This window comes from Varroa destructor, unplaced genomic scaffold (genome assembly GCF_002443255.2).
Source record: "Varroa destructor unplaced genomic scaffold, Vdes_3.0 BEIS01000003.1, whole genome shotgun sequence".
Classification (NCBI taxonomy): Eukaryota; Metazoa; Arthropoda; class Arachnida; order Mesostigmata; family Varroidae; genus Varroa; species Varroa destructor.
In genome coordinates, this window is record NW_019211456.1 from 26,291 (window position 1) to 150,009 (window position 123,719).

At 38.7% G+C, this 123,719-nt stretch overlaps 1 protein-coding gene and 2 long non-coding RNA genes across 35 annotated transcripts; 2 read left to right on the plus strand and 1 right to left on the minus strand.

Annotated features, from left to right (window-relative positions):
- Nucleotides 1-33,663: 33,663 nt before the first annotated feature.
- LOC111246826 (G protein-coupled receptor dmsr-1-like) lies at nt 33,664-111,043 on the minus strand. 31 transcript variants are annotated; one of them, XM_086982931.1, is made up of 9 exons: nt 110,820-111,043; nt 109,983-110,421; nt 103,873-105,445; nt 100,295-101,554; nt 98,783-98,942; nt 90,357-90,509; nt 49,914-50,625; nt 43,006-43,228; nt 33,664-42,588 (listed from the first exon to the last, which is right to left on the minus strand). In XM_086982931.1, the coding sequence occupies exons 7-9, from the start codon at nt 49,960-49,962 to the stop codon at nt 41,514-41,516; spliced, it is 1,347 nt and encodes a 448-aa protein (XP_086839057.1). In that variant the 5' UTR covers nt 49,963-50,625; nt 90,357-90,509; nt 98,783-98,942; nt 100,295-101,554; nt 103,873-105,445; nt 109,983-110,421; nt 110,820-111,043; the 3' UTR covers nt 33,664-41,513. The 31 variants fall into 31 exon arrangements, with proteins under 31 accessions (XP_086839057.1, XP_086839049.1, XP_086839043.1 ...); XM_086982923.1 differs by having other exon boundaries at nt 109,983-110,462; XM_086982917.1 differs by having other exon boundaries at nt 103,873-104,372; nt 109,983-110,041; nt 110,222-111,043.
- LOC147756349 (uncharacterized) lies at nt 40,956-47,918 on the plus strand. 3 transcript variants are annotated; one of them, XR_015323272.1, is made up of 5 exons: nt 41,051-41,185; nt 41,446-42,677; nt 43,111-43,284; nt 45,991-46,372; nt 46,604-47,918. It is a non-coding gene; the product is annotated as an uncharacterized LOC147756349 (long non-coding RNA). The 3 variants fall into 3 exon arrangements; XR_015323271.1 differs by having other exon boundaries at nt 40,956-41,074; nt 45,991-47,918; XR_015323269.1 differs by having other exon boundaries at nt 43,111-43,267; nt 45,991-47,918.
- Nucleotides 49,380-50,741, plus strand: LOC147756350 (uncharacterized). The gene is made up of 3 exons (XR_015323273.1): nt 49,380-49,515; nt 49,906-50,056; nt 50,507-50,741. It is a non-coding gene; the product is annotated as an uncharacterized LOC147756350 (long non-coding RNA).
- Nucleotides 111,044-123,719: the final 12,676 nt, after the last annotated feature.

A 123,719-nucleotide genomic window follows, 5' to 3' on the forward strand; every position in this document is an offset into this window, starting at 1 on the left:
AATTTGGGCCTGTGATAGCTTTACCCATTCGTTAATAGTAAAAGGGATATCCAGGTTGTATCATACTTATGAAGAAAACACTTTTACACCGACTTTCACACAGTATAACCAAAGCTCTCCCACGCACCTTTCTTCCGGAAAACAGAGAAGAAGGAAGAGACCTTGAGATGACCGTTTAAGATTGCTTTACTGAATAGAAAAACATATTTTTTTTCTGGTAATAGGTCATTATGTTATGTACAGCACGTTACTGTTCGCGACTTACTTTTGTGCTTTCATCAACTAGTGTATGCCGTTACACCAAAAAAAGGGCGAAGTTTATCTCAAAAAAGTTTGACAATTACGTTTTAAGCTTTCGATCTGTCTCGAAGGTAAGGCTATGAAGGTGATTGCCCAATAAACAGAAAAGGTGAAAATTCGTAAGGTTCGTAAAATAGGGAGGTGCCACAAAAGCCCTCATTTGAAGGTCAGAAGGGCATCTTTGTGTGTCCTTGCGATGTTATAGAGCAGGATAGCCTGACTTCATTTGACGGGGGTTTTCTCCTGAATGTCTTAACTACCAGGATGCAGCTGAGCTGAATAAATATGCCGATTAACTCTCGGGTTCGAAGTGAGCAATTCCCAGAGAGTTAAGCATTTTCAATCTAACGAAACTCAAAGCGTAACCTTTTTTTGGGTAAAGATCTATTTGAATCTTGAGCCTTAGCTTTTCATTTGGAACTATCCATTTCTGCAATTCCCGTTGATGCGCAGGTGCCATCTCTTATAGTCGGCGACAATTTTGGGCAAAAATTGATTATTGAGGCCGCGTGACACTCGATACCACGCGAGATGTCGAGATGCAGCGTCAATCCGTGCTTCCTTGTCGGACTCGAAGGGTTTATAAGGTATCCAAGCTTCAAACTTTTGTGCAAACCCAAGGGACTAGAAATATTTAACGACGATTTTGTGACTGCAGCCCACCTTCTCGTCTCGGTTTCAAGTTGTGTGTTGGTTGTCTTCTTCTAATAGTATCTTCAAATAGTCGTCATCAAGATTAAATGGCCGGCCAGGGCCGGCAAGAATTCTCTGGATTCCTTGATACCATTTTCACACTTTATAAAACACTTCTTGAGCAGTTCGTTTAGCGATAATGTCATTACATCGGCCAATATCCCGGGCTGTTCCGGCAGTGTCTTGACTTTAGCTGTTTATTTGAGTTAACTTCCGTAGCCATTGTAGAACGGTTGCAGAATGTTTTTGCGGTTGATTTCATCTCACACGTAAAACCCAATGTGTGCATCGCTCCATTTGAGAAAAATCGCAGAACGTTCAACATAGACATCGTGAATCTTACGAGAATGCTCAAGACTGGTCTGACTGTGATGGAATTTCACCTGTGTGCAACAGAAGCTGTGCCTCTTTTGTAAAAAGAAACGCGGATAAGAAGCGATCATCCCGTAACTTACTCATTTTTGAACAAACAGTTATATATTTATGTATAAAGGCATAGGCAATAATAAAATACATAACCCATAGTTATACAGCTGTGCTTCTTCTTGGCGCCGCAATTACGTATTATATAATAAAACTATTAATAGGGTTGTGTTATTGATACGAGAAGAGAAATCGTCGGCGATCGAATTTTGGGTAGGATACCAGTACAGTGTTCTAGATCTTCTTGCTGAATAAATGTCAATTTTTCTTAATTTGAGACTCTTTCTAGCGACATTTTTAGGAGGGCAATGAGAAAACCTTTAAGTCGCATATTCCTTATGCATGATTCGTGTTCTTTTATTGAAATGTCACGTTGTTTTGTTAGGTAATCAGTATGAAGAGCTGAAATGAGATGAAAATTTTTTCTTAAAAAAATCGATATTGGGCTTTCAATGGCTAACCCTTGACAAACCAAGAAGTCAGAAATATCGGGCCGAATAAATAGAGAAGTTAAAAAGAGAGAAAAAAAAACAGGTATTGTTTCCCTTTTTATCGGGTCCCTTTCACCAGTTTGATGTTCTATTAAGCCAAGGCCATTTAATATTTTACAGGTCCTATCAGGCAGTAGCTTCTTGACCTCTCTTTCGTCAGAGATGTCCATTCGACGATATCTGAGGATGAGAATCTGCCAACGTTGAAAATAATGTATCGGGCATCGGCTTTACCGAACGTTTTTTTAATATGAGTTTTATCGACGCAGTAGAGCGTTACATGCTATTTTCCGTTACCAGTATATCTAGTAGTTTCTTATGAACAGATGTTCAAACAGGCATAGATTTGAATGTGAATATCCAAATGATCGCGGATGGGCGTAACGGCAAGCCATATAAATGAAAATGCTATTTCTGAATGAGGCTAAAAGTTTAAACTGGAAAAGATAATTATACACTAAAACAGTAGATATTCAAAATAGAAGGTTAACTTCCGTTATGCATGTATTTTCTATGTATAGTGAAGCCAATGATTCCCATATTTAAAAGCTACGCTGATTGTAGGCTCGGCGAAAAGGATCTAAGCGGGCTCTCCAAATTGGCTGCCATAAAGTGCCGCAGGTGATTTTAATGATGCCAGCAAACAGAAATCGAGACAATATATTTGCGACTTTTGGCCAAGTGTGGAGCGAAATGCATGACTGTGTTGGAGCTAGTCTACAACATAAGATATGGGAGATAGTTTATTGCACTAAAGTATAAATCAAACGTCATCGCAGTCGAGTTCACTTTAAGAAAATTGGCAAAGAAAACATTTCCTTGTAGCGTAAATGACAAAAACATTTTAATCCACAACAAACATGTTATACAAGAAAGGATGGTACTCAAATTATCATACATATCAATGCATTTCTCGAGAACAGTAAGAAAGTATGCCTTTTAAAGCTATATTCTAAAAATGCCTTTTTTTTTGTGAAAACATACGAGCGTGATTTGGCGTGATGCTTAACGACGATGTTTTTAATTTTTAGAGAACAAGAAGTTGCTTTAGACACAAAGATTCAACAAGGAGACGTAGTATGAGACTGCCACCCTATGCAGCTTGGTAAAGCGTCAGGCATGTAATTATGATGCTCACCTAGAATTTGGTGACTTTTTCCAATTATTTTGAATTCTCGAGTTCAGTTCGCTGTGTAATTACATTTTCTCAGCGTAAATATGAGACACTGATAATATGGTCAAAGCTGATTCCTATAGGCTATTATGGTATCCCCGTTGAGGTTTCAGTCATCGCTAAAAAAAACAGGTTTCTTTGCATTTACCTTACGCCTGCACAAATCAATAAGTTTTTTTTACACGAATGTAGGAACTTTTTTAGACGAACAACAGTATGTTGGTCGTTACCGATCACTGTTCTTAATATACATCGCTTGAAGATTTTCGACTTTCGAAAAACTTGCAGTTAAACTCACTGAAATATGATGTTGATGATACTTACAAGGTTTGTGTATAAATACTGCTACAGCAGATTGTTTATTCGCTTCCAGAAACATGTCTATTCTAATTTATTAAAGATTGCCACTCATTGGGTTTTTGAAATGGCTGTCTTCTCAAAAATAAGCCAAATTTTCTTTACACAAGGTAATACCCTTTCGGCAGCAGTACGCCACTAGACATTGTTGCCAGTGGGGCATATACCAGTATTGAATATATTACGGCTTTGAAGTGCGACCACATTTGTCATGGTCAAACGTAACTGCGTGATAAGTTTTATAGTTTGAAAAACACTAAGCTTTAGGTTGAGATTATGTTCAAAATTCTATTGTAGCCGCCATTAATGAAAGTGAAATAATATTTTCCATTGGTGCATAGGATTCGCTACACCTTTCAATGCGGTGAGCGGTAAAATTTAGAACAAAAATTAGCGTCAGGCATCAATATAAGATGATGCGTCGATGGTTTCAGCTGATTGCATACACATGTAACCGTCAATTGTCAATTGTCAACCGTCAACCGTCAAAAATTAGCAATATAAATCCAAACTAATCTTGCTCTACGTGTATAAACCTATCCTAAAAGTTTCAAATTTAAGGTCCGGAACTACCGTTAGGCATTACATTAAACGAATATTAAGATAGTCCACGGCGGCTGTTAATTAGCTAGCAAATTTTTATTGTGTCAAGCTTTATGACTCCGACCAGTTATTCTATCGGAAGGTTTGGTCTGGAGCTTCTGATCCCTTAGTTAGCACCATTCTACAGTAGGTACCCCAATGTAAATACACAACATATAATGGCAGAGTTAGAAGGGCGCAAGACCGGACAGGATGTAGAACAAGCGTCTGAAAAACGCTGCTGTTTCGTGTGCTTGCTGGAATAAAGGTTCTCTGGTTAATGGAAGTTATTGAGCAAGACCTAGCCATGCGCTTAAACAACTTCCTTCAGAGGTCTTTTATGCGCTTAAACAACTTCCTTCAGAGGTCTTTTGTGCGCTTGTGAGCATGCTTGTCTTAGGCCACAAACAACGCCAGTCCTAAGGGCATAAAGGTTTCGTGATGCAAGAGTATCTGTACATTGAGCTTTTGTGCATTTCTTGTTAGTTCTTATTCTGACCTACGGTGTTTTAAAACATACAGCCCATATGGAACGCTTATGATCCTGCTAGTCCCTGCCGTACATTTATTTAGACATAGCCCTTTTGGCCTGGACGTGAGTCGAAAGCCTGCTTGTTTTAAGCTGCGGCCTAACGCACTGCTAATCGTATAGTATTAACTTCCGTTCAAGTTGGCAAGTTTGCTAATCTCTTTAGAAGTTCTCTTATGAAAATATAATCAGGTTACTGTTAGTAACTTATTGCGGAACTTTAGGCATAAATATAAATATTTAAAATTTGCTGCTAATTCCAAGCACAGGTACAGGGGAAACACAAAAAAGTTATGCAACCTTTTGCTATAACCCGATTTTTTAATTCCCAGAAATAACAATTACGTCAGAACGACAAAGATTTGAAATAGTTCTCATCGCCGGATACTTAAATATACAACTAGATCAGAACCATGACAAATATATGGTTAGTCGCAGGCATTCCCTAGTCCTTGTTGGGCCAATTCCACGACTACTATAGGTCAAAAAAGAACGTACACTTGTACTTAAAGGACTTGGACGTATACATGAATGGAGCCACTTTGAGACTTTAGAAAAAAAATTGGATGCAATTATCCGGCACGCACCAAAATCCACAGCAAGGAGCATCATCCTGGATCTTAAGAGATGGATTGAAAGAACCCGACGATGACATAACTTACTTTCACACGCAGTTGCTTGCAGGATACGGGCATTTTTAGAACTGCCCACAACGCATTGCGCAAGTTTTCTTGATTTTCTGTGTCTCGTGCTCAAGAAGCGAGTAAGATGGTATCCTACACACGATAGTCCAGTGCGTTACGCTTGACCGGATTTGCCAAGTTTGACAAACAGTATTACTTAAAGGGCTAGCGAGATATTTAAAGAAGGAGAATAAAAAGAATGAAAGGAATTGCACACTTCCTATTCACATTTAGAGCGTATTAGAGGAACGGAAACAGACCAGCAAAGAATTCCTAACGGCAAAAAAAGAATTAAGGTGAATGTGGCAGTATCGGTAGAAGTGAGGATTGCTTAGTAAGAGTTACTACCCGCCTGCTGATTCTAGCTAGCCTTCAACTGCTGGTTTTGTTCTAAATTTAATGTATACGTTACATTCTGGAGTAATAGATTTTATCGCACCACGAGCATAGATAACTATATATTTTTAGGCCATTTACCATAGGCAGTTCATCCAGAATAATAACATGTAGTCATTAAACCAGAAGGCTGACCAAATTATCTGAGAGAGATATTATGAGAGCAGGATTAGATCTTTCTTCGCTAAACTGAGCTGATTTTTGCAGACTAGTTTTAAACTGTATAATCATTTTTCACCTATAAATTGGATTTGAGCTCTATAGGCCCTGGCAGAAGCTAACGACGAGTGATAGTACATGAGCAAGTTTTTTTCCGAATCTGCACAACACGGCACTGTCGTGGCGCGACGAAATACTGCGGTCCAACACTAGCGGGACGTTGTACCGACTTCCGTCAGACATACTTAAATGGCTCGGAATTTCAATCTACATCTTTTCTTTAAAAGGTTTTAGGCAGTCTCTCGGAAGTTCTCAACCGCCAAATATGTAGCTAACAGTTAGATTTTGCTCGATACACAAAGCAAGATCAAAGCTAGTTCCTATCAACTAGAGGCCAATATCATTATTTTCTGTAACGTACAAACTGCTAAAAAGCATGGTCTATTCCAGCATTCACGAAGACACTAACGACCAAGGGTTCACATCTGATGCGCAGTTTACCCACACGCCGTGACGCAGTATCGATCTGCAGCTACTGAAAGCCCAACTTAAGTGGGTAAAGTTCATCGACACAAAGGTTTCGACTTGATCTACTTTGACCTTAGATCAGCGTTCGACCGAAACGCGCATTCTAAGCTATCATCTTCTCACTTCAGTGCCGGTGACTGACTGAGGACATGGATCAGAAATTTTTGGACGATCGCACATTTCCGCTTAGATTATACGACAAATACTCAGAAGCCTTATACGCACCAACAGAGAATTTTTAGAATTTTCACTCAAGGTGTGTACATAAATTCAATCATGTGAACTTGTGAATTAACATGCATTTATAAACTACGTCTGTTTAAAAAAAACTCTGTAAATGCTGTACGAAAGCACGATGACACTTTACCGCTGTAAGATATCTTGTTTAAGACGTTACATAGACTACATTTAAAACCATAGGCCTAAAATATACCGTTTTACTTTCTGGGCTAGAAAACCCCAGCCATGAACATACAACTGGTGGACTTTACCACGATATAGAGGTTTTCATTATAGTCGCTTTAGAATATATAGAACATGTAACAACTATAGTACTTTATGCAACACACTACACTAATTAAATAAAAAAAGTTTTTATACTATGCTATTTAAAATTTATGTTGAGCTGATTATGACATATGCAGCATTTGTACGATGAGGATACTAAGAGGCTTGACTGAAGCTGGCAGTGCATATGTAAAATGTGCTGCCTTTTTACGTCATGTAAGAAAGAGTTAAAAATTCCATTATTTTTTATTATTATCGAAGTTATCAGGAACGATGTGTACATCGCCTATTCTTACATAAAATCCTGCGAGATAATACAATAAAGGTATGTAAACGTAGTACGATCTGCTGTATCGTCAAATAATACGTAAAAACAGCACGCTTGTTTTATGGATATATACGCCATTGTAACAAACCTTTGAGTAAAATGTGCCATTACTGTGAAAAAGGTGTTTGGGGAAGCATCTCAGATTTTTAGATGATTAAATTTAGAAGCAAGCCGAGCTATTCATTCGAAAGCATTGTTAGCAACATATGTCCACTGTATGTCGGCAACCAACAAGCGTAAAAATCTATCTCACAAGTAGTTTCATCTCTATTCAATCTTCGGTCATCAGGAGGATATCGAGCTCATCATCTTTCTTAAAAGCTAAATCTGCGTCAACAGCTGCGGTTAAACAGCTAAGATGAAAATGTTTTTTTATATGAACGTTTGTTTTTTTAAAAATAAAAGATTTTTAAAAAATGGTGAGATATTTTTAACGTTTTAATAAATTTTTTACAAAGATAAGAATTTAAACTAGGATTAGGCACCCTATTGTAATACAAATTTGAAAGTAGAGTCAAATTGTAGCATTTTATATCCTATTAGACGGAGTTGAAAAATAAAGAATAAAACGCCGATATCTTACTTAAATTGGAAATCAATTTATATATCGTTATTAATATTTTATTTATTTATAAAATATTTTCTTTATTAAAAAAGTATGTTAAATCAAGATGTAGCCATAATATATAATGCAGACCAGAATTAATTAATAGTGTGTTTCTTGGTGCCATGAGAACCTCACCCTCTAAATTTTAGAGCCCGTATGCTTATGTTTTCATTTGGAACTTACTCTAATATTACTTCAAACTGAAGCTACCAGAGACCGTCGGTGTGTGTGTTAATTTCATTAGTCGCGTCCCAATCGATCGTTGGATTCTCTCGCTTACCAGCCCTGTTACTTCTTCGCGGGATATTATCCCTACTCCTTGAACGCAACAGACTATATAATAGCACGTCTTACATTCTCGCCCTATCTGTTTATCAGGTTCTACACCTTCAAGCCTTGTTAGCCCATTTGCATCTGCCATTGTTCTACTGTTTAGCCGATTAGTTGTTCCGTCCTTCCCCGCCTGGATGCTTCCTTATCAACTAGTACATCTCTGACCACTTGTTAAGCTCGCTGCCATTGTTTAGCCGTCTGATGTACCGGACAAAGCCGCTAACGCTGGCATTTAGCGCTTAGGTAAGCTTCCGTTCAGCGGTTGCGCCCCTTCCTAGTCCGACAAAGGGCAATTTACCTAAGTATACTTAGCAACATCTTCGGCTCCGCTGGTACTATGTACACATAAAGGTAAAAGTGTCTTACGTATCTTGTGTAAGTAATTGTAGCAGTTTCCATGTTCTGTCCAGAGTTGCGTCATGTAGTATGATGGTTATTCTTCGGGCCTGTCAATTCATTACGCGATGGCATTTGGAATGTCCCAGATCGAGGCTCGTTATTATTAAGATTTTATTCATTCGAACGCGTAAACCTAAATATGGATATTAAAAATAACTGGCAGTGACGGTAAAGCCCATAATAAAAAGTAAGGACAAGAAAAAAGTGAAAAAAATTAAATAAGATGGCGGTAAACCAGTATAACAGCGAAAACAAATCTGTGTACGGTTGTGACATATCGAACACTGTCGTTCTAGACACGAGCTCTAGCAAGGTCTAGCGATGAAACAGAAGTATCTCTCGTAACTCGCGACTAGATAAAGAATTATACCATTTTATTTGCGAGCATATAAGAAAAACTCATTTTTTAATTACGCGCAACTTAAGGTTAGAGGGTGCTTACATGAGCAATACAGAATTAATAAAAAAAAAGCAGCCAACTTAGCAGGCACGTTTAAACTAGCTCTAAGAACTCTTTGCAGTAGAGATGATTAATCTGGTCAAATCGTCCCATATTGAAAACATGGAACACTACTTAATCAGTACTTGTCGTTTTGCGTGGTACTTACTAAGGAATTTTTTGGTCGGTATCGGATCTGAAAGATGGAATGAGTGAAATATGTGTCAAGAAGTACTGAGTTTACTTTATACTAGACCAAAATCTAAGAAGTACTCAACAGAACTGCGCATCCTACCTAATGCTAAGATAAGAAAACACATACTCCTAGTATTTCAATCGCTTATGCAGGTATTTTCATCCAAACGCTCATTCACTAGCAAAACGGCAGCTACAAATTACCTACATTTTCTATAACAAAGAAAGAAAGGATTCCCATATATTTATATTATTGAAGTACAATATGAAGGACAATATTACAGATGTTGAATAGTTTAGAAGCAACGCTTACTCGACCTAAAAAAGAAGCCAACGAAGCACAGGAGTTGTAAAGTAAAAGATACTTTGAAGTCGAACCAACTAAAAAGTTCAAAGATACGGCTGTAGCAAATATGACTTCTATAAAGTTCGACAACAAAAGCGCATTTTTCGCTAGGTTCAATCTCAAATGGCAAAAGGAGAACCAATTAGATATATTTTAAGAATGCTAAGTATAATCACATTGTATAATATACTGTTGATGGATTATCTTGACATGTACGAAACCTTAAAAAAACATCACAACCAAATACGGCTCCTGGAGCCAAATATTGGAAAATACACAAAGGAGATCCTTATTCTCAAAAACCATAGAAAGTACAGTCTGTTTAATTTGAGCTGTGTTACAAGCGCAGAGGCTTTTCCTCTGTAACTCGCTCATTTTACCAGATATACTAATTTTGAATAATATTACTGTCCCCGACTTCACTAATTTCGAATGAGAAAACTCAGTTCGAAAGGCAGCCTTAGTACCTTGTTTTTTTGGGTGTCAGAACGCAAATAGACAGCCATCAATCCGCATTTTCGTTCAGTATCATACATTAATGGATCATCCACAAATGTCTATCTCATGCTATCTTACCTACTACTATGTCGCTACTACTGTCGAGGCTTAACGGAAAAGTTCGAAACGAGTCTTACGAATGCCTCATTCTTTACGAAAACCTTTAGGCATTTCCTGATCATCAAGACTCGGTAACGATGAAACTGAATTAAGTCGTGATAGTATATTGAGTTCTGTTCTTGTCAATTATTACAGATCGTATCGATGCGGCTCTTAACTCACAACGGTCATGTTCCCTGCCGGATTCTTCTGTTAGCTTGTTGTAACACATGACCTGATCCTAGCTTGACAATATAGGGGTGTTTACGGTCATCCGACTTCACTCGAAGATGCCAAAAACGGCATAGGGTCCACTGAACTTAAGAGGGCACAGATTTATATAAAATGCATGCTTAAAAGAAGACTAACGTGATGTAAGGACCGAATATATTACTCAGATTACGGAGATACTCAGCCACAAACCTTATTAAGAACACTAAGCATGGCTTGTTATGGCTGCCAACGACTCGCAGAAAGCTTGTTGGCTGTTTTGTAGCAAAATACTGAAGTTTTTAGTATCTCGGGAAATAATGGTCCGGTGAAGTAACCGGAAACGGAATAGGATAAGGTGAACCCTAAGTTTCTTCTTTCAAGGTGGTACCTGGATTAACGGCCTGTGTTTGATAGCTTGTGTGGTGCTTAATATTGTTGATAGCTCTCTCAATCCGGATTGTTTGCTAGCGTCGTACCAACGGGCACCATGTTAAAATGCAACACCTACTATAACAGCTTAGTTAATGTGAGATTTGACAAGAGTTAATTGAATCTTGACTTTTTTTTATGTCGCTATTGGTTAAAACTTTCGTCGCTCTCCTGAATGTCAAAGCATTGTCTGAAAAAAAATAGTATTATGAAATCTTCAGAGGGTTAATAAAAACTCGTAAGCGACTAAACGAGGTTTAATGGATCTCTCGTGTGGCCACCTAGACGAAGATAGTGCGCGCCATTTCCAGCTAATATGCTTCCCATGGCATTTTTGCGAATTCATTAAACATCCATATCAACGAGAAGCGATACATCACTAATGAAAGCTTTTGAAACGAAGTACCTACGCAAGTTTTTTTTAGTTTAGACGATTATATACTATGATGCAAGATTTTGTCTAAAGAGATATATGGTTTTAGAGCTGCGGAAATTGTTTTCAAAATCGGTTGTTTTTCTCTTATCTAAATAGGCACTCAATGATTATGCGCAACTGCCTAATATGACTGTTACAATAACCAATTTATTATATTAAACGTAGTAAACTAAGCGTGTCTTTGGACAAAAGAATGGTTAAGCTATGAGAACGTGCTTATTAAAGCATGTTTGGTAAAAGGACTAGCTCAGATTATTATGGTTTGTTTAACTGCTCGAGCAAAGAGTATTCCGCAAACGTTATGCGACAAAAGTTGTCTTAACTGACAAAAAACTTAACTGACAGGCTAACTAATGTAGAAGTGTTAAGCACTTACTAGTAGCTTACAGCAATTCCGTCCGCTATCAGTCAACAGAGTCTTATCCGATTTCACCTAGATAAATGTCAAAAAGGCAGCTTCATTGCATTTATGACTTTACCTCAGCGTTGCGCATTTATACCATCTATCTTCATACAGTTCTGCAAAATACGCTATCTGCGTAATTTTTATTCCAGTGAAAACAAAAATGGTTTTTCCTTACAAAATTTTAAAGGGTTGAATTATTGGGTTACTTCCTCAAAGCACGCGCCATTAATGAACTTCAAGCTGATATCAAGTTGTCGATAGATTCGAGGGCTTGTGAGACATAAAAAGTTGAAGATACATTTTTTCACCCAGTACAGATGTTTCTAGTAGGAAAATAGAAGCGATCTCGCTACAACGCCCTGCTTGGCTTGTACTCTACAATTTACTCAACACGCACACAGCTTCAACAAAATAGACCTTATAGTAAATGGCTCAAATATGAACAAGGAACGTAAGTCTACTTAAAATATCGTACTGTTTTAATTCAACAAAAGTGGGCATATCCATCAGACGCAAGCAATTCTTCATCATAGACAAGGAATTACGAGAGAACATCGACATGTACACGAAAAATTTTTCTCAGTAACCCTACACCTGTAACCAGGCAATTAAATTCGCAGAAGAATGGGTCAGGAAAACGGAAAAAAAAAATAAGAACACCCAAAAAGTGAAAGTGGTATAACAGTTGTGGGATGACAACGATGTTATCTGATGGAGCTGCCAGCCGATATTATAACTAGATATGACGTTATCGTTAAATTATATTCAATGTAAATATATATATATATAATAACAAAACTCACGGTATTGAATAAGCCCATTCAGGTGTGTTAAGTGAATTCTACAGAGTCAGATCACATGGAAAACCGCAAAAAAAAATTTAAAAGCTCTTGCAATATGTGCAATTACCAGCAGCTGAAAGGTTCCTTTCATTCAAACCTTCAGCTGGACACAGCGGCTCCCTGCACCTGGTATTGTTGTACTGTGTTTTTGATATTTTTTGAGACTAGAAGCATTTTAGAAATGTACGATGTTTACGATTTATTTTGAGCTACAAAAGCTATTTTTTTAATGTCGTTGTGATCTTTTGTTCTAAAATGTATCGATTTGGCCCCGCGAGGCGCTTAATACATCTCCGTATAGTATCATGAGCATGGCTAACTAACTTGCCTGCAACCCTAAAAGATTACCTCATAAGGGTACAGCGCTTGCTGATTGGATAAACCGACTCCCGAGATTCATGACGTTGGCATCAACAAATGAGTCCTTCAGTTGGCAATGTGATCCGCAAACTGTGCACTAAGCTAATAGCAAAGCAGCATGGTTGGTTTATGGAATTTCTCAGCGAACCCTGTGGACATCTTTTCGGACAGCTGGAAAAGCTCACCCATACCAGTCATTGAAATTACTGATGATTTATCTCCGATCTACACCCAGCTGTCAGGTTATAAAGGAGAACGTTTGCGCAACGACACTACCGAATCCTCGATTAACCCGTAACTGACCAAAAACGAGACGGTATATTTCGGCATTGACAATGTTTGACTGAATGCCAGGATGAGCCCGGTGTTGTGCCCTTGCCAGTGTCCACAACTTCAGTATCCAAACTTGACAAGCAAAAATCTGTAGATTAGATGCATTCGGGTGACAAGAAGACAACGGAATTTTGAACGTCAGGGAACTGTATCATTCAGTTTTATAAATGAACCCACTAAGTTTTGGTCTTATGCACGTGGTCGTTGGGGTCTTGAAGCATAAGATAGTACTAGTCTACGTCAAAAACATGAGCTATTAATTTGATTTCGACATCCAGGTGCTTCTTAAAGCTTTTTCGTCTTTGTCTTTATGAACAATTTCTTTACCCTGGGCTATTTCCTTTGTTCGAAATTACTGAGGGAAATAAAAAGGCTATGATAGCAACGTCTGCCATAAGGAATCCTCTGTCAGCCTTTACCGTTCTCCGGCTGTCCAATCCCAAATCAGCTCTAGTAGGTGTATACGACATAGGTAAACAAAGCCGACATTTTTTTGCAAATTTGGAGCAGCTAAGTAGCCTTATATCGCTGCTTATCTAAAACGTATTTTCTGATTCTACCGCAAGGCACGAAATAGATTAACTTACTTTCCCATTGGGACGTTTCTGGTAATCGAGGATTTAGAACGGCCGTGTCGATTTGCCGCCAACTGCTACCTTCAACGAGCACCCTAACTACTCGGGAAAGTAAATTCATGGAAGTTGGCTTAAGGTTCTACGAGTCTGGAGCCGTTATAAATAACGTATGGAGATTGCAAAACCACTCAAATTGCTCTGTTATAATTAGGTGTACGATGCACGGCTACCAATATAACCTATGCCACTTCAAATTTTTTTATGAATCGAATAAATTGTGTATATCAGAATGGGGAACAGTGTGATGAATACTACGATTTACTGTGTCCTCATGTAATCTCGCTAGGAAATTTGGCATCTTAACTACCTCAAAATACTGGTTATTTTAAGTATTTCTAGAATTGTTCGAAATATGCTTATTGAACATTTTTGTATAATTTTTGTAACTCAATGAAGGACAATATATCCTACTGAAGTCAAAACTGACAAAAGATCGTGCCCTATGCCGCTTCCAGCAGGATTTAGAGATGGCGATATAGCAGTTGAAAAACTCCCGAACTACCTGTATAAACAACACTTCAGGGTCGTAACCTGTAGCATTGCAAAAAACATCTGAGGCATAAGGCAAATCAATGTCCGAGGATGATCTGTTGGGACCTGATTTTATAGATCTACGACTTCGAGGACTTTGACGGAGCACTGCTTTGTAAAGGTAGGAATCGGTATTATGAACTCTTTAAAGCGCCCTGGCAGTAAAACATTCCAGTCTTGATAATAGCTGATTAATTGTACCTGTTTCATGCGAATCAAATCGGGTGGTCAAAGCGGCGTCAGTTGCCGTGGTGCAAGTGCTACAAATTTCGCAATGCTTTTTCAAAAGTACCTCAAACGGAGCCACATCGGGTATATCAGGACGGCTGTTTAACACCCGCGATGCAGGCTTGGTCCAGCGCAAAGCCCATGCTGTACCAAATAAGCTGGGCTTCTCGACAGCTGAGGATTTTTTGGCTCAGGTAGCGTCCTAAATGAATACGTCTACTAGCAGGAGCCTGGAAAATATGCTGCTTGAGTTGCTTTTTGCCTACCAGGCCGTACTGCTTGCAGAAAAATGCAAGGACAACAGAAGGTGGGACGTCGCTCAACTACGTCAGGCTGCGCACCAATAATTTTGGAATAAGCAGCGTCAGCCAAATCAGTCTGCCCCACGGGAGCTTGACAACAACTTGAGGGTGCGGGTAGAGGCCGAATTATTGATGCTAGGGCTGTCAAAAGAGTTGCAGTCACGCTATTATCAGCCTTTTTTTTGCCGTATATTGAGTGGCCTGATATGGCTATCAGACTGTCACGCGCTAAATCAGACAGATGATCGTGAAAGCGCAATTTGTGATATTCACAACCCTTTTTATAATAAAAAAATTATATTTTAATCTATTTTCAACAAACGAAAAATTCGACTTCGCTGTTCGTAGAGTTTACTGTATTTAACTGAGCGTCATCTTTTTTTTTTCGAGCATTTTCAGACATAACTATCATGTCAGAGCCGGAATCTTGTTTTAGCCAAATTTCGATAACAGTGAACATTGAATGTAATATGCACTGTTCTCGAAATTCACGCAAACTTAGGTTCTATTGGTGAAATATCGGTGTATTCGAGCTTCCCGAATCAGAATGTATTGTCTAACTATATATATATATATATATAGATCAGATATATATATTTATATATATATATATATCTGATCGTGAATTCTTACCATATCCTCTACCGAATCGATACTGGGAAACTATAGATCGGTTAGTTCTTTGCAAAAGGCTAGGGTGTTTGTAGATCTTCTTTACAGCCATATTTTCTACAAAATGTATATCAGTAGGTTTTATATGAACATTTTATATTCCAATGAAATGAACCACACGCCTTGGAAGAGTTTCTGGCTTTAATAAGCTTCTTTGAAAATTTTGAAAACGAAGCCAAGGTAGGGAGTAGATGGTGTTTTGTATTTATGACTTTTTTGTGAAATCGTGCCTTTCAAATGAACGAATTGCTTGACTTGTTCAAACGAAACCTCTGGCCTGCTCATTAGTAATTTTGCTTATTTCCCCAATTTGTCGAAGGTGTACTCGACAAACACCGTATTAAAATCATTATCACAAGTAGTCTTAAAGAAGACATACTGCCTTATGGTTTTATTAAATTAACGAGAAATGGCGTCCAAAGAAGTCCGTTAGATGTTGACAGTTCCACTGAGCCTGAGTTACTTTCAATTTAATACATGAGGACCATATGGATCGAAACTAACCTGGTCTAATTTTTGAGTAATTGCGGTTATATTCGTAAAATCTAGAATCGATTGTATTAAAAATGAAACTGAAGGACTGAGTATGAATATTGGTTCCAATCTAACATTCGCCTCAAGTGGTTGCCTATGGTAATGTTCCGCAAAATTTAGTTGGCTGTAGATGAAATATGGTTAGATTTTCCGGCAGTTAAATAAACAAAGTCAAGTTACTGCGAGCTGAATGATGCAATGGTTACGGATCGCCTATAACCTTCCAACCTAAAATTGAAAATATTTTTCCTTGAAAACTAGTGAATCGTGCCTCGCAATCATGGAATAAGCGCCACAAATCGTCGTTCTTTAAGAGATTTGAAATGAGAAAGAATCACTATACTAAAAAAAGATTTAAAGTTTTTACGTTAAAGGGTACATCAAGCTGAATACTAACGGCGCAAAAGAATCATTTAAGGAAAGCAGTTTGCCAACGAAGTTAGGAAAGAAGCTTTTGAGGCGCTCACAGGAATCCCGTCGTGAGCCTGGTAGTCCAGTCAGATACTGTCCAGTGAGAACATAAAGAGAATAAAAGCAAACAAGTAAACGACAGCAAGCATAACCAATCAAGATGAGCTTGATCTCACGCTTATCACGAACAGCTCTAAAGCCAGTAAGCTCTAAATAGCATTTCGATGAAGCGGGTTCTCAACCAGATGTGTGTGTCAAATGCCTTAAGTGATATAGGAGCAGTGATTAATAGGGAAAAGTAAATTAATTACACAAATGAGAAAACCATCGTATATCAGAGCAATATTAATAATCATAATAGTATGCCATCATAACAAAACTGTAAATAGTACTGCTGTAAATAAGGATAGTAGAGAGTAACTTAAATTTACAATAGACAAAGTAGACACTGTAAGAAACGCGTAGTAGTTAAGTTTAAAAATTGTGCCGATATGTTGTCTCTTCTTTTACGACTTTTAATAACAAATTATCATCGCACAAAACTACTGGAACTATACGTAAGAGCATTATACAAACGATTCGTAATAGTCGTATTTATTAGTTAATTGCTCTACTGCTCGATAGCCCACAATGTATTTACTCGCTATCGTTCAGATAGGCGGTGAAATTCAAAATAATAAACAATCTTTTGTGAGAAACCGATACATGCTATCTATTTAGTGCCTTTGTATGACAGTTTTCAGGTTGTATGAGCTCGGATCGTACGACTGTTCACCTTTATCATGCCTTCGTATTAGATTTGACATGCTATTTGTGTTGATCTAAAATAAAGCTTTCCAAGTCACAGTACCAATCAGATATAGCATTAAACCTTTCTGGTTAAGTCCTTCTAAACCACGTTTCAACATAGTTATACAGAATATCGCTTACCCAGCAAAGCACGACTGAATGTTCTGTCCAAACAGCGGATGCGGTTGCAAAACGCAACCATTGTTAAAATCATTTTTACATTGCCGAGTGCGTTGCAAATCGTGTACGTGCAATAAGTGCGTGATGAATTAAAACTTGGCAGCAAGCACTGAATATCGAGATTTAGCTTATTTCCAGTTACGGCCCGATAAATAGGAAACCGAGCTCGTTGCACCCTACGATACTACAAAACGTAGAGAATGTGTGACGCGTATTTTCGGGCAACGGCAGCCATAACAGCTCCGTTGCTGACGGTCGCGCGGGCAGAATCATCCAGAAAACGCAGCAGCAGCCATCCACCGCTCCGATGCCCGTGCTAAGTTTTCTGCTAACACTTGACGCGACGTTTAATGGTGATGCTACGCGATACGGAGTTTGAAGCTTAGAGACCTACGTTTAAATTTGTTTTACCATGACTTACCTACTTGAAACGGTAGCGCATGCTCTCAAAGATCATGCGAATACCAACAGTGCATTCTGCCATTGACGTTGAGGTCTGTTGCAATAAGTGAACCAGCCACGGTCGTCATTGCTCTGTACGCGTGATTTAGGCGTTGAACCTTCTGAGTAAAACTTCACCTACAAACCTATATCGTTGTGAACCCGCGGCGGTATCGTCATCGAATTTGAAGAAAATTGAATTCTATAATACCTTTATTTACCCAAAGGAGGCGTGTGATACATGAGACAAGCGTTATACAGCATATATTATATGCACTCATTGAAAACAAACACGTGTGCGTCACGTTCAAAGCGCACTCACATTTTCTACGTGTAGTCAATTTTTGCAATTTCATTTTTCGCTATGGCTTGGGCAATGTATTATTTTACTAAGAAGGCTATTAGTTATGAGTCTAAAGTAATGATCTGTAAAGTTCGCTTTGTACAACTGAAAGCGGACTCTAACGGTGGTATAGGAGGCGAATCAGTCTAATGGTGTATCGACAAACTTGTCCAAAATAATGGTTTCGAAAAACATGTGTTTCATAAGGTGCGGTTTCCGCACTGCGGAACAGTCTGTGTTTAAATAAAACAATAATTTTATTTATTTATTTATTTTTTTGTACATATTTTGTATTATGTTTTCTTTCGCCAGGCACTTCATATATGTAAAATACTAAAATATAATTAAAATACAATAAAACAAAGAGAGCTATAATTGTATTGTTCTTCTCTGCGTTGCGTTATTCAAGAGATGCGCTTTTGGGCCTGAATACGAATAGTGCTGCTTACAGGGGTCTCCGCAGCGGACACAGGTGTTTGGCACACTTCATTAACACGCACAACGTCGTAGGAGCCCTGCATTGCGCTCATTTCCCTCTCTGTTCCGTTCATTGTGTGCCAGTAGCAAAAATTCCGAATCGACTTAGGCTATTCGTTCCTACAGTCGTCGAATAGATTCCAGATAGGCGGGCGTTTTTGGTCGGCCAAACTGGCACTGGAGATCCTCAATAAGTGGCGGCCTAGCGAATCCCGGAGAAGGATAAATTTAGACCTGAATAGAAAGAAATGCTTTACATAATCCAGAAGCAATCGAAAAGAATCAGAGAATGCAGTTTGGTCCTAGTGGTCCCAGTTTTCCGAATTCTTTGGAATAGCTCTAATTTTAATTAAATTTTGCAGCATTTAAAGGGAAACACATCTTACAAAATAGGTTGATAAATCTATTACGAATCCGAGAGAAGGTGCGTGAAAAAAATCTAGTTCCTCAGGTCCGTGCTTCTAACACATGACACGCCTCCAGAATCAAGGTGAATCGTTGCAAAAGGTGACTGAGCAATGATTGATGATTTTTAAAAGAACAATGGGATTTCGATTTACTGATGTTATTGTATGAAACTAAAATGGCTTGGTAGATATCACCTCGGAGATATGCGCTTATGTGAAAAACACCGCATTGATTGCTTTGTTTGATCTTCAATAAGTTGATTTAAAATAACCAGTAGCAATAAATTTAATAACAATAATGAACTTTAATTCACCACAATTGCACGCATTATATTTGAGCTAAAATCCAAACGCTATTTTGAATTTCGCTCAACTTAATTTAAAATACGGACTTTTATTTAATAATTTCTAACGGTAACTTAGTAAACGATAAGCTGCACCGTTTATTATAATGTATATTTAAGAGAGAAAAGAAAAAAATATTTCCTAAGATATCTGGTATTTTCGAAACAGTTGGTCTACTGAATAATCCACAGAATCAATTTAAACTGCAAGTAATTAAGTAGGAAGTAGCTGATTCACTACATTTTAATAATGCTGTACGTGCCTATTTGGATAGCAGATTTGGAAATATAGGGGCCTGTTGCTTAACAATTGCAATAGTGCGACCTAATAACGTTGTTCTTTTGTGAAGTCCAATCGAAGATTAACATCTCAGCCATTTTACGAAGGTAAACATCTTAACTCGAGTTTATCATCTTCGACTGATATCATGGTGGAAAAGTTTTATTCCTCCATGTATATACAGAGGAACTAAACTCTTCAGAAGAACACGTTATTTGTTTCATTGTATTTTCCATAACAATCACATACTTATATCGCATTGATAGCAATCACTTTTTAAATATCATACACTCAGTCGGTGCCAGTACTAAGCACACTCTTTAAATTTCATACATACAGTTAACGCCATCATTAAATATTTGTACTAAACATGCTACACTCGATCTAGTTCCATATTAGTTACGTACATACAATGTATGCATCGCTCAACATTGGTTCCCTCAAAGTTCAAACCTATATTGGCCAATCAAATGCTGCACATTTTAGACTACAGGTACGCTATTTGGGCATGATAATAGTTGTTTTATGTCCTAGAAGTTTACAGCTCATTTATGTGCAAAAATCCATATCTACCGCAGATGTGTTCCATGGGACTTAACTAACGTATGTCAAATAGTACTCTCAGTGCACTGCTTTGCACGGCTTGAGTTCTTCAATAGGTTAAACGGGGCTCTGCAGAAATACGATTGTAGATATTAAAGACCATTATCAATTATGCGCATAACTACAGAATATTACGGACGTCCCTTTTTCAAAAGGGGTTTTTCCTAACAGTGGTGCTTGGACGCGATAAACCTTTTGTCAGGATACGATAATCGACAATTGTGGTAAAAATATGCAGTATTTCTTACTTACATGCACACGGGGTTGCTTTAGGGATATTATTCCATAACTACAAGGCTATGAATATACGTACTGAATGCGTACTTCTATAGACGCTTTATTGTCATTGAGCTGGCCTGTGGCTGCATTCGTTCTTGCCTGTTCCGCATTTACGAAAAGGTTGCGGGGAGCTTGTTGGTAGCAGATGTTTGTTGTTTTCGTCCAATTAGCTCAATCAGGATGGTAAGGAGTTATATCTGCTGGTTACTCCTTAATTAGTCTGCACAAAGGGTGCTTTTCTTGTTGGCAGACGTAAGCCTACAAATGCGGCAATTTATTAGAGAAGTATTCTTATAAGGTTGAAAAAGGGACTGTGGTCGGGCCAGAATCTGGAGACCTTATGAGGTGAGTTGAATACACCTAAATATACAGACGTATATATATCATTCATAAGCAGTATTAACAATTTATTTATTTCCTATCATTGCGTTTGGGTCATACTGATAAAACCTGCACATTGCAGAATGTAGTATCTTAATGAGTGTTTGTCATTGAAATATTCTTAGCTAGATTTTTCCTATGATATACAACAATAGTTACTGCAATTACATGAGTGGTAAAAAGAACCGAATGAAAATCTAATGTAATTCTGGTGGTTAATTTTTACATATGCTAACTTATCTACTTGCAAATTGAAGTCGTTTGCAGAGGAGAAATTAAATAAAATGTTTAACCACCGAAACACAATTTCCGGGCGTTGCATTAGACCGATCCATTAGATTGGTCAAAGAGTTAGGCAGGAGGGGCATATATATATATATCGATAAAATTGGCGTAGTATCAAATTTTCACATCACCTGCTGGTTTATGATGTTCCTGCAGTCCTCGTGCCAGATCCTGTAACCTCTAAGCCATATCTGTATATCGCAAATGATAGTCGTGGTAGTTTTCAGAAATATTTTTTTTACGTCTTCCAATTATACTAATAACTTTGATTGGCATTTCTATAGTAAGCAAACTAAAGATGACTTCGTCATTTAAATTGCTCTTAATGTATGTAAATGTACTTCTAGTGGAGCAGTAGAGCAATCTAATACGTAAATATAGTAAGGATGTCAGAAGCGTCAAAGCAGGAATAAACACAGATTCTCGAATCCAGAGCTTGGTTTAATGATGTCCTTCGACGATATGTAACTTGTCCTCGCCATTTTCACCGCCATAATTGCCTTAGGAATATAACTCCTTCTGAGCTCATCATTCAAAACAGAAATGGCTGTCTCAACCAACCAATTGGTCACCATATGTAACCGCAAATAACTTAGCTGGATGTCGAAAGCGATTAAGCCTGTAATAGAATGAGTGTTAGATTTCTATGCGATCAGAATATATGTCAAAGCATATCGAAATAACTAGATTGGACAAGGGATACAAGCTCTAGAGTAAAGTCACTGGGCGTCATGTAATCAAATCGCCTTTTGTAGATTTCAAGGCAGGAATGAATATTCAGTCATTCATTAAGTATTAGCCACTGCCTTTGGTAACCGAGGTCGTGACAAGGCAGCTACTGCTTGGGTTTATTCTATTTTTGGTCTACAACAGATGTATACCGACCGATGTAGAAGGCTAGACAAACCATTTTAGCTTGAATTCGCTCGCACAAGAACTCACGGCAGAAGATCAATATCAATTGAAGGAAAACATCTTTGTGTTCTTAAAGATTGTTTCTAGGCTTTTTACAAGATTGTGTGAAAGCGGCCTTAGAAGCCAAATAAATAAAAGCCAATAGAAATAAGCGTTCTTGCAAAGAAGGTGAAGTTTTGAGGGAATTAACTTTTAATAAGAGAAATGCAGTAGTTGTATTATTTTGATCTCGTATAATTGTATGACAAGTTTCCAACGAATTGAAAGAAAATGGCGACGCTGCGATTTTGCCTCTTTAGATGACAAAAGAAAATGTTGTGGTTTGACTAATGCATTTCGAAAGATCAACGATCTAATTTCTTCGAACTGAATATTTAGCCATTCTGCTATCTCTCTTAGAGGCAATCGGCGATACCCTCGTACCATTTCTTTTACGGTTTGGACAAACCCATTGCGTTTTATTCTAAAAAACTTTAGATGTCAAATTGTAGAGCTGTGGTAGTCGATGGGGGGCGTAAATGCAAATGTTTCGTTTTCATAGAAACCGGTTTACATTTATCACATATAACCAAGTACCAACGTCTGGGTCTGCGCTGGATAAAAGCATCCTGGCGAAGATCTACGAAGCGCGCTTCAACGGCAAGTGGTATTCGGGCATACTTGGAAATCCTAAAAAAACTTAGAGAACTTACGTAACAACAAAGACTACACTTACAGTTGCAACATTATGGGGTAAAAGCGAATGAGCTACTTTAAAACGATTTATATACAAGAGTAGTTCACAGTTCCTTATCATTGAGGGATTTTCCACCGTATTCTTTCGTTTCGTCGAACATAGCGTACATTTAAGTAAACGATCTCAATTACAATCAGATTTGCGTAGATAAAAACACACAGTTAATTTCACTTTTTAGTGAAGAACGTTTGAGTTTTCAAAAGAATCACATATGGTACACTTCAAAACCCATTTTGTCGCACTAAGAAAAAAAATATTGATTACCGCAATGGCGGGCTAAACAGAGCGTTGGACTCACAGCCATGATGCCCCGGGGTTCGTTATTCAAATGAAAAGCAGTAATTTATTCAATATATTTGATCTCTTAGTGTGACCTCATAGTGCAATTACGTACGTCCAGCTTATACGCATCTCCCATTCATAATACACTGTTTGATACACACAGTTTTGCACATGATCTTACAGGGAAGATCGAGAGAATTCAAACCGATAGAACGGGACGCTCGCTTAATGTCACCATCTCAAAAGGATATCAGCCGCCCTGGAAAAGTAATTTCAAGCAAATTGGTTGTCTCCTCAGCCGTAAAACAAGTTTCCCCCTCCTGTTGGAGCCTAAATATAATTTGCATCCAATGGCCGAAATTCGGCTCACAAAAGGGTTTACAATCTCATAGTAGAGCTCGTCAATATTGCCGTTTCATTGCCAGGTTTGAAGAAGAAGGCTCAACAACGCCGCTGTTCCATAGATCCTACCGAATAGTGACTCTTTGTGAGTAAGGTCATTTTCCGATAGGCATCTTTGGGCTTTGTAACCCCCATATGCGATAATTTTGCTTATCACATAGCTGACAATGAGCTATCAGTTGTAAAAAAGGTATTGACCTTTCTATATGTCTCAAGATCCCAGTGACCATACAACGTCTAGAACTGGCACATAACTAAGTCAGATTGACTACATAGAGTAGACAGAAACTTCATGGAGGGCAAAATACTGTCAGTCTTAAAAAACTATGGAGGTAATTGCTGTCAGAAGGAAGGCATATAATAATGCAAGTATTGTTCATAATATAATTTTTACGTAAGACAATTTTTTGTTGACATTATTCGAAAAAGATCACCTACCTAGTTATGTAATAGAATATCCAGATTAACTCACGTATGATAGCCTTGTCATACGTAAGATGTTCACTATTTGTATGATGCTGCGAGCCAGTTGATTCATAAGCTGCTAGGTCACTTAATACTTATAGAGCATAATTTTTATAAACGTAAAACTTACATAGATGTGGCGTTTAATGCAAATCTATATAATAATATATTGTATATGTAAATATGCACGTACATATTATGTGCTTGTCCTGGTTGGCGTACAATACGTATCCTAATGATTGATGTCATACTTAATTAGTGAATATCAGCCTATTTCATAAAAAAAGTCACGTAATTTTATATTCAACATTAACGCTATATTAAACGTTGCCGCCTGCAGGAGCCGCCTGTAAATGATCGTCAAAGGTAGGAGTGTGAAACAGGTTTTTCGTAAGAATTCGGTGAACTCGGCTTTGCATGTTTATAGTGCTGTGTCGGCTGATTTTGTAATTACAAGGTCGACAAACGTGGTAACAAAAAAAGGTCTCAAAATGCGGTAAATTATTTTCTATATTCCAAACTACTTAACCAAAAGAAGAAAAGTCATCGAGCGGATTTTGGCTTGTTCCGCAGGTAGGCCAAAAATCGCAATTACGTATCGATCGCTACTAGCCTATGCTTTAATATTTTATTTGGTCTATTCGAGTACAGTTATTTCCAACAGTTCTACTATTATTTCTACTGATACCTTTTAAAGCGAGTAAAGTAATCCTTTTTTTGTTAGCACATCAGTGCTAAATCAATAATCACAGTCGATGCAAGTGTAGGTGATTTGGCGTTGGTATCTCGAGGCCAAATACTGACAATTTCGCCAGTCACTAGATTATTTAAAATACGCACAACGTGGATGTATTTATACTGACCTTTGAAACATACGTCATGTCAAATTATACGTGAACTATAACAAGCATTCAAAGGTAGCAAGAAGAATTTAAGGATTCAGATCAGCTGAATATTCCATCTTGAAAATGAATTAATATATTACCGGTAACGAAAGTGGCGAAAATCTCTACAGGCCATTACAGGATATTGTAATATACACAACAAGAGACTTAATAGAATAATAAGAGCAAATATTTATTGAAGCCAAGATTTGGTTAACAAGGTATGCATTTTTCGAAGTAAGCTATCAAATTATTTATAATATAGAATATATCTTAAGAGTTGACTAATGCGGCTAATGGTTGCCACTAGGCTATTCAACTACATTACTGTCTGTGAAAAAGCAAGCACAGTTTTGTCGCACTTACGCATTTGTTTGTTCGCCCAGCTCTTGCGTGAGTTCTAAATAAGTAGGGTCAGTCTGCCCTGATAGCTAGCACCAGAGTTATTTTTGAATTTATTGATAAAACTACGACCTTAAAACACACTAACCATCGTAGTTTCTCTAGAACGGGATAGGTTACAGGGAACACAGCTTTACAAACTTTTTTTTTTATTTTTGATTATATTTGAATTAGAAATAAAGCAAACTGTGAGCATTATTACATGATGATTAACGTGAACAGATTTCTTGTATCAAATCAGACTTTAAATCGTTAGGAACAAACATTTTTGCTCTGTTGAAACATACGACATAGCGGTGTCTTATCTTATAAAAAAAAATAGCGTTTTACTGCGCTTTTAACAAAAAATCGATGTATATATTCGCCATCATTCTCTAGAGCTTTCGCACATCGGGTAACCGATTAATCATTTTTGTTTTGCCACAAATCTTCAGCTCTGGTGTTGAAACACAAGTTCGTCGAACTGGTTGATCGTCCATTTTTTGCCAACGTTATACCTAGGCAAGGGGAGAAATTAAAGTTCAGCATCACATAGTTCCAAGCCAAAGAGAATCTGCCACGCCTAACAAATCTCAGTGGTGAAATTTTACCATTTAGATTTTTTGTATTTTGACTTCAAGTCCAAGTTCATCTGTGTTTCTCACAAGAGTCGCTAATGTTTGGTAAAGATGATTCTGGCTCGTAGTAAATATGGGATTGTTAGCATACAGAAAACAATTTACCAACGGATGTTGCTTCTTAATTTCGCTAAAGTATTAGCAGGGATTTTTTCGGAAATTTTCATCACCTCGCGCCTCGATTTAGAAATTCATGTGCATTCTTCGTTCCCCCTGTGATCAGGACCGCATAGTGGCAAATGACATTATTGAGGAACAAGCAAATCAAGGAAATGCGAAATTTTCGGTTTGCATTTTCCCCGCTCTCTGTGTCACAGCGCTCGGTCGTCGAGAGTGGACGGTACAGCTATGAAAGTGAGACGGTAGAAAAGATTGTCTAAAACATCGCTAAGGGGATAAAGCCTTTTTTACGCGTGCGAATCGTGACTTATGGCAGGAATTAAAAGATGTTTACCCAAAAGCTATCGCTGATTATAACATGAGGGGACTTGAACAGCCAAGCCAACCAGCTGAATCAGACTCTCAGTCAATTAGATTCTGAACGTTGTAGCAGCTGGGTCAGACTCACATAGACGAGTTACTTCCGGATCAAATCGCTTTAAAATAACCGCCGTTAGGAAGAGGATGTGCAGCGGCTAATGGGTTTCACTTTCCATTCAATGGTTGCAAATTCAAGGATTCTGGAGGTATTAACAGTTGGAGAGCTGGTCTTATTATTATTATTAATATTATCAAGCGGCATTATGCATACCCGCAACTGCTCTCTAGAACGCTCACGAAGTTTATGACTAGGCTAGCAACTGTGTTGCCCCTCTCCTTGAAAGCCCTAGAAAGTACATACACCCTTGTGGTAACGATGACTTGCGCAGCTATCCTTTTAATTTATCGCACTTCCATTATCTGCACTACCTGAAGAAAACGCACCAGACAACTCTAATCGAAGGATCTCTTTCGATCAATCCTACAATCATAAGATAGCTGACCTTATGCCATGCCTAGTAAAGAATAACGGATTTACCTTGCATGCCCAGCGACTAACTTCCATAGCAACCTATATTCGGCGGCCGATTTTACCTCAACGCATCGGTGGAAAACTCGTTAGTGAACTGTCTTTTTTTTCTTCCTTTGTTTCTCCTCTGGTCATTGCCGGCAAGGTAAACGCCTGTTTTGATTAGCGGAACTCCAACTGTACCACGTCCTTTCTGGACATGCTCGCTGACTTCCGTTTCTCGGTAGTCGGTCTCACCTCGAGACCTGCTTTCTTAGGACATGCAGGAAATTTGACGATCGCTATATTTGCGACAAAGGCAACCAGGGACAGCGTAAAGTTTTAGGGCGAAAATCATTCTTCATCAAAGGACCCTTCATCAGCAAGCACCCCCTGCTGACACGCCAATGCCAATAGGTCTCACTGTTCGAGTACGCAGCCTGCGCGGACTGTAAAACGCCAAGTTTCGTCACGACATCTAGAGGTAGACATGCTCGTGGAATATATTAACAATGTTCTCCCTTATTTTGACTTAGTAAATATCAAAACTTATGCACAGCATCTGGTTGAAGTATACCAGCCTATAGTAAAACCTTTTCGTCCCTTCCAAAAGCACAGGCCGTGGTCTAACTATTTGCAGCCTAATACGGAAGGTTCGGATGGCTCTCAGGCTTATGGCCGAGATACAGCCCTTAGCCTCCGTTTTTAAGACGGTATGAGCATCTCAAATACATATGATGATATTATTTGATAAGTGTTTACATACAGGTCCACACTATTTTATTAGTTGATTCCTAAAAGAAAGGGCGACCCCACCGCGCCATATACAGTGGGTCGCCGTATATGACCGACAATAGCGAAAACAAATGTTTCTTGTGAACAGCTCTTCGGTCTTCTGATTAAGACATTGAACAACTACTTAAAAAGTGCACACGCAACCCCAACAAAGCAGCATGAATTCGGGAAAGAACCTTTTACAAAAACGGTATGCAGGATGATGGCCGACATCAGTAGAGCATTTCTCACGCCGCACAATCCGGTATACGCGACGTTCATCGACTTTAAAGCAATCTTAGACTCGGCGCCCAGATACAAAGTTGTGTTCATGTTGTAAGGTGGGTGTCCCTATGAGTGTGCTCATTCTTTTCGCTGCAATCCTACAGGAGAACAGAGTAACGATCGACGAAAAAGTGGCCGAACAGTCATCCGCCATGCAGATAACCGGCTTGGCTCAGGGAGACAACTTGGGTACACTTTTATTTTCCATCTGGCTGAGGAGGCTCCCTGATTAAATAAGAGGTCCGAAGGGATCAGTCGGAGTCATCTCCTATACAGATGACTTAATGATATACGGCGTTGAACAAGTTTCAGGTGTGGCAAGTTGAAGCCCGGCTCCACGCAGAGGTGCCAGACTTGGAGCTGACCATAAAGCTGATGAAAACGAAGGCGATGAATATTACAAAAGAAGCAGGCCAGCGACCACTGATACTCTGTATCTCGCCAGGCGGCCTCCTACCTACGCAAACAGATTTCCGTACCTCGAATTGCCCTAATCCAAGAAAGGCATAAGCTTCACCGCGCGCATCATCGAAAAGCGCAGAAAGGCAGCGTTCGCCGCATAGGCGATCAAATCACTTTATCTTTTGCCCCTCACAACCGCTCTCAAGTTGTTCGATCTCAAAGTATGAAATATGCGCAATCGAGAAAAGTTTTACGGTTACTTCGAACAGTTAAACTGAATCAAAGCCTCCTTCCTCAAAAGAGCATTACTATCAGATATTGTACCCCGAAATTGTCTAGGCAATTGGCCACTGCTGTCCGAAGACCTATGTCATAGCTTTGGGCTGTCAGTATCTTAAACCTTTTAGAAAAAGCTTAGTAAGCGTGAGCAAAAACTGGTGGAAATTGATGGGATTACTTTGCTTTGGGTGCAATGAGGAAATAACGAGTTCAAAAAAATAAACCGGCTAAGCACTCATGTCGTTACTCACTTTGCCATGCATAGATTACACCATAGACTCTGCAGAAAACTAGGTTTCTACGGGCCCGAAGACACAGGTAGGTGTTCTAGGTGCAAGGAAAATTGAGATAAGTATTATGCCGCTTGACGCCCCCTGATAACACATCTGGCAAATCCTCCAAAGTAGTTAGATAAACTCAAAACCTATATAACGTAAACCGTTTTGAAGTGATTCTATATATCATTTCTGATATTGGAGTTTTATGTTGTTGACCTATATTTATGAAGTTTTTGGTTACTACCAGCAAAGGTGGATGAATAAATCAAATTTTAATGGGAATCACGAATGCAAATACTCAAAAGACTGCCGTGTTCAAAAGTTCCAGCGAAGGATTCTGAGAGCCACAGTACAGGCCAATACATAACAATACACAAGGACGTGGCTGTACCTGAGCCCTTTCTATGTTTTATATTTGTATGTATAGGTTTAATCAATCTAAATGAAAATAAATGTATTAATTAATTAATACCATCGGAAACTGGAAAAAAGACAGAAACAGCTAGAAGACACAGAGAAATCTTGAAAGTGGCAACTAATGGTATTTCAAAGAATTGGCGGCTTTAGTTGAACTTTCTAAGAGAATATCCCACTGCAGCTTTAGCTGCACTCCTATGAGAGTATATGAGTCGAACTCACTATCTTCGTCAGTAGGAAACTTTGCTGGTAGAAAGGCCTGCGGCAGAAATATGGACTAAGAGATGTCCAAGCAAGTCCGTTGGCATCCAAGCATCGTTTACAACTGTGCAGCGTAGACAAGAAACCTCTGGGTCGATCAACGCCATCCAAAAGTATATATCCAATATTCTCTTGTTTCAACGAGGCTGCTAAAGAAGAAATTATATGTGAGTATTCCTCCATAAAGGCCTTAGGTCCACACCAAAAAAATCACGTTCTTTGAAACTAAGGGCCAAGAAATTTAATCCGTGTTGTTTGCTGTTCAAATGACTCACGAGTAGCAGCCGGTCGACTTCGATCTTTCTCTGACAAGAAAAATATTATAATCTATGCAAAAACCAACTGCAGAAACTGTCCGTCCTTTGCTCACAATCCACAAGATAAGCTTTTTACTCAATTTAATTAATTTTCCAGCTAACGTTTATGTTCTCAATGTGGTGTCCACGGAAGGAGACGCCATGCTACCGTACTTTTTCCAGAAGGGTAAACACATCATTGAAACTTTTTATCTGTACGTTTTACAAGTTGTTGTATGTCTTCCAGTGTAATCATGCATCCGTACTGGCTGTTTTTAAGTATATTCTGGGACGAATTCATATACCTACTGTACAGTATAAATTGGAAGCATTTGAAAAACATTCTGTACAACGTATTTAAGCAAAAGTCTCGCAAGTCTCTACATGACAATGTCGTCTCGACCACGTGTAGCACCAAGGAAACAATTGCAAAGAAAACATTTAAACAGAGCCTGTGAGTGGGTTAGTCCCTACATCGAAGCTGTAATCGAGATAAACGGAAATTACGTAGAATAAAAATGACTATCGAGAATGATTATTTTAGCATATGCAAACTATGTCATTGAAGCATTTATGTACGATTTTAGAAATGGTTCAAAAGAAATAATTCAAAATGGTAATTTAGTATCTTTTTTTTTCGAAGGTAGCAAATTCGAAAATTCAATGGAACGCATTCCTTCCAAGAACGAAAATGCCATATTAGAACGAATTTTCGCCATACTTTACTTCCATCCAAGACTGTTTTGACGGATAGCTCGTCTCAGCTAAAAACGGATAATAAATGTTAAAAATTATGTTTCTTCTCTGCCGAACACACCCGTCTTTAAGACCACACCTAAACTAAAATCTTCTCTCCCAAACAAAAATGGAGATCAAAAACAGTTTTCCGAGGCCACACGACGTTTGACCGCTAACAAACGGAAAATTGATTAAAAAACCGCCATCTCTGTTCGACAACTAATGCATAGAGATGGCTCACCGAAGAATTTGTTTGATCAAGTTCCTAAACACTCCTTGGGCTTTTATCTTATTGCATAAAGCGTTGTTAGAGAATTAGCATAACACAGCCTCGACCCAAGAGAAACATTATATATATTAAGATCATGGCTTAATAAGCGTTTGATTTCCGAGTCTGTGCTATAAGCATCGAATTTATGCATAAGCAAACAAATGAATATTTGTTTGGATTTTCCTTAGTAGGAACGCTCTAGCTGGTTTCGAAACCGTATATTTACAATAAGGTTAGGGCTCTCCATGATCGTTGAGTTCGTTCGAATGTAAGCTGTCATCCAATGTTGTATCCGAAAACAGAAGCAAAACTAAAACGTGAATGTTAAATATATATTTTCCATTTCTTGAAAGGAATAAAATTGGTGCGGGCTGTGGATAAAGTATACCGTATTTATCCGCCAGTTTAAAAAGTGGCTCACTTATTATTAGGGAAAGGGTTTTGAAGTTACAGGGTTGACGATTAGCTAAATAATCTAGCTCTAATAAAAACGCACGCAAACTTGCAGCATAAGTTACGAAAAAAAAAAATAGAACTGCCAATAAACTTACTCCAGTTTTTCAGATCCATCTCTGCTCTGAGGACGAAGTAAACTTCCGGATGCTTGGTGCCTCACGAGCCCACATGGTAGGATAAGATGGGCTTGAAGCGGCAAGTAGCAATGTTAATATCCCTATTTACATTCAACCATGACCTAAGATGCGAGATAGATACTTGAAAAAAAAATAGCCAAACAGATGGGCGTAGGTAGAGCTCTCCAAGTAACTGTTTCGTATTGGCTTTTACTCTTCGGAAAATTTTATAAAAGGTACGCTCGGAATAGCGTGATCGAAGCTTTCTTGTTTCGACTCCTATCGATTTTCAAGCACTATCGCACAATGCTCTTTGCTACTAACAGAGCTGTGATGGGGTTGAGATTCTGTTTATTGGCTACCTTTTTCGCGTTCACAATTTACGTAATTGCCACTTTTTTGATAATGTCGTGTAAGTGATGTATTAAACACTTTACTCGATGCTCTTCAGCTACACTTAATGCTAAGCTGAATATGCTGTCTCTTCTAAATAACAAGTTCTCTACGAAGGGCTATATTTTTATATTACACTATTAATCATCGGTATCGTTAACCGACTTCTCTGCATGTCCCTTTAAGGTCGGTGCCAAGATGGGGTTAATTACCCAGCACCCCTAGTCCGAAAGGACGTCACAAAGCGTCGTAGCTAGATTCGGTTAGTTCGACCAGTTGAAGGACATTGAAGTTGTCATCAGTGACTAAAAAAGAAGCAAAATGAGGAGAGATCAGTTTTAGCCCGCTGACGAGTTCCTGCACCAGTACTTATGTTGATTCCCATTCGGCCGGACAAACATACCCTTTCGATCAAAAACGATTGAGTCATTTGTTTCAGATAGATATTTAATCGTCGCTATTCAAGTTGTTCTCTTTGAAGCAATTCTCGCCGAATGCTTACGCACTTATGCCACCATTCTTGCCAGTTATAAAAAACTATCCAGATTCGCTCACCGGGATAGCCTTCATCTTGGACAACGATTTTTCTTTTATTGCCAAAAACCTTCTTCTTTGGACTTTTTTGAATTTTGGGAAGGGGAAACCAGACCTAGGTCTGGTGAATACTGCGACTGAGTTTTTCTACAAAATGTACTCTAAGAGTAAGGAAGTGTGGGCCGCTGCTATATTATGATGAAGGATGAACCACCCGTCGTGCCGTAGTTCGAGTCTTCTGCATCGGACAGACTTGCGCAACCTTCTTGACTGTACTCCTTAAACATAGGTGCAGTCATGCAATAGCCTCAGTACAGGCGAGCTGACGATGAGTGACTCCTTACTAGACGACTACGTAAATTTTAAGCGAAATAATAAGCTCGCATTTTTTCCCTAATATGGAAAAAGATAGTCTTCCCTTTCGTCTAGGGGAGCTACTTTAGCAATGGAAAAGATACATTCGATATCGTATTTAGACATAGATTTAACAATAGATGAGATAGCTTAGCAGTTCTCATACGTTTATTTGTCCACTCGGTTCTTCGAACATGTCAGGGCATATGCTGTGTGATGAGTATAACAACAAGCGTTGGTACTAGGATTACCTGCTGTTGAGCACAGCTCTGTAATATAGATCCAGTATCCAATAATTAGTAGAACATGTCAGTTTGTTGTTAGTTAAATTAATTACGCTCTTTTTGGTGACTAAGTTAGAAAAATGAAAAAGCTCCAGCAGGAATCTTACAAGAACTATTAGTTGTCGATTGATAGATTTTAGCACGCTTTCAGTACTATGAAATATACGGTGAATCTGAAAAATCAAACGGCATGTGTTCTGTCGAAATCGTCATCTACTATGCATATACTAACCTTCAGTTTTCAGACCCTTTCACAGGTTTTGTAACTAATTAAGGTTTAAGTAGGTAAGTAAGTTAGAGTAGATTTAAGTAATTGGTTAAACAAGTTCTTTAGCGTAAGAGATGCTTTTATTGGTGTAATAGACGACAGGATATCGTGGTCAGTGCAATTCGAGCTGTCCAATTAAACCATATATTATCTTTTCTTATGTAACCATAAATAACCATACTACGAACGTTGAAAGCTCTCAGTGCTTTTTAACATGTATAAACTCTAAACACTTGCAATCCTAGCACTAAACGGGATCCAAGGTACACTAAAACGCAAAAATCCGTAAGAATCCTAGAAGTATAAAGAGCATTTTGCAAACCAACATAGTCATTAAAATAAAAAAAAAAACAATGACACAGGCTAAATAGTGGCGCACAACATTTATTATTATTATTATTGATAATTTAATTTAACATCAAATACGTCCAAAACATGATTAATAGTCGCCTGTGTTTTCGACTCAGTCTTTAACGTTTTCTGCCATTGGAACAAAGCAACGATCTATATTTATGTATAGCCATATCAAGAAAAGACACTACCAACCATTTGTTTATTGTGCCCTTAAAATACCTGCCAGTAACAGTCGCTTTACATTCGAAACAACGGCTGCTGTGAGGTTCCGATAACGATCTCTGTGGCCACAAAAAATGTTTCAATAACCTAAATTCACGTTATATCCTGCTTGCAATGCATCCACTACTTATGTTGAATTGAGCTATGCTCATCTGCTTCAGCAGTCCTTTTGAATAGATACCACTAATTTACGTTACGATAAATTAAACGGATCGATTTAATATTAGTGTGCACTGAGCCTGAGCTGACCTACAATTACGTCAGTCCAATTCGACTAAAATTATTGTAGTAGACAGATAAAGCGAATTGTTCTTTCTTTAAAATCGTTGCTGGGATTATCATTGTTAATATTCGAATAGCAATAAGGCTGAAGAACTATGTGTCTGAGGTTCATGTAATCATCTCCATATCCATGTTCGAAACACACTAGGCTTTATTACCGCGTTTATTATGCTGACGAACACATACATTCAAGTTTATAGGCAAGAAAGATAAATAATCACTTGTTTATTTATCTTCCTCGCCTTATTGTGTTACGTTTTTTTCTCCATGAAATCTTCAAGAACAGAATTAATATACGGCTGACGGTTTTCGTTTTTCGTGCCACAGTCTGCAGAGCGCAAAGCACCTGTTATCCTAAAATTTTGATCGCCTTTTGGCAATGTTTTCTTTCTTCGGTTTTATAGAGTAAATACAATATTTTATAGTTCGAGTTTATGGGGCTACCGTTTAGTCATGCTAGCAATTGTTTACGTATACTGTCTTGCTGCAGCACGCTACTAGCTGTTCATCTTGGAAATATAGTATGCGTTGAACGACTATGCTCTCCGCCCTTTACTTCTAATCACTCAGAAACTTAATGTAGAGTAAATATCACCGTTTCAACAAGTATCGTAGAAGTATGTCTTTTTAAAAACCCATATGTGCTTCTCTCAGTTTTATCCTCTGTTAGCCCTTTATTCTTACACAAAATTACTGCAGCCTCGCTAGTGTGTCGTATTCATACTATTTACATACATGCTACTAGACCTTTAAAGAAAATGTTTAGTGCTAGTTATGTTCAATTGGCTGTTGTTATCTCGGGATCTTATCCAAGCTAGCTAGGTAGTTGCACACATCTCTATATGCTCATATCGAGTGTGTTAAATCAGCGCTGGTAAATCTATAGCTTTGCTTGTTCATTATTCGTTACTTCGCCGTGATCTTTCCTTTTCTACCTTCTCTAGTTGTTGCAACAGGAATAAATAGCTTTTTCGTATCACTGAACTGCATTTCTCTTCCTATCCGTAATAAAAGTGTCAACGCAAACGTATGTTCTCCTTTGAGGCGTGTTATTATTCAAGTGTAGATGAGTACCACTGAGTGATGCCGAGCACGTAAGACACCAACGCTTAAATTTAATAGTTTAGAAAATATTAATTCTATATTGTAACCCCAGCACTTCGCAATATGTTTATTAAAACTAAAAATCCATCATTTATTGTCGTTCGGTCTTTTAACACATTCTGATCGTATATAATAACATGGCAGCACTTTCACTCTTATACATTTGGAATTATTTATAGACGCACTGTGCTTTACTTCTGTAATATGGATGGCATTATGTTCGGCGTGTGCTTAAGCATTATCGTTACCATGCGTTTTTTGTGTTATGACAGGACTAAATGCCCTCTATAATTCATGTCAATATACTCCCACTGTTGGCTATCTTTCTTAGCCGTTTTTGTGACAAATAGCTATCGATGATGCGTACTTAGTCATGTGACAATATATAAATCAATATGGGGTGCATGAAACAAATCCAGGTAAAATTTGTGTCATTTATTTATAGGCCTTGGATGGATAACATTTCTTACATACGCCGTCACAGATCTGTCATGGAGGTGTTATCCAATGTAAAGCAATTCGTGTCGGCTACGGCTTCTATTCATGGTCTAAATCACTAGCCCGTGCCAAAGCATTCCTCTCTGTATTACTGAGTAGCAACATGGTCGACGTAATCATGCAAAGATTAGTTAAACTAGGTTAGACGCGTTCACTTGCTCGACCAACCAGCCCTGCATTAAATTGCTCCTATAAGCAGTTGCGCCATTTTACTGAAAGACGTATGGCCCACCATTCGATATAGTTAGTAGCCACCCATGACTTGACCAGAGTCTTTATAACATTCAAATAAACTTATTTAATAACGAATACGCCCTTCGGAGACAAGTAAGAAGCCTCTTTCAGTAGATACAACATTTAAAATGCGCACATTGATCGGAAGTGTGACCTACAGTAGTGACATGATTGCATCGACAAATTACATACTTGTGGCCAAAAAACTCAAGCGCGGCTTGTTGCTTCGTATCTCAGGGAACTTAGGAATAAGTGGCACCGATCGCGTCTTCTACCTAACTTGAATGGAATGAGATTTATAACCAAGTCTTCACTGTTTTCATTGTCACTTCCCATTTAACTGCCAAGGCGCCTATATATATCACTGGAATCGCTAAAAATGCACTTTTATATCCTTTCAATTCACAATGGACCTCAAGTTGTGGTCTTCTAGTCCTGATATATAGGATTTTGCATCTGTACTTTCAGTACTGGTGCACTAAGTTGCAATCAAGTAACTTGCCAATTTAAGGAAATAAAAGAAAGTTTATGACCCTGGTGTTGCGTCGTCAACCATAGTGAATTTGGGATTTTCTTCTAAAAGAACTGGCTTCGTTGGAAAAACAAGACTGACGGGTATCTCCATACAGCTAATGAAAAATTATTCAATTAAAGCTCTCCCAATTTATTTCAAACACCCACATATATGTGTATATATATATATATATATATATATATATATATATATATATATTATGTATATAAAGTTGATGATTACGATTTTTACCAATTCGGCCAGCCGTCTTCTAGTGTTATCTCTTTTAACAAATATAGCTACATCAGTTTTACCTATAAACATGTTGATGTTAACGTCAACAGTAATTTCACATCTTACTATCGCTCTACTTGGATTACCCGAACTTAGGAAAGTGGTGTTTTTAAGATCTAATTCATATATGTACATACTAAAGAACGTCTGCAGAATATTGGGAATATTTAGGTCACGTATGTTTAAAGGTATACACGTACATACTTCTATGTAGTCAGATAGACCATTAATGACGTATGCTTATTATTTACTCATTACTGCACTATGCTTGACGGTATCGATCACGGATATTCTTTTAGAGTTTTGTTATCGTCAAATAATTAATCCAACACAAAACTTGGCAAAACATTTGTCCCCTGTTTCTCTATTTCTCTCCTTGCCGCGAGTTCATGCACAATAATGACTAGTACTGTTGGGGTGTTTGTATTGTCGCAACATTATCCTAAGAGTGAGCAATCACTTGTGTGCTTCGTTCTTATAATATAGTTATGATGAAACTTCGTAATAGTAATACACACATCCAGGCGCACACGCACCACATAGATAGTATAAAAAGATATTAATTGGATGAACTTATGCACAGAATAGTTCCAGCTCAAACAGTCTGCAGCTATAGAAATCGGCAAAGAAACAGTGGCTATCAAGTTAATATATTTATCTTTGTTTGCTGACAACTTAGAATTTAAAAAATCTAAAAATAAGACGAAAATTCGATTGAAATTAAAACCTTCACCTGTCAACGGCTCAGTACCCAGTTATGACATGATAGCTAGCCCGCAGTGTTACAGCCGATTATATTCTAGTAAAAGAGAAACTTTCTTGCACGAAGCTTTCCTTAATACACAATTAAAAATAAGGTGGACAGGGCCGCAATTTCAATTTTATGGGTAGATAGTGGGAGGATATTCGGGCCGATTATACGTGGCTGTATTGTAAGCTAATATTAAGAGCGCAAAAACCAGATGAAATGGCTGATTTTTGCTAGGGATCGAAGCCGGAGCCTTTTTATTGTCCGCGTCGCCATTGGATACTGTACAATAAACATAATGTGAGAACAGATGTAATGATATATATGAGCATACGTTGACATAGCTCAGTAGACCCGTTTGATTTCAAAGCTGCCTACTTCTTTTGCATTGCTTGGCTTCAACACACTTTATAGAATACAATTATGATTTACTCAATGCGCAATAAATAAAGTACAAAATGTGAACGACTGAAATGAGATCAGTTCGAAGCTAATTCAACATGATGCGAGCTCATTATAATATGATCTAGACGACAGCGAGCCATCAATCTTGTAAGAATATTTTAGGGATGTCTGTATGGTAATACTACAGGTTCTATAGCTGTACCAAATGCCTCAGTTGTGCGATGCTAGTATCGATGGACACCATCGTCTTCAAAACCTTAATAATCAACGAAATAAACGGAATCGTGTTATTACTCGCAAGTGCCATACGACCAAGCCCGATAATGGCAATCTTGCTTCGATTTATCCCTTTCAAACGATAGTTTTCTATTTTAATCTCTTAATCAATAAGGCTTGGCAATTTTTTCTTTAATCTTACTTTCGGCCGATATAGTCTCCGAGTAAAAAACACTAATTGTTATTTCTGATCGTCATTAGCCGGTAGTAAAAACCTCTGCGTGGTCCAATATCGTAGTTACATGTTCTCTAGGAAATTTAAACATATTATTTGCTTAACTAGGGATTGGGAGCTAGTTTTGGGCTAAGCAGTGAATTATGCACTGGAAAATCTACTGTGATTCTTTATGTGACGGATATAAAAAAGTGTCCGAATTGATAATGGAAAAATATCTTTAACTTGATACGGGTGAGTTACGTAGCCATTTTTCATTTTAATGACCAGCAGTCATTTGCCCTCTGTTTACGCTTACTTTTGTACTTTGTATGTACTAGCAAAGAAACTAAAACGAAAAAAAAAAAAACTAAGAGAATATACAAAAACATTGATTTCCTAATATACAATAAGTACAAACGTAAAAGCTAATGCACCACACTCAGGTGGGCAAAATATTTGTACGATATTTGTCCTTGAGTATCATGTCAGTATTACGTTTCTAAGTGTATTACCATCGCTTTTGAACCTAATGATATCTACATTAGAATTCTACCCTCGATGTTGTTCAGATTTCGTATTGTTGAGCTAAGAAGGGACGATTCACCAGCGCAGGTGTCTCGGCCAAGCGAGGAGACACCTATCATCAGTATATCATTGAATTAACGTGCGTAAATTTACGTTTTTATATCATTTTCGAAACGATCCATCGTCGGGCAAATTATTAGCTAGAACACTATCTTGCCTGCCATTGGAGCCATTCTGCGGCAACTCGTTCTCAATTGAATGCAAAATTTTGTATAGATTTTGTTCCTTCCCACTTTCCAGACAGCAACGTAGTGTCATAATTATTTTGAAGAATTTGCGCAATGAACGGCCTACAATCTGTCGATAATTTACCTCCTTTTTTCTGATAATACTGAGAATTGACAAGTCGACATTTGACTTTTCGGTATTATTTTACCTTGCGTTGCTTAAGATAATTACTTCGATTTACTTTATCAGTAAACAAAAAGATTAGTCAGAAAATTGTGATGCGTTACATAACCAGGTTCTTACACCATTCGTTGCGAATGTGATCGTTTTGATAACTGCTGTTGTTGCCACTACTGCTACTGGTATTATTTTTTCGAATAGCAAAAATGGTAACCTGTGATGTCGGAGGTGGTTTAGTATTTTATATTGGTTTTTGGTTTCTTATTTTTACTCTATGCTTCGGATATGCGCGCACCGGGAGCGCCCGGGATCCGCGGTTTCCCTTTTCAGGGCGGCCAAACACGACGGATCCACCACGCTTCCGTAGACGTCTACACTGTGTACACTACTCGCGCATTGAACTGTTTAAGCGATCAAAAACTCGATCAAACGATGCTAACACACTTTAACAATGTGTACTTGATAGTAAATTGGTCAAGCATACTCATACGTTTGATTGGAATACGGTTAACAAACTCAAAGATTCTTAAGTGTTGACTGCAACAAGGTGGGAATGCCTGTATCCCACAATAATTCGTATCACGAAAACACAAAATCCGCTTTCCTGATGCACCTTGATGCACGTATTGCTCGACACAGTGGAGCACAGGCGCATAAAAACTTGTTCTACATTGTTTGTTATTATTACTATCATCAGCTACATTTAGAATGGTATTTAATGCGACACCCGCTTAAACACATATCCCAATATAAACAGACAAGCAATGAAACGAATTTTAACGTAAATTATTCCGTTGCCTTGGTACCTTAGTCATCATATTTTCCCGATACGAAGGGTACGAAATTATCAAATGCGGTACCTTTGTTCACTTTACTTCTGATCCCTACCTGAAGTGCAGATTTCATTTTCCAAGTCTTCAGTACCCAAAAATTATATCCAACAATTTCGCGAATAAAAAGCGCTACGTGTTTCGTTCAAATTAAACATACACTCAAACAGGAAAAGCTAAGATAAAAATATCTGAAAATGACAACAATTACACTTTCTTTTAACGTGCTCTAGTCACCTAATTATATATAACGAATAATCTAATTTATATAACAAATCTCTTTATTAAGCCTATTGTTGAAAATCATTCTCAACTTCATTTCATTGCCTGGCTATTCCCTTTAATTAGTTTCTGTTTCGTTGGTCGTGATCTGTTAAGCAGATTACTTTGTAACATTGTAATCCCTCGTCAAGTATGCAATACATAGTCCTATATGACCCTGCGACTTTTAGCAGTAAGGTATGGCAGCGACTAGCAACGGGTAACAGTAATTATGTAGCTGCTGTAGTAGTTACTGCTGCCAATCGTTGTTGCACCTCTTGAGATGACACTCTTATGGTGACAGAAAGTGTGCGTGACGGTGAAATTTATGTTTGTTTCAATTTTGTCAGTTGTTTTACTTCTATCTATGTGTGCTCCGAAGTTATTGTTTTAAAGAGTTCTAGTGCCACGATCCATAATCGTCCAATACAATAACGAATTAACAGGATATGACTCACAAGTCTAAAAAGTACTCTTGCCGCGTCATTACCGTACATAAACGATGTGCTGAGGGCATATAAACGATGTATCCAAGATGAGAGCTCTGGTAAATGTATTGGATCAATGTTGCCTTGCCTACGATATGGTACTACTGCAATTACCTGACTACCACTATAACCGTTCCGCCTTACAAGCTTCCGTTACTACCTTGAGTAATGTAAGTAACGGAACTAACTCCCTTGTCATTAGGTTCGGTACACACCTAGCGTCTGAAGTAGGCCAAGATGATTGCCGCCTAAGATCGTGTAAGCCTTGCGATTTTTCGAGCGTACGTATTCATTGTATTTATATCACTAAATATCATCATATAAAATGAAAACGAACCGCTATGATATTACCAAAACGAATTGCGGACACGCTTTTCGTATTAATATGGAGGCATAAAACTGTTTACTATACATATGTTTACGATTCAAATGAGTAAGTAGTGGCTGTTTTATCAAATTTCGATTATTGGGAGCAGGAAGGATCAAGCAATGTCTGCTAGGCAAAGATGTCTGTCATTTATTTAGCCTTTGTTCTTTATAGATTTTTGTTTCGACTTTGATTTGTTGCGCGCTGGCGGAGGCGCGGGGCCCGCCCTGCTTCAACTTGAGCTATACGCAGGTCGTAGCTATGGTCGCGTTGGCCTCTGTGGCCATAACTGGGGCCCAGTGCTGCAGCCAGCGTGGTGTGAAAAGTAGCGCGAACGTTTTACGAAATTGCCGACTCATAGAACAGTAAAGAATGAAGTTTACGGAGCTGTTGAAGAGCGCCAAGATGTCAAGGATGTCGCCAACACGCAGATAGTATCTCTCGAAAAACGAGTCTCCTAAAATACCGGACAGCAGCGACAGAATTCCGGCGGGAAACTCTGTGATGAGGAAGAGTAACAGCACTGCGAGTAGCATGCGCGTTGTACGGTCTGAGGAGCGCTGATTGGCAGAGGGAGGTTCCATTGACCTGGCGCCACTGGCAGCGCCCGCCTGACTGTTAGGTCGGGCCTTAAGCCGACGACGCCGTTCATCGGCTTCACAAAGGGCACGCACCAGCGCCATCGACAGCATGGTGAGCGCCACGCAAGGTACCAGTTTCATGAGCACGCTGTACATCCAGAAATTAAATTTTCGAATAGACTCAAAATGGCTAACTACAGTGAAGTCTACTTTATATGATACGACCGGCTGGCCATCAATGCGGCTCTTAGCGATTACTTCATGAACCGTGAATGTTATATAGTTGGGTATACAAGCGATGGCTGTGCCCACGTACGTGCTACCGATGGTGATTTGCGCACGATGCATCGAACACACATTACGCGTCTGACCAGGAAATGTTACGGCCATCCATCGCCATACGGCCAGTGCCACAGTCAGCCACGTTGAGACAGTGTGAAAAACGACGGTGGCGTTGGAACAAACTAACGTGTACACAATGGCGGCATACGAGCGGCATGCCACCGGAACATCGTCCAAGATGCAGTCATTGTCCTTCTGCTGCACGAACTCGAGTATTGCGTACGGCAGGTAGAAGCACATGACAAGCATGTCGGCCACAGCTAACCCAATTAAAATCGCATTTGTAGGCGATATCATGTTTTTTCGCGATAGTACCACAACGTTGAGGATGTTGGCCAAGATGCCGAACACACATACGGCCAATGACAGCCAGCCATGCACGTTATGTATATACCTGCAATCAGTCGAGACAAAACAGTCAACCTCAGCAATTGACGGGTGATGGATTAAGGAAAATTAACAAATACATCTTTTTAGTTAGGAGTAAGTAGAGATTTCGTTTTCTTCCTATGCGTTTAGTAAGTTTGCCCTTCTTCTTTGTTTTGTTCGAAATACTTCGATGATCTCTCGACATAGTCCTAAATAATATAGGGTAGATACGTACATCCAGATCTTAACCTCTAATTTCTGAATATAGGGTCTCAAAAAATCGCACATGCATTGCTCCACAGAATCGTGCCTTTTTTGTATAGTCGAATTGTTCAATATAGGAGTACTCAGCCTGGTCACGAATTGTATGTGACAGAAGGAATAAGAAAATCGAATTGTATGTGACAAAAGGAATAAGAAAATTAGCAAATATTATTCATACCAAGCGGACCAGTCGTCAGATACGATGCGTTCTCCTGAAGCTGAGGGAGAAATAGTGGACGACGTGTTGTTAAAGCTACTGAATTCGTCGCTTTCAAAATTGTAGGCCATGGGGTCCAGGACCCCCTGCAAGCCACCGAGGCCGCCGTCCACATCTGCCCTTCCGACTGCCTCGCCACTGCCTCCGCGACCACCGCTCGAACCAGTCGCTGAACTCAAGTTATCTGCAGAGAAAATGAAACTTACGATTAACAGTGACGAATGTATCTATATTAAAGGGGTGCATATATTTAGCTAATTTTATCGTTGGTGCTAGAGTATTACAAAACGGGATTGTCACTAATATTTTAAGTTATAAAGATTATCAGTACAGATAAACGGCACTGCAGATTCATGCAGAATATAATGAGTTTTATTATTAGAAATTATCCCATACACACATATAAACAGCTTTGTTCGTTTTAGCTTATACGATGCGCATATTACCATCTGCGTGTTAAAATTAGCGGTGGAGATTATATATATATATCTACGAAATCTGTATATATGAAATTTATATATATATATATATATATATATATATATATATATATATAATTCTCTATATAGAGAATTTGTATGTATTCATATATACGTATACCGAGTTCAGGGAAATCGGTGTTTATTATTTTTACGGTTGGCCCCATATAAAACTTTTTACTGAAAAAGGCATTGCTGGGAAAAACCGAACTTCGTTTTGAAATACAAAAAACTACCTCACAGGCTTGTGACAGCGTTTACTGCGATTCCGATACTATCGCACACAATAGTTTGAAGCGCAGCATACGTATACTCTACCAACACCCAGAGGCAATTAAAATATAAAACCTCTCAGCGCTAATTTACACGCGACGGGTAATAATGGGTTGCGGTACTGTAGGATATAATGAAATATGTTACACGTAGGAAAATTCACAATATTCACGTAACTGAAAAGATATAAATCTATTAACGAAGTACAAACCACAATATAACGAAATACAAACCACAATAGATCTTGCAGTATTTTGTCACTCGTATCGCATAAATCGATTGGTAAGAACCTTACCCTGGTATTCAATTTTGATTAGAATTAGACTGTTATATTAATAGTTCAGTCATTTGCTTGCATCAAAATTGGTGCGGAGTTTCTGATCAATATATCTGTCCATATAAAGTTCCTATATAGGCTGATTCCCTCAGATATGCTTTATAATCGTTATAGGTAAGGAATTTAATATTTCACACAGAAATTGTCAAATATAACATATATGTCGCGTATTTGACATTCACAATGCAGTGTTCCTAATAGAAGTATGAAAACGAAGAGGAGTATCTATTTATAATAAGGTGCTAGAAAATAGATAAAAGTGCTCAGAAGAACAAACCAGCCCACCTTGAGATAGATCCTACAACGTGTTACCCGTTTAGCTAAGATAATTATCTTTAGCTGGTTCGCTATTAAACTTTTGAGTTTCATTATCAGCTCAATGATTTCATACATGTACAGATATATTAGATAAAAAAAATCACACCTAAGCAAGTCATGTTAAGCATAATGGAAAACTATACGTCTTTTACGAAACGATTACACAAACCTGACTATTTTCTAACTGATAGTACTATAACGGGCTTGTTGAGAACACAGAAGCTTAGGCATCGTCTCTGACGGCACATGTGTACGCACCAAAAAAATCATCGTTACAGAAACACCGTAGGCTAATAAGGGGCCGGTCAAAACCACACTTTTGGGGTAACTGTTCAACCAAAACCCGATCGTGCGTAAATCTAACGCTTTATAATCCTGTCATTGCCAAATATATCCAAATTTCCTCTCAAGTCATATCTCTTGTTGTTTGAAGACCTTCATGATACGCTTTTGTCGTGTTACGTGAAGATGATTCAAGACGTGATTAAAAAAATTTAATGTTGGAGATCTTTCGACTCCCCTTTTTTTCTTAAACATCTTTTGGGTACCAGTCTATTCATATCACTCTTAGTGATTTAATTTACCAGAGGCATCCTAGGCGTAATGTCGACCAGATAACATTTTTTAACAGAACCGCAAAATTTATGGAGACATTGTTCCGAATTGACCAAAAGGTTATACAATATGAATCTACGGACAAGGGGAGCCCCAAGTGAAGTAAGAGCACCTGTTGATCGACCCTCGTAAGTCTGCTATATTTTATATAAAGAGTAAATCGAAACCCTGCTTAGCATTGATATAGTAGGGTCTATGGCAAGTAAACTACGCAGACCGACAAACACGCCCAACGTTTCTAAGCATTTTCTTAAAATGCAGGCGAAAGGCACCAATATTTGACACGTAACCCTAAATCTGTCAGATCATCTGAACACTCTACCGCGTTTCCAGCGACCTAGGCTTTTTAAAATTTTGAAAACTTAACGAGGCTCATGAAAATTGAGCAAAGACATGTGGCTTAGTAGAATAGAAAACTAAAAGATTAAACAGATATAAATCTTGAAGGGTTGCGAAAACCCATTCACTCATCTGTCCACAGGCTCGTAAATGTACATATTCAACATCGAAATCATAGCATCAGCATAAGCGTGGATACACCAGCTATTCGAGTCTATAGCTGGCGTATCATATATGGTGTGAGGAAGTTAAAAGATACAATACACAGAATTTGACTTCAATAGATCGTTGAGTGACCATTAGAAAATCGTCATATATACGGGTATATATACTCCAATATACGGGTGTGGTTTAAAGCTTGACTAAAATACTACCTTGGCGTATTCTTTGGTCGCTGCAAGGTGCCTTTGACCTAAACCAATAGCTAAAAGCGCCTTGTAAGTCTTCCAAGCCTGATAAGTAATTATGTGCTGGAAAATCGTGGTTTTTGGCTTTGCTTTACTTTGACTAAGCCCAACCTGGAACACTCAGAGAAACTATTTTCCAGTTTACTAAACTGCTTTTCAATTAATACCTGTTTTTCAGGAATCGACGGGTATATGTCGTCTGGCGAAAGCGTTGATATGTTTCGTTAAACGTCTGCTGTATTGGCTGGATAAGGGTTTTGATGAAAGAAGCCCCAATAAGTTCATAGACAACTACAATCGAACCCAAAAATGATACCCTCTTCCCGCTTAGTTTTGGGTTCATCGGTACACGACTGTAGAGCAATATGTGGCTCGCGACTTTCAGTTTTAGAGTCCTTTTGAACATGATTTCGAAAACCGTGGAACGCGACTACGTGGGAGCGACGACGTGTTCAATTAGCTTTGGACAATTATCGATCTGGCACGTCGTTGGGGAGGATACACATACGCCAGCGGTCCATCGTCGTTTCTATTTCCTCACCATTATTATTATTAATATTGTGTGTTATACGTTTCGTTCTCTCTGTATGCCTTTTAGACGAAGAGTTCTGGAATTACTGTATAAATGAAGAGCTTTAGGAAATAGAACTGTATATTTAGAAGCCTAAACCGTAGTTGTTGAGTGTAGTAAGATAGCTAGTTGAAGAGACTTTGTTCTTTTGACCAATATCCATTTCTTTTTTAAAACTGCAGAAGTTAAATGTACGAGATTCCTTTCTCATCTCTTTTAGGGTTGCGATAATCCGTGAAATGTATACTTACTTGACCTGCTGCAAGTGACCGATATGATATGTATTAACCACCAGCCGAGCTAAGAGCGAAACATGGTCTTAAGTTTGGCAATCTATGTAATCAAGAAAATGTCTTATTCTGCTCGCGTATGGCTACAAAGCAGTGGCTTAACAGCCCACGATTCCATGGAAAAACACTTTTGTTCTATTAAACTCTATTATGTCTTAAAATATTTTCTACCAGTTTTGAAATATCCTGATCCGTAATTGATCATCCACATAGGCAACAACAAAATCTTATCTATTATCTATATAGTAGCTTGTTTCGTTACGCAGTATTTTACAGATCGTAGTATTTTGGCTCCGAGTCTTATCGAACCAGAGTCGATATGCTATGATGTAAGTACGGTACATGAAACTATTTAAAAGGCCAGCCGCAACTGGGCTCTCAAATAATGCAAGGGACAGTTTGAACTGGAGAGGGTGCGCCTGTGTGTTCAGCAATAGCAGCAGCCGGGACACAGAGAAAACCGTAGCATAATGGTGAAAAGGTGGCTATGATCCTGCACGTCGAGTAACGATGTGCCGGCAGGCGCTATCCAGCCAAATGGGAAACTGATTTCCCTGTCAAATGAATTAAAGGTCAAATCTGAATTCTCGTCCGAGGTTCTATGCTTCTTGTAAGTAACCTAACCGCTGGGTTGACTATTTCTAACAGATATAATCAAAAATCGGTTCAAAGTTTTATTGAAGTTGCATTGTTGTACGACATGTGTGAACGCATAGGGCTCACCTACGTTAGTCTCTCTAGTTTTTGGAAGCAAATGATTAAAAAAAGAGATAAGAAAGAATAAAAGAGGAAAACAGAAATGAATAATTTTTCCTAAAGGTATTTTGCTATATGATGTCCATGCAACGTGTCATGCAAAATGTCAATGTTACACAAATTTCGACATTTAGCAATAACAAGGTCCTCTATGTGTATATCAGAAGAAAATCTTAGTGGATATCCTTTGCATGTTTGCATGCAAAATACATTTTGAGACCTTTTGAATATCATGGCGATAGCGTGTTTTACCGCCATCACAAAATTATATCTATGTATTCACGGTTCAGCTAGCCACAAAGATCGACTGGAGTATTTGCATTGGAGTGGTAAGGTTAAATGCCTCAAGTGGAATAATAACGTTAGATGGAGAGACTGTAAATACTTAACGTTATTTTAAACGCTAACCTGCTTTGATAATATTCAAAAAGCATGTCAAATATAGCACTATCCAGTTATGATAGTATCTGTAATTTTTTTCCCACCTTACATCCCCGTTTCGTTGTGTTATAAATAAGTATACTATGTACGTAAAAAAAAAGTGAAGAAACGTAACGAATTGCTCATTAAAAATATTAGACTTAGGATGTATCACTTATTCCAGCAGCCAGCTATTGTATAACTGTAGTTCATCTGGTCTGTCATATTTCCTTTATAATTAACATCCGTTTATTATTCAAGTCGAACCAAATATAGCAAAAACACCAAAAAATGGTTTCAAGTAGCGTAGGGTTCTGGCAGTGCTACTACTTGTATGCTCATATATCTTCACAAAGGAAATCGAGGTGGTTGGTCGAGACCGGCCATCGTACAAATCGTGTAGAGAAATTCCCTGCGTTGCGCATAAAAAAACTCAGCATTAGTTGGCTCGCTAGGTATGCGACTAAAAGCCATTAATCACCGTTTGCGTTTGACAAAAGCCCAGACTAAGCTTTTGAGATTTTCTTTAATGTCGCCTTTTTGCCTAGCTTTATACGCATTCCTTTTCCAAGCCGAATCTGAGTTTCTAATTGACGAGCGGGCTTTTACTGGATAAGCAGACGAACTTAGTCCTACATGGCCTCAGGAATCTTTTAAAATAGCCCGTTTGAAGGTTTTCTGGTTGATCTAGGCTATCTAATTCGCTCATGTATATATTTCGAAAAGGTAAGTCCGCGTGGCATCAGCTGAAGTTCCAAATACGGAAAATAGACAAACCTAATAGGCTCACCTTGGACTCCGTTGGTTAATTCTGACGTAAAGTTGACCACCTTTCCTAAAGCCTACTGCCTTACTTTTAGTCATATATGCACTCAGAACACGGGTTTTTGCGCAGCTAAATAGTGCCATCAGCACTTTTTATAGATATAGGTAGCTTTGAGGCAGATACTGTCTTCCTTTTGAAGGATCTTGAAAACATTTCAAGTTTATTGATATAAGCTTTTTGACTTAGATAAATAATTTCCGTATAACTACAAAGAACGAAAAAGGGCTTTAATTACCTTTTTGAACGAGATTCTATATTTAATGACAATATATTTCTCGGCTGTAAATAATAAATAGAAAGCCTAGTTGTTGTCACTGATATATATAAATATAAAAGTGCTTTATTTTTGTGCACAATTTTACATAAATATATTAATATAATAATAATTTAGGTCATTACAATCTCCAAACAACGAGGCTACACTATGGACATAGTACAACGATTGTGTCAGTAGTCATCCAGGAATATCAATCTTTGCCAATTTTCGTAAGACTTCGTTAGGAAAGGCTAAATCAAGGGCAACCTTTAAACTAATGAATTCTTCGAAAACCAATGCTCTCCGCTGAGCCACAACAGATTTGATTTTTGTTAGTAAAGCCTCATACGTAAATTAGTTGACCTCTGTGTCGAAATTCTTGTCACCCCTCTAGCAAGAAACTTAGAGACCCAATGAAAATTTCGGCCGACGTATCAGGAGCGATAACAAAGCTTATAAATGCAACACTTTTTCGGAAACCCTTAGACATTGGGTTGACTTCAAAAAGTCTTCTCTCCCTTTCGGGATCTTGACAGGATGCTGTCTCTTCAATTAGTTGGCGCCTGCCATAGTCGAAACACAAAGTAAGGCTGTTTGTTGATAAGAGATCTAAAGATTGTTTCGGATGATCGTTTATACCATATCTACGTGACCTGGTTTGCGCATTTAATAGTGCAGTGTACCTTTTCGATGCCAAAAGTGTAGCTGCCAAAGACGTAGCTTAAAGTTGGTAGGGATACTGAAGGGACCTTTTCGTATCTAATGCGGAAAAGAACTTGTGTGTAGTAAGTCTACTTGAAAAGCTACGAAAGGTAGCACTTTTCTAACCCCAAACTGTTTTTTGAACAATAGAACAACAGAAACTTAACCATATCGAAACTTTCTTAACCATTTCAGCTTTATGGTTATTTAGATATATTGGATTTCTCTAGGCAAAATAATTAAAGTAACACGCATCAAATATATGTTGAAAGGAACCAACCATTACGATTTGACCATGCGACATTGTTGGCATAAGTAGCGTTTTCCATACAAGAGACTGCGTGGCGGAGGAGGCCGCACTAAGTGATGAGCGTGGGACACCACCATGGACCAGGAGCACGACAACAGTGTGGCCTTCTGTTGGTAAGTCTGCTATGATAGCCCACAATAAAAACCTAATAGGTAGCGGCGCACCTGCTATATTTTGGGCGGTCCTTTACTTACGGTTACATACGCATCTGCACGCGGAGGCCTTGAAATATGTACTTTTGCTGAGCATTACTTACATCTACCCCGACGTACATTTTGTCGTGATGTCAGATGCTTTTAAGGGACGTAGCACGTTTACATTTTTTATTACGGTCTCTCCATGACACGACTTTAATTTTCTTGTTGTCCATAAAATACGTTCTGTAGTGTGTTAAACTAAATGATTCCGTCTACTAGCGATCAACTCCTTGCGGAACACTGTCATTCGAAAATTCAAAAATTTCTTAAGTTTACGTCGCTTGGGTAGAACCTGAAGAGTGTTAGACTAAAATCCTTTTCCAAAAGCGCAACGCTGTAACAAAGGCTTGCTTGAGTACGTTTCAGATAAATGGCACTGAACGTAGAGAGCCTGTAAACGTGTTCTCTTCGGTGTCGGAAAGCAGACTGTCCGTTGAAAGCTTGAAAGGCTGCTTGAGTAGAAGCACACTGTTCCGATACGATACCTGTAAAGCAGTACACGAGCTATTTTAGTAGGCTACACCATGAAAGCATATATGTGGAATAAAATAGCGGAAGCCTGGGTAAACTAAAACAAGGCAGGGATTTGAAAAATACAGCGAAGTGTAGCGGTTATTAGTTCGTTCTACCTTGGGTTTGAAGTTTGTTCCGTCTGCCTTCGTTAATTTCATGCAATATATAAATAAAAATTTGATAAATCACTGGACAGGTATCAGTGTTTTTAAAAGTTTAGCTTAGCGAAACGAGTTTCGACTTACCTTTATCAAAATAATTTAAACAAAATTTAAATTTTTATTATTCCGAGAACCACTGCGCGCACCATCATGGGCGGCGCTTGAAATTTATCATGCATTCCCAGTATACTTAATGTGAGATGAAAAGATTTAGCTGTATTTAACTGAACATGAACAAGTTGAATACCTTCTTTATATTTTAAAAGAGCAAATCTATCATTTTCTTTTAGTTACAAATACAAGGTTGCATTTCACATTATCTCCCACGTTTTTTTACGAATTAGTTGAGATTCCTATTATATTGTTAAAATATACGGAAGGGGAAGCAATTAAAAATTTGACTGTGTTCGGAATTGAAGTCTGCTGTATATTCTAGTCCACTTACGTAATAAGGAGGTTTGAATGCAATATGAAATGGAACCCTTATCCTTTGAGGTCACATCAACGGAGGTCATATTCCGTTTCCATTCCGTTCCACCATTCTTCCGGCCAGTTGAATAGTGCGTTTGTAAATATAAAAGAGCAAATTCCATGAAAAAGGTGTAATGGCCATGTTTCGTGTATGACATAGATCGAGGACAGGGTATCATGAGATTCCGTAGCTTTTGTTGTTTCCCAAATTGTATTTAAACAAGAACAGATATTTCAACGAATTGCTTCAATCTGAGATTTAGACTACTGAATGGTCATCTTCAAAATATTTCTTTATTAATCCCAATATAAGTTTTTAATAGTAATCATGTATCAAGGAATATTGGTAAATATAGGCATGTCAAAGCGTCGCTGAAATATGCGACGTACTGAAAATTTAATCAGAATTAAATTTTAGGTTGATAGCAGGCCAAAGATCCCTAAAATGTAAGGGTTCAAAACGGTGAAAAAGCCTAAAAGTTAAAAAATCTTTAAAAATACTAAAATACAATAACCCTTGAGGCTCACCTGAACGGCCCGATTAAGCATTAAGATTCTGTTCTTCGAACGCATATAATTTTTTTTAAAGCCTAAGTTTATCGGGGATTGAATTGTTGAGCGCTTGAAATCTAAACTTTGTTGAGGACCTTCAAATGTGGCTCATAGAAATCTTCCTCGGATTTTTCAAGAACCATATGAAAATTGACAATAACGTAAAACGATTAAGTTGATTTCAGGATAGAAGGCATTTGCTTTTGTCTTAATGAGGGTTCGTTTCACATGAAAACATTCCATAATAGCTGATATTCGCAAAAATTGCTAAAAGAGACACAGCATTTTTCGCCATGATGAATTTGTTGTTGCTTCTAAAAAAAAGGGACTTTCTTATAGTGCGAAAAGTAGTCGAGGGACAGATGCCTACTACGATATACAACTGGGTAGAGGTTATCTGTATTTGAATGTATTACCCCACGGTATAGCTCAGTCCAAAAACGGGTATTTGTTATATGTATATAACGATGCGATTTCATATATGAAATTACAATTTTTAAAATTAACATTTTATTTTTTTCTTTGCTTGAACACTACTAAGCGAATGTACGGCTATGCATGGCGCATAGAGGCATATTCTGGGGTTTTTGCACACAGGCAGGTGCATAAATGGTAAATGAAAATTTAGTCTAGCACATAGAATATGGTGAGTCTCCTGCGTTGCAAAACGCGCAACTTAGTGTCACTTAGTTCTGTCCACTCCTTCTCAGACCTGATTCGTTTGCGTTATAAATTCAGAACTGGAGACTGCTGTATATTCTAGTCCATTTACGTAATAAGGAGATGTGTGTAAAATCAAGATCAACCTTTACCATTGTTTTCCTTGCATACTGATGGGCTCTAAATAAGCAGACGTTTGAATCTGCATCTCGGATCGTCTACAAGTAGCGGTGTGTCACCTAGAGGGTACATATATGTCTTAAATGATGACCGATGCGATTTCATAGCGTGTTTTAAAAGCGGAAGTTTAATTTGGTTGAGTTTTGAGTTGCGCCGATGAGAGGTGTTTCTACGTTGTCTGGGTTTTATAGGGAACTATTGGGGCCATTTGCGAACAGGGTCCATGGAGAAGATCGAAAGGTATTTCGTATGCCCACACTAGTCGCTTGTCGCTTGTTGTGCTATGATGATGTACTTTGCAAAGGCTCGACCGTTTGAAGGTAAAATCATGTCAAGGTACTGAAAGTGGTCTAACCACAACCTTGGTATATCAAGGCTGTTCTACTTATATAAAACGTGTCGGTACAAACGAGGCTACCTCCGTAGCAGAACTTCTTGGTTCCCTTCTTATCCATATTGGTTACCGGTTCCATTTCGCCCACTTACGATCAGAGACTTTCGAAAGCTTGCAGACATGAAATCGACTCCTTCCAAGGACGATAAGATCGTCGTACAAAATAGCGGTTTACGTATTTCGCTGGACCTTAAATACGGATGGGATGATGATTCAGAAGCAAACAAAAAAATTACCACCCGGTGTTACGCCAGCTAGTTAAATTAACGATTTGAGTAGGGTCATCTCATCGCCTATGCTAACCGAGGTTCTTATAGAATAGTTCTAATTAGATGCAGCATGTTTTTAAGGGATCCGTATTAAGCAAACTTTACTAAAATACTATCTCGGGGCGCCGTATCATTCTGCCGATTCAATATATACGAACGAAACCGGACCGCTTGTTTTACCGACACGGTGCACCTCAAATAATATGTCGCGTGCCACAAGGATAGGGCATCAACGAATAGTTCCATTAACGAAAAGATAAACGTGAACAACGTAACTGAGGAAACTGAGAAGTATGTTGGTAGTACTTATGGGTTTATAATATTCTTCCAGCAGACCGGCTACTATTAGTGCATAGAGTCCGAAAAAGACCCTTATGGCTTGGTGGTCCAAGCTCTCGGTGCTAAGCTAAAAGTCACTCGGCCTGGTTCTAAACATTACCTATTATCCTTACCTCTTTTTTCAACAAATGGAAAATTAGGCAATGACAATATGTCGTTAAAAGAGACTTAAAAGAATGAAACCCTTTACGTGCTATCATCGATACACACATAGTCGCCTATATCTTGACAAAATGAATAACGTCTTTATTAAAGGTCAGAACTTTGAAGATCAAAAAATTTTCAAGTCGCGAATCGATACATGTTCTATCAAAAAATCCTAAGTAGTAGAGAATTATGTACGTGTTAACGCCAGACTGACGTGTCACGGTTAACGCGTGCGAACTTTGCGAAGAGTTCGTCCGATCAACGTCAGTACTTCATACGGTGTCAGGATTGTTACTTTAGACCGAATCACCTCAACAAAACGTCATTGAAATAGGAATGGTGCCCACCTTCAACATTCTTCGAGCCTAGAAACTTCTTTTATATAAACACTGGCAGATATGCTGGCCCAAAAGGTGTTTTGTGCATACAAACTATGCGGCCAGGATAATCGCAGGCGATCTCGGACGAAAGGCCGAAACCGAGGACGTTGAAGCAACTCTTGTGCTTTGAAAGGCAGTTCTATGTAAAGGAGGCAACTCAACTCTTACCGCTGCTGCTGCTATCTCTACATTTACAGACATCGACGTCATCGTGGTAACTTAAGCCTGGGCGCCAACATTTTCGCCTTGCTTTATGTAGTGTCCACTTACCTGCCCTAAGCTGTGGTAATGGCAAGGTATCAGTGCCTCATTCTCAAAAATTAGATTAGTAGCGCATTTTCCCAGAATGATATGTTAGCACTTAGGAACAGCCAATTTAGTCCGAACAGCGAAAACACAAGAATATTGGGCGATAAAATCATTCGTGCTTTGCGTATTCCTTAATCGCCGGCTGCTGTTTCAGTAGTTGCTGTGACTTGAACTCGAGCATCACCAAACCAAGCGCTCTTTGCACGTATATTAGTTGAACTGCTCAAAGTCTTAGGTGACGCCTACCCTTCATTATTAATACACTCACGTTTGAGCATCGTTGACGGATAAACCGGTAATCGACTTATTCTTGTCGAAGTTGCTAACGGAGATAGCTCGGTACATTCACAGAAACAATCCCCTAAACGAGGGGAGCAATCTAGGATGCCATATACCTGTCGGAGCCGAACTGTTTCTATAGCAAGAAACAACTCCACCCTGTCTAAAATATTAGATCTAACTAAATTCGGCCCTAAAGTGAGAACCCTGTCACCAGTTCCACGCAACCTAGATATCGATACTTACATCGGGATTTTGAGCGACGTGCTGAAATGCTCCTTAACTTACGCCATGCTGATAACGCTCGCGATTTAAGATAGCTTAAGATAGCTGTAGGCTGGCCTCCGCCGCACTGCGCGAGATAAGGGAATTTACTAGGCGTCATCTGGTTATAGGACACCTCATAACCTCTAGAAGACCTAGTATATGCGAATTCCTGAGTCAGCCCATAGGGAGCGGTCAAGTTAATTATCAAACGCGAGAGGAATAAGTCGCCAGCAAAATTTGGATAGGTAAGAGAAATTGCCTTAGCTACACAGTGCTGATCGAGCATTTCAAAATAATATATGCGGTTGCTAGCACCAGTCCATGGGCTGTGCTCTAGTATGTTGATGTATGGGATAGACAAGCACAACGCTGGAAACGGAATTCTTCATGTTTTAAATGATGGGCGTCTTGCAGCAGGAAGTGAACCTCACTAAGCGGCATGACCAAGCCTGGTTCGCAATGAGCTTTTAAAATTGGACAAGTCTATCTAATGGCTACTTATAGGATAGGCATCGGCCAACGAACTAAAGTGTCGATCCCAAAGGAAAAGGCAATTTGCACGACGCATTTTCACCTAGCTTTTCACCCCGAAAAAAGGTATTGCTTAAGTTGCTATTGCTTAAGCTATTTATTAAGTTTGTTGCCGGTCTTATTGCCCGGCAGCTAACGAGGTACCCCGACTGAGCAGAACACATTTCGTGCTAGATGCGGCACCTTTAGTGCCGTATATTTATACTAGTGCCCAGTACTACAAAACCTAATGTGTTCTTCTACAGTATAGTTTAACTACAGTTTCACATAGCGTATGTTGAGTACTTTTTTTTTTGGGTATTTTCACGCAAGACAAATGAGATGCATTTTTTCGAAAAATACAGTCTTACTTAACAGAGATTGTGCACAATCCCTGAATTGATCTGGATCATCTGCCTCGCCGTGTGTTTGATTTACATACATATGTGTATTTTTCTAATTGACACGTATAAGCATCAATACGGTGGAGGCACATCAATGAGTATAATGCAACAGTGGGCGCTTTGAAGTTCCTAAACGCTATATCCAAACGAATCTCGTATTATTTTTAAACTTCAAAAAGAAATTGCTGCGGTCGGTTTACGATCCATCAAATTAACATTGTTCTTTAGGTAAAATAAAACTTTGCCCTCTATAGAAAACACTATGTCTCTAATCTGCTCCATTTTTTCCAAAGATGTCTCCAGGATAATCTCTAGTGATCCAAAAAATCTACCGAATTTGACCGTTTTAAAAACTTTATTTAGGTCAGATAGACAGATGGACACTCACTTTATAAAATAGGCAGGCTCGCGAATTTAGCTGCACGCCTTAATCTGATTTGCTATATTAGACCCACCCTAATTAAAAGATAAATCAAGAGTTATCACGTTGCAATTAACTTGTTTTATGTAACTTCGTTATCTTTTGCAGTAATTTCAGCAGTTTGTTCTAATATGTTTCCCAGGAATCTCAGCAAACTCTATATTTGTCTTACTGGTTTCTTTGTACATTTGTACAATGTGATTACAGGACTTCTTTAGTGTTGACTGATTAACTCTGCTTCCGGGACGTTTGTGAATATGGTCAGCCATTCACCGATTTCTGAGAGGCAAACGTGAATCAAGTCGGCTTTTAGCTGAACCTTAATAAACGTTGAGATTGATAGAGTCGACTAACCTGTTAATCCTGTTCCTAGTACGTTACCAACGCATAAGGCTTTTTCTCTTTCCTTTTTTTTATAATAAGTAGTTACATATATTTTATGTCCCACATATATATATATGTATATGTATGTGTGTGTGCGTGTGCCGACTGATACTTTGACTTTCCTTTACGTTTTTCCTGGAAGGGCACCAAGGCCTGAAAGTTTTATTTTTATTATTTTTTTTTGTTAGTAAATAGTTAATATGTTAAATATAGGCTTAAATACTTCATTGATATGTTTTGGCGGGCTAATCCTGTTTCGGGAGCGCTTAAGGCTTACAAATTTATTATCTTTTTAAATCGTAAGTAGTTGCACATATTAAACTAAACAAAGACGAGATTAATGATGAGTTTTGTTTTAGTTGATTTATTCATTCTGCCTTTGAAACGTCAGCATAGCCTGAGTATTTTTTCATTTTTACAATCTCTCTTAATAAATAGTTTCATATTGAATAGAGACACATATATTTAATATGTTTTGGCTGATATATTGATTCTGTTTTTGGAATATTACCAAGGCTGAAGACTCTTGCATATTTTACTAAATTGTTTTTTGATAATAGATATATATATATATATAACAGCTATTAGCCTAAAACATCGCTTAAAGCCGGCCGCTGAAATCTTGATGGGTGATTCGAGGTTCTGACTGAAGGCGCGGTATATGGTGTTCTGTATAAGAATAACATCGAAAGTTACTATTATCTTGGGCTATTTGATTACTGGGTACTAGTATGTTGTTGTTAACAAAGTGTTTATTGGAATTTCGAATCAGAGGTGTGTAAATTTTATCGCTTTATTGCGCCATATATTTGTACTGTGTAACAATATTGGCAAGATATTATTATGGATCGTTTTTGGGTACCTGTTCTCGCCAATGTCTAACAGGAGTCGGCGTCATTTACTATAATCAGCTACTATATCGTGAAGTGACTCCACAGATAGAAGTGCTTGACTCACGCATTTCCAATGTCGCTGTCAGTAATGTGTTCGACGACAGGCAACGTCTAGAGGCGGTCATTGAACTGTTAAAATTCCGTGAAATGGTTCACCAGTACTGTATAGGTCATGGAAATATCGGTAAACGGCCTGCAAGGCTCCGTGTTTAACTATGGGGCACTCGGCCCGTGCAATACATGTTGTTAGACGAAGAAGATTAGGTGTATCCAAGATCTTGTAAAGACTGTATAGCGTGTTCTTGGTAGCCTGGATGGTAATTTTAAAGCGAGAACGGGTAGTGCGGCCGCAAAACCCAAAGGTTGCAGCAAAGCCTGAAGAAGCCACTGCACGTGTTACTTTCCCGTGAGCGCGTACTTTTACAAGAAGGGAATCTAGTGAAGAAGGTTTTGCCCACACCTGCAAACGTGTCGATGAAGATAATTTTCCCTAAACTTGCTTCTGGGCAGGCGCAGACATCATTGTAGGCTACTGATTACTCATTGCATTCCTATGCAACGCAGGAGAATTGCGTCCGCCAATCATAATTGCCATAGCTAGATTTCGAACTACTTTGCATTTGGGTAATGTCGGCGTCTGCCATTGTCTGGTCCTAATATCTGTACTCAGGAGCAGCCAGTTCTACAGGCCTCTTTAAATGTGGCAACATAATCTGCGCTGGTTGCTTTTAATGCGTCAAACGATGTGCGCCTACAAATATGAACGAGCAGGAGATGCAGGAAATACCTTCCGCTCTAGTGACGTTCAGATTTGTAAGTACGACAGAGAACATTCGCCTGGTACTATGTCGGGAAGAGAAACACGTGGGAATCGTGCCTCCGTTTCGTCTACCTATTATTTATCCCCTGGTAGAACGCAGGTTCCCACCCGGAGCAGTGTTCTAGCGTACGCATCAAGTTCACAGAACGCCATGAATACAACGAGCTTTGCAAATTTTCCATAGTCCTCGGAGCACTGTGATGCTTTTTTCAGAGCTGTGCTTTAATGGGAAAACACTTGCTGCTCTTAGAATAAATGCAAGTAAAGTTGTTCAGCAGGAAAGTTTTGTTCCAAAGTGGAAATGGCAGTGTTACTGAGACAACTTAATAGGGTCTGATGGATCGGCTGTTGTCGTACTGTTCCATCTTATCAACCTTAACGATAGCCCTATCGATATTGTTCAGTGCTTCGTGATACATTTAGTTAACTGGACAGTAGAGTGTATTTCGATGTTAAAGTAGCACTCAAGGTTATCTGGATGTCGGCGTAATGCAGAACCACTCCTGGTGATGCTATTGTATGACTGACGTGCTACTGGCCTTTGCTGTGACCGACAAAGCCGATCATTTCGGAAAAACGGGTTTTTATTGGCTAGTCGTTGTCCACGAACAATTTATGTTTTGTGTAAAATTCGGAAATCTCTACTTTATTACTCGTAGAGATTCAAGTGTGCGGAAAAGACTATTAATCATGTGTTTAAGTACTAAGCCGTGAATTTTTGGGTTCTCGGGTCTGGGATTTTTGTTTGCCCAAATCTTCACGTTTGTGGCTTAGAACTTATTTTCTCGTCGAGCCAGAGTAAAACAAGGACATGCGGGAACCCGTTTTTTTGATTGTTAGATAGACGATGGCTTTACCAAGTTTTGGAGTAGGACCGTCTCCTTTAAAGACTCGATGGTCATCTTTATCGACTAGGTCAATGGGGCCTTTATGTCATTGCTAGGAGAAATTGTTAATTGCATTTAATATAATGCAAGTTTTTCGCTTCAATCTTCGCCACCGTCTGCAAGGTACTGTTGGTACACTACTTACGCACGGTTACGCATGCAAGTAGTTTTCTATTGTGAGTTGTCCGTAGCGGAAAGTATTTGTTGTCGCCAAACGGAAACAGGGAAAAGTATAAAAGGCTATCATTGGTTCGGTGGAATTGATATAATGTCCGGCCGTACGTGGATTAAACACGAATTGGTTTTCATAAATGTCCTAATAGCAGGAGCACAATTTGCCGAAGTATTATGGAGAGGCTGCGGCGGTCCTGAAGAATACTTCCTATTCTCAAGGGCTATTAGCGTTCTGTATGTGTGACCGTGCGCGGCTAATGATGGTCGGTACGGATCAATGATGAAACGAGCTCCGTGTTCGCCACAACTGCTCTCCTTGGCTGTGGTGAGCTAACAAGTATAGGGGTTCGCCCATTAAAGCACAACCTATAACATATTAACTATAATTCGGAATTCAGGATGATTTGTACTGTATAGTCGGCGTTTCATAACAGCTTGAAGGTTAAGCAAGAGAATATGGAGAAAGGCGCATAGCTCGTCACGTGCTAATGCTAGTGAATCTATTTAAAGATAGAGCTCCCCGATATAATTAAGAAAGATGTAATAGATCTACCACACAATGGTGTTCAACTGTGCGGTGTAATGATTCATAACACTCTTTGGCATACCTCGATCATCAAGTACCCCTGTCGATTACGGTCAGGACATTGGTCTGAATTTTTATTTGAGATTAATATCTACGAAAGCGAAAGGTGCCTAAATAGCGGAGGCTCGGAGGTTCGCTATGCCGCTCTCGGTATTCTCTTCGCGACACTTCCTAAAGGCGGCAACTGTCGACTAGAAATGCCTCGGCATAGCGACACAGGCAAGTAGGCATTTGAAACGCCGCGACTCGCATCTAACAGTTGTGTTTGAATCGGTTGAATCGGTGCGGGCGACTCAAGAGGCAAAGGCAATGTGGTCTCGGCGCTCAAATGCAGCACAATTTAGGCAAACGAACACAGTATCTCGCTTTCAAAAGATTTGTCAGTGTTTGACAGGTGTTACATCCTGTTTTTGCAACAGGTTAGCCTAACGTTATAGATTAGCGAACAGCCCCTTCCTCTAGGAGCAGAAGTATGTCCAATGAATGAAGATGAAATTACACATATAATGATAGAAGATATATATGAGCGCGGAAAATGCTGCTGCGCGCTGTCATGTTTTTTAACGGTACCGCGGCGTGTTTTCAAACGTGGAAAATAAGAAGGCAGTTATCATTCGTACACAACCAATTGAATTTACGTTATGCTTTATAAAGAAACCCATTTTTTTCGAAAGTCGAGATATGCGCACTGCTCTTCCCAGGACGTAACCGTACAGACTTCGAAAAAATCAGTCTAAGGCGTTCACGCTAAGAAGCTGACTTGGGTCGGACAAAACCGCTATTTAAAACATAGTAGTTATAGAGCAAAGCGCCATCTGCAGGCATTGTCGTCCTGTTGCTATTAAACCCGTTTTACTTTTAAACACAATCTTCGCACTGATCATACATCAGCGCGGACAGTACTGGTGGTTATTATGGGATTTGTGAACGCTGGTTCAGTATTGTTTTCAGACCTGGCAAATAACAAAAAAGTTGCTGCGATCGGCCTACTTCCAACAAAATTAACTCTAAATTATCGGGAAAAATATTTCGCCAGTCAGCTTCATCACAGCTTTAGCATACTGTTCATAGCTTCACAGGTTTCTCATAAGTGTTCGACTGGGACAAATGAGGCATAGTCGCCTATGCAGCATAATAGCCTTACAACTATTGCATCTTGCTTGTTCTAGCCTCGTACATTGATCAGCCTGGTTGTCTTAAAAAGGAGCAGCCAGTTCAAGAGAATAAACGTGCATTGTATTGGGGTAAACATATTGGGGTCACGTCTTCCCGGGAAAAATTGTGCCAACTTCAAAATGCAAAGAATGCAAAACTTCTTGCAAAGAAATCGATTGGAGCTGAAGAAACCTACTTCTTTAGACATATATATATATATATATATATATATGTATATATATGTACAGCGCGGTCAAACTGAATCCGAACGTTTGCTTATGTTTGTTTCTTAGATTGTATGCAAAAAAAATTGTCTCTGCTAAAACTGCCATTCCGACGGTCGCATTTGTTTAATGTAGCCATCCTCACTGCAACTAGTCTCAATTCAGGATTTGTTTTAAGTGTTCTTTCTGCAAACATGCGAGCGTGTTTCTAGCGCGATTAAGAGAGTTCACGTTATTGTATCGATATATCGGAATCTCTTTCAGTAAGGCTTTATACATGTAATCCAGTGAATTTAAATCTAAGCTGTACGGCGGCCATGTACGCTCATTTTAGAACATACTCCTTCTCAAGGCGACAACCCTAATTTATTTAGTGACGTACATTTTGCCAAAACGCACACGTCTTCCTTTAAGCACTTTTGCTATTTATCCTTTTCAACATTTAGTAGAACACGCAGATGTACTTCTTGAGCGGCAAATATATTTTCTTAGGAGACGTATGCTGGTAGGAACCATACTCAAAGTCTGCTTATTGGCTGAAATATACTTCTACTGCTAACAAGCACATGCCTCGAAATCGTCAACAAACCAGTGGAGTTGTTCGCGGTTGCTTTTCGTGGACGATTCTTTGGTGTGTATATATATGAAAGCGAGCTGGCTTAGCTTAATCGTTGACTGGCATCCACTTGTTTTGTTCCTATATAGACACAGATGTATTATTTCCTCCGTTACAATTCGGCTACGCTTATCGGGCAAAATGTCCTTGTTTTGCGGCCGATACTATCCGAACCCAGCAATTTTACATTGCTCCCTTGGAGCTTTCCGTAATCTCATAGTATGCTTGTCCAGCGGCATTTTCAAACCCTAACTCGACTGCCCCTAAGTACGAGTAATTTCTTTCAACCGAAACAAAAGATAGTGCCTTGCTTGAGTGAAAGGCCGTACACTTTTCAAACTTCTTACCGTGCACCGATTTCTGCTGTCATCTACAATTTGTCTATTTATGTGCCACGAAATCAGCATTATCGTAGAGGTTAGTATTGAACTGGTGGTCTTAGAACTGCCTTGCTCCTAACGTCAGTTGGTCAGCCAGATGGAACCCACATATTGCGCAACTAATCCAGTTCGCTTAAAACGCTCCGTCCGGCGAGTGTCTTCTACGACATAGCCTCTAACTCAACGTAGGAAGTTCCGCAGTAAGAAACTTAGCAAAAGTTGCTGATTTCGTCATTCGTTGAACGGTACCCAGGAACACTTTAAACTCCAGTTCCACACCCAGTTGATTTAGCAGAAGCCGTTTGGCATTCACAAACTCGCTGCCAGTTTTCCTATAGCGACAAAAGAGTTGTTCCAGCAAGCCGGTCTCTTCCATGTAAAAGCGCTTATCCTCCTTAAAGCTTTTTCGCATCTCACCTACACAGATTGTGAAACGGAACGAAGCGAAAACACTTCTTTGCAAATATTGACGCACCTCCACCTCAAGCCTTGGTCCGATGGTCTCCGTACTTTACAAGCCGCCCATATTCCTCAATATAGCATCGCCGGAGCCCACTTCCAAACAGCCAGCCGTTCAAGCAACTTTCTTGTGATTTCGACCATATTACCGGGCATCTGGCTGCTGCCACTAAAATGATGGCTTAGCATGCTCGTTCGCTAGCAAGAACGTGTACTTCACAACCGTAAGTGTAAGCTTATATAGACCCAGACGTGTATTTATACATAGAGCAATATATTGTTTCCTCTGTTACAATTATATTAGGATGTTACAAGCGAATCCGCTGGATTTTGAAAGTTATTTCCTTTTGAATTACATTCCGCTTGAAGACGAATATTTTTTTAATAAATGCTCCTTGTAACAGGTGTGTGAAAACGGGTGTTTATCCCAGGAAGTATGATTTTAAAAGGAAAAACACCGTTTAGTCCTGGAAATATAGGCTGGGTGGTCAACTAGCATTTTTTCGAAAGCTATAGCACTACAAAATTTGTCGAAGAGTAGTGAAGCCATTAGGCAGAGGCCTTAAGCAGAAGCATAGTATGTAAATGTTGCAAACGTCTGAATAGCGGAGACTGGAGTTTTGAAGATTAACGAAGAAGTAACCAGATATGAGGACGTGAAAGATAAGAACGCATAACCACAATCGAGAAGACTTTTCATGAAAGCTAAATTTAGAGTCTAAGAGCTCTGTCAGTTAAAACTTTCTGTATTTAATATGTAGAAAGTAATTTTGAGCGCAACCTATTAGGGGATTATAACACATACATTGAAAATATGGAAACTGAGTAAAAATGGCTTTCTCATTAATTGATTTCAAGCCAGCTGAAAAATCGTGTGGTTTATTCCGCTTACAACTTGTGGAACCTTAATCAACAAAAACCTCGCGTGGAGCATACGATCGCCATAGGCGAGGTATGGTTCAATCTCTACAGCCAATCAGAAAGAACCCAAGCGAGTGAATGGAATCGGTCTGAAGAAGTATCAAATTCGGTAACGGTGTTGACTAGGTGCGAATACGAAATGGCGGTAGTGCTCGCAATAGACATCAGGAGCATTTGAAGCCGTAGAAGGCTCGCCGCAAAGAAAACCATAAATGCAGCTCTTGGGCTCCTCAAGAAGCTCATGGACCGTTACGACGGCAATTGAAAGTGCGCAGCCTGATTATTTGATGGCAACATCAGACCTCATTGCTACGTTTCAATTACTTTCTGGAGCAAAGGAATATTCAACATTAGCATCAATCCGCTTATTCATCCGATCTAAGCTCGTGTGATTATGGGGCTTTTTATTCCTGAAATAAGGCAACTAGTAAGCAAGCATGTTTTAATACCAATCCACTCCGAGAAGCCATAAACGGAGAAGTTAAGTACAGTAAGGCGAATGGTAGGTATATAGCTCACAATAAGCCGCCAAATCGCCGGGAAATGTATAAAAAATCAACCACCTCTAACTTATATTGAAAACATCTTTGCTTAGCTAATTCAAAAGTTATTTGGCTTCAAATTCCACCGAAGTTCCTTTATAAAAGCCTGATCTAAAAAACTGCGCAAAATATTTGTAGTAACTCGATTGATCCGTTTGCATTCATAATTACCGTCCAGTGAACTCTACATACCAGAATAGTCAGCTTAGAACAACGCAAAGGACAAACATCGTATACTCAGTGCTAATATCTGAAAAAGCCGAATAAATTGTAAGGCCTTGCCAGATAACCTTAGTCACTACTCATTTCGGCCCCTTTAGGAGCGCTTCCCTTACTCATAAGGGAAGTCTTGTCGCCGTCTCCTACACAAGCAACCTTATTTGGTTGACAGGCTACATTGTCTTCCGTTTTAGTCGTCTCGATTCCTAGCGAAAGCGCTAGTGGCACTGACATGCACACAAGCGAAAGTAGAGTACTGGAAACATAGCTGTGCTGTTTTTGTTCATGACAAGCGTAATCTTAGAGGGATTAACTCATGAAAAATCTTGGTCTCATTGAGAGATTAGCTTCTGAGCTCAAAATCTGTGCATTTGCTTAAGCCGCTCACCGACGAACTTGCCTAATGCGGTTCACTATAGTACGAGCTCTGCCACGGCTCTTATAAACCATATATTTACAAGCATTTACAGATAAAGACAAAGGAAAAACAAAACTAGAGTAACATTTACAAGATAGGTGTAATCTAGGCAACCAAAGGGTACGAATACTTACGAAAAGTAAGTTTCCAATTTAATTTTTATCGTATTCGAAGGCGTCCTATATTAGCATTACACATTACTTCAGATGGTGCGTTTTTAGTACAAAATTATCTACCCCTGGTTTCAAACTCAAGCGACTACCTTTTTAAGCTTAGTAGGCGAACACGTTACCATTGTACCGTTTGGAAACCACATTTCAAATCTACGTTTCCCAACGTTAATCTCGACTCGTTTGTATATTTCAATCTAATAGTTTGCTCTCGGACCAGCCCTGTATTTCAGTTTAAGGAAATTTGTTGTTTGGCTTTGCATGTGGATTACAGTGCGTTACCTCTGTAGTAGATGCATTGTTTATGTTGCAGATGAATACGATCGAATGAACTCTTTCTTAAACATAAAGTTAGGCTGCTACTAGTAATAGGTAAGCCATCTCTATATTAAGGTACATAATCGCGCAATGTTAAAATTCTAAATCGGACCATCAATCAAGAGACCAGGATTAAAATTCTGGACCGGCCTCATTAAAACATGCGTCGTTTGGTTATTACAATAATTCATTGCTAAACCTACTTGAGAACGCAAATGAACGAAGAATGTTGCAGTACAAGAATACTGCCTAAAACTAGTGGGCTCTACCAAAAGCAGCTCTTTATGAAAATCCTACAATAAGTCTCAACTAGAGTTGAGAAGCTGTCTTCAATCCTTGATAAATTTCTGCTTTTTTTTGAGTGCGTATCTGTGTAGACCTACACTAGTAGCGTTACTATGTACAATTCTGACCTTTGTGACCAGGCAATTAACTGTCCTACTATTACTACCTTATCCCTTGCGATAATTTCGCCACCCTGAGATGAAACTGGTCTAAGCTTTTCAACCGCTATATAAATATTACTAGTGATAGGCAAATCAATGTGAAAGCACCGATATTTTCCAGAAATTTTAAATTGTAGTTTAGAGCTTATCACCTACCGTACACACTCAACCTCATGGAGAAAAAATACTTTTAAAAATTTTTTTTACCTTGTGAGGTTTCACAAAAATAAAGCCGCTGTTGAAATTTTTTCAAGAAGGTAATTGTTCTCCTGATAGTAGTATCATTGGGCGTTAGAGCCTGAAGGTGTGTTGGCCTCGATCCAGCAATATGCTACGTATCTTTCTATTAATCTACTAGATAACTAAAACTCTGTATCCATTTGTCCGACTGAACAATAGACATACAATTATGCTGATGCGGTACAATAAGACAGCACACGACGGAAATGAGCGGCGCTGAACTAATATTAAAATCCGCAAGTTAAGGCAAATAAACCAACGTTTTAATAGATAGGTTGAATAAAATTAACCGTTTTCATAGATTATACTCTTTTTGAAGAAGAAATAGAACGATCTTGCTGTATGCAAAAAAAAAAATTAAGCTATGTACAATTGCTTACAGAACTAGACAAACGATGTACAAGCATCACACCATCAGCAAAAGCCTTCCGAAAAAAATATCAAACAATACAATGTTATGTTTAAAATGGCTTTTTTCACTGTCCCTAATGAATGTTGTCCCCCCAAAAGAACAAACAATTTTTCATAATTGTTTAAGATGCTGCTTATTACAGAAGCATATCACTCATAACACAAAAAGACGAGGTATGTCAATCTCTTCAAATGTATCAAATGGGTCCATAAGGTCTAAACGCTGTTTACAAAGTTGTTCAAAGTTTCGGGCCATTGTTCGAAACCTAGAAGTACTTAGAAAAAAAACTATCGTTCCATTCGGCACCTAACAAAAGTAAAGATTTGCGAGACCCGTGCGCCATTATTGATCTAGACCGACGACAACTACGCAAGCACAGAAAACGTTTAATGACCAAGGAGGTGACGAAGCAAAAATTATTGCTGAAAATGCAACAGTACTGCCACGACACATTGTCTTTATCGAGACTATCACCACGAGCAAGACAATTAAAACAGACAAACGACCAATTTACTATTCATATACAAATTGCATCGATCTTAGAGTATGCACTACTGTTTCCACTAAGCGGAAGTAGCTAAGCTGCACATAACGGGGAACATAATAGTAACCCCACTGCGATATTATTATAGATCGTAAAGGTCAATTTAATCATTTCTTGTAAGCAGGCCGTTTCTTTCAACAATACTTGGCCGATGTTCCGGAAGGATAATCTGAAATTCTGTTCTATATTTAACATAATCAAAAGCCTAGGATCGACTACGTATAGGACTCACAGACGCTATAAATGCCAAGAAAGGATTGGCAAACTTTTATCCTGTAATTTTTATTCAAAAGTGGACCGAGATATATCACAAAACTTCGACAAGACACCATGATGTACATTCGTATGTAAGGGACTATACCACCTTCCCTGACAATAAGGCGCAATGGATCGCCAGAAATTGCAAGTCGTTTCAGTCAAGGCTAGTAACCGGAAGAATGGCCAGATTGTTTAAAAAGATTGCTTCATAAGTCACTGAAGAAATTCGAGGTTATATCGAAATGCAGTTTCGTAGGTTCAAAAAAAGGTGTCAATACCTCTATGCAACTTATTGCTAAGTAACCACGAAGAATTACGGAAGACATTGATTGCGTTGATGTACCGGAATTCTATACCTGGGATAACAAAAAAAAATTACTGTCTACGTTAGGGGAGATCAGTTACTTAAATTTATTCACACATCATTTAACTTACTGAAAACACAACAAAACTACGTTTTGAAGATGATCACTAGCAGGAAATTGTGGAGTATGCCAAACAGATCCACATGCCTCAAGCATTAGAAAGCACTTACTGATATATTAATAACGGAAAAAGGTGCCAACCCGTTAAACATTATGACTAATGTTACAAAAACCGGCTGTTAAAAGGGTAAGATGACTCTCTCCATTGCTGACATCCATCATTATAAAAGCTCATGGATATCTTAGATCAAATTAAGGACCTTAAGAAGAAATTATACCAATGTGTGACCCCCCCTCCCAAATACCAACATCAAGAAACGAAGACACTGAAGTTCCATGAAGATACAATACGACATTACGGAACAGAACAAAATCGCAATAGAACAATCATTTTTTTCAACAGGCAACGAAGAAATCTCTACAGTGGGGTTTGAAGTTATTTAAGGAAGGCAACGCCCAAGTAATTTTTGTGGACGCTCCAGCAGGAACAGGTAAAATCTTCAGTACCAATCTGATCCTACTCAAAGCACGGAAAGCCAACGAAGCGGCCATCGAAGCAGCATTATTAAGAACCGCGTCAACTCTAATAGGTAAAGGCTGCACTGCGCACTTTTGACTCAGTTCCCATTCGCGGCAAAAAGACCACAGTATGCAATGTAAAGCTTCATACGATGGCACTTTTTGCCTGGGACGAATGTCTCATGGTTATACAAAAAAAAACCGTGAAGCCGTTGATTGGATTTTTCGTGATATGCGCAGTAAAGATTAACCCTTTGCATGAGTCCTAATCTCTTCCATTCCGCCAACTGCTACTAGTAGTCAAAGAAATAGCGATGCCGATATTGAATACCCCTGTATTAAAAAAACTCATACCTGGGGAGGCAAAGTATATAATCAAGTCATAAACATGCGACTAAATAACCTTGACGCTCAATGCTCCCAATATCTACTAGGAATCCTGTGGTATTTCTACTTTATCTACCCATCGACATCGAAAATCCAAATGGACATTTTCACCAGAAAAATATGAATTACGGTTAATAGAATAATCTGGAGTCTAAACAATACTTTCATTAAACGATTCTGCATAAATCTCAAGGAATATCACTGGTTTAATCGAGTAACGGACGACGCCGATGGTACGTATTTCTCTACAGCATTATTCAACAGTTTTGAATTTGTGAATCTGAAACATCTGGACTGCCGCATCATAAACTACAACTAATAGTGTCCACCTATTATATATAAACTCTGAAATGACTCACCTATGTAATCATTTAATCGTCGTAAAATTACAAGTAGTTCATTTAAAGGCTATATTTTCATGTCTACGGAGATTGCTTTCACTTTTTCAGAAGAGGGTCAAATCTATAATGTTAACTTGCGGTGCAATAGGGCTTTGCTATGACAATTCATAATTTACAAAAATAACCGCTTTAGAAATTCCGCATTGAATCATAATCAATGATACGTTACCTTTAGTCGCATGGTAAGTTTTTCTTGGAGAGGGAAGAAAACCTGCAAAAGTCGGCGTCCGTAGCTTTCTCTAATTAAATTTTCGAAAATAGCTTTTATTGTCTACAAACACTTAACTACGTTAATTCATGTATACACTGCCTAGAATTGAAGGCGCGAAGCTTAAGGATGTTGCCTCTATGCCTGATTCAACTAGAAAACATCATAGAAGTAGGTCCAAAACAAACCAAACAGTATTTTCGAGGACCCATAAAATTAAAATATTTAAAGAACCTTTTATATAATAGTGAAAAGAATATAAAAAAAAAAGATAATAGCTGCTTAACGTTAGCCTTGAATATGATTAGCGCTTTAGTTGACTTATTTATCATTACTAAAATTCTTGTCCGAACAGAATCGGCCACTTGACACAGACGAATTTAATTTTTTCATAGTCAGCATAATTCCGCGCTGAGAAGAGCGGTGCAGAAGCTGATCGGATGAATACTTTTGGCTTTAATCGAAAAGGATTGGCTTTAGCTTCTTTCTCATTATCTGAGATCCTCATGGCCTTTCTGAACACTTCCTGAACGCGGACAAGTTTCATGGTCAACGTCCGGGCCACCTCGACCGATGTTCCTCTATTCTTGACTTCGATCTACTACAGAAGTCGAACACCAAATGGAGTCTTACTGGGCGAAGGGACCTTCACACGTTACGAGATACGTAGTCTCTTGACGTACCCGTCGATAACCGCCACCCACGACCCGACCACGATTGATTAACCCACAACCCGTGGATTACGTATTCCAAAATAAAGCACGAGATTAACGATCATTGCTTAACACATCCTGCACAACTACCATGACGCTCTATTGATTGCTACTCAACAGCTTCCCCAATAAGGTAAAAATCCAATCAATTTCTTATCGAAAATTGTCGGGCTAATAAACAAAACGTGCCGTCACAGTAGAGCATCGCTATTTAAAGGTAAGAAGGCGCATCTTTGCTGCACGGATGGCATAGTAAAGTTAAATGATATCAATCTTTTCGACAAAGATCAACACGCTTGCCATCAAGGCACTTAGCATGATCTGCAGAATGTGCTTTTTCAAGTTACGTCATTCGGTATGAGGCGGCAGTGGCGTCTTTTGATAATCCGTAGAATCATTATATGACAAATTAATTAACGTTTGTCCTCAGAAGCTCGTTGCGGGAGCGAAGTTACCCCCATAATTATAGTCCTGAATAAATGTATTAACACGAAGCCAATCCACAGGAAGATCAACGCTTTTTATCTACATACAATTGCTATATAGACTTCAAAAAGAAAGTTAAATAAACAACAATTATGATGAGATAACCGGCACCACAACGCTTATGGCTAAAAGAAATAAGCGTGGTACCAAGAGTCTGCTGAGCGATCCTTCCGTCCCGAGCTCCGATAAACAAGGAGATCACAATCTTCACCGTAATCGCCGGGATGCTCGATGCAGTGGTATGTTAAAAGGAATTATCATATAATAGATAGCACAGTTAAGCGCAGTTGGGCGGTAGATTCGTTATAGTTTGGTGTCAAAACTGCTGAGAACATAGACGACCGCAACCATTAGGTTATCGGTCGACCGCTGCAGCGACGTAGTACTCATACGTCGTGGATGTACGCTCTTAGTATGGGACTGAAGTCATCGGTACACTGAGGCAGCCACCATTAAATTTTGGGCGCAGTACGCGTTGGACGTTCCTGTAATAATCGGAGATACATATAGTCGAGGCTCAAAAGTCGCTCTGAACAGTTTCGTCGCACAAGCTTTTAAGGCAGAGGTCGCGACCCCGTTAGTCTATTATTGCTCTAACAGCATCGAGACGTGGACATGAATCACAGTGTTAAGCCAATAACAGTAATAGCCGAGGTATTTCAATATGTTGGGCCCTGCAAAATTAACGAATCTAAAAGCAGTGTCGAAAACTTCTCGTGGACGGATCGTCAAGGAGTAAACAAAAATTGCTGAGTTTTTGACCGCGAGTAATGAAATAAATGAATGTTAGCTCAACCGCTCAAACCAAATGAAGTCGGCGCCAAGATGGACTGAGAAGGCTAGTAAAGAGACAAAGACATAGGTTCTCGTCCAAACTTAGGAAAATTCACGAGAAACTTAATCAAAACCAGTAAGGCTGCACAACCAAATTTACCCGCGTCGTCAGGCATTAGACAGGAAGTCACTGCAGTAAACAACGGAGAAGATTATTATTCAGCAAAAAGAGAGAAAATGCCGGTACCATTTCAAGGTACTCCAACCGGTTAAGCCTTCACTGTTCAATAGCTGCCAAAATTCGCTAGGAACATCAAGCATTTTTGAAAGTGGTGGCACAACCTGCAGGATCCTACTAACGTCCAGAAACACTGAAAGCTGATAACGGTAGGGGGCGCCGTAGCAAGCCGAATCACTCAGCTAGATTTTTTATACGAGATATATCTGCGGTAGCACTGCAGGCACTTCAACAAAAATTCGGTGGCAAAGAAGGCGCACAGGCAAATCATTCGGAAAGTTTGAATCCAATCTACCGATTTCCGTCACACAGATCAACTAAATATGTTCGGTCAAACACTCATTCAAAATAGTTATGTATTAACACCATTACCTCTATCCAAATAAACGTCGTCTGTTTCGATTTAACCTGTGACGTTAACGTTTAACGTTTCAATGCCTACTAGAGTACATTAGGGATCCATTGGCAACTTTGTATGCGAAGCAGATCGTTTTAGATCTACGAGGTAAAACTAATTTAAAGACAGTGCTTAGACACCTTGAAAGAAGACTGAACTGACAAATAGGAGTCAGTATTTTATAGTTTAAGGATGCAGATGCTAGGTTTGTTTTTCAAGAATATAAATAGCCGCTCATTTCTGCTCAAGTTGCAATCAAAGACCACGCACTTGCATAGCATGGCGCAGAGAAAAATCCTGATAAGTAGAGCTTACACTTGCAGAGTGACAGTTGCACTCAAAGGAGGACAAACTACGCATTTGCTCTCCTTTGAGTGCCTCCTTCGCCGAACACGGCGAATCTCTGTATGCTAAAGTCAGAATCATTCAAGTCAAGTTTCGGATGGGGAAGTCGCGGGAGGATAGACGGAAAAAACTGATCGAGACGAAAGCGAGTTTTCGATGGTTTGCTTCGAATCATACAACTAATTGGCACAATAACGAGCTGCGACGTAAAATCTATTTATGTTATTATTTTCTCTTTCAGGTAGTGATGGCCTCTATCTTTAAATAGCTTCATTTGTATTAGCACATGGCGAGCCATGCTTTTTCTCCGGATCTACTTCCTCGACCCTCAGGCTGTCATTGAACGCCGGCTGCACATTACAGCCAGGGGGTCTTAAACTGCATACCATCGTCGAATTATTGGAGACTGTGCTTTAACGGGCAAACTCCTGTGTTCGCTAACTTTCCATAGCAAAAAAGAGCATTCGCGCCATATGCGAAGCCCGTATCATCATTGATCCCGACCTACAACTTCTAGCCACACACAACAGCATATATTAGGCGCCAACAGCTGACAAGGTAGGACTTATTGTTCAGGACTTTGGTACCTCTTCTATAACACTTCGGCACATCGTGTTGTGTTACCAAGACACTTCCAATGACGAAACTGTGCCCAAATGTTCCGCTAACTGCAGGTAATTTCAGAATTACACCGATTCTACAACCATTTTAGTACGTTCTCCTGCTCCCGTTAGGTGATAACGGCTGCTACAAATATCTCACAGCAGGAGACTAACAGTACTCTACTAGTACGTATATCACATCATGAGTCGAGCTGATGCAGTTAATTACTATCAGAAGACAAGCTGCCTGTATCAACAGTAATTTGTCAATATAGCGCTGATGATTAAATTGAGAAGTTTACATTACGTTTGATACAACCAACAGTTTCGTTAAGCAAAGCCATATAGGAGTCTCACTAGCACAGTCGACGATGATGGTGACCTAACCCTAGAAAAGAAGCGGTGCATATTTCCCTCAGCATTTGAAGACGGCCAATGATGCACGCCGCACCTCAGACAAGACGCATTTTCAGCAATATTTCACTCTTCCTAACCTGTAACGTGTAGTAGCCATATATTGGTCGGTACTTCTCCGAGGGCCAACGGTTTGAGGATTGGCCAGACTAGATCGAAAGAATGTACCGGCTAAAAAACATTTTCATACGCCATTGCATGCGGAACTTTGGCAATGTCATCTATCGAGCAACCAAGAAGTTCCAAAAAAGAGGGCTTTCGCACGTTTACATTCTACTCTAGCTCGATGATGATTCTTGGTCCGTTTCACATAATTAGTTTTGCATACACGATAGATACTCAGTGCTCGAGGAAACTTCTCAGGCCGTACATGGAGCGTACATCGTGCGACGACATTGCTTATCGAACATATAAACTTCGCCCCTCTGAGATAGGCGCGTGTCAGAACTAGTGAGAATCCCACCTAACAAACAGGATTCTCCTGTTCGGTTTCACTTGCACTTATACCAAGAACGGCAAGTGTTTTTCCGAGAAGGTTTTGAAATTTGCGGGAAGTCTGCAAAGCTCTTTGTATTCATGGCGCTTTACCAGTAAGCTGCGTTTGCTAAAAAACTACACCTAGGTACCGACGTGTTACACATACGCAAATAACAGGTGAATAAAACGGAACCAGATTTTCCCGCTAGCCAATATGCTACCAGGCCAATGTTGTCGGCCTCATCTACAGAGCTGACCCCCGTTGGAACGAGATTTATTATCTGCATTTCTGGCTCAATTATGTCCGAGACCATTTAACGTATTGAAAGTAACCAGCACAGATCATATTGCTCTTAGAAGGGGCTCCTCCTTGGCGACAAATATTGGAACTAGACGATGGCCACCACCGAAATGCTACGTATGTTTCGTTATCTATTTGTGGTCATTTTGTTGACGGCCAAACTAGCCCACCCATTTCACGTGTGGACGCGTAATATGACTCTCTCAATCGCCGACGGCCAGAACGATTAAGCGCTAACCTAATTTCGGGGCAAGCTGATAGAGTATAACAAGACTTTACACTACTTCGACCTCTTTTCTTCACAACAATACTTAGGAACAAACGTATCAAGAAACTCCAATATAACTTTGTTAAGACGCACGAAATAGTACGTACAAACGAACGACATTTAGATGACGCTTAGAAAGTGGTCTAAAGTGTCTGTGACTGTCCAGAGGCAAAATTAGGTAAAATAACCTTTTTCACTAATTTACTAATCGCAAAAATCGCTTTTTTTTTTAATGTAATTTCCAACACAAGTTGAGAAACCTTTCAGTTGAATGTTTTTGTGAAGAATATAATCTATATATATTTTAAGCACTTACTCTAACAAAAATACCACTTTATTACACATTACAACATATTACCACCTTATATATATATATTATTATATTTTAAAAAAATATAAGCCCCATCAATAGATGCAAATATTTATTGTTAAATAGGAATTTGACAAAAGATGAAGCATTTCTGAAATATTGGTCCTAAGAACATAATCAATATGCCTAAACATGTTTCCATTCAACATGTGTCATTATTCATTGACAAGCCGAAACGTATCATGATTTTATATCGAAACGTTTATTACATTATCAGTTGATTTAATATGTGCAATTGCTTCTGGTGGAAAGAAATCAAAACACTTGACGTCGGTATAGATAGAATGTTTGAATGAGAAGCATAAAACGTTGTTTAAATTTTCTTGACAAATTTAAGCCTTGGTACAGCAGAATCAGTTGATTAGCTCTCTAATAACTGAGGCGTTTAGTGCTAAAGGCCGACTTGATTTTCGGACCTAGTCACGTGCGTCTCGGAACTCGAGTCAGTCAGGAACACTAAATATTCTACATACTAGGACAGGCTGTCCAAATAGCTGCCGGCGGCTAATGGGTAACACAATATGACTGCAATGGAATAACTGTGGATTATCTTTTAGTTCATTAAGTGTAATATTGATGAAGCTAGATTAAGGGATAGATAAGTTGAGTCAATGAAAAAGGAAGCGCGGAAGCAAGCCTGCGGGTCCGCCTAATATACTACTAAAAGTCAGTATCCGTCTATCTGTGTGACCCTTGTGTTGACTACTTGACGTACTCGGATCAGGTTGATTTTTTTAGGGATTGCTAGAGTTTAATGCTGGAAATAGTCTCTCGCAAAATGGAATAGATTAGATGGATACTGTTCTTCGGTTCGGAGACATTTTTTCATATAACGTGGCGTTAATTTAAAAAAATTGGTCGTCTTTTTGCGAACTGCTTGGGAGCCGTAAAGAGTTCACGAAATATTTTTATTCAAAAGTTGTGTTTTTTTGAAACTCTACAAAATAGATGCAACATTAAACCACTACGTTAGATTTTTGATGTTTTCACCATGTAATATGGTATGTCTTATCAGGATTTTTCGAAATGGATCAGATATGAACCAACGCCACGGTTTATATCTGATCTTTCTGAAGGTTCAATATTAACCTGAGAAAATTGATCCATTTTTGGTAATTTAAATTTTTGGCACTAAAAAAGTAATTCTTGATTACATCGCTTGCTATTGACGGATCATTCACCACATCTGTTGAAATTATTTCGCTGTACAAATACATCTTTCGCTCAAACGGGGGAGCGATTCTAATTTGGTAACTTTTCAGAACGAGTTGATAAGATATGCAATGTACTAACTAAAATGGTATAGGCTTGCAATTGAAGGCTATATTTGAGTAGGCGAAATGCAAATCAAACTCATCAACATTAAAATAGGTCGATAAAGTAGCTGGAAAAAGCAGGGTTTTTGTACTACTATAGTTTATGTTAGACCATCAACGAATCAGATTGGTGAAACGAATCCATGGCAAAGCAGGCCTCGAGCAAAACCAACGCATTCGTTGCAGCAGCGTCCGTCCCCACATCGATCCTGACTGGTTGCTTTTTTTGCTATAAGACTTATTTTTTTTCTAGGTCGTCATTTTTCGCGCGATGATTTTCATCTTGAGAAGATCTGCGCATAAGCTGGAGCCAATAAGTAAAAAGACGCACAAAGTTTCTTTTTTTCCATAGAACGTAATATTGACTCTGTCGGTCGTGAACCAAGTGCAGTAGTTTATTTTTAATGTTCTACATTTAAAACAACGTCGCATCATCGTCTAGTTAGAGCTGGATTAATACACCATCAAATACGCAAATGTGTATTTCTGCGAAAACTGGGGTACGTGATTTTTAAACTGTATCATAATAAAAGGTATTAGGTCAACGTGGTCAAGTGTCACTCAGTTAGTCAAGTGGACAACTGGCCACTAGTTTTATGACAGATATAGTTAACCCTATACCCCTACACAGGTAAAAGTAAGACATGCTTAAGAACAAAACCGACGCGAGACGAGGTCTGCAGCTTCACCTAGTAGTATCCTAAGAATTCCCCATCATCGAAGATAATTCTAGACATACGATCAGAATTCTGCAACTATGAAACAGACTTCAGCGACGAATCATGTCTAAAACATTAGCAGCCTTAGAAACAACATCGACTAGTTTTTGTGATGCTGAAATTATAACATCTGTACGCAAAACTAGTTCTTTCTCAAAACCATTTAGAAGTGGTAATTATAACTTCAGTATACTCCGGCATTATAGTTCGGATCCATGGCTCCATAGTGAATTTTTAAAAATTAAAAAAAAAGTTTTTTTTTTAAATATGTTAACATAATGCTTTTGATGTGTGTGAAATATAAAACAATCAAAACGAAAAAAAAATATATATATATATATAATGTTTTGAAATGAAATACAAAAACTCTGCATTTTTTAAAGTTCGAAATCTATTAAGAACTTCCTTAAATTTGAGCTGGATCAATACAGCATATTTATTTAAAGTGTGAATATTCACCGACTTCTGACTGAAACGATGCTCACACACCCCTTTTTTTAAATTTTTTTTTTGAGATAAATAAGAAAAATCGAGTAATTAATCATACCGTAGATAAGGTTGCAGTATGCAAAATTGTCCGTTCAGATCAACCCTCAAATATTAATCATAGTAGGCTCTCAAAGACTTTAATGTGAGTTGGTAAAACCCATGCCCTGGGCACACATGAGGGAAAGGCAACATGGTTACCTAGATACAGAAAGCTTTAGTCAATACATAATAAATGGTGCGCGTTTTTCGTTTAAGCAGCTTCGTTTTTGAAATTGATCCGGATACTCTATTACAAAGTATTGCTTAAGCAATATACATATAAGAATTGTTTAGAAAATAAAACAGCTGAGATAATGCTATATATATAAAAAAAAACTAATACAAAAAGGTTAATTTGTTGTAGTAGGTATCAACCACCTTGCCAAGTACAGGTTTCGTATGTATATTTCTCATAGACAGCAATGTATGCGTGGAACCGAAAGCAAGCCCAGCGATACCGTTCATCAGAGTTATGAAGTCTATTTGGGGACGATGAAACTTATTCTACGAAGTGAATAGCCCAAAATACTCGACACGTACGACATGGAGCAGTTGACATCGTATACCTGTAAAAGGGATATAGGTCGTATAGAAAAACGGCAACGTTCGCTTTTTTGGATTCCACCAGGCGAAGTGTTTATATGCAGCATAGCTGCATGATACAAAGCAATAATTATAATAATAACGGCAACAAGGACGATGGTAATAATGGTAATAACAATCACAATGGCCGTAAATGACACGACCGTCAAGTCACAATGTCAGTTTGAGTGTATATTAGCTTACACAATTTGAAGGTCTAATCTATTCAGACGCAATGGATTTAGATTACATTTATTATAATACGCAAAATATTTTTCCTACTGATTTAAAAGACAAACATTCAAATAAGAGTAGTTCTTAATATAATTAATAGTTCTTAAAAATGTATACAAATCCGCTTAGAAATAACTACCAGTGATCGATATTTGCATAAAAGTCATGTGTAAATGGCGTTCACTAACATTTTTCTCATATGGGGGGCTCAATCCCTCAGTGCCATAGCCGTTTTCGACCCTTAATAATTGGGCACAGCGACGACCTAGGACGAATTTCTTCGCTGCCTAGTACATTAAGTATCACAATATATTTCGTGTGACTGATCAGCGCTGGCTGATCAAGGTCTTACCGTATCTGCAGCTCATTGTGATGTTCATAATCGCGTAATGTGGTACGGACCCCTCTGTCGCCAACATCATAAATCCATAGTTAGGATATATGTTGTTTTGTGTTAGAATAACACAACCTGAAGCGACTCTCCGTGTGACTTCGAGAGCATATTCAGGAGAAACCAAGTAGTTAATGCTATGCTACCCTGAGTAATTGAGCCGCCAACACTTGCACCGAATTAAAGCTAGTGACTTTGATTTCACAGCCTAGGAACAAGCACATTCATTTCCCTGAGATTCTGTTAGAGTCATGAAAGCGCATCGTAACATATTAGAGCACAAATATGCCAATGCATTTCTGTATTGAACGTACAAGACTTGTGCAGCGGTCCTCCCTTACGTGGTCGTATTTAAAGCGATAACTGTATTCTTATGGGTTGTTCCTAACCTACGACTTGTTCCTAAGTCATGTGAATTTCGAAGACTTTTACGAAAAAAATAAGCGTGACGTAACCGTTACAGATACCGGTTAGAGTCCGAGAAATTTATGTGCCCTGCTCAAATAGATACAAGTTATGTAAAGTGTTTAAAAAACGCGTTATATAAGAAGCGTTGCGATAAACCAATCTCTTGTGAAAGAAAATTTGTGCTACTCAGTCAGCAATCATTTGAGGCACATCGCCAAAAACAGCACCTTTCGTAGTGCTATTTCGAACTACGGAAAGATATACGTAAAAATGGTCTGATCATAGGATGAGACATGACACGTTCGCATAAATTAGTATGGTTGCAGGCTCAATCAGTCGACGCTAACGTACTGCTTCAGGGAAGAAAATGTTTCCTATTTTAAAGCCTTAACGCTGCAATACGTTGGCGATTTTTTAACGATTAAAGCGTACGGTGAGGCTGATTTAAGGTGGCATCACATGAGTTCCGATCGCCATGCTTTGTGTTAGCATGGGCGACTATCGATAACGTTGCTTAATCTTTCTCGCACAAGACTCGCGACTGCTTTCGATGATTACGAAAAACTAACCTGTTTACTGTATTATTGACGCTATCTCATATCAAAGTTTTAGTTATCAATTTATCGTTCTTTTACTAATAACAAGATACAGCTTGTTGCGCTGGGCATAGAAACAAGTTTTCACTGCCTGCTAGTTGCCGATATGCCACCATCGCTATTCGTATAGGCGCGAATGTAAAATCTGCGTAAGTTATGCAATCAGCGATGACATCTTTGTGGACTTTTATTTTGTTGTTAACCAGTTACGATTCAAACACTTTGCAACACTTAGGTTAATCGTTTAGGCAATATGAGTAATGTTGAAGCGTTAAAAAATAAAGCCTCTAAGATGCGACAGTGCAAGATAAGGGGCATGGAAGTGACTGAAATACCTTGCACTGGTTTTTCACATTTCAACTTCAAGTTGTATTAGCGATAATTCAGGGCGACCATTTGTTACCGAGTTGAATTTCCTCATACTTCCAGCTAGTAAATATCACATTGGCAACAACTGGTATTTTTAGAAATCCAATAACACTGGAGTATGTGCTATTACCAAACGTCATTATGGTTTCTGTCGCCACTTACGAAGCGGTATGAGAAATACCATATGAAAATATATTCGACTGAGTCAAAGTTTTTGAGTTTCGATGAGAATGTGGCGGTGTCTGCCATTTGCTCACGAGACTTACCCTTATTTGCTAGATCTAGGCGAAGGCGATGTGCAAGCCCTGTTAAAACCCAAGAGCATCGTTCAAATGACAGGATATGACTGCGATACTACCGTGAAGAGGTTGAACACGGAGCTGCTCAGTTTTTTGAAGGGCGAGTGCGTTGTCTTTTTTTTGTAGGACCTTTGAGGCCGTAGTTATTGGTTGTTGAGCACTCACTTTTGTTCAAGTGTGGACTCATGAAAAGGGAAGGGCCGAGGATCTCCCGGCGATAATAATTACGTTTTCATAAAGGTTTGGATTGTCTGTAGAACACCTCTCCAGTATAGAAGTGGACAACCAGTCGGTGATAAAAAAAAAAAAAAAAAAAAAAAGACGGAACCCACCTGGCCATGAGATGACTGACAAATTTTGTACATATTCATAACTTATGCTGTGCATCTTCCTGGACGTCGTGAGAGAACACAGCAAATATAACGCATATGAAACTTTAGGCAAAACAGCTGAAGATGAAAGCCAAAATTTCGATAAGTGACGCAAACGCGTACATCGATGAATTTGTCTGCATAAAACGCAGCCTCTAAACGGTACAACTGTAATCTTGGACTGAGACCATAACAAGCTGTTGTCGACAGTATTCATGTTTTCGCAAAAATAGCACGTGTTCATGATAAGCTCTTGCAAATTCAGCAGGAATTTATAAAAAAGGAACCTTCGACATTAATAGCTAAGCGTAATAATTATCTAAAGACTCTTTTGGAAACGTATCCCATTGTTAATTCGTACCGAAATAGACTGTGAGCGAACTGAAGTGATGCCTATCATTTAAGTGTAGGTCTGTCATTACAACAAGCTCCTTCAACATGAGAACTAAACTCTGCGTGAGGCCGACATTCGACGTTTGAAAAGGAACGTGTATTTGGTCGTTAATACCGCTTTTAAAGAGCTAGTGACCTGAGTCGGGCGTTTAGCCTTTGTCGATGAAAAATACGTTTCGACATCTATTGGAACGGTACTAATTAAAATGGTAATCAACACCGCTCATCAGCTTTCCTCTACAAAACATACTTTCTTTATGCCTTACAAAGACGGTCATTTTTGCAGGAAAATATTCCTAGATTGCATATAATGAGAAATAATATGTGGCAGAATAGGGACCATATATGGCCAAGGCGTATGAAGATTGGCCGATTTGAATTGTGCAGACTTTGAATAACTGCAAACTGTTCTGATAAAAATATAATTGGAACTATATTGGATAAAATTGTTGTAAAGGCTATTGTAATCTGCTTATATTTAGTTAATTTATATTGTGTGTGTTGCAAATAGTGGCTTCGCGTATGTGACCCTAATAAGATTTCATGGCGATAACCCCACACAAACCGTCGTGTTGTGTATATATATATAATATATGATGTATCCAAAATTTTCTGTAAATGGTACAATACTCAACTTCGTTAAAAATCGCTATTTGTTGTATATGCATGGCTAACGATTAAAACAATCAATCAACCGCACATTTCATATTCGGTGAAATTTTCGTCGTATGCGTTAATGATGCGACGTCGTGGCAAGCGGCAGAAAAGGTATCCTCAGGATACTAGGAAAGTTTAGATATATGGTTCGTTGTACTTCCGCTGAATGATACAATTGTAACAGCTTGGCAGACACAGCATATCTAAAAAAAAAATAGGATATATAGTTTAGCGGCAGCTTCTTTATTACATTTTTGTATTTGTCTTTGTTCGCCAGGGTAGATGGTAGTACGCTCTGCACCGCATTAAGCTAATCGTAGCATGAATTTAATTCATCTGGAGACCCAACGGGATTTTATGTATGAGTAGCTTTTTTTTTGGTTTTAATCCCACTTAGCTTAATCGTGATAGCGACCGTGACCATGCATTACGTGTACCGACTCTTACGCGTAAATGAACACTTGCGTATTAATGGTGGCGATCATAACCTTAATAAAAATACGCGGATATTGGTGGCGGCCGGAACCATTATAACAAACAACACGTCTTGCACACCTTTTCAACCATGAGTCCACAATTATCGTACGTCCATATCCTACTGATACAATTAGAGACAGGATACCAAACCGCTAATGGTATGAGCGGCACGGCATAAAGTAATATGTATCAGATTTTGGCGATAAATTGAAATAGGCCCAGCTAGGCTGAAAGCTTTCTGCTGTATGACCCGCGTAGTAGTATTTCGCAGTTTAAATACTGGGTAATTAAAGATGCAAGGAGTAAAGGCAGTGTCAGTCGCGGTTAAAAACACTTTGATTGTTTACTTTACTAATCGTTAGTAGCAGCAGCAGCAGCAGCAGCAGATGGTTATCGCTCAGAATACTTTTATAGTTCGGAATAGTTCGAAGTACTAAATAATTTGCTAAAACTATTTAAAAAGCTATTGTAGATAAAAATTTGTTTACGTGCATCTAGTTAATGTGTATAATTTATATTGTATATATTGACTTCATGTATGTGAGCTCCACCATACTCTCGTAAAGACATTTCGGAATTCGAGATTTCGTTTCTCATTGGCTTACTTGTTAACTACTGTTGAAGTGCTACTAGCATGAGGGGCAACGTCTACTGTTAACTCACTTTGTTAATCCGCATAAAGAACATGTTTTTTTAAGAAGTGAAGAAGATGACTCTACGTGCTGATTACTTTGTGTTTCTGCTGCTATGTTATCAGCTTCAAATTATGTGTAAAGCTCTTCTAAAACCTGTACACACAATTTTCTTTCTACAAACTGACTCCAATAGTGTAACGGACAGCTTCCTTATGTTTGAGGGTAAACGTTTCAAAATTTACACTCAAACAAAGGGTAGTTACTCTGCGATTACTACTAATGCATTAATATATGTTACTCTCACATACATGGTATATATATATATATGTATGTATACCATGATTTTCTGTAATTCTTTACTTTAATAACATATCATTGGCGTCTATATAATTTCTACCCTCTAATACAAGCTTTTTCGATACTTTTAGAAAAAGAAAGTGTCAGTATCAATTAGTATTTCATTTGTAGATACACGCACTCTTCGTTTTATGAGCTCAAATATATTCCTCTAACTTTGCAAAGGTTCTCTTGCTCATTCTACCAGTCCCATGAACGTTGTTACCTTTCTTCTAGCACTATATCCATATCATATTAGTGACAATAAATAGGTCATATTTAAATTTCTTCTACATCGGCATTAATTACCAAATGAAACTTAGGAACATGATTTCAACTGACAGGTGTCAACTCTTGCTATTTCAATGAAAATATGACTGTAGTCAAACGGCTCTACAGGAAGGCCTATCCACGGGTCACCCAATCCGGTAATCAAAATTTCTGGCTATTTCATCCTGTTCCCGAAATTGTAGGCGCGTTTTACGCCCAAAAAGGCTGCAATTAGGGTTATTCTTCCAGTTAAGGTACATTTGTAGTTTCCGTAAATACTAATAGATAAGCCTTGCAACAGCATCCCAGACAAAAGTCGCTTTGCTAAGGGCCTATATATATATGACTGACGTATATTTAATTCTTTAACCAGTCTCTCAAATGAGCAGCACATACGGGTACCTACTTGCGAAGCGAATATTAGTCATATGGCTAGCCAGTCATTTGCATTTTTTGTTTGAAAAAGTAATGTTGCCTGTAGCGTGTTGCAAACATTTCGCCAATATCAGATCTAGAATATTTTAGCTCCGCCTTGTGTCGTTTTTGGGTATATATTTCAAGCAACAGCACAAATTACACCTGTATTAGCTCACATCGATTGTATTCAATATAGCCTTCAACATCAAACGTACCGCCTTGCATAGTCCGTGCTACTGTTCTGTACAGCAAAAAAGACTTTAGCATGCTCTCAAAGTCTATAGCGAATTTACAAACAGCACAAACACATAGCTTTGCAAAAAGTGTGCTATTGCATACAGCGAATATTTGATGAAATAAGCTGCTGAACACTACATATAATATGTTCTCTGAGTATATCATCTGGCCTGCTTGTCGTTTGCTTATTTTTACGATTCGCTTATCCTGCATGAAATGCAATACTATTGTAGGTCTAGAATGGGTTTTCTAGGATATTTAATAGCCCTACATGTCACAGCTCGTTTGATTCATAAAAGCTACATGTTACGGGTCCGCTCTTCCGAGGCTGTTAACTCTGTTTTGAACGTAACGTGGCCAGACACGACGCACTACCTATCCAATAACCCTTGCTTCCTTCAATTTAGCGAAAAGTCAATTCGTCAGGGGACATAAACATTGATGATGCTGACCCTAGACGTTTATATATTGCCTCATCTAACATCTGTGCGGCCGACCAAGCCTAACCTAAAAAGAAAACCGACGGGAAAATTGGTATAGGTCTCAGGTGTCGTCACAGTCAGTTATTAGTCAGTGCAACTTAAAGCTACGACTTGTCACCCAAAAGCCTTGCTGAGGTACTCTGTTATCAGCAAAGTAAAATTTGACTAATTTACTACAACTACATTAATAATCGGTATGTGTTATGGGCACTATTCTAAAAGATCCTTAGTAAACTAATGGGACAGTATCCTCTATAAGCGAGATAAAAAAAAAAAAAGCAAGCTTCTGCGTTCGCATGGAACTTGAATCTTCTGTAAGGATTCCTGTGGGAACGCCTGTGATAACAAACCCCCTTCTATTAGTAGTATTACCATTGTCGCTATAGCGAGCAATTCCGGAAATATGTGCGGCGTATTATTCATGTTAAACAAACGCAATTAAGCAGTGAATTGACACAATGTAAAGTTAAACTAAAATTAATCTGACTCTATGTGCCGTAGCATTTTCCTCACTGTGAACTTGTTTATTAGTAGTGGGATCAAATGTAAAATTCTCCACTTTTCAAAAGATACAGGAGCTAATTACATAGGCACTGGGAACGCGCAATATCTGGTTTGTCAGATAATATCAGAAATGCCGCTGTTGAATATATTCGTACTAATTTATTGTAAATGTATTTTTACATTGTTTTGTAATTTGCCTTCTGTAAATGTTGCCTCAGCTCCCATAAATTACCTTTGCAAAATGTCACTGTAGATTACAAACAGGAATTTATAGAATGGTAAGACTATTGACTACACCCATGCACTAACATATTACGTACGGTACGTTAACGTAGTACAATTTTTCGAGATTATGGCATAATGCAACAATTATGACGTATACTCTTTATCTTCATTTACTAATTGAGCGAGCCAGCAGACAGATATCGACGTGCAATTTATTATGAAATAATCACTTCATTTATCTTTATACATAGGGCGTCCTTTTTGCCCAGTGGTCAAAGGCTATAGCCTCTGAGCCATCCGAAAGCTACAGGGAGCTCCAACCCATCTACTTTGTGATGCGGCATTTAAAAAAAAGTGTGCCTCATAAGCTGCTGGCCTCCTTCATAACGGAAAGACTAAGTCGGTTTTTAGATATATCTTGTGTCACCTCAAACGAACAGAACGGCTTTCGAAGGAATCAATCAACCATGATAAGGAGTAAGGCTTTTTTGACTTATGTAGTTTGAAAAGCGGCGGGTCTTGGTAGCTAATTCGCATATCTTTTGGTGCCTTGTGATCGTAACCCTGAACATATGACCACCACCGGATTAACTTTCAGCCTTCGCAAATATTTATTACGGCATGTTGTTACCATACCGTTTCTAGTTCTATTAGGGGAAATCTAGATAAGACCAGCCAAACCCGTGTAAAGTAGTAACCTTAACAATTCACATGTCTACCGTAGACTTAGCAAAAGTACTCATTGGCTAGGCGGACGCACCCATTACCCGCTGCATTCGTGCATTTCAAGGCGATTTTCAATTTGCTGCCTAAAGACGTCGTTCTCGGGTTTCTGACAGAGGAGGTAGTCCCTATAAATATTCTATAGCTTATAATGGTTATGCTTCACGGAGACCAGGTTAAAAGGGATTAAGAGATGATAGAACTTTTCCCCTCTTTCAAACTACAGGTCTCGTGCAAAGGGGTAACTTCAGTTCCTTACTGTTCTCGGTGCCCTGAAGGATATACGAGCGAAAATCGGAAGTCCGAAAAAAATTTGCGAACATTATTTTGTACACCGACGAGCTAGTTATCTACGAAAAAAACTGTTTTCAAGGTTAGCAGGTGTTAGCTACGCTGCATGTAATCTCAGTAGGCCTCAGCTTAACTGTGAATCTGTCAAAAACGGTGGTGATGGAATTCACGAGAACAGGGCGAATTGCTTCTCAAGACGCGCTTTCCATCGCAGGGTCGCCCCACACCTACGGAAACAATCCGCCCTACCCCAAGCGACTTTTTCTGTTCTATGGTAAAATCTTTTCATGCCACGTCACTAAGCGGTGCAAAAAGACTGTCGTAGAAATCTCTGCTACCAGGAATTTCCATCTGCTCTTAGTCGCTACTGTGTTATAGCTATTCGAACTCAAAATAGCCCCAGTGCCTGCCTGCAATATAGATATCATATGGGAGGACTTTTTCTGCAAAGTGGAACCAACTAACTTGGTTCAGCACAACGTATCATAAGCATGTTCTCAGCCTTGGTCGCACCGTACGAAATCGACTGATTTACTTTCTTGTTCAGATACCCTTGTCCATCTATTGTTCGGTTCTCGTGCTAAAGAACAGTGTAATAGACACCACATTTTTCGGTTTTCCTATTTGATTTAGTTAAGAAACATGGCATCCTAGCTATCCCAGAATATTTTCTCTGCTTTACCCAGAACTGTCGCCAAAAATGTGTTCCTATGAGATACCGTAATGAAGTTGTTTTTATCCTCTACCTGACCAGGGTGAATTCATATTTACGAAATGAATGCAATGTTCAAACGTCATTTTGTACTACAAACGATTTTATCTTTATCCAAGGACTATATTTTTACGCACTGAAATCGTTATTGCTCGTTGTTATTGTTCAAATTTAAGAATGTATGAGAAAACTGGTTCGCCAAGGGTACACTAACAGAGATCGGAAGTGAGAGCGACTGCGTATGGTCTATTGTTTAATGTACTCAGACATTTTAAATAGTAGATAATTATCGTGTTGTTTTGGTCCAGCAACGGTATGGATATTTTTTGCACCATAAATAGGTCCCATGCTCAACCAGCAACAGCACGCATGCATTTTTTTCAGTATAGCTAATAAGAACGCCGGGTTTTACGTTACAGCTTGGCATAAGTAAAAGCTATGTGACCACAACGGCCCGGATTTCTCGCGGAATTCTCATTTAGGTTCTCTTACAGCTTTTAACTCAGTGAACGAGGGCCTGATGTTCAACAGGCGGAGAAAAAAAGAATCTTTCAAAGCGACTGAAGGATCTAAGCGGAGGACGGCTACAGGCTTTTATCCGAAAACTAGCCTTAACCTAGCCTACGATAAAATAATCAGGCTGCTTATACTTGAAAACGTAATAGTCTATACAGGTTGTTTAGTATTGATGATCGCTGCAAAGATTAACAGGAAATGGGAGAATTAATCAAATACAGCATTGGCAAACTGACAAACTGGATAGGCAAGTACAAAATGAAGCTCGTTTCAAGAGGACGGGATCCATACTGCCTTTTGGCAAAAAGAAATGATCAACCATACCATAAACCTGGAAAGACACTCAGTTCAAACAAAAAAGGTATCTAAGCACCTGGAAACAAGGCTTAATTAAAGTCTAACAAAAATGCGACGTGGTCTAGGTGACTGAAACATACCCCTCTAGTGCCTTGCGGTGGTAACCATAACTAACAAGCGTGCTGCGACGCTTGTTTAATCTTAGAGTTGGCGAAGAATATTACCAATTATTAATATTAAGGAAAACAAAATCATTTTTATTAAGTTTAAGTGCTACTGGTATGGTTGCCATGCCGCTTCATAGGTTCATTCGAAAAATTGCAGATACGTCCGGCGAGGCCCACTTCGGTGAGACTCATAATGAAGAGATAAAAATTATTTTTATTATTATAGAGAGCACTTAGTTATATAGAAATTTTAAAAGTTATCTAAAGAAAGCACAGCGGGTGCTCACCATCCAGGTGCGTGGAGCATTCCATAATATCATTATGGTCCTTGCCGTCAGAAATTATGGTCGGGAAGCGGGGAGAGATGTAACCAAATCAAGCGCTGATTCAACACGATACTAGTGGAAAAAAGTCTGAAAACGGGTGAGCAGATACAGCTAGGGTCGCTGTCCGAACTAGAAGATCAATACCGGAAATCAAAAAGGGGTTCGGGAAAGACATCACAACAGTAATCTACAACCTGACGTAGGATCACACTGATCATAAATATCTTTAAAGCGCTAGGTGACTTATGCCTCCCACGCGGCGCTGTTCTGTGCAATGATATACCACACGCTGGAATAAGCACACTCTTCGATTAGGAAATGTCAGAAATCGGAAGAAAACTGCGGTGTCCATTTAAAACCGACACAATGCTGAATTAGATAGGATCGACGAGTGCTAAATAGCTAAATAAAAATAAATAGTAAACTCAATTAATGACGATCTAGGTTAGCTTAAGTTCTGTAATGCCAGAATACAGTGGTGCTGCTCTCTAGTTAGGTACTATTTCTGAAATTACACTTTTATTATTTGCTTCATTTGCTTATTCCATACCACTTAAGGAAATTAAATATCACTATTGGCAGCTGAATGGCAAAAAAATAAACCAAATAACAAATGTTTCTAGTCTAATTTATTAATTCATCGTCAAATCAGTTATGTTCCTTACAACTTTGGCTTTTGCTTTTATAAAAAAAAAAAAAAACAACAACAAACCAACAACAATTGAGGTCACTGACAATTAATTTGTAGAACGTAGTTTATAATGATAAATGCTACAGATAAAATGTGCTTTTCTCGAATATGTGCACCTACTGACGTGCTCCGTTCTGCTGATGTGGTAGCACATACCCGACGCCTGTTGTTAAAGTGTCATAATGCAAAGATTGGCCTATCTAGCGGGCTAAGCAAACACTGGTTGAGTAAATAAAAAGTGAAATAAAGTGCATAGACTTCCTTAAGCCAAATAATCCAGTTTTTATAACAATCCAAGTGAAGTTGGACTCCTTTGAAGCCATTACCTAGAGATGCAGTTTTTTACAACTACAACGATTACTGAAGGAGCTTTTAAATTTATGATTAGGCCAGTGGAGTAAAGTCAAAGTTATTCCTATCTAGATAACTTGTGAGTCTATTTGGAACAACGTTCTGGCATACATTGAATGGATAAGACCACGTAAGTAAAAATGCTGTTTATTATAAGGTTTAAAGCTTGTCAAAGCATTGAACATAGTTTGCCTAATTAGCAGTGCCTATTAAACATAAGCAGTAAAATCTAAATTTCTCGGGCCCTAAATTGATTTACTGCACGCATATCAGTGAAGGTCTGTTACTAATACAGTACGGCTAGAAAATATTGTCGAACAAAACACTGATCACAACATTGGGGATTTATTATAAGGCATCGGCTTGAGACAGAGTCGATGTTTATAGTCCGAGTCAACTTGTTTGCTATAAAATTCAGGAGCAGTAGATGAAATGACAAATAACTCATTCTAAGTGTAGGAGACCGTTAGAACACTATCACATAAACTTTAAAACGTTTTATTAAATGAGAGCGAACCAATGCTGAGTGTGAACACGTTTTAGCACCCTCGTTATAACGAATTCCTGATGATGAATGATCATGTGTCCCATTTGTTATATCGTCTTTATCTCTGGTACGCTTACCTACAAAGCTCTAGCCAAAAACCGGCCTTTTTCGAATGAATGCCCATGCTGATTTTGATATCGCTGGACTATACCCCAAATAATAAAATTTAAAAGCTGAACTTAATAAAAACACATCGCTCTAAAAAATAATTGAGAAAATTTTAAATTTCAACTAAAATCAAATATTAATGGCTCAAAAAAGATATTTATGACACCGATGTCATTACTTCGACACAATTTCATATCAGCTAGCTGCAAAAAATAATCAAAGCCATGAGACGTTTATGCGCAAATCGTTGCTAGTAAACATTTAACAACGATGCGAAAAAGAAATTATAAACTGAGTCCGTAATAAGAAGATGACGTAATTTAGCAGAATTAGCAAGTCCTCGATCGTCAATTCCCATTGTAAAATAAGTGCTATCTATGTTCGTGTTGCTTACAAGTTCGTGGCTGGTTGTTTCAAGGCTGGACACGAATCGGGTGTATTTTGTTCTCATGGGACGCCATTTATCGCTCTGAAAATTTCTGTGGCCATTGATGGGTAGCAGTAACAAGCCTCGCGAGGTAGGTCGAATATAACTCTTTGTACCCGGCTAAAAGAGCAAATCAAAGGAGAATACACATTAAAGCCTTAGTATAAGACCTTTTACGACCGTCGAATTGTGCGTGTTGACTTCGGACGTGCAAACTCTATCATATGGTGTGAGTGTACTGAAACGGCCAACATTACACTTAGCTGACGGATTTTTCTTGCTGGCAATTGGAAGACAACGTCAGTTGCGTTCCAATCGTTATGATGGAATAATCTGGTCTTAAGTTACCCAATAGATGCTCTGCATGATTAGACAAGACGTAAGTGTTACAAACGTAGCGTACAAGAAAAGTGCACAAAGTTACCCAAAATATTCGTAATTTAGCGCACATATTATTATATAAAAACATTATTGTATTTTATGTTTGACATCTCAGGGGGTCGCCATAAAGCAAAATGTTTTTTTGAAAACTAGTTATTCCCAATAGCTCTATTTTACGTGAATGAGCTACATCTACATCTAAACTATATCTGCGGCCCTGTCTTCTCATCGATGGGGACTTTACGATGTCGTCGATTTGGATATCAGCGTACTATTAAAAAAAAATAAGGCTCGTTTTCTAATTTCAAAATACTAGTATTTCTCAGCAGAACAGACAGGTCTCAATTACTTAAACAAGATATATTGGCTACCTAAAGGTGGAAAATCCAGAACTAAAATATTATATGCACATAAAAAGTTGTTTGATTAATAAAACTAGATTCAGAAATAGGTAATAAATCATTTAAGTAATCCGCTTTGCAGTAATTTACTCATCAAAATGGTGTTTTATTATTAGATTATGGAATTAGTGTAAAAAAGTGTAATAAAAGCAAATGCTCTAATTAATCGCGTTATGACATTTCTGTTCGATTGATTGCCAGAAGCTTAATTCAAAACATAAGAAACTCTGGCATCGTCAGAGAACTAGGAACAGACTTCAGTTTCGCTTTTAGGAAGACATTCCGCAAAGCTCGATAATGCTTTTCCCTGCAATAATACATTTACTGTTACATACTCTGAAGAACTGGACGCTTACTAGTCTCACGGATGAATGACGACCCAAATGAAGAGCTTGCTTATTTATCATTTAGCTTTAATGTTGGTCATAAACCACACGTTCCGTATCTGCAGTTTGCATGCGATCCGCAGTCAAAGGCACATAACAGCCCACGAAGAAAAAGAGAGTGACAAATTGCTGAGCATATTTACTCAGATGTTTTCTGTCTGTACATCTAACTATCATGTCAGGCTGATACAATTGTTTTGAAATGAACGTGACAGGACTTAACAAGTTACAATACCACAATTTAGCGAATTTAGACATTTTGTACCCACACCTATAGATTGATTGGTTTGGCACTCTTTAGCGATATTCATATATAAATAGGTCTTCACTTGTAAACACTCATCGTATATAAGCAAATCGTATACAAGAGGTAACGGGTTACCGGTAGGGTGAAACAAGACACAATATACATGTGAACCATGTACGGCGTTAAATTATGTGATTAGAAATTCCCAGCTTTTGAATGCGGCTGTTATCGTTGTTATCGGTAAGAGCGTTAACAGCAAATCTTTCCAAGTAAGATACAAATAATTCATGATAAATGTTTTTCTTAAACTTGGTTACTGTATGAGTATGAGGGGTGTATTTTTAGCAAATTCACTTCGATAGAGATGTTGATACTTGAAAAAACAGAGAACTCAATGTCAGCTTCGACTCAATGTCGAGCTTAGAGACTTGTAACTATTTTGCACGCGTCTAAAATATGCATTATGGTTAATCACGTAGGCAAAATCACATTATTATCTCATCAGATGTTTTTTACGGATCAAATCAAATTAATTAATCCAGAAATTAAACCAGAAATTATATTACTATCGATTTCAATGGTGGCCATTTTTCCGATGGAAGTTGCTAAGGAATTTTAAAAATTAAATAATATGATAATAACCCCCAGAATACTTAACATTCAAATTATACTAGCAATGAGTTGCCCATACAGCACTTCAAAACTACAACAGTACATTGATCTACAAAAGATCGCATGTGTACATTACGAACTATACTTATGGAATTCAATTTCAGCAGAGTAAAATGTCTACGAGCATACGTGATTCATAATTTTTCTATAGATTGAAAATCACTTTTGTCTTGTGAATCAAAAATAGCGATAATGATTGTGCATGTTCTTGTAGAACTACGGCCTTTAAGGTACGGAACTTGGTATTATTGTCTTCCTTACGATTACTATTTGTGGTATCTAAAGGAAGGGTCCTAACCGATCACCGTATTCAGCAATACATTCAAATAAAGCAAATTTTCCCTAAAAAAACTTGATAATGCCACAGGCTGGCCAATGGAGCGATCTAAGCCCTACCTACGGCCAGTTCTGAAATAGCCTGAATACATCACACATGGGTAGGTGACTAAATAATACTATACGATTTTGTCCACCGACCGTTGCAGCCACCGAGGAAAGCTGGCTGGCGATACTAAGAAGTCATTGTTTTTGCTTTTATATTTAGGATTGAATGATACTACTTTAATCAAGAGTATTTTCAATGTATTGGCGCGCTATCAGTTCTAATACAAGGTCGCATTCTTATAGCTGCGTGTATTTTATTCTTTCTTAGGCGGGTTGTTGAATTTCTCCGATAAATTTAACAGCAAGCGACACGATTTGGTTAGAACTACAAATTATTGAACTCATCCAGTTTCAGAAACACGACCCAACCTGAAAGTGATGATGTTTTTTAGAACTAAACCAAAATTATGTTGCAGCTGCTCTTCGATTCATGCAGAAATGTATGGTAACGCGACGCACGGCCTATAGGTTTATGCGTCCGCACAATCTGAATTTCGTAGATCTAGAAAAGTGCAGAATGTCTACGTGCAGTATATGAAACTCACCGGTCTTCATGAAATCTTTTTATATCAAATCTTTATTCGCCAGCTTAAACAGGTTTTTCTTATCGTGATGCCGTTTGAATGTGTAACTCATATATCAAACACTGGAATAAAGTTGGTATGCCAAAGGTGCAGAACTCTATATTTGCATATACTCAGCATAAAGATCAATAAGCGCTACTAGTAAGCATGAGAGGATTAATTATTAGTCAGAGCTTTCTGGGAACAAATGCAGGTAAAAGGCATACAAGTGTAGATAATTTCCACACACAGAAAATATGGACACGATGAGTATCTTAATAAAACGGCATAGAACTTCTTAGCACGACGTTGCTGTAACGCATATATCCATGATTGCTGCAAACTGTTCGCAAATCGTGAAGTTCCCTAAGGTATTCCGGCTTAACTAAGTTATGCTAAAAAGGATTCATTACAACGTAATTAAGAACAGTAATAAGCACAGTGTTGACGAAAAAATGCGATAACTTAGTACGTTTTCTCTAGCTAATATCACGATCAATGCCTTAAGTATTCAAGCAGTGTTATATAATTTCCCAATAACGCTCATTTAGAATTAGATTCATTATATATATATATATACTTGAATGACCCACTCTAACCTTGTCAACTAATAAAACAATTCCTATTTATACTCATAAATGAAGGAAGGTTCACTCTATTCAAGATATGTAATTATACGTTGAGTATCTGCCAGACGCTTATCGTGCAAGCATTGTGCTAATACGTATAATAAAAACAGGCTTATGTAAACGAGGTATTATATTTGACCTTCACATATTGTCCCTACATCACATAAAGATCCCTAAGCTGCTCTTGAGTTGCTGACTCGATACCAAAATTTTAGCTAATAAAATAAATAATTGTTTCCAATTTCGTTATCTTCCCATTCTTAGTATCAGCCGCCGGGTTCTATTTTTTTCGCATGATCCTGAACTGTGTTGACAATTCTTTAACTAACTTAGTAGAAAGAAACATTTTTCGATCCGAGGACCCAAGTAACGCCTAACCTAATCTAACCTATAAGTTTCTACTAGTTTGCGCTCAAGATTTACTTAGTATCGCCTATATATAGACATACCATTGACTATCTCAATTTTAGGGACATGCCAGGCGATGCAGCTTCAATACAGGGTTTAACACTTTATGTATTAAAATTTATCGATACTCGATAAATTTAAATAATAGACAATTGAACAATTCCAATACCAGGTTCCATATCTTGACAAGTCCTGGAAGCAAACTACGCAACAATAGTGAGGTCTGTTGGAAAGTTGAAACACATTCGTATAGATTGCGCCAGAAATTTGACTAGTTTAGCATCGCGGAGTTCGAGTTATATGTGATAAGATTAAGATCCGATGAAGAACAAGATGTTCGGAACACCGTGTAATCCAATGGCTTTCAGACAAGTTATTCAACCTTCCATGCTGGGGGTTAAAAAAATCCGCAATCCTGCAGAGTTGCTTTCTTGAAACGTTGTACAACTTTTCGAGAATGCTCAAAAGGTTTTCCTATCGACAAAAAATATATAGTGGACATGTAGCTTGAAAATATTTTTTTTTTCGTTTTACGCTTGCACCAATAGATATAATATGCTATACTGTTGACATGGCAGTCTAAAGAGCTATAATAGAAGTTGCAATAATATGAAAATAAATCTGTTAAATGTTTTTACAATTTTAACAGTGGATACATTTTTTCTAATTATACTTGATTGAGCTACATTTGAGTTACGTGATATTCGCTTATCCAGTGACAACACGGTGAATATAAGGGATATATATATATATCATGATAAGGTTTTCACAGTATAGATACGGCGCACTCCCTGCTGTCAGCCGCTTTTCAGCTCTATTGCTCATTGCCCAGACGTAAGTAATCAATAGAAAATGCATTTTTGGACAAAGGTCTACATGCGGATACTCCTGGAGGAACTTGCTTCTAGCGGAGCTCTTTCCTGTAACCTGTTCTCTGCTTGCTCTACATCGCTTCTAATAGTACACCTTACATATAATAACAAAAAAGGTTGCATCAAAATAACATTAAATTAGAAAATAAAATTTACAGAAGACCATTAATTTACATAAATTAACTTTACGTGTGAGCTGGTATCCTTGAATGTGATGTTCAAAATATCTGCTTCATAGATGTAGTCATTTTAACCACGTCGTGCGTGCTAAGGAACGCTTGCTGGTAGTAGGGAAAGGTTTTTGAAAATAACAATTTACGTTACTATATTTTTGCTTGTACAACGTCTCAGAAAGTGAGGCTATTTGCGATACCTGAGTTTTTTTGCATTTTATTGAATTTTTATTGAACTATAAAGAAGTGAAATAGCCAACTTATTTTACATTGGGGTTTGGATTGTACCAAAGCTACACTTTTTCAGCCAAAGTAAAGCCAAGTTGCGATTAACCAGAATCACTGCAGTAATACAGAGTGCTTTGAACGACTGCTTTTACTTTTTAATCTGCTAAAAATAATGATTATGCTTCCTGGATTTCTAAGATCGTGTTTGGTGCTTGGAGTTGACTCAGCGTACTAGTTTAAAAGCACAGTAGAGGAAATCATAACGACCGTGCTTTCATAGCTTATCATCAATATTCTTGAACGCCCTGTTTAGTCGAACTTGTTCAGAAGTAGACCGAAAAATCTATATAGAAACAATATTGAGTACAAACCTATTTTTGTAAACAGATTACAAAGGATAAGAAATAATATATTTTTTTAATAGCTTAAAAAAAAATCTACCTTTGACAGCAGCGTTAGCACCTGCCATATTGTTGTCCACATTTCCATATTCCATTAAGTTCATAAATATTCGAACATATAGTTTATGATAGAAGCCTTAGTTATAACATGGTGATTTAGCATAGTATTCATTAAAGGAAAGTGTAGGTGGAGGGTCGAGAGGCCGTTTTAAGCACTTGATGAATAACGGTGTCTAAACTAAGACGTAAACTAGTTGATGTTGTGCCGTGAAGTAAAATCCGAAAATACGCTTTAGGTAGGCAGCTTTCAGCCAGTTTAGTTGGTCTAAGTTTGCAAGAAGTAGGCCTTCCTACACGACTTTTATGCGATAGGCAGCTGCTGGGCTTATTTTTTGGAGTTGAACAGCTGTGGGGCAATAGGGACCAACAGAAGTTAGAAGTTCTCGATGGAGGGCCAGATTATCGCTGTTTTTTTCAGTTCCTTGCTACCTGAAACAGGAAGTTTCTACCGTTTAACGAAAAAGCAGACAGTTGTTTGAGTAGACGTGACAAAAGTCCATAACTGAAAGCTTGTTTATAAAAGCAATTTTCTTTCCCTTCTTAAATTTGATCGTTACCATCTTTGTAGAAGTCGCAATTAAGCCGAGTTTTGGTAAAACAATATGCGGTTTAGGTACCGTAGGTTGAATTTGGAAACGGCTGTTACCAACTTGGCTAACTTGGCGGCGATAATCTTCACCAGATTTTTTGCCCCTCGATTGTCGCACGTAAACCCCTTAAAAGCGCTGCGAACAGCAGAAAGACGATGTTATTATTCTGCTTGAGGTCTGATTTGGAAGAAGGTAAAGTTATTGTCTATTTTTCTTCGGTCTTGCTGAAATATAACCATTAAAAGCTTCAGAAGCTTTGTGGAGGCCCCTTCCCCTGTCAGGAACTTCAGAACGGCGTCTCTTTGCACCCAATCAAAAGCCCCCTCGAAGCCTGTGGGTACAGCGAATTGCGGCCTTAATGTTGGCTAATAAAAAGCCTAAGATGCCTAATCGGATACGTCGAAACCCACGCTGCTCGTCCGATATGATAGCAGCGACACCCAGAAGCCGACTTAGTCTCATCGTTACCAGGGTGAATAGCAGCTTGTTGTGTAGTCGTTTCTTAAAATCAATGACTAATCGAGCGTGAAGTTGAGGTCCATTTGTATGGGCCACGCTCAGCTTCACGAACTAGGTAACTTTTTGCCGCTCAAAGTATCTTGGTCCTTGTAAAGGCCTTCTTCGGCACACAGTTCTCAGGTCAACTGGAGGACCTCCTTTTAAGGTATAACTTCTTCGCGAAAATGCTGATGACAGGGCTTCTGTTACAGCCTACATAAGTCATTGTAAATGTAGAACTAACAATTTAGCGGCAAAACTCGACTAGGGTTTTGCGAGGCGCCTGTGTGCTGTTCAAGATTGCTTCAATAGTTCTTCAGACAAAGATAGGGGATGATAACGGCACTGCACGGAGTTCGTTCATAAAATTTACGACAAAAACTATTCACGACTCAGTCTCCGGCGGATCCATATAGGCGGTTAAAAGGTTGATATTAAGCCCGTTTAAAGCAGTTCCGTTATATTTAACCAACGCTGTCATTTTTGTAAGCGTGCCATGTTCCTAAATCATTTAAACGCTAAATCCTTGTAATCAGCACTAAATTTTATGCTTCGGACGATCACTTGTAAAAACCACTCTGGTGCGCGCTATAATTACCAGTTGCTTGTGAAAGAGCTATCGGGATCACACCCTTTGTGAGAAACCAACTAGCACTTGTCACTAGAAGCTCGACAGGCGACACTGAATTGCACGCGCGAAACTGCCCCGATAATCTTCATAGCACTAGGTAAATATACTGTAATACGTACTGGATAAAACGTAATCTATAATGTTACGTATCTAGAAAGAGTATTTAACGCTTGTTAACTAAATGCTAAGACTATGCGTAGATGATTTGGAGGCGAGTTAATTGAAAACGGGCATTCCGATGATTTCGATGGGGTGGTAGCGCGCACAACAGCGCCTTCTTGCGGTTGGAAAGATAACGTGACACTAGTGCTGAGACCAGCGAGGCAGGTATTCCCGTTAGATTGACCTTACGTAAACTGACACACCATGATTCCTATTGTGATGAACACGGGTTATAATTCATTAGATAGCACAATGGAACATCATTCGATTGTCTCGAGTTTTGTCATTTCTTTTAGCCGGTTTCGTTAAAGGTTATGTAATCATTTGTTCAAAACGGTACGTGCATACAAGAAAAGACCGATAGAGGCAAAGTGCAGCCCGAGACCATGCACGAAGGAGTTGTGTCCCTTAGAGACAGAGGCTCTGCTATTAGGGAAGCAGTAAGTAAATTTAGAATGAGCAAGACCTTATTGCAATGGCAAATCAAGACCGTGAAGGAAGCCATAGCTGCTGGTATTGCCAGTGAGCTTGCGTCGACATACTTAATAAAATAATAATAAAAAGCAAATTAATAATTTACTTTTTGTATTCAATGTATCTTGAGAAGCTGCATTAGCAAGATAGTCTGATCAAGGATCATGTGAGGTTATAACATGCCTAAAATGGGTTCAACTGTGGACGCATTCTCATATTGAACATAAACGTACCAAACAGTTGGCGGAGTGCAATCGCAATCGACTAAGTGATCATTTCTTAGCACTGCAAGATCAGCTTTCTTCGCAGCAGCCCTCTACACTTCCTCTGCAACAGCTTTGATAAGAAGGGCACGGTAGTCAATCAGGGCCATCAAGTCGCATTAGTGTTTCGCTGCAACAGAACAGCAGTTAATTTTTGGACTCTGTTGCAGACAGCTTCGTTCTTTATTTTCACCCCATTGCAACAAGCAGGCAGTCAAGCTTGTAAATTATTTTTTGTAGTCGTAGAAAGAACATTAGTAGCTCGGCTTTCGTCAGTATAAGACGTTTTATTCAAGTTGTCCAACAAATTAAATGTTACTAATTTATACTTTTTAAATAAACCGCTTGATTATTAATATCTGTTTTCTTTACGAAAATAATTAGTTTTAAGCAGTGTTCAAATAGAAGTTGGCTTTTTCGCAAAAAATGATTATTCCTATAATCATATAACTTGCAAGTTATATACATACATCTCTGACTTACCTATGGCCTAAATGATTCTACCAAGCGGGCTATATTAATACAAAAACATACGAGACTTTAATAAATATTTCTCGAAAATTAAAGGATTGTTGCTCTTCATTTTAAACCACAAAATAGAAGAGTTCTAAGAAAACACATTGGCCTGATCCGTTCTTCTGCCATAGCAGCGATTTTCTTACAGCAGCGTTTAGGAACTTTTATCTTTACCCTCTTCCACTCCAGAACTAACGAGAATTATCGGGATCAAATGTAGTAGTACGAAACTACTGTTTGGTCTCATCCTTTTCGAACTGATTAATAATCGTACTCGGGTTCAAGCACTGGGCGACGACCTTACATAATAAAGATCCTATACAATGAAGATTTAAATGTTAAATTAACATATGGTAGTCTCGTATCAGGTAGAAAGCCAGTCGTTTGTCCGTCTTATGAGCATAACCTATCAGCAACACCAGATATCACAAGCGCTACTTCGAATGGCCATGGAAGCATATATCCCAGGTCAAAGATATCAGACTTCGCAGGAGTAACGCGCCAAAGATTTCGCGTTTAAAGATCACATTGAATATATGTTCATTTCGTAACAATTTATTGATAAAAAAACGTTATATTACTAGTATATTGGCTCCTATACAAGATAATGCGGTTTTTTTTAGCAAAATATTATTTTACTACTTGAGAACCCTATATACGTCCCACTTAACCGGTAAAATACTTTTGAAGTAACTTGATTATTACCGCTGTTCAGACGATTTTATTAAATGTTTTTGATTCCGAAAACGATACCAGGTGCCACAAGTGTTAACTGAGAATAAAGAGATAATTGGGATATTAAGAGAGAAAGAGAAAGTGAAATGCAGCTACATCCACCGGTATGGCTGGGTTGTAATATTAAGCACGAATACGACCATTGCATGAGAGCGCCACATCACAAGCTTAACTCTATGCCCATTTTACATATTACATTTCACCTGTATAGGGCTAAAAGACTAATCATACCTATAATAAAGGTGTCGTCAACTAGCGACGAGCTTTTCCTAATAGCTGCTTCAACCATACAGTTTGCCACGTAGCACAAGTTAAGCACACTTTTTCACGCAAGTGATGATATATCAGCGTAGACGATGTTGGTGATCGCCCAGATGTTTGTAAATGCCGCGGGGTGCAGATCGCTTAAAATAAGCCTCTAGTGACCTGGAAAAGTTAGTCCAATCCGATCGCTTGAAAAGCTTGATTTGAGTCCGACAAACAGAAAGACAAACTTTTAATGACTGGGCTACTCGTAAGGTTCGCCCTGCACCTATTTCGTATTAAAGACGCGTTGAGCACACTTGTTCACGAAACACAAATTCCACAGATATATATATTTGATGATACAATAGCTGAAATAATTCCTTGCCGGCCTTGTAGATTCTACTGCGGCGATGTTGTCAAGCATTAAAAATCGGGATTAAGTTACTGCGATCAATTTACGACCAGCTAAAGTAACATTTTAGAGATTTTACACGAAACTGAAAGCGCATTAGTTGATCGCGATGAAATACAAATCCTTGGAAATAGCTAAAAGCGTCTTTACTTCTTATCAGGATAATAGGTATGTTATGAGGCGGTAGTCCAGATATTTCAAAACTGTGGAGAAATGCGTAGCGTTAGCATCTTCCATTACTTGATTAAATAAACGATATTTTTTTAATTTTTAGAGGATCATGCAATACAAGTATTGTTAACGTATCTGTTTTTCTTGATATCATATATGTTTTTTTTTTATGACAACCAGCATCACCTAATGAGAATAGTAACACGTACTATAGACAGCCATATGATCGAATTCATTTAGGGACTATCTGCAAACAATTAATTTGTCTGTTTTGGTCATCTTTTTCACAGGGTTTGTCTTGCTACCATGGGACGATGTGTCGCGGGTGTTATAATTTATCTTATTGTATTCTGAACGTTGCTTCATCCGCTGCATAGTACATTTTTTCACTCTGGTTTGGTAACGATCAATCAGGATCGGTATAAAAAAATTTGTCATATACAGGGATTACCTCCCTAAGAGTTCCTCTTAAATTTCTATTGATTGCGTATGATTCCGATTTTGTAAACAGCTTTCAAAACCACCTTTTATATCCATAAAAAAGGTTTAAAAAACATAAGATTGCTGGTTGTTGTGCAGCTCTAGTGATCCGATCCTGCGGTGAACAGTCCCTTGTATAATTAACGAAAGGTTCCTTCAAGCAGACGGTTTTTCTTAGTGACCTGAAAGGAGTCACGTGAAATGATTACATTATCTGACATTTTTCGGCAAACCTTTGCTAGTGGCGTATTTTTTAAGTACAAGTCTTTCAGTTTTGTCCTCCCTGTCAGTATCTACTGACATGTTTTCGCGTAGGTTTATTCGATCATGTTTGCCTCTATGACTATCAGCGCGACATCGAGTGTACGTTTCCATTGTCGTTTCACGTTACCTAGAAGTTTGTTGTCTTTCATGATCTGCTCTATGCCATTCACTTGCTTCGGGTGTTTAGGTAGTTTTCTTTGCTCTGTTTGCATTTTGTCGTTTCAACCGGATTATTTCGGCCGGCTATGGTTAATTAGTAGGCTATGACCATGATGGGCATAAAATCTGATATCTTCTTTCAAAATGTAATTTCCACAATGTACTTTTACAGTTTACCAAGCAACACACACTGAGCGCATTTATTCATGCGAAACAGGTTGAGTACACAGTTCACGCAATAAAAAATATACATTTTCACCTTGTATAAGCGCAGGCTACGCTGGTGGCGGTATTGGTGCACCTATGGGGTGGAGCGATGTAGTTTTAAAATTTTAAAAATGAGAAAGAAGTTGCCCTGATTTATAACCAACAGAACTAACGTTACGTTATATGGGAAACAATGAGCTTTATCCTTTAGGGGCCAACTGTCTTCGTACTTCGCACAGACCTTTTCTAAGAGGGACCTGTAGTATAAAACGTTGTCCACGCAACAGAAACGATTTGGACAACACAAAATCCGCTATTCAAAACTTATAGTTGGTATCAAACAAATAGGCTGAATGGACCCGCGGGCTTCGTCTCGTACCTGTTTTGTTGTTGCTTCAGCTAATTTGGTTTACTGATATTTTACCTAGCCCAACGTAAACTATAAGACCAGCAACTATACCGCTGCAGTTACCCTATCTCACTTAACCCGTTACCCTTTTACATTTATTTCTTCATCTTTCTGGCAGATCTTTAATGAACGTTGCCTATTGATAGAGTCGACTAAGCCGTCGATTCCGTTCTATCACCCCTATCATTACATACGAAAACCGATACGACCAATAGGATTTTCGCCATTTTCAGCTCGAAGATATTTTAGGTATAGGGCAGGTATTTCATTTTTACTCGGCTCGCCGAGATCTGTTGATTGGTAGCAAAGAGCCCCCTCTGTATAAAGCACTATGTTATGCATTCGCCCTTCGCACGGTATTTTCGACCTGAAAAATAAGATTAATATATCTTTAATGCGTTTCAATACTGTTCATCGATAGCTTCAATTGGCATCCTTTCTAAATGGACCTTTATATAAAAAATGTCATCGTAGCGTCCGAAGAACTAGCGCATTCGATTCATCCCCGTAACAGGTTTTGATTGATATCGAAGACGACTTTTCCTATGTAGATTTTTCCGTAAACATTCGGCTGCCATTTTGTCAAAAAAAATGACGAACATTTTTTGAAAGCGTAAATCTCCGATATGCGTTTACAACTATTCCCATAGATAGATATCAAACATTAATACAGAAAAAGACCGCTCAACATAAGAGAAAAATTAAAATTTGCCCAAATTAACATTACGCTCTCTGACAAGAAAAGAAAAACTCTTTCCGAGAAAAGTGTCCATCCAAATTTTTTAAAATAAAATATTGGCGATCTACTAAAATCAGCCGAACTCCACCATTTTAAAAAGGCTTATTTTATTGTGTAAGTAAAACAATTAAAATAAACAAAAATGTTGTTTATGCACTTAATCACGCATAACAATTTTCAATAATATATATATACGTACAATTAATGATGCATCAACGCGGGCGATACTAACGGTTACTTTGATGTTTTGAAGCAGTGGTCTGGTGTTGTGTTCAAACGTAAGAAATAAGAAAGGAGCTTTTATCCTCCGTTTACGTTCTCAATTACGGCTCATTTGTTTGAGTTTTCATAAATACAATTGTACTGTAAGAATTGAACGTTTTAAATCTTAATGTTGGTGTGCGAAGAAAGTGCCCAATGCAGCACATAACGTCTTATGTTACCTCAGATGTACTGCAATACTCATAGCTGTTAGCAAAAGAAGATCTACACTCCCACATAATATGTGATGAAAGCTACGTATTGCACAACGTGTAAGCAAGTGCCGGTTCGATCTATCCAGCTCTTTCTAGGCTTCAGTAATTATGAGTATGGTATTCTATATTCAGGCTTGATCCCTTCCAAGTGCTGATAAACTTCGAACGGACAATGATAATAGGGATTTGTGTCTATATAATCTATAAAGGCGGTATATTACCTGTAAGGTACATGTATCTACTCACCGATGCAGGCCAATGGCACACTTTAAGAATGAGAGCTTGATTCGACTAAGTCTTTCGACCGGCTTCGATGACAGATGATCGCAAATGTTGTAGGTTGGGGCTTTTTTATTTTGAATAACCCTCAATCGCCGCACTCTGTCCGTATCCTACCCTTTGGTCGTTGGTGGGGAAGATCTCAGGTACCTCAAGCTATTTTCGTATGTCAAGGTTGTTCTACTGATGCAAAGTGTGTCGGAAGCAGTACGGTGGCTATCACAATCCAATTTTGTAGCCCTTGTCTCGTTCTGGCTTGCTGAGCATAAAATCGATTTCTTCCAAAGATAACACGGAAGTTGGCATACGATAATGTTTTTGTTGGTCCGCAGGGTCTTGACCGCGTAGTGACAGGTCAGCAGCAGTGAAAATAGCGGAGGGCTCAAGTTATCATCCTATGCAGCGTCAGTTGGTTGGACGAACGGCTCTAGTTGAGTTGCTTTGCCATATATGCCAACCGAATTTTCCTGCAATATTGCCTTGATCAATATAATACGTCCCGTAAAACTCCACCTTCCCCAAGCTTCATTAAAATTTTGTCTCAGGAATCTTTATCAAACTTCGAACTAAATTCATAGACACAGCAACGGGTGCCCGTTTTTTAACTTGCGGCGGAGACGGTACGTCTGCCAAAGCAGTGTGTGAAAGCTGTGAGAGCGGAACATCCTATAGGAAATCCGTGCTGTGCGGCCGGAGCACTTTTCTTCGCAATTGCTTTCCATGAAGACGGATTGAACAAATTCTCTCGGCGTGACGCCCGGGAAGACTTTACTCCCGCTTATCGGTGAGTAACCAGGTTGTGAGCAAGTACTGAATAAACTTGTACCAATACACCAACGTGCAAAGGTAAGATTGGTGAAATGGTGTTCGTCGCTGCGAACATACTTCTAAAATGCCCTATCAGCTGCGCAAACTTTAAAGGGCATGGCACTGACCGCTTTTTCAGCTCCCATTGTATGGTTCTTTCCTGATTGTGCCACTAACCTGTCTCCTGCAGGGAAAGGTACCGCTAACGGGCAGGCGTAAGTATCCGTTGATACTACCTTCTTAAAAAACTACAGAGCGTACTAATAGCCGGATGACCTTAATCAATTCTCGTATTTAGGGCAGCGCAACAGCTAGCTTATAGCGCTTATTGCACAACAGGCGCGGTTTCAGATGAATTATGAATGACTTCAACATTTCAAGCTAAGTTTCGGTATAGAATCGATGTCCGGATCCTGTGGTGCCACGAATAGGGTAGCCGAATCTAACAGTAGGTAGTTCAGGGTTCCTTTTTTCGGAGTTATCGGAGGAGCAGCAGCAGCAGCTCAATTCTAACTGGTATATACTATCTTAGAGCGCTTTTCGCACTTAGCGGATTATTTCTTCTAGTATATAAAATTTTTCGATATACAAATTGGACGCGTCTACGTCGATCATTGAACTCTCCACATAACACTCAAACGTTCGCATATTGCTGTCGAAGAGGATGGTGGCACCCAAGACTGTTGAAGGCATTCAGCACTGTATGCGTTCGGAGTGATTCCGTTGCTCAGTCCTTGTGTTCAGATTACCGGAAAATACGAACGAGGTAGCCAGTCAAACTAGAACATGCATATTACCAATGATCCTGCTGACCAGTATAGTCGTGTTTTTGCTGTTCAAAGGGCGTATGTTGCTATCGTACTTCATCTACTGTCTCTCAGTGCTTGTACATCATACTCTGTAAGCGAAAGTCGCATTTTACGACCAACCACATTAAGATTATACATTGTGGATCCAAGTAAGCCTTGTACACAAGGGACGAAGGTATTTTCTCAGTCGTCTTTATTTTCCGCGCAAATTTTCACATGAAACTGCTTGGCATCTTGAAAACCCGTGGATCTACATTTTTTAGAAGTGTAGATAAATAGTTACATTATGCTATTCACGCTTTGCACATCAGATCACGATTACTTCGTGTTCCATTTGCCGTGGCCATTAACTCTTACGCCAGTGATGCGTCAAGAATTGCTAAGCTCCCCGTATGACCCTACGAGCGGGCCAGAATAGCAATTTAGTAACCACTTTCATAAAAGCGATCGCAGTTGCTAGATGGGGCCGATCGCGACGAGATACACGTGAACCTATTAGCCAGTGAAGGCATCCTGCTGCTAAAGCTTCTGAAGCCCAACCTTTGCCTGGTATTCAACAAATCAAACAAAAAAAAGGGCGCCCAGATACACGCAAGGCAAGTTAACAAGAAGAGAGATTACAGGCGGCATACAACCAATAATAGAATGCGCCTGATAGCAGGAGTTAGCCTCTTCTATCTACGGAGAAATCCTTAGCATTTGCACTCCCAGCTGAAAGACTCGTCGTACACGCAAGCCAGGATAATGCTAGTATAGAATGGCCTCACCATGGTTCTGTCTTTCTATGCCAAATTTTAGCTGATACCAAAGCCCGAAATCTTCGCGGGTAAACTTTAGGTAACATTCCCAATACTATATTCCTTAAAAATCATGGATTACCCTATTGCTGGTTATATTACCTTACCTAAGGATATTATGGTGCCAAGAAATGCAATGTTTGGTGTCCTACCATATCAACATTAGCGTTTTGGTAGAATGTCAGCTCGAACGACCGTACATTTTCGACGCAACACAACATACATTATTTTTCACAACAACCAAAGTTAAACCGTAGCCAAATGCATGCTTGTTTATGGAAATGCGCCTTTTGGAAACTGTGTCTATTATTTTTGGTTGCCGTTTCTGCAGATTCCCATACTGAATACGCTCCTTGTCAAGGTAAGAAGTGTAGTAAGAATATTCGCATGTTCTTTAGTTTATCAATCATTATCAGAGTGCCTTCCTAAGATAGCGCAGTAGGTATTTATCATTATAGTCGGTTTTGAATCTGACCTTGCGACACATACATTTATTTTGTGTATATTGGAGGTGCCTCACGTCTCTGACGCAGCCTTTTTTCCATACTGGAGGCGCATACATCAGAAGCGGCACAACATAATACTATAAAAGACTCTTCAGTTACAAATGAATTTACAGATTTACTAAAAAAATATTTAGTTTGTACTAGGTATAGTGCCTAACATGTTGTTATGATTAGAAACTGGTTCATGTTGTAACTTTCAAAAGTGACATAGCAAGATATGTTTTAAACAAGTATTGCAGAAAATGCAACATCTCGAAAGACTGGTTTTACATAATCGGTTCTTGCTCGGTTTTTTGTGTCAACCGATAGCCGGACTCGAGTCTGTAGCGCAAGGCCAAATTCAAGCCAGCTCTGTCGAGAATACTGAACCTGGAACGTATTACGAAGTGCTAGCGGCAACAAATATTTATTCTACTAAGGCTTTTCTACGCATTCTACGACGCAGAGCTAATTTATGATTTCACGAACCAAAGATATAGAATATACTTTGACTCGCCGTGAAATTAGGTTTTGTATGTTGGAATCGCCAGGTTGCGGTTTCTGAATTTTTAGTGTCCCGAGGGTTAAAGTGTACGAACTTCAATGACGCGTAAAACTTGAATTCCATTCTTGGTCAGAGATCTTAACTATAATATATCAGAAAAATTTAATCAATCAATTTTCTATTAGACAATTTTGACGATTTCAGAGGAAGGAGATATGCACATTCGGTTATCCACGATGAAACGTGATATAGTAAATTGGTAATTTTTCAAAATGTTTTTTCATAAACCAAGTTTATTTCCTTTGAATCGAAATAGGCACCATCTTCCGAAATTTGCGTGAGAACTTACACATCACGCCGTTGTGAAAATCTCGAGAGGAACTTTTGATACCATTTTGAAATTTTAGTCATTGTCTTTTTAAGAAATTGTCGAAATAGTTTTAACAAAATACGTAATCTGTGGAAACAATGTTTAGCGAATATGACAGATGATAAAGAGTTTTCGGCTATAGTAAATACCTGTAGTTTGAGGCTGTGATCTTTTCGATCAAGTGTTATCGCGCATAAAATGCAGTTTTCCTCTGTTCACTAACTTTGTGTGCTTGATGCGGAATCTTTTAATCATCACCTTCAATATTCTGTATTTGCTGGACTAGTACACATGAAGCTATAGTGGACAACACCTGCATGAGACGACCAAACAGACACGAGGGTTCTGTACGAAGGGCACTACGTTCTCTTTCTAAGGTAATGTCCCACTAATTCGATTGTACATCACTGAGGTGACCGCGGGCGACTACTATATAGGATCAATTTTTTGCCACAAATCATAATGCGGTGATGAATGAATCATTACTGTCACGTAAGAGTAAAGAGAAGCATCTCTGTCCGTTTTGATTCCCGCTCAAATCGTGCGGCACACAATTGGTCAGTTTCACTAATTAGACACTTGAGGTCATTAAGTATGGTATTTTTGCCATGGCGCACCAAACCTGTGTGCTCACATCCGTGAACTTCCTACGAAACTCATTTAAGTTCAAGGTTTCCTTCCCGGAATCTTTGGACAAAATGGTGTGTCTAATAATAGAACTTCTCTTGAATATAGGGTTTATACGGCGAGCTCTTTATGCCGCTATAGTTCCAATATGAAAGTCATTCGTACGCCATTCAAATTCTCTAATTGTTTATGATTCAGTGTAACTGGCCAGCTAAAAGCCCAAGTAGCTACATCCGAATTAGCGGCTTCGGATTTTAAAGAACACGAGTACATCTTGAATATCAAAAAAATCACAAAGTGTCATACCTCTATAAAATAACGCGATCTTGAGATATTACGTAAACGTTTTTCTACCTAACACATATAACACTTTTATGCTGTCGAATATGACATGTAAGATTAGTAAAGATAAGTGTGTATATATATATATATATATATATATAAATTACGACACACAAATTAAATTCAGTTATCATGCCTTGTTTATAAAAGTGTATCGAAATAAAATCAGACATCTCAAGAAAAATTTCCACATGTTCTAGAAGCGCCATTCCTGGCCTTCACATTTACTCAAAATAAGTATAATTCACGGCAATTACAGCTTCAATTCTGGATTAAAAACAAATTCCTAGCCACTTTCAGAATATTCTTTAATTCGCAAATAACCTTGTAATAGTAACTATGCGTCAAGCGATATTAGTAGGTACAGACCAGTAGAAGTGCCCCTTAAATATGTTACATACAAAGAAGTTCCGTGGAATTAAACAGCTGATAACAGGCCAAAGTTTCAAAAATGCAAAATCCCAAAACGGGCCAAGAATAAAAAGATTTTGGACAACCGAATTTGCAATTACTATTTTTCTCTCCAAAAGATGCTATTAATTTCTGTATAAAAACCTAATGTAGATGCTGTACTATATATATGTTGTTGTTTTATTTATATGTTTTACGTAATATCCTAAAATCATATTAATATCATATTATATTTCGAGATCGCTGTTTCGGAACGCCTTACGGAATTGAATTTTTAAGCACTTTAAGCCATTTTTTTTTATATGAAACAAAGTAACCCAATACATTTAGATCAGAAATTTCTGGTGACTTACCAGAACATGTGATTTTTTAATAAAGCCTGTGAAAGGATACTCGTTACTCGGATACTCGCTTTAATGAAGCTACCCTTTCCAAAGACGCTTTCCGAAAAGTTTTTTCTTAATCATTGCTGCTGTCATGTAACGAAATCAAACTACTTTTATGCGCGAAATGTCTTGGAAATCCAATCATCTCTTAAGGTTAATAGTTTCGGAACACAGTGCCGATTAGAATGGTAATTCAACTCACTCACAACTAACGTTTTACCTTTGAAAGAGTCCAGGAGCTCTGGACAACAAGGCTACTACTGACTGCTGTTGCTCATTTTTTTTGTCTAATTTTATAGACCTCTCAAAAAGAAACAATGCCCTAAGCCGAATTTTTTTTATAACGAACTGTGATAGTTATCCGTTGCCATAAACCATTTTATAAGCAGTCCGGTTTAAAAATACGGTAAGCAATTTTGTGATTGTCTGAAGTAGTGTATCCTAGAAAATGCAGTCGTTTGCTGATGCTTTGCTTAATTATATGCATTTCTTTTTATTTCTCTTTAATCTCTACTAGAGTGCATAAAGGTACACTTACTGTGAACTTCGTCATGATCTCAAGTCCAAAATTGTCTGAACACACAAATCTGGAATTTACTGGAAATGGTTGACGCAAAAGATTCAGCCGAATCGTTCACCAAAGCACACACCTTACATCCTAATTATAGGTTTTAGTTTTATTGAGAGTAGCGAGTCCTTTATATATAATCGATCCGAATTTATATAGCGTTCCAAACACTTGAAATAAATTACAGCTTACGGAGTTGTTCTCCTTACCTTACATATTCATACGCTGGCCACTCATTGATTGATTTTTCATTAAGACATACACCTTAATTCTTATTTGATAAATAATATCTGATATTCACGAACCGGCGCACCCGTACACACACAAACGTATCCAATCACCCGCAGCAGCCGACGACACAGCAGACGCGCAAAAGCAGCTACAGACCAGTTTCATCTGTTTTTCACCACTATGTTTCACGAGATGTTTTTTTAGTGATCTTGAATAGAACTGTAAAAGGCAATCCACGGAAATTACTGCATAAGCAAGTCCACTTAATGTGTTAGGATGCGAAAAGTATGTATCAGCTACGTAGAATTTTCACTCGCAATGACTAATTAGATCATCTCGGTTTTTCAAAAAACATTGGGTAATTGACTTGAAAAAAGTTATTTTCGTACTATATGGTATTTCCCTATGTTATTTTATATTTCTGCTCCTGACTGGTGGCTACGTAACCACATTGAGCGATGTTTTTGAACCTTCAATTTTCAGTACTTTATGGTCCGCTACTTCTCTCGTTACTTGACGCGATATATGTGATAGGGTCAGTTGAACCAGAAAATAATGAGACAATATAGATGTTACTTTTCGGAAGGCATCTTAGATATTAGCTCGGCTTTTTTTGTCTTCTTATAACCAACAGGTTATTTTGCTGGCGAGTTTCATGAGCACCTGTGTTCACCTGTGTTTGGCCTGAATTATTACTTTTCCCTACTACACTTTGCTACACAGTCAAAAGTTCAATGTAACGTAACCGGACATGGCACTGCAGTGGTATCGGCGCGGTCTTCGTCCTAGAAACTACTGTTTCCTTCCGATTGAATCTCTTACTCTTTCTACGAATCCTCTGTCTTGGAGAGGGTCAGAGGAAAGTGCACTTTGGGGGGCGGGGGGATGGGGGGGAGAGTTATCGATTTCAACGGCTACTGTGTGCAACGGCAGAACTGGCAAAACGGGCGAAGGAGCCACTACCTAGGTGTTCCGGATAAAAGAAGCCCCTTTTCGGCAGTGTACGTGCGTATTTGTCATTTGCCAGACGCATGCTCTATATGTAGAACTGTTCCAGGTTTATACCGGCTAAGACTGCCCGATCTTTGTTGTTTACAATTTTAGGAAAGGTCAAACAAGGGAAAGTACATGAATGGGAGTTGGATGAGGGGCGTGAGCGGCCTACAAAAAGGCCGAGTCTGAGATGGATAGACACGAATCATGCCAATGCGAGTCGCCATAGGTAAACACTTCTTAAGATTTGATAGACTGAAGTGAAAAGCCCTTGCACATCCCCTCCTCCGATTGCTGTCGCCCCAAGAAAGGGAAAGGGATTAAGATGATACCGCCTTTTTGCCCGCCCAGAATAGGTGGGCTGCAATGCTAGAATTATATATCAGCTACGTGTCTACATGTTGTATTATGTTCTGCTTCTCTGTAAAAATGCGTAACTAACAGCTTGTTGTCAGTCATCTACCTACTTTATACATCAACCGCTGTCAGTATTTAAATACTCTGCCGTTTTTTTGCTGCGAGCATTCATATCAGAACGTGTCTCATACGTGAGGTACGTTCTGCAAATTGGAGAAAAAAAAACAAAACAAAATGATATTTAAGGAACACAACGCTTTCTCAGTTCAATGAAAAATTGCATATGACCAGGTTTTGTTTCTACGATGATATTGTCAGCTAGTGGTGAGTAACAAACTTAACAGTAACAAAATTAGGTCACCGAGGCAAAGCTCTTCTTAAGAAGAGTGCCCACGTATATTTCGGTGGTTTACAGAATTACAGGTAGGATCCACAATAACATTCACGCTGACCAAAAATAAATGATACGTAGGTTGATATTGAAAGCTCAAATATTATGAAAAAATGATTGAGTCGAAGCACACACACACACACACACATATATATGTATAAGTATATATATATATATATATATATATATATATATATTTGCAACAGTCGTTAGAAATCTCAGCGTACGTTGGCTTTGAAAATTTTTTCTAAAATTCTCTACTTGTTACAAAATGTCCTATACAGTGTATTAACTTAACTGACCTGATTGATACCTCAACCTTCTAGTCTTTAAAGTTTCAACATAGACGCTGTCATATATTAGTTTAGGTATATTTGTTCCACGAACGCATTTGTGACTCAAACTGTACTTGGCATTAACAGTTAAATAAGGGAACGGGTTCAGAAAGCCCGGAATGGCAAGCATGAACAGGTCACTGTTAAAGTTCGTTGAATAAAACTGAAGCTGAGTTGAGAGAAAAGCTAGGAAGGAGATCAGTCTGACCTCTTGCTCTCGACTCACTCCTAATCTCGCTTAAACCTCCTGAGCTCTTAAGCTCTGTGCTGTTTACTTTTGCCTTTTAGGAAAGCTAAACAAACGTGAGCCCTACAAGCGATCTGGCAAACTGATATCTATTACAGCTATAGTGTTTGATCAACCATAACTGGTAAATGTGGGTGGAAAGTAGAAAAGCAGGCTCAGTAGTCCCGAAGCAGTAGTAGCTCAATTTACGTAAGCGATAAGAAGAGAACAAAATGAAAAAAGAACAGCTATGCTCCCAGGTTTTAAAATAACCGTAATGTTTAAACTGTCCCCTATAAAAGCATTGAGACGACTAAATCAGATCAACAAATGTGTATTGACAGATTGCGATGACAAGTTCAATCGATGGTAAATCAAAAGGTCAATGTTTTGCTACAGCAAGACGGCAAAACTATGTTTCCTAGCTAGCCGCACATATAATGTAGAAGAAATCTAGCACAGATAGATGTTTCCACTATCGCCGCAGCGTCCGTTCGCGCATTGTACCCGTTAAAGGCAACACAGAGTGAATTTAGGATTATACGCGTCTTAATGCTATGCAACGAATTATTGACGCGTAAAATTACTGAAGGCCATATTTTAGAAAAAAACGATGTATCTTGTGCGAAATTCGTCAGCCAGGACTGTGCGAGCAAATAAGAAAGATATCAACAATTTTCTAGGTAAAAAATGTGGGCATATTGTATCAGCTTCGAACATATCATACTGCTCCAGCGGCCGTCTTTGGATATCGCTTGCATTCAACGCGGCAGTTATTAGTTATCAAGATGAAATTATTGCTTGCATATTAATGCAGGCTTTTAAAGTACACATGTAAAACTGCGAATATGAAGATAAACGCTTCAGTATGCATGCCTTAAAGATTACGTATCATTGTGTCCAAAGATACAATTTTTTTTCTACAGAATAAAATCAAAAATGTCAGATTATTTCTCGTTATTCTTTTGCTCTTCCAGGTATGTACAACTGCAATCACTACTTGAAGGCTTTTTAGATAATTTAAGTATAAAAGTTCACGTAAGACCTGCACTACCAGAACATAGGTTGCATCTTACACGGGCTGAGTGTGACATCAGACTCGATCCCCCCGAAACCACTATTAATTAGTTTTCAATTCGAATCAGCTCAGATCTAGTTAAAGCTGGTAGGGAGAAGTTTTTAGAACAGCCGGATCATCAGGCCAAGGACATCCTGGTCAAGTTTCCCACTTATCCGCACGAGCTGCATCCACGGGATTATAACCAACTCCTTGCGTCCTTTGAACCTAACCGCAAAATATCATCTTCTATGTTGCTGAACTGTTTTTGTCTGAAAGCCTCCTACGAAATCTTTCTCTACTTCGGACCACCCCTCATATGTTCGTTTACCGCAGAGCTGTCTTCCTTTATTCCAACGTTTAGAATAGCCACGGAGATTTCCCTCGTGGAAGCGCTCTACAATAGATTTCTGACTAGCGAGTTGTCCTGGAAGGCATTGTCGACAGACGTTGATACACCTCCTTGTCCCTCAAGAACCTCGATAAAGTTTAGTTAGTCACTGGGACACACCCATTTTGTTAGTGCCAATGCCATTATTTCTCAGTACTTTAGTCCCTGTGGCCGTAACATTATGCCGCTAAGTCACCATTCTGTTGTAGACTCTTCAGAAAGCTTCCCAAAAACGTTTTTAAATATTACAAAGACATTAATGCACTACTACGTTTATTGCCTACGAGCGTAATCTGTAAAAGCTTATTATGACTTATCCATTATCTTCCTAAGAAACCTATGACGGCCAGCGCTTGTTCGAAAATTGAGATCCGATTATATTGAGGCCCAATATCCTTCCTAAGGCCACTTTCAATCCAAGAAAACCTAAGCTTCTCCTCTGAGTTATACTTACTGATTTTTGCCCATGGCTTCTTCGCGTACTGGCGTTAACACTTCATATGTTCGCTCTGTCACACAACGTACACGACCCAAGAGGATAGCCTTCCGCTACAGAATCCCAGGCCGCTCCACCACAAAGCGGAAAATCTGTTCAGGTCAGGAATCAGTAGGTCTTTCCAACCGTATCTTGCGTGGGGCTGGCACTCGGTTTAGACGACTTGCCTACCACAGCATTAAGCACGACGCCTGGAGTTCGCCGATCTAGCGGACGAAACACCAGCGAGTCACCAGTTATAGCCTCACTAAGTTATCGCTTTCCTTATAACGTACTAAAGCACTCAAGTAAAGGCAGCAACGATTCAAATCCCACTAATCTTCGAAAACTCGGATCAAACGCAACCATGCCATACAAAACCGAAACGGTAAGTGCTATTTATAGGTTAGGGGTGCGCAAGTCGCCTTAATGTCTGGCAGAAATAAATTGGTATAATGAGCTGCTTTGATTCTGAAATTACGAAAGAAGTGGTTAGCGTAATGAGATCTTTTTATTAGAATTACCGTGTCGGCGACCTCGTATGATGTGGCCTTTTGCTCCACATTCGAATGTAGGCGTGCAAAAGCAATGTCGTGTAGGTAGACACTGTTCCTTACAAATTTGCTTTAGGTGCTTTTATGGCAGGTCGAGAGAGCCACAAGTGGAATTGATTCGTGAATAACTGTTGTGACAATCGAATGTTAAGAGACTGGATTTAGTTTACATAACGTAGCGCTTCGCGGTGCATCCCGTTAACCGCAGCTATCTGCTTGTTCTTAGAAACAGAAAGCAAAACCAAATATGAAACTAGCAACGGGACAATCAACACTCCAGGCTAAAGTCTGTTGCGTTTATAAGAACTTCTGAACTTGCAAAGAAAACATCCTTCCGCAGACTGTAATTTGTCCAACCATACCTCAAAAACTGAGCTGCATTCAGCACCGTAATCATTAGGTTACGCCAAAAGTGGTTTATGCAGTTCTGACAGGAAGTTACCGGCTTCTGTGATTGCTGCTGTTAGACACTTCTGGACATGCTCTGAAAGTATAATGGAAGTTAGAATCAACTGCTAGCTTTGCAATTATGGTCATTCAGACTGCGAAGAGAAAGCTAATGACACAGCACGGACACCAGCGCCTTCATTATGTTTTGTGAACTTTAAAAAGCGAACAGTCTGGCTGGAGAGAGGTGCCGTCTCCAGTTTGAAGTTTGGCAATAAATGCGTTTCTTCTGCAGAAGATTTTGTACAAACGTTTAGGTCTATTAAGAAGACTTTACTCTTTTGATTGTCCTTCATTCGTAGATGCTCTAAGGTGATCCTTATTTAATGTAAAATCCGACTACTACCATTGAAACGCGCATACACAATAGCGTAAATACAGTTTAAACGCGAAGGGGCTTTACCCGTCAGAGTCGTAGAGATTACTCCGCGAATGATAGTTTGGGGAAGTTCTGCGGTCAGAGCTTGCGTAAAATCGCATAATGGTCATAAAAGAACGTAACTGGAATTTTGCTCGAGATTTTTGGTTATCCTCACGACCTCGTACGTAAAGCTAGTTGCTTGAATCTGTTTATTATAACTAACGTTGAGTGTGCTTAGTTGAAATATTTTCCTTGCAGGTATGGTTATTTTTTTTGCAGCGACTTATGAGACGCACAACAAAGACCGCTACCAATTACGTTTTTATTTAAGATAAATATTTGGCTACGCTTTGTAAATGTATTTTCCCTTATGAGATTTAAAGCGGCGAGATGCATGTTCTTCGCTAACACCTGGGTCATCGACTGTTAAATTCGTTTCGTTATCGCTATGGTCGACCTAAAGTAATTTGTGAAATGTGAGCCAAGTTATTTTATGCATTTATTCAACGTCCCAGAGCTGTAGTGTAAGACAGGATATCGACACGTTGAGCTTTCTTAAAAGCAACATGCCGTCTGGACATTGAGTTATTCCTTTAATTCCTACTATTCACCTGCAAACAAAGTTATTTCGTAACGCATTGATTTTTTTAATGAGAAAGTGCGTGCAGTTTCGATGTTCAGGTTAACCTTTATGTATTCTATACGTTCGACTTAGTGCCTGGTATAAAGGATCAAACCAAAGTCAGGTGACATAGACCATCCTGAAATTACACTTAGACGATTCGGTACCCTGTTAGCGTGTTACAGTTGGGTATGGAATCGGAAAATGAAGATACAGTTTCAACCGCAAATCAATTTTTCTCAAATCTAATATTTGCAGACGCGACACAGTCTTAAAACTCACGCTTAATATATAACGACAGCTTATACTTACCTAGCTAACGGAGAACAATTTGGTTACTCTGGTGATATATTTCTCGTTTATCATACACCATGCTATACATGACTAGGACGATGTACGGCACAATAAATACAGATCTCCAGTATGTAAACACACATTTTATAGTCCCGAAGCGTTGACAGCTAAGGAGAGAACCCAAGCAGCTGAGGCGCTAAATCAAAAAAAGTCAAAGGGAAGAGTGTCGATCTTTTATGCATTGACGAATGGCAGACACTGACTACATAGGCATCGAGTCGTCATTTGCAGGATGTTTCAATATAAACTGATATGGATTCATCTCTATTCAATGTGAGACGTCCGCCAAAGATCACCACACGCACCCGGAAAAATTTCGCAGGGTCGCAGATAATCGTCCGGCTCATCTGAAGCATAACAGTCAAAAGTATTCTGTTCGCATCTGTCAATGCCATTTTCAGTGTCCAAGCATCTTGGTCCCATGCGTATCTTCGTATAAGTGATAAAGATGTGTTTGTATGATTTTAGGTTTAGGTAATATAAATATCGAAGGAAAACCTCGCAATTATCTAAGTTACAAAGCTTTGCTTTTTCACTAAAGCTTCGCGAGGTCGATTGCACCAAAGCCGTTACATGTACTTATGGTCACCATCCTGTCAGAAGAACCCAAATTTACTACAAAGTGGCAAGACCGTACGAAGCAACACGTTCCCACCATTGGGATGCACGTGTTCTGAAAATCTATTGCATTACAAAGCCTTGCATTCTCCTATCATAAAAATGATTAGCGGACGCCTCGAACATTAGCAAAGGGCGACTCATTTGGGAATTACTTCAAAGTGGTACGATGTATATGTACAGTTGTCAATTCTCAGACAAGAATCTTGACTTTTAATCAAAAATTCGCGTATCGTGGCGTCGTGGCTTTAAACATTGCAACGCTTTATGATTCTCGAAGTAATTGTTTTCATGCCCTCAGTGTGTTTCTTAAAACAAAGCTTTGTATTGCACGGAATACTACGACGGGCCAGAAACGACTAGACTCTTATCTCAATCTACATACAAAGCACTTTGCTTGCGTTAAATTATAGCTTAACGTAGACAAATAGTTCTGTGTACTATGGTCTCAGATACATTAAAACACTGAAGTCGAAATCTGCTCTCAAGTCGTCTACTGAGGCAATTATCGGTAGGTACCGTCGAAGTTGTCTTATGGCGTATCGCCCCTTGTACGAATAAACTTATGATACCGCCGTGGTATAGCATGCGCTTTCTAATAGTGTATCCCAATAAGTGCTATGAGCACATGCACGAGCACTTATCGGCCGCCATTGTTTCTTGAGCGCCAATCGCATTGTCGAAATGAACACTAGAGCATACAGTAGTTCACGTCGGCGTCGCTTCAGGGCGCTGCGTATCTATGGACAAAGATATACAAAACGACCACTGTTTATCTGCGGAATACGCGGAAGTTTATGCAATGAATGCAGACATACGTGCTGTTCCAAAGTTCTAGCTCGTGGAAGGTTAAAGTCAATGGGCAAATTTGTCTTCCTGTTCTAATTTGTGCACTTAGCCTCTTGCTAACATATTTGCGTACAACGACCAGGACTAGTAGAGCGATCTTTTTCACGCGTTTGCTATAATGCTACATTAATGGAGGAGGCAAAGCATGGTCGCATACCCAATGCAAATTTCTCTAAGATTATTCTACATGTAATACAGGACTTTATGATCCAACAGACCTACCTGGAAGCCGATAACTAATGTTGTCCGAAGTATTTGCTGAATCACGTATGTATTGGTATGACGTTCATCAGTGATCTAATGGCAGCACAACATCTGCCATTATATATGTTATTTTTGTGCATTACACACCAATTTTGGATGCAATAATTTGCAAATACTTTCCTATTAATGTTAACGACCACTAAAAACTTTGGGATCATACGTGGTGCTGCACAAAGTGCTAGCTTGCCTAGTTAACAAGTGATTGGTAGTCGATTGGCACTTGTCTTCCACGTGAAAGATAACGCCCTCTATTTACCCCCCCCCCCCCCCTATTTACGACAATACTGTACAGATTAATTAGAACTACGTCCAGCCCTTTTTAACCTATTGACCCTAAATTCCATTGCAGAGATCGTCACTAAAAGAAGTGACCTGGGCCAAATAACGGCCCTTCTAGCCTGTTAGGACTTTATAGCAATGCGCAATATAAAGCAGTCTGGTTGGATGCATTTTTGATTTATTGACGATAGCCCCCCCGTGGCTGGCGCAGTGACAATTATCATACAATAGTTTACTATGCAAGTAATTTTCCCGTGTGAGTGCAACGGAGTAATTTATTATGAAAGAAGTAAATCCTGAAGTAAAGTCTGCAATCGAACCCGGATCCATTTCATTCCCATTGGAATAAACTGGTGATGAAATAGCTGCAGAAAGGTAATTGCGTTGGTATAACGGCCGGTGTATACGTAAGCTATACTTGATGCTAAGCTGGGTGTAATATTAATCCATAAAGTGAGACCCGCATTAGAATATTATCGACACTTCATTCTTTTACTATCGAAGGGCGATATAAATATTTTTGCCAAAATAATCTTTAATGGATGAAATACGATGATACGAAAGACGATACGAAATAGATGTGGAAATGGACGAACGGGATGAATAGAACTAAGCATCGAGAAGGCAAGAATGTTCTAATATAAGGGCGGTAAAAGGACGGGTAAAAATTCAAAGTTGGGTAAGGTTTTAGACTGACCCCTCGTATATAATCGGGACAAATTCTAGGTGTAAATATATAGAAAATTTCGATTGGGTTTAGAGTAGAAATTTCTAAATCTGTATTTCCTTAAGAAGCGGGCTACACGTAGGGTGTTAAAATACATGTAATAACGGTGTTAGCGGGACATTCAAGTAGAAAAGCGGAACCATCCTAGCGAGATTAGCAACTGCTTGGTGATAATAAAAATGAATTGATGCACTTACCAAATAGGAAATTAACTGAATGAAGAAAATATTGTTTGCGTCTGCACGACCGTAGTCGGCAGAGTTACAAGCTATTAGGACTTATGCCTACCAAATTTATTGCATGACCGGCTTTACGGTGTCAAAGATGATCAGAAAACCGTTGTTTGAACTAAGTTGTAGCAAAATCTATTGGTTTTGGGCCAGGAAGGAGACAAAAATTAATTAATAATAAAATGCGCGCGGGGTAAAGCCGTTAGTCTGTCTACTGTAATACAAAACTTCGATGTGTGTATGCAATACGAAGGGCTTCAAAGCTGACGCTGTTTCTTGTAATTAAATCTAAACGAAAGAAGGTTAGGACCTTCTTCCTATCCTATTATATGACTAAAACTGTATATGTGCGTCTGTTCATCTCTCTATATGTTCTCATTATTCCGCCTTTACACCTGCAGAGCGATAATTTCCGTTTAATTGTTTGTGGCTTTGTTCTACTGAAGTATAGAGTTACTCGCGAGTTTCGTTTAGTGTCAGTTACTAAGAATTAATCAAAGACATTGATTATCTGAAAATCTCTTATGAAAAACGTTACCCATGGTTATTAGTTACTGATTTGCCTATCATGGCTTGCCCTAAGCAGTTAAATATGTATTGAATGAGTTTAATATAGCTGTTCGATAGGATTACTCGTCCAGGTTAAAGCTTGTGCCATAAAAGTAATCAACTTTAGTATTTTGTAGCGAGTGATGGTGTCGAACTTCGCTTCTTACCTCAGCTAGTATTTCGTACTTTCTGATTAAAATATAATTATTTCATTTATAAGAACAAATCTTCAAGCGGTAACATTTGATTCGCTTTCCTCTGCATCTCGCATATTCTATCAATGATTTTTTTAGCTTTAGCTGTCTCTGTCAATTTAATTCTAGATTCTCCTTTATTATTAGCCATTATATTCTTTGTAGCAATGGTAATTTACGAGTCACTGTAGAAAAGTAGAGAGCCGGGAGTTAGACGAGGCCTCTGATTGGTGTTCATAGCATGGCCGGAGACTGATCTAACTTATTTATTTTTCATTTCGGAATTTCAAAGTGCTGCATAAATTAACTTGAGATTTTCAAGAAGCTGATAGTAATTTATACGCTAAGAAAGATGATGGCTAAAGATGTGATGATCCCAAATCACTTTCAAGTTACGACAACCATTTCTGAGTAGGTATATAGAAGCGCGTAATGTGTGATACTATGGTAACTTAGCTCGAACAATTGGCAAACTCTTCTACGCCGAAAGTAGTTCTCCCGGGACTGTAGTAAATAGATAATGTGGATTCAACAACTATGATATTTAGCTTAAGTATCCTAGTCGATATTTAGTAGTAAATTATTCTTAGACTACTGTAAAATTGGACTAGGTAACATGTTTACATTTCAGATATACAATAATTAGTTTATATTACAATTGCAGTTTTGAGTAGTTGGAAATTCTTTGGCGACTTATAAACCTTCTGAGTCAACTGATCTCTGATAGACAAGGATTGCCCTTACCATATGTACGTGTTAGCGGTCAAGAAGATCAGTTAACTCTATGCTGTTTATTTTTTTGAAATATATATATTTTCAAGTGTTTTCTGTAGACGTTATTCCGACTACCTTTTCGTATCCTCACAAGTTTGACATACCATGGTTTAGTAGCTTTTGGGATTACTGGGCCCTATCTGGTCAGAATAAAAGATTAAACACGTGATAAGTTTTTGTTTTAATCTATTTGTACTTATTTCTAGAACCTGAGTATGTTAATATAGAGCCAATATCAGCGACCACGAAACAAACTATATCGTCAATAAAGCCAAATTTGCACCACTTTTATTTTAAATACCCGTACCGATCTGCCTAAGGATGCGAAGTTCCCTCAAAGTGCTTTACATAATAGTTGCACGAACTGTCTCTGGAGCACATCGCACGTTTGTTCATCTGGTTTCGATTTAGTCTGTGATGAACTAATTTTTTGCCTATCCCTCTTTCGTTCACAAACTTCTTGACCACAGCGGTTTTTCAGTTTATAAAGTTCCAGTCACCCTCCATAACCTTTAGCTTCTGACTTCCGTTCTTGAAATGACTGCACCAGTAGACAAGTGTTTTGTCGGGGGCTGGTTTCTTTAGTGTTTTCACCAATCATCAACGGGTTCCAACAGTGTTCTTACTTTTATAAAAAAAATATTCATTATCAAGTTTAAAGCTCAATAATCTGTGACCTCAGTTTTACGGGCTGAGGTTTCAGACTGGCATCGCACACACGGGCGCAAGTTAACTTTGCAAGTGCAGGTAGAGTAATTCCTGTTTAGATTTACATTGCCAGTTGGAGTTCTATAATCAAGCAGGTCGTATGTTGCCGATCGTCCATTTAGTGTACGGCGGTTGTCTGCCATATATTGTATTTTTTTTTAGCTATTTCTTATGTGAACAGGTCGTTAAAATTATCTTTGTAGGTATAAAATGAAGGACCTACTCCCACAAGGGATCTAACGCGGGTGGCTCTGCTGGACTTACCTTTGTAATGACCTATGGGCGAGGCAAAGTTTCTTATTCAAACCTGGTCTGATGAGGACGCGACATAGTCCGTCAAACTTAGTAGAAGAATTGGACTTTTAATTGTGTTTGAAGCAGTTTTTCTGCATTTTCCATGGCCAATTGAAAAAATAGGTAAATATAGCAAGCTAATTTCAACAGACTAGATCTTCTGTCATAGACTGACTGAATCAAAAACATAATTGTCGTAACCGTACAATTGCAACCCGATATTAGATTGGGCTATCTAATGCCTGCCTATTTCTATAAAATTCGAGCGGGCTGTGAAGATAGTTACAACAGGGCTACCAGATTGCTGGAACATTTCAGTGAGAATATGAGATGACTGCAAAAGTGCAAAGAGACAGATGAAGCATTGTAACCGTCGCGGTATCGAGAGATGAGGTTACTGCGGTACGCCAATAGAAAAGTGGAAGTAACAGGATTAATACAGCGGGGTACTTAATCAGTGCAATAGAGCGATAGGATAACTTGAAAGTAAAGAGGGTTTCTGAAATGATGTAATGCGTCTGTTCAACCAACGAACGATAATTATCGTACCTGGATAGCAGTTATGCCACACCACAGGGCCTGACGTAATCAAGCTTCAGTGTATGCTAAAGTTTGCTTAACGCTAATCAAATTCATTCACTTTGGAATAACTGCAAAAGGGGGTAATTAGTTAGATATAGCAGAAATAACTACAGAGGGATAACCGTTTGTGCATATTTGAGGTGTAGTTTCCGTTGAAAGAAATGTGAAATTGGTAGGTTAGGTTCAACTAATGATAAAGTTTTCAATTCAAACGCTGAGGCTTTAACTTTCTATTCTAGATCGCTTTCGCCATATTGAGCAATCTTCGACAATGGATGGAGGCCATCATAAGGTGGACCACGCGCGAAATTTTGCCGAGTGGTTGGACACCTTTTTGAAGGGGCGTTTTGGGCGAACTTGGGCAAGGTGGAGCCTTTTGGGCAATAACTAGTGACAGAATCTGAGAATGCCCGAGAAATTTGTAGTTGAAAATCATCTGTTTTTCCAACTCTATACTTTGGGAATTCCATGAGATTTTGTAGAATATTTTTGTTTTCTCGATTTTTAAAGTATTGGCGGGTAAGACGATAATTTCAGCATAAATAGTTGACAGTTGATTAAATGGATTGACGTAGACATAAGGGAGTATATGAACATGTTTTTAATGTGCGATGATTGCTGCACTCGCGAGAGAAGACTCGAGAAGAAATTGTGTGAGCAATTGGTGCTTACGAAATTTGCTTGGCTTGACGAAATCTTACCTGTTTGTTTCCTACATTGATGCTACCAGTACCAGATGCACATATTTACATTTTTCGTTTTAATTTAAATGTATGCCTATATAGCTGGCTCAAAAGCCCTTATGTATCAAGTACGTTAGGTCAGAAATAGCAGCGACTAAAAGG

Bases quoted from the DNA above. Each gene is read 5' to 3' on its own strand.
- LOC111246826 (XM_086982931.1), bottom strand. From the start codon at position 49,962: ATGGAAAACGCTACTTATGCCAACAATGTCGCATGGTCAAATCGTAAT. The intron at 43,229-49,913 runs GTTGGTTCCTTT...TTTTCTCTGCAG, and splicing joins CGCATGGTCAAATCGTAATG to ATAACTTGAGTTCAGCGACT. The intron at 42,589-43,005 runs GTATGAATAATA...GACTGATTGCAG, and splicing joins TCTGACGACTGGTCCGCTTG to GTATATACATAACGTGCATG.